The sequence below is a fragment of the Chroicocephalus ridibundus genome, chromosome 2 (assembly GCF_963924245.1).
Source record: "Chroicocephalus ridibundus chromosome 2, bChrRid1.1, whole genome shotgun sequence".
In the NCBI taxonomy this organism is placed as follows: Eukaryota; Metazoa; Chordata; class Aves; order Charadriiformes; family Laridae; genus Chroicocephalus; species Chroicocephalus ridibundus.
Window position 1 is genome coordinate 28,051,413 of NC_086285.1, and position 144,179 is coordinate 28,195,591.

General features: G+C 40.2%; 1 protein-coding gene across 3 annotated transcripts; it reads right to left on the bottom strand.

The window, feature by feature from the left end:
• Positions 1–1,477: 1,477 nt before the first annotated feature.
• Positions 1,478–106,799, bottom strand: SLC25A13 (solute carrier family 25 member 13). Of its 3 annotated transcripts, XM_063324881.1 has the most exons (19): positions 106,712–106,799; positions 104,432–104,446; positions 82,428–82,481; positions 78,254–78,396; positions 71,500–71,615; positions 55,657–55,796; positions 48,885–49,031; positions 46,417–46,555; positions 45,477–45,570; positions 45,218–45,302; positions 42,963–43,047; positions 42,345–42,503; positions 35,390–35,442; positions 34,234–34,314; positions 21,847–21,987; positions 10,015–10,153; positions 5,412–5,570; positions 5,241–5,331; positions 1,479–4,369 (listed from the first exon to the last, which is right to left on the bottom strand). In XM_063324881.1, exons 1-19 carry the CDS (start codon positions 106,721–106,723, stop codon positions 4,180–4,182), a joined length of 2,043 nt encoding a protein of 680 aa, XP_063180951.1. In that variant the 5' UTR covers positions 106,724–106,799; the 3' UTR covers positions 1,479–4,179. The 3 variants fall into 3 exon arrangements, with proteins under 3 accessions (XP_063180950.1, XP_063180951.1, XP_063180952.1); XM_063324880.1 differs by lacking the exons at positions 104,432–104,446; positions 106,712–106,799 and adding an exon at positions 102,048–102,095 and having other exon boundaries at positions 1,478–4,369; XM_063324882.1 differs by lacking the exon at positions 104,432–104,446 and having other exon boundaries at positions 1,480–4,369; positions 106,712–106,786.
• Positions 106,800–144,179: the final 37,380 nt, after the last annotated feature.

Genomic DNA, 144,179 nt, shown 5'->3' on the forward strand with positions numbered 1-144,179 from the left:
TGGGAATAGGTTCTTCCACAAAAGACATATGGGAAAAGCTCTCAAGAGTTTTAGCAACCTTATATACCAATCAAACGCAGCAGAAGACAGCAAGATGGCATCCCACGCAGAGTGGGATTGTCCCCACTGGCAAAGGAGACTGCTATCACCAGGGCAGCATCAGTCCTCAGGAAGGGCTTGGCACCTAATGGTGCCTCTTCCCGGAGCAGCAGCCTGTCCTCAGGAAGCTTACAGGACTGGTTCTCCTTGAAATTCACTTCTGCAGCAGCACCACCGAGCCGCTGGCTGCACGGCCCGGGGGGTGAGTGAGCACGGGGGAGGCCAGGCAGCCCTTTGCAATGCAACTGGAAAAACGGAACAAATCTTGCCAACAATGGCACTGCTTCCCAGGACGATCAGGAATAGCGCAAGGAGCAGTTCAAATGATGAATACCCATCTTAGAATGCCGTCTCTGCCTGAAGGGCAGCAGACACCTTGAGGACACCCATCCCCGCGCTCAGCGCCCGGAGAGGCTGCCCGTGCTCAGCCCGAGCTCTCCACTGCCACCACGCAGGACACAGGACTGCCCTAGGGCACGTGGCGCTCACGAAACCCCCTCATCCCAGGCTGTTTCTGTGTTATTTGCTGTGTTTGAAGCTCTCTGGAGACACTTAAAATACAAACGTCTTGAGATTTCTATATTCTCAACCATCAAATAACTTACAAATGATCACCATCTCTGGAAACAGTCTTCCGGCTTAAGCAAAAATGGCAAATATTTCAACCAAAAAACAAGAGTCTGACTTTCACAGCCGTGTTTAAACAGCCGGGTCGGACGATTCCCGTTTGTCCCTCTTCCACGTGTGCGTTGGAGAGCTGAGGAGCTCTGTAGGAAGCAGCAATGGCATGTGTCTACGTCGTGGAGCAGACAGCGGGGACGTTCCCGAGCAGGCTGTCCTCTCCTAAGGAGGACGCGGAGCGGTTTGTCGGGTTTCGTATTTTTAGCAGGTTTACAAAAACCTGCCCAAGTTATTTTTGAAGCCTGTGGTATGTTTGCTCACAAAAGTGTCCCTGCAAACTGTCAATATTAAGTCAGCTTAAACCCAGCCCATTCCCCGGGGACCAGGCAGCACAGCGTCCCTCGGCTTCTGCCGGCCCGAGAAACACAAATACGGGGTGACTGCTTCAGGGACACCCCCAGCCCACTGTCACGCTGATAGGTGACATCGCCAACGTTTGATCCTTTCTTTTTCCTGCAAGTCCTGCCAGGGGAGTTAGCTGGACTGCAGGAAGCAAGCGAGGTTACATCTTATCCCGTTCCTCCCACACTTTGCATAACTCACCCAGAAACCCGAAGAGGACAAACATCTAAACATTGTCCTCGGGGCCCTTTGTTTGTTTGCGAGGCAATCCGACAATTTCTTGGCCGGTAAGCTTGCCAGAGCAGGAATGCATCCTTTTGTGTCTGGAGGAAGCCGACCGTGGGCACAGATCTTCCCCAAGATCTGTGGGCAGGGCTGTAGCAGGCTTTGAAACGTTTCGAACTGGGTTGGGTGTCGATGAAGCAGTCGCTGGCTCTTCAACCCTTCTGCCCCTGCCCCCATCCTCTGCTGGCCCTGAGAAGAAGGGCAGAAGGACAGAGCAGATGCCAAAAGACAGCTAATGGGGAAGGGCCACCATGGATGGGGAGGGAAGAGTCAGTCCGGCCTTGTTTGCCTGCCTGCCAGGGAGAAGATGAAGGCTGTGGCCTTCTGAGATGGACGTGCCATAGGAGAGCTGCACCTGAGCTTTGTCCCTGGGCTGGGCGTTTTGTCCCTTCATCCCTGGGATACGGGACAAGTCACATTTATACTGGCAGGCCTGGGAAAGAGGGGGCAGCAGTAGGCAGGGGAATGGGTCTGAGTTACGATTTGTTTTGTAAAACACAAGCAACGGTCTTTATCACAGGAGCCAAGAAGTTGCGCAAGTCTCACAATAACCCCGCTCTAATTCCTCTTCCGTTCCCGGCTGGGAGGCCCTGGCCGTGTCGGGGTTCGGCGGCAGAGGGACGTGCTCTGGCCGGTGAGGCCGGGTGTCCCTCCCCAGGCTCTGCCGGGGGGAGCAGCTCCTGGCTGGACCCGTGCTTGTGGCCAGGCGCTTCCTCTCCCGGACTGGGGAAAACGTGCAGCTCCGTACTCGGACATCCTCCCAAGCTGCTCATTTTCCACAGAAACCCGTGACAAGGTAGGCCAGGCAAAAGTGAGGGAAGAAGCATAAAAGCAGCTCCTAAACAGCCTAAAATCTCAAGTGTCAAGCACAGGCAGCTTCCAGTGAGAAAGTTTAACTTTATGACAAGCCTTAACTAAAAATCCTGACAGTTAATTTTGGAGTAATACAAGGGGCAGATTCCACCCCCCGCCACCATTTCTGAAAGGAAGGATCCGTCCGTCACCGGGGGAGACTCAGATACACAGGGCCGAGAGGCAGCGGCCGGCAGCCTCTGCAGACTGGGTTAGCCAGGCTCCAAGATGCAGCGGCAGGTAGGTGTCATCTCCTGCCCTCGCCCTCACGCGCACGATACTGCAAGGTGCTGCTCCTGCCAGTGGTAACTTCAAAATACAAATGAGTCTGAGAGCATGATTTTCACGGTGACCCAAACACAAATACAATCACAGAGTGATCTGCATTTCAGTATTTCCACAAGTTACAGTACAACCACGGGACATCGCATCCCTAACGCGTTCGCCTGCCATGATGCTGCACCTACGCCTTCCCTCAGCCTACAGCCAAGGCTGAAGGCACCCACCTCCCACCCCGAGAAGAGAAGGAAGACCAAATGCTTCCTGGTCTTAAGAGGCATCACAGAAGACACTCAACGGTACCTTCAACTGAGCAGGTAGTCAGACTCTTCATAACACATTAACCTTCCCCCAAAAGTAAAGGTCAAAATAGCAAAGCTTACTCCAATCCTGGTCTTCGACTGAGGAAAAATGTAGCTTTTTCAGTGACACCTACACCAACAGATGTCTTTTCTACACGGAGCAATTCAGGTCATTTGTTCTCAAGCTGCAGGTGTTTTTGTAGCCCACATGTCCAAATATCAACTTTATCTTAACCTGACTTTATAACTGAAGGTGAACAAGACGTTGTTCTGTTTCCACAACAGAATACCATGTGTGCATCTGTTTGAAAGGTTTATTTCTATCTTAATAAATACATAATTTTCTAAAGACTGTGCAAGGCACCAAAAAATTAAGTAAAATCTTTTCTTTTAGAGTATTTTAATCTCTTTTGACTCAATGAAGTAAATAAGAATCTGAAACCACCTATTTGCCAATTACAAGCCAGCAGTTAAGGCAGGTACCATTGATACAGTGCATGAATTTTCTATTGCAGTTATTTAAACAAGCAGCGTTTTACTATAGAAGTGCATATACAAACTGAATTCCAAACACCAGCAACCCAAGATAGGCACCTAGTTATGAAATTTCCTTGTATGTGTAGTAGAATGCCAAAAGTACTGCCATAAAGTGCAAAGACTATGGACAATAACACTTTCTTTTGAGCATTTTGATACCAGTAACATAATACAACGGCTAAACATTTATAAATGTGGTTTCCATTACAAAAACATGTTCCACATAAAAGCTTCATAATACAATCCAGAAACAGAACTTGTGCGTGTACATATTTAAAAAGTTGAAGCTGTACTGGCATACTTAGGTACCGGGTATGTATTTGCTGACCTCTACAGACACGCACTAAGTTTATTATATCCAATTTACACGTACAGTCAAGATCATTCCGCTTTGAGCACCGTGATATCCACTGAGTTTTTCCATTTGAGTGACGATGTGCGACATCCACCCTGGTAATCTGCAACCGAGCATTGCCTGTAAGATGATCTGGTCCACAGCTCTCACCCAGCCCTTTCCCCCCCCCCAGTAAACGGAACCTAAAATTAGTGTCTTCTCAACACAAGCACATGTCAGATGTGGACAAATACATTCATGGTCCCAAACTTAAAACAACTGGTAAGAATTTCACAGTGATCTGGTTAAGGAAGCACAAAGACAAATGATTACATTGAAGATGAAAACTGCCTTAAAACTCAAATGAAGCTAAACTGTTATATGATGAGAAGCTAAAGGAACAAAGTATTAACCAATTAGAAAAGTGGCTCTTTCCCAACTAATAACAAAAAACCTACAGCAATAAACTTAGGGTCCTACTGCTGCAGCAGCCTTTGAGGTAGGTGGCGATGGCTTAAACCGAGGTAGGTAAAGTCCAAACTTGTTTTCAATCCCTGCAAAAGTGGCAACTGCCAATTTGTAACCACCAACATGGTCAGGGTTAGGAGCAGGGAGCGTGATCCTAGATTTAGGAACTGGCTCTGATCCAGCCGGTTTTCTGCAAAATAAGAAAAATAATACATTAATTTCCATAGAGTATAACCAGTATTCACAAAAATCTCCTCCATAAAGTAAGCTGAATGAGACATCCGAGTGTACCTCCCAGTAACTAACTAAATTAAATGCTGCAATGTAATGAGAAATACCCTGTTTTAAAACCTTCCAGAACAATTAGGAGCCTGCATGTTGATTGAGGACGGTCAAATCCAGATAAAATTTGTAATGCATTCACCAAAACTGCAGTGTGGGGGAGCAGAGGTTCGTAAGTCTCTGCTACAGTGCACAACCAATCCAGGAACCAAGAGTTTAAGTCATTTTTGTGGTGGCTTTCAAACTACTGTCCCCAAAGCCTCATAAAGTGGTCTGCAGCTGCTCCTGGGATCACGCTAAACGATCATTATATGCACATCCATCTGTATCGTCAAGAGGCAGAGCTGAAGCTCCAACAAATACATCTTGGACTTGGTGACACCTATAGACTTTTTTAGGACGACAAATGCCCTGCCTAATCAGGGGCACAGCTCCTCCACCAAACTAACGAGGACTAACGCAGAGCGTATCCTGACCTGGCAGGCGGCACGTTTCCCCTGCAGTTACATCCCCGCTCCGTTATTTAGCCTCTCGCTGTCTCTGTTTACAGTAACACAGGTCCCCAGCTTGAAACAATGCTATAAAATGGGGTAACGTCTTGCTGTGAAACAGGTACTGGAATATCATCCTAACCTCCACCAGTGTAGTGTGGTTTAACGAGTATTCACAAAGCCTTTGCAGCATGCCCAGTGCAGTAGCAAAACCCTGACATACTGAGTACAAAGACCCACACGGTGCAGTTTCAGGGTCCCAGGCGGATTCAGACACCACATACTTACACTCCCCCAAAGTCCACGTAAAACCATCTCTGCAGTAGCTCGTAAGTCACCAGAGTTACACCAAACTGAGGGGAAGATCGAAACACACGAGCTTGAAAGAAAAGAGAAGAGTTCCTAAGTGACAAAAACCACAATCAGAAATCACTTAGTAATCAAAGCTTTTTTACATACCCCCTGCTCCTTTCCACAGAGCCTTCGGACCTTCCTCTCGAAGGATCTTGGCAAAGCAGTCTACAACGCCACTGTAGGTGGTCTGTCCTGCCCGGGCTGCCACCTGTAGCCTTGTTTTGATCACATCTGCAGGGGTCACCAGAGAGGCCGCAGGCATACCTACACACAGCACAAAAACCATCAGGGGGGTACCACCGACCCGTCACATAAGCTACACACCTTGTTTACCCCAGGGTAACCGTGCCTTCCATCCTTACATCAGGAGAATCCGGCCACGTTTGATTTAAGCAGAAGCTGAGAAGAACAAGCAACAAGAGGAAGCTGTTGTGGACGTGGCTTCACCCAGAGAGAGCTTCTCCTAGAGGAACAACCATATCACATGCTTCCTGCCCAGCCGGGAGGCACGGGCTAGATTTTTTCAGCGCTAACCAGAAACTTGCATAGTTAATAAGCACAAAGTTTTTGGAGGTGAGGTCGGTCTTTCCCTTTCCTTTTCACGCCTCTCCGTGGTTCCTGGCATTCTGGTTGCACACTGTGCTAGAGTAGCCTGTACACACACACCCCCCCGCCCCTCACGCAGAGATGGCACCAAGAACCAGCTAACGCCGTGCACGCTCAGCAAGGCACGAGAGCTGAGGTTTAAAAAAAAAAAAGGGTCGTTCTTCTCATTAGGAACGGCAGATTGCTCAGCTGCAAAGCCACAGCTGACATCCTCCACAGAACACTTGGAGGAAGATTTAAATTTACCCTGGCAGATAATCAATTGAAAGCAAAAAATACCAAGTTACCAATGGGTGGCATTTCTAAAATCATTCCTATCCAAACCGGGGCTGCCCATGTTTAGAATTCAGGAAAAAAAAAGGCCAAAAAAAGCTCACCGAGACTGCACCCAGAAGACACTGTCTCTTATGGTTTTATTACTTTTCCATTCTGCATCTGTTCCAAACCAGCTTGGTCAGATGTAGATGCATAAATCTCCTTTGCCTTTTTTTTTTTTTAGGCTTAATAATTCTGTAACAACTTCTGTCCAAACCAGCGTGGTCTGGCTTCAAGCACCGGAGCACCCTGCCTGCAGACTGCTCTGAGAGATGTAAGCATGTGCGTATCACCGAACTAAGAACTCCCCCCCTCCTCTCCTGGACCCCCCAAAATAACGCACAGGCTGAACTTGCACAGTGGTCAGTCTGGCGGGCAAGGACTAAAACCCGGTAAAGGTTTCTGAACTCCAGAAATGCTGAAATTCCTCTTTGCTTAGCCTTACCCACACCAGGATATTGGTTGAGCCTTCAATTTAAAGCCGGACTTTTGTCCTTCAAAAGCCAACCAAGTGTTTTCAAGGAAAACCAAAGGACATACTTAGAAACAATTCTGCATACTACCCATTGACTTCCATCTCCTTATTCCTTATTCTTTATTACTGAGGATATTTTGCAGTTCAAGATGTTTCCAATCCTGTTTTTAGGAGCTACGTGTACAGGACAAAAGACTTGACAGACTACTAAAAATTTACAGGTCACTGCCGTGAGGAGATTACAATGGAAATGAGACAAATGGCACAGCAGGAGCTGGCAATAAAAAAGAGGAGCGAGGGGAGAAGAAGGAAGTTCATGGAGGCAATAGGCAGATGGAGCAAATTAAGGAGAAATCCTGTAGCTGATATTAGATCATCTCCTCAGAAAATGCCACGGCACAACAGGTTGAGGCATCTGGTGAACAGTGAAAGCCAGATGCAGATCAAGCTAGATGCCGTGCATGTTGCATGTGTCCCTAACAACGAAAAGGAAGAAAATATACCCAGCACAAGCAAAGGACACAGGTGCGCGTCTGAGCATCCCAGCTGAACATCCCAGCACCACGGGCTGTGGGAAGGTGGAGTTCCCCGCACCCAGAGGGAGCTCACAAACACATCCAAAGTCTGATGATCGGGTGAGATCCCCGGCCAGAGCAGAGACATCAGCCCAGAGACTGAGCCAGCGTTTCAGAGGTGGCGAGGGTTTTGTTTTATATTCCCCTTGACTTTCTTGTGGCAAACCAGAGAGGACACATACACCCCTACCACATTTTACTTGTACCCAATAAAAGAAATTCCTTGTTTTGGTAAACAGCACGATGAGTGTTGTACCTTTAACACTGTAATTTGCTCATGAGAGTTAACCTAGGATGGGATTCACAGGAAGCACTGGATAAAATTCACATTATAGCTAGTTTGGTAAGCCATATCAGCAACAATAAAGACTGCTTCTGTGCCTGAACTTCAAAGGGACGGTTATCTCAGTCTGCAATCACCTGACAATGGCTAGAAAGAGAAAAATAGGAAAATCTAAGAAATGACTTGGCTTAAAAATGCCAGCTTATGTTTCAAACCTGTAAATATGATCTAAAGTTCAAAAATTGTTTTGTTCCATTAAAATGGGTGAGAAATAAGCTGGCTGTAAGCTCCTGTTGGGGGGCTTGGAGGCTGGTTTGGGGTGGAGGAGGGGAGAGGGCAAGGGGGTTTTAAGCACCAGTCATCTGAACACAGCTGGTTTCCTTAGTGCCAGGTTGATTTCTTTGGACTACGAGCTTCTGAATATAGAGCTATATGCTTCAACAAGACAAACTGACTGATCTTAGCTATATTCTAAGCCCAGATACCGGCTATAAAAGGTCCCTGCTCCTCAAGAGACACAGCCCCATGTATAATCTTGACTGAGAACAGTTTCCCCAGGGAGAAGAAAGCTTAAAATCAAACCACAAAACATAGCTAAACCACCTATCTGTACTGGCTTCATGTCACCACCCTGTCAGGGGCCATGCTGGAGGAAGAACTCGGCTGCAGTTCGGAGAGACCAAGCGGTCCCCGATGACCACGATGGAAATACCTGCTGATGTGAGCCCTCCTGCTTGCTACACACTCCCTCAAAGGTCCCGTTGCACAAATTTTCAAGCTTCTTTGTTTCCTGAAGGGAAAACCGTGGACACAGCAGGAACAAGACTCCCAAGCTGCCCTCTCCAGGAGGCAGCTACCAAATGGTGGCCCCCTTCGGTGTAGAAGCTGAGTGCTGCGCCAGGGACCAGCTAGGCAGCAGATGCAAAGGCAAGCTGAGTCTACAAAGCGTGTCTCTGTCTTTTCCCTTAGGCTCTGGCACACTCAAGTTAAACGCATCTGGGACAAGTTAGGCATGATTTGGCTCTCCTAACCACTACGTAGCAGACTGAAAACAAGCAAGTGCTCAGGATCACACTCAGCACCTCTCTCCTATCTGGGTATGCTAGGAATCAGCAACCTGTGGCACAGCAGAAGTGTTTTCAAGCTTTTCTCTTTAGTTTAATATAAAAAAAAAAACCAAAAATAAGGGTAAAATCCTCATGAAACCAAGTAACTGCATGGGATACTGTGGGTAGCAAGTAATTGTCATCATTTTGTCACGTTATGTCATTTTGTTTGGAGAGCGGTACTGCCAGCACAGCTTTTGGACTGTCCTGCTTTCAGCTGGGATAGAGTTAATTTTCTTTCTAGTAGCTGCTGTGTTTTGGATTTAGTATGAGACTAATGTTGATAACACATACTGGTTTAGTTGTTGCTAAGTAATGTTAAGGAGTCAAGTAGTTAAGGAGTTTAGTTGTTGCTAAGTAATGTTAATTAGTCAAGGACTTTTTCAGCTTCCCATAGAAGCTGAGAGGGAGCACAGACAGGACGAGCTGGCCAAAGGAATATTCCATACCACAGACATCGTGCTCAGTATATAAACGGGGCTTGGCTGGGAGGCAGGGATCCATGATCACAACTGATCATTGTGTGGTGAGAGCGACTTACGTTGTACCACTTTATTTTGCATCTTCTTTTGCCATTATTATTTTCCTCTTAGAATCACAGAATCATAGAATGGTTTGGGTTGGAAGGGACCTTGAAGATAATCTAATTCCAACCCCCCTGCCGTGGGCAGGGACACCTCCCACTAGATCAGGTTGCTCAGAGCCCCATCCAGCCTGGCCTTAAAAACTTCCAGGGATGGGGCTTCCACCACCTCTCTGGGCAACCTCTTCCATTACTGTTCTATAAAACTGTCTTTATCTCAACCCATCAGTGGGTTTTTTTGTTGTTTTTTTTTGGCCGTTCCCCCTCCTTTTCTCCCTCTTCTCCCTACCCTACTGTGGAGAGAGAGGGAGCGAAAGCTGCATGGTCCTAGTTGCTGACTGGGGTTCAACCACCATAGACTCCATATACCAGAATTCAAGATTCCTTTGATCATGAAGAATTTCATGAATGCCACAATTTTATTTATAAACCATTTCAACAAAACTTTACCTGTCAGCCAGACACAGCCAAAACCAGCACCAGTACCTTCACAAGGAATGATGATACATGATAACAAAACATCAGCACTTAAATCTTTCCCTTTCTTTTGCCTTCTGAACATTATGATTATACCAGGAACTTACAGTATATTTATTTTTAACATCAAGTCACTCTACAGCATCGTAGCTTTCTGTTATTTGGACATAAGGTTGCAAAATACAGTATAGTTGTGTATAGTTCTGAGCTTTTCAGAGGTCTCACTGCCATAACTATTGCGCTGCAGGTGCAATATAGTGTCACGCAAAAAGAAATTTGGGGACTTACCAGCTATTGATCCAGCCAAGAGCAGATTTCCAGGGCTAACCCTCCCATCTTCATTTGCAAATGAAGCTTTCAAATGAGCATAACAGGGGAAATAAATGGCAGAGAAGGGGATGTCACGCAAAAAACATGCCTTAGCACCCTGTGTTGAAAAAGAGAACAAGTTTTGAGAATGAGCAAATTTAACATGATGAACTATGAATATCAGAGAACAGAGCAACACGGTGGTGTTTTGTTTTGTTGCAAAGCAATTTCTCCCCTCAAATTTTTGAGAGATCCATGTATTTCACCCTGCTGAAGAGTGTCTGTGTATTGTTTCTTGGTTCAGTAATTTCTGTCGTTGTATTTATCTTGTCTGCTTTTTCTCCCTCACTCCCTAGTACTGCAGTTATTTGCTGGTAATAGAGAAAATGTTATGTGTTGGAGTAAACTCTGATAACACCTTTGCAGAATTTTAAAGAGCTGACATTGTAGCCATGCACCTGTAGTGGGAGTTTAGGATGTGTCTGAAGAAGATGGAGCCCCAGGACAGGTCTGTCGCCTCTCATTCCCACTTATAATAAATACTTCAGGGAAAACACTGCCCAGTCCATACACCTATGCAGACATCGCAATTGATAATGTAACGTAAATCGAGGGAAAGAGGGAAAGAAAGAGAGTAGGACCATAGCACTAACTCTTTTGCAGACCAGTAACAGGATGATTTAGCTGTGATTTTTGAAGTACGCGTGATCTGGGATACATTTTGTTTCAAATAAGTTTCAGCTCTTACTGTTAAATTTTCCTTGCTATCAATTTTGTAAGTGGTACGGCCAGCCAACAAAGTTACCAGCAGTATCGCTGGCTTCAGAACTAAGCGAGTGGCAAACAGGCAAGGAAAGTTTTGGGGTAGCAGCAAGCAATCAACTGTTATTCAAGCAGGGGGAAAAGCAGAAAAGCCACTAAAGGAGGTCAACCAAAATAAAATACCAAATAATATCCATGTTCCAACAGCAAAAGGGACTTGCAGTCTGCCTTTCCTCAATACGGAGATCCAGAGGTCACCAGAGCCTGAACACACCAGGACTGAGACCAGCAGGAAGGCACAGAGAGGAAGGAGGTGGCTTTGGAAAATAGGTAAAATCTTTCAAGCTTGAGAAAGAAATGGTTCAAGGATGAGCCTAAGCCTCTTCTCTCTGAGGCGAGGGTGGAGTTGTAGTGAAACTGCTTGAGGTTCATCCACGATCCCTCCTGGGGTGCCCTTGTTAGTGCACTTCTCTTGTGCACAGGCCTACCAGGGCACGTCTCAGTGCCAGACGTTTCACAGGGGAGATGCTAATATCCACAGAAATTTAATTAAACCTAATGATATGGCTGGACATATCTGTAAGCTTGCACTATAACAGCAGTTAAAATACAGTGCTTATCCAGTTTGGATGCTGGCTATCAGGCGAAGACGCAAGGGCTGCAAGGTGTCAGAAGAACTGAAGAGTTGCCTTTCAGTGAGGAAGGCAGGGGTGGGCGAGCAGGACGTGTGATGGGAAAACCAGGTCCTGCGAGCCAGTTCACGGGAGATGCTAAGAAGTGCAGTTTGTAGTCAGAGAATGACTCTGAGAAAATAAAGATTTATCTAAAACCAGCCATTAGATCTTCTAGTCAGGCCTTCTGTGTGTCATGCACTCAGGTACCGAAGGCGATGAGGGCAGCAGGCTCTGCTCCAACCCCAGCTGCTTCCACCACGCACTCTCAGCTTATTTCTTGATTCTTTCAGACCAAGAACTGACCACTGCCCCTGACATTCCGTTCGGAGGTTAACGACTCCTGCTGTTAAGACCGTTTTCCTTGTTGCTCAGCTGGATTTGGCTGATTTATGCTGCCAGTCGCTGGTCCTCGTTATGCCTTTCTGGGTACACTAAGGAAAACGCCATAAAGGACCTCAAATTTGCAGCCACTCCGCTGTTCGCCCATGCTGAACGGGGTTATCAGCTGGCAAACAAAGTGATGGATTCTCCTGTCAAAATTCCCTGGAAAGCCTGTAAGCTTCACCTTGAGGGCACAGAGAAGGTGAATCTTTTGTATTCACCAGAGACAAGAATTCTGGCCTCTCCTGGGCAACAGAAGCCCGTTTTACCATTTACTTATGATCTTCACATAAAAAGAAAAGACTAGGGCTTTACCAAGTTTTGTATGAAAACTCAACTTTTTAATGATCCAATGTCTGCACTGTATTTACCTCACAGAAAAATTACGAAAGTCACTAACGAAACATTCACAGACCGACATGGTTTCTTCAAAGGTTTATTTTTAGAGCATGCTTTTCCTCAGAGCAAATCTCCTCGCTGCCTTTGCCCTCAGGGCACACTACTTTTATTTTCTTTGCCATGTTGTCATTAAACGCTGCGCACATTTTTTCCTCCGCATTTTTTTCATACTCTGAAATATCTCAACATAGTTAAAATAACTTACGGAAATCAATAAACTCCAAATGTGAGGAACTCTTAACTCAGGCCGAGCCGCTAATATTCCTCCCCCTTCATTAAAAGGCCCTTTTTCACAGGGCAGAAATGGCATATTGTTAATATCACTAATAATATACGTTCAGGTATGCAGAGAGGGAGGGATGTCCATCAACTTAGTTGGCTCAGTGTAAACAAAACCTGGATTAAAACTTGGATCCACTTTAATAATAACCCAGCTTGGCTCCGGTCCAGTATCGCAACAGTCTAAAGTTTCCCCCCATCGTTCCATTTAAAGTCTGGGAAAGCATGTTTAAAAGCAGGCCTCATTTAACTTCAAGTTAATCATCCGCAACCAGCCTAGGCCAATTAGGAAGGCTTAGGGGAGATTGGCCACAGTATCTTGAAAAGCCAAAGAAACATTTATTTTACTTCTCGCACCTTTTTGATGTGGACAACGTGCTGAAAGCCAAAAGGAGTTTTAATCAATCCCCAGCAAGCTGTAAGGATCATCCGCCCGAGTTTATTCTGGCAGCCAAGGCGCAGACCTGCCAGGCATGAAATTGTTGGGAGATCCTACACACCGTGACATGCGCCTCCCTCGCACAACAGCCAGTTGGCTCCCATCTTCAGTCTCTTTAATAACCTTAAAGCTCTTAATCTCGGATAGTATCTCACTGAATAAACCAACGGAGGGAAGAAAAAAAACAAAAAACACAAAAAAACCAACAAACCACCAACCCTGATTGTCAAAGATTCGGATAAATAAGCGCAAGTCAGTGCTGGGGCAGGTTCTTTAGCATGCTAATTCCTGCTTATACCAGCTCTACCTGCAAATAAGGCTCTAAACAAACTATTTCTACTACAAGGGGAGGGTAATTATACTGACAAAGGCACCTCTGTGTCGGGTTGGGCAGAAGGAGCCGGCAGGTCTGGGAGACGCAGGCTTAACCTAGTCTCCTGCAGTGAATGCACATTGTCTAGTGCAGGGGAAAAATGCCAGACTGGGGGGACCTCGCAGCATTCAAGACAACAGTGGTGCACCTTGTCTGAGAGGGTTATTTAATGCTTCTGGCACCTGTACTTACAGCCACCCCCTCTTTTTCTCCTTTACAGGTTTAGAATTTATTTGGCATGTATAATTGTTATTTTGATCCTATAGCTACAAACAATAGGCAGCATGTCATTTCTTGATCATTTTGCATTCTTCTTGGGTTTTACTACAGGCTTAACCCTTTGGAATCGGAGCCCTAACAGCACCTAACAGGTTTTGTAACAGTCAGTCAAATATTACTGGCATTTGCTTTCAAGGGCTGTAATTTTTTCTACTGTAAAATAACATTGCCTTAAAAGCTGCTATAGATTTTTATTCACATATATTGATAGCAACCGATAAATGAAACTGATCTAGCACATCAAGTCAGAGGATGAAACACTCATTTCAAATGCGGTGCCAGCAATTTACAGGTAAAAAATTATAGCACTTGTTCGGAGGAAGGACTTTTTTTTTTTTTGCTCATTTTCAAAGAAAATTTCTGAAGAGCAGGTTCTCACATAGGAGAACACAGTCACAAATAGGCATGGTGGATGCAAATTAATGTAACTCAAAACTTTTACTACTCTGTTTTGTATGTTTATCATCCTGCTGTAAACCCACAACTTCCAAGAGGTGAAATACCTCGGTTGTTATCAAAGCTACCAGGCAGGAGCTTAATACACATGCTGTCAACTGAGATTACACTTTCCAGGTCAACACACCAGAAGGCCATTTATGAAGTTGTCAAAAAAAAACTGAAGAGGAGACTTTTGGAAGCTTTTCTGACTAGTTTTGGAAATACAAACTCTGTTGGTGATATTAGCCAAAGTACAAATCTGAGCTAAATACCTTCTAGTAATTGTAATCATAAACATTACCACAACCAACGTATCCTATTCTCGAAGAATCATTTACTACCGTATTATTTACTGTCTTCTTGGGATCACAGAATAACCTTGCTGTGCAAAATTATGGAGTGGCACTGTCTATTATGCTGTAAAGCACTATTCAGAATGATTATTTATAAAAAGAGTAATATTTTATTAAACATTTCATGGCAGATATTATACAGATATGAGTTTCTATGATGTAGAAAATAAGCAGGTGTACTTACAATGTGTATTTACATGAGCACTTTAAAGACGTCTTTTGAAACCAATAGAATGTAAATTCAACTGACTTTAACGGGACTTTATGCATATTACTGTGTAAGACAGGCAAAAGACACAAAATGTATTAACTAATCTTGTGTGATCACTTCAATATTCTACCGCGACCAGAAATTAAATAAAATCTATTAAAAATACTGAAAACGGGAAATGTATCCTTTCCCATTTCTGCCAACAGAAATGACGTTTCGTGTTAGCTTAAATGATATTTTCCCTGACTGGGATATGTCGTCTCTATTTTCTTAAGAATAGCTGTCATCTACAGAACATCTGTAGCTAAAGAAGAATTTACTAGTCATAAGCTTCCATGGCCTGGTGCTTTCACAGCAACAATTACTGGCAGAAGGAAGACAAACAGAGGAAGCAAATTCCTTCTGCAAAAGTGCTGCTATGTGCCTCCCCAAAGGAGCAGCTGGGTTTTGAGAAGTACAAAGTTTAAAAATACTTATTTACACAAGTCGTTCAGAATTTTAGACAAAGGCAGAAAAAAATATTTGCTTTCCAGCTTTAAAGAACTACAGGGGTTCAACCCAGCAGTTAGCCTAACGAGCTGTGTGTGTCAAATCACTTTATTGCTGGAATTAACGTGCATTTTCTTTCAAAGCTGCATATCATTACAGAATTGCTTGTATCTGAACACCCAGTGAAGGCACAGTGAGTCTGGGAGGAAGCTTTGACTTGTTGAACTTATTATGATGGACAATTAGTTGAAGTGAAAAAAACCCTCTGTTTTTCCAGACTTACTGATCTTTAGTTCTTTGGTGGGGAAGGAAGCGAAGGAGAGGAGATCTAAATTATCTGACCTGGACCTCTATGCACCGTGATAGCAATTTTCCCCCAAATAAAAACCTTAAGAGTTACACAGGTACGCCAAGATAATACTGATCCTCAAGGACAGTCTCCTCAAAGCACTATGATGGGCCATTTCATGGTGCACAAGGTTGAGCAACAATGTCAGAAGGCCAGAGGAACTCATGATTGAGCTTACATGCAGAAAGTAAAAAGATGTGCTACCCGGGAGAAAAACAGAACCACTGTTTGGGCCTGCAGAAATGGAGTCATAAAAGCCAAGGGTCAGCTGGGGTTGTATCTTGTAAGGGATGTGAAGAGGGAGCAAAAAAGGCTTCTATAAGCACATCACCAGAGAAAGGACAACTAAATGAATTGTAAGGCTGTTGTTCAACGGGGGCAGGAAACCTAGTGACAAAGTACATGAAAAAGGCAGAGAAATTACATTTGCCTTGCTTTTTTACTAGTAAAATCTGCCCTCAGGCCTCTCAGCTCCATGAGCTTATCAGAAAAGTCTGCAGGAGCACAGTATTACCTACAGACAGAGCACTTAAACCATCTGCACATACACAATCCGTGAGACCAGAAAAGATACCTCCAATGGTGCCGGGATAGATGGCTGATGTCGTGGTGAAGCTGTTATTACTTTCAAAAGGTCAAGTCAGTCAGAGGGGTCCTGACTACTGGAAAAAGACAAACATCACACCCATCTTGAAGAAGAGCAACAAGGAAGATCTGGGAAACTACAAACTGTTTGGGCACACCTCTGTCTCTAAGAGGTTTATGGAACAAATGCTCCTGAAAGCCATTTCCAAGCATATGAAGGGTAAGAGAGAAACTGGGAACGACCAATATGGATTTACCAAATCGTGGCTGACCAACCTGTTTGCCAGATCTGTGGATAAGGGGACAGCAATGGATGTCGTACACCTTGACTATGAGCAAGGCTTTTGAGATAGTCTGCTGTGGTATCTTCATAGCTAAATTGATGGAACATGAGCTGCACTCTCTGCAGATTAGTGGATGATACCGAATCAGGGGAGTAGCTAGTGTGCTATAGAGCCAGGCTGCTATTCAGAGACATCTTCACAGGATGGAGAAATAGGCTGACAAGAACATAATGAAGTTCAAATCAGCAAATGCAAAGTCCTGCATCTGGGTTGGAACAGCTCTATGCAGCAGTACATACTGAAGCTGAGTGGCCAGAAAGCATCTTTGGAGAAAAAGTCTGGAGGGTACTGGCGGTCAAGTTGAGCATGGATCAGCAATGCCTCTTTGCAGTGAAGACAGACAGCCACACCATGGGCTTTAGTAGCAAGGGTGCAAGGCAAGTGCACCTCTGGAATTCCCCTCCATTCAGCACTCGTGAGACCACATCTGGAGTCCTGTGTCCAGTTTTGAGCTCTCCAGTACAAGAGAGATGCCGCTACACTGGAGTGAGTCCAGTGAAAGGCCATTGAGCCAGTTGGGTTGCCCATAGTCTACAAGGAAAGGCCAAGTGAATGCAGTGTGCTTAACTCTGAGAAGAGCAGGCTACGGGGAGACCTTACTGCTCTCTTCAGCTACTTGGAGGGTGCAGAGTAGACAACTCTTCTTGGAGATGCACAATGGAATGATTAGAGGCAACGGACAGAAGCTGGAACATGGCCAATTACAATTAGGCATTAGGAAAAGGGTGATGTTTTTTTGGATTTTTTTGTTTGTTATAAAACATAAAGGTGGTCAAATACTGGGTTGGGTTGCCAAGATGACCTCCAGATTGGCTTTCAACACAAATTATTCCGATTCAAACATGAGGTCTGCAAATAGAGCAGAGCACCACATTAACATGCCAATGAATGACCCAAAAGAACATTAATCTCACTAATATAGAAGGGCATCAAAACTACACAACCCAGCTTCTCTGTGATCCTCGTATGGCTATTCATTTGGACTAGAATGCTGGGATAATTATGATCATAATCAATACAAGATTCACTCAGCTGGATGCAAAAAGGGTTTACATAGCATTTCCTTTGTTAATTTGTTGACACGAGACATAAGATTTATTTGTCTGTGCCTTGGTTTTCTCTGTTAATGCAAGACAGGAACACTGAAATTACCTATATCAGGGGGGTGTGGGCATTTCATTTTAAAATCCACAGAAAGTGCTTCATAGGTAGAAATTAATACAAAATGTAAGAATCCAAACAACAAGCAGTAGATCTTGTTAAGACATGCAAGAATTTGCCTCATGAAGCTAAGACCAACATACATAATTCTTTGCATCTTCTGGCTGCAGTTAAAATTAATGAAAGTACATTCTTCCTTGCTGACTACTATATGGGACTCTTACAGATTTTCGCCCGAATTTCAGCATAAAAGATTCATAGGAACTAAGCAGAGCACGCCTGATTGATCTATGGTGGTACGAACAGCTTTCAAGATGATTTATTTCTGAACTGGGAAAAGAGAATTTTCACTGCAGTCCTTGCAATGAGGTAAGTGAAACAGCAAGAAAGCGGAGGGAGAGAAACAGAAAAGCAGTGTGCAGCAGACTGGATGACCAGTCCTGATTTAAGAGGTTTGTAACTTATCAACACAGAAGTAAACTCATGTTGCCATTGATGGGCAATGGAAACACTTCAGCTCTACTATGAGCTTGCAGACTGACTGGTAACGTTCTCATTCATCACACACAAAAAACCCCTACTTAAAAATATCTGTGCTCCTATTTTGAAAAATTACAATTACGGTGATATTAGTTTCAAGTGAACATCATGTCTTCTGGGCTTCATCTTCCTGTTAAATATGTGATATCCCTCCATTTATTCTATCTCTATAACAAGCCTATTTTCTCCACTGCTGGCAGTACAGACAAATCATTGATCTTTGCTCTCCGTGGATTTCATCAGGCAACCGTTAGGTTGAGGGAATCCCTTTTCTTCCCATCTCAAAGCAAGACCTTTAAGGAAATTCTGCAAGCAACAGAGGATCCTGTCCCTCTGTACAGCTTCTCAAACTATCCTACCCTACTTGGCCTCTTCTAGGCAGTGGCCATCTTCACCTTTTCCAGGGACACCGCACCACATAGCCATTAATCCAGACATCAGAAATCAATTATTTGGGTGGTCAGTGGTGGAAACTGCCGTAGAAAACTGCAGTCAATCCTTCTTAGGGCAGTTTTACAAGAATGTTTAACAAGTGGAAAAGGAGGAACTTTACGATCTTGAAATACAACTGATGGAGTAGTTAGTTTTTGTTAGTTTTGCTTTCTTTTGGTCATAAAAGAAAAAAAAATAAATTCAGGCCATACCACACAGAAAAAAAAGGAAAAAAAAAATCTGTTATCAACTATGAAATGAAATATTACATTTAAGTTTTGGATTGTTAAAAAAACTTTTTACAGAAAACCGAGGTAAAAAAAAAGGACATCCACTTATTTCAAATGAAAATTCATGAAATGAAAAGTCTCAAATTTTGCTTTCGACATTTGCAAAAGAAAGTTAATCATTTGGTCCTAAATCATGGCTGAGATAGGCCAGCGTTTTAACAGTGGAACACTTACATGGAACGCCCATTAAGCCTATAAACAAACTCCAAGATTTACAAATAAAACTGTTTTCTAAAACAAGTGTCTATTCTTGTTCTTCTGCAGCGATATGTATGGAGTCTTACTTAGATCTACTAAAATAGTAGTAATCTACTAAAATAAGTACATTCAGGGCTTGAGATACAAGCTTTGTGTCTCGAGACACAAAAGACAAAGCTAAAACAAAGACTTAAGATGCAAATGAAAGAGCCGTCCATATTAGAGTGAATAGCATGAAAAATACTGATAGACACAAAATCCTCATTCCTGTTTTATAGTTTCAAAGCTAATTTGACTCAATAAGAGTACAAGCATTCCAAACGTACCAGGATATTTCAGTTCTCATTAGTAAAACATTTATTATTATTTGATGTTTACTTGGACATTATACTCACTAAATTAATTTACTAGAAGCATCACCAGAGAAGGTAGCACCTACCAAATCTAGTCACGTCTGAAATTCATTTTAGACCACTGATGTCTCTGGGCAGCGTTTTTGGGGCTGGTGACCTTGATGCAATGAATTATTAATCCCTGCCTGGCCTCGTCAGCACTGCCAGCTTCAGCACAAGCATTCATGAGGACTACTTTTGCCTCTAACACTGCTGTTCCACAAGCACCTCAAGGCAGCATAAAACTCCTCTGATACAGGCTGATGGGTTCCCCAGGCCATGAAGCCATTCCTCCCTTCGCCTGGGTACAACCATCCTGAGGAGCTACAGAGTGAGCAGGTCTGGATTCAAAATAAACTAAGCCATAAGGAGGAGGAGGCTTTAGTTTTAATGAGTTTCCTGTTCCAGATCATTATGTGGCTGCACCAACACTCTTGTTTACAAAAGGGACAGGGACAGATTGGATTGCCATTTTTTTTTTGGCTACAGTGCCAAAGTGTTTGGTGGACTACCACACAAACCTGCCCAATGACAGAGCTAGCCATGACTAAGGGTGCACTTGGACATAACCCATCTGACATGGCCTGTGCTCTGTTGGGTGGATGACTGTGATTGCCAAGTTAAATTCTCCCATTTTGTCAAATGCGTCGAGTTTCTGCAGACAATGAATCCAAATTAGACATACAAAAGGGCATGAACACAAGGAGACAGAAACAGAGGCAACAGAAGAGTAAGAACAAAACCAAACCTTTCCGTAGCTTTTTTTGTGTGGAGGTAAATGGACTTAAATGAATGATCCAATGAAACCGTGTAGCTTGTGATTAAATAACTGCCTGTTTCAATGCAACATAGTGCTGTATCCAGTCCCTGTTCAAATATTCACCAAGTGTCTACTCTAGAAAACAGAAATAATTCCTAATATGACCCAAGACATTAATGCCATTTAAAAATGGAAAAATGTAGCAAACTCTGCTCAGCCACCAAGAGCAGGTATTCGGGGAAAGAAAAATATCTAAAAAATGCTAACTTTAGTAAACTAGTTCATCGCTCTTTCTCATTTCATGTTTTATTTTTACTAGTCCAAGTAAAAGTCAGTAGCAGCCCTCCATTCCTCCACAGCCTCAGGGATGCAGCCTGTTTACCTTTTCAGGTGTAAATGTTGACCTGATCAACACCATAATGCCATTTACTAGGAGTTTACACAATAGCATCAGCTTCAGTAAAACACCAAAAAATTAGCAAGTCAATTTAAAGGGAAAAACAACTCCCCATTAAATCCTACTCAGACCTGCAACTTCTCTCCAGGCCAAAACACACATACATGTACTTGGGGGCAGGCTTCCTCTTTGTAATGTTAAAAGAACAATTTAAAAGGATTGGATGCTTAAAAATGGAGATGGAATTTAAATATTGTGGAGGAGGGGGATGGGGCTCATTTGGTGGTTTTTGAAGCACCTTCAGTTTACAGCTGCCCTGCTGTAAATAAGAAACAGAGGAATACTGGCTGCTGCACCAGAAATCCTGGGACAAATGGGTAATGTGAAAGCTTTCTCCCGGGGATGTAGGCTGCAGAATCTGAAGAAAACCCACACGGTGCTCTGCAGTATATGGCATTCCTTGCCGTTTTTGTTTCAATACTGTGTGTAATGGCTATCTCAAAGTACCCCAAGACCTTTCATATTCCTCCACATCTAGTCACCTTCAACTAAAAGCAGAAGGCAGTATATGTTAATCCTTTAAATTATTTGCGGCATACATAATATTAGATTCAACAAAAGAAGTTTCTAATCCTGCTGCAATCTAACATTAAACCTAAACTTATTTCTATATATTTCTATCTCAGGACAGCAATGTAGAAAACAGAATTGTAGAGTTTGTAGTACAGATCCATAAAAGCATCTTTTCCTTAAGTTATTTGTGGCAATGTTCTTCTAAACTAGCAAGGGGAAGCTTGCTTTAGTAGTTTTTTTTTTATGCTGGGCTCCCCCACTGTCTGTATTTCTTCACTATTATTGCACTGCAATCGATTCCCATCACCAGATTAACAATGACATCTGGGAAAGTTGCTGAATCAAACACAGAAGAGCAAAAACACATCTCCAAAACTTTAAGCTCCATATCATGAAGCAGATAAGTCTATTTTTACACCAGGTAGAACATCAAGAATCACAAACTAATCCTCAATGAACAATACTTACACCCGCTGAAGTGAGAAAAGAAATTTTAGTAAGATCCAGAAGAACCATACGCTTAAAAACACAAGACAGTTTCTTCCCTTAATTAGAAATGAAAAATGAAGATATAATATCAGAAAACAAGGAATATTTTTTTTAAAAAGTACAACTATGTCCACATATGAAAGTTTGTGAGAATAATGAAATTATCTTTTTTTTTTAAATATTCATAATTGGCTTTTAATTCATGTATATAAAGAAAAACGTACCTTGTAGAGACCAAAGAAGCCTAAGTCCCGTAATACAGTGAGGGCACTAACTCGTGGACCAGTAGTAATTTCTCCAGCCACCTGTAATCGAATCTTGACAATTTCCAGTGGATTGGTAAAGATCACTTGAGAACCTCCAGCCTGAAATTAAAAATGGAAGGCAGTACATTAACCTGTTACATTATTTGCAGCATATGTCCTGTTACAGTCAAGAGAAGACATTTTTAATCCTGCTGCAGTCGGTTAAGCTATTAGCAGATAAGAGTTTTAGTATTAGTTAATAAGCTGCAGCTCCCAAGGTAAGAAACCCCCCCCCCGAGATGAGTGGTCAGGAAAAACAGCGAGGAGGCAGGTCAGGCACTGCAGGACATCAGACAGACACCAGCTCAGTTCTCGCTGCGAGAACACATTCACCAACACCAATTTATGCAATACTGACAAGCCAAGAACATTGTAAAGCAAGTAATGAAGTGAAAGGAAGAATTAGTAACTAAGTAACCGAGATGTGCACGCCAGTACTTAGAAAGCGAAAACATACTACTGAAGAGTAAAAGTCTGGCAGAAGCTCTTTCAGTTTTGGCATGGGTTCATAAAGCAAAGAACACATGGATTCCAAAGACCAGAACTGCAGATACCTTTTGCGTTTTTAAAACCCCAGTGAACTACCAGTTTCAGTGTCATTAAATGCCGTTCGATTCAAGAGTCTGAGCTCCACATCATTATTTGTGCACCAGGTAATAAAGCAGGTCTACAGACCAAAGGATTCCATTAATCAAGAACTGCTAAATGTTTTTAACATGTCAGTGTCCGTTTGTTGGGAAGATATCACTCAACTCATTTTGAAAGTTAGATTTAAAACACAACACTGGCAAGCACTTTAGACTCCCTGCTAGTTTAGTAAAGTTTATCTCATTCACAATACCTACTGTAGGGCATAATCTTTCCGCTACACTGACAGATCCCGAGTTAAAACTTTGAAACACGAAAAAATAGGTAACATGAATGTTACCTAGGCGTATTGAAAAAATACTCACTCAAACTCCACCTGGCCTGAATTCAACAGAGCGTCATTCTAATTTCTGTTAATTTCTTAATTATGTGGCCCAACAGCTATGCCCTTCTCTAGGTTTTGAAATCACACAAACCATACAAAGGGCAACCCTCACCCTCCCCACAACAAAACAAGAACCAGTTTTTTCTAGAAGGTAATGACTAAAATTAAATAAGCTTCATTTAAAAGCACTTGCATCTAGCCACGTCTAGTATGTAAACACGATGTGCACATCTTTTTTAAATTATCCAAATGTTAAAAGAATTAATCATAGCTCAGATTAACTATCATTCAAAATAAAAAATATGCACAGTAATATGGTTTAAATAATGTGCTGAAGAAATGGCAAATCGCACGAACAACTATTCTTGTCTACCACTTAGACTGAGCATACATAGTGTGGTTACAAATTAAAGTCTTTACATAACCCCCAAAATATCCCAAATGTTTCCTATTTTGACCAGAAAAAGCATGCTCTTGTGTAACTCAACTGGTTTTGACTTTCAAATTGGCATAATTTAATTTAACTGCTTTTACCAAACCAGAATCCTGGTACATATAAAACTGCTATTCTTGTTGCCATCAGAAATTAGACTGATAAATTATTTGGCACATATGCTGACTTCAGTTTTGCACTTAAACTGAAACACATTCCATAAGTAAGCATTCAAAACAAGAAATTGAGACGGTTTCTTGTACTTGTCTACTCGTCTTGCGAAGTCTGAAAATAAAAAAAAATCCTGGAAAGGTCCTTATGGCGAATTACAAATTCCTATATAATAAACATTTTGGTTTATGTATTACAAATCTTAAGTGTTCCCACATGCCATCACACATATTTTCTTCTTAAAAGGATAAAATCCCAATTGCAGGTGATAATGTTCGTTTGCAAGTTTGCTATACCACAGCCCTCCTCTAAAACACACTACTTAAAAACTCACACCAACTGATGTCTGTTGGCACAAATAAACTACTCTCTCTCAGTATGATATCCTTGCAGTTCATTGTGCCGTGACTCCATGGGAAGTGTTCTTTTAATTTTCACTACAGGAAAACCATATCAAATTTTAAAAGCTGACAACAAAATTAAGTTTAATTTAGGATTACTAATGCACCAAACCACTGAGTAATTTAAAAATCTAGAAAAATGTTTATAAGTGAGTGCCATATTTAGATAAAGGAAATAGATAGAATCTTAGAACTGATTTTAAAGGAGAATAAAGGCAAATAATTTCTGAATTCAAACAAATGGGAAGTACTTCAGGTGTTAGTACATATAAATGTTTACGTTTGCACGTGCAACCTGGCTGCGTTGACACTTGCAGCGTTGCATGTTTGTGGCTCTGGGTAAATCACATAAGACTACCTCCATTATTTGAAAAATGGGGATGCTATTATTTACCCACCTCACACAATCAAGCTCACTGCATTCAGATTTTTAAAACACTGAGACCTGCATGCGCGAGGCATTACTAAAATGACTATCATTTTTGCTGCCCAGAAACGAGGTCTGAAGAAAGACATTGGAAATATCCAATGAAGTCTTTCCATAAGATTGCCTAAGTACTAGCCCTGAGCTCCCTGAACAACCTTTGTCATCCGCTGAACTTGATCAAAGATAATACTCCAAAAATCAAATGGTGAATAACTGAAAGCGATGAGCCATACAATACCTGACAGAGGGTCTCAGTAGGAGGGTTTCTACCACCTGCCTGCTTTGCGATGGAGAGGAAGGCTGGTTTATCAGCCCGCATGGAGGCAGTTCTAGTGGTAACAAGTACAGTCGCCTGGTGGGGAGCTTTTATCCCCCTGTTATTTAACCATCTCTGCTGGTAACTGCAGCTCCTTACTCTAAAAATGAGGGGGAAGCAAACTGGAGATGGCTACTATACTCTCTAATGAAATGATTTCTTGCTTGTCTAGTACTGGTAACTCCTATTGTGTTATTCATCATCATAGTATGCAAGCATCTCATAAATATTAATGGATATTTCCTCCCAGTGCTCCCCTGAGGAAAGTACAATGACTCTAGTTTTACATGAAGGGGATTTGAGGTAAAGAGGTTAATCGTATGCCCAGTGTGTGCGTCCCCCTAGCTCAAACACATACAACTTCCAAGAGTCTCCAGATACCCTGATCTCCAAATCAGTAGCTTGAATCACAATAGCATGGCTTCTGTCTTCTGAGTTTTTGCATAGTGAATGCAATGAAAGAAATCTCATTAATCTATTTTTTTTCCAGTCTCTTCAAGATGCTGGTATAAACTGTTGTGGAAAAGCCAGACAAAACACCATCAGTGCATCGTATCACCCTGCTCATTCATTCTGTTTGGCCAGAAGTCGAAGAACATTACCTTCTTGTTTGCTAACGTTTGCAGTTGAAAGTGTATTTCATTTAAAAATTTTAAAATATGCTCCCAAAGGTCAGAAGTTGGAAACCATTTTTTTGGCCAGAATAAACACAGTTTAAGCTCAGGTTGCTCAAGCCTAATGATTTCTCCACTAAGTGCCACAAAAATCATTCTGGGATAAACTTTATCAACTGTAGTTCCCAGTAACACCAGTTTTTCTATACTGAAGTTACAAACTTGAATACTCTCAGCTCCTAATTCCTTATCACCTCTTCCAATCATTTTTTAAAGAAACAAATGATCTGACTGTAAAAGCTAACCTATTACTTTTCAGTTATTATCATGTGATTAAAATAAAAACTGCAATTTCAACTTATTTATAGGTGTAGATACCTAGAGGTACTGCATAGATAATTATCTGTAAGGGCTCACAAAGGGCCTATATTATTCTGAAAGAATTTAACATTTGACCTAATCACAAGCACTTATGGTCTTGTTTGATGTAAAGCAAGAAAATGAAAGGGAAACACCTCCATCATCCAAGAACTCCTCATACACATATAGCTAGAAATCTGCATGCCTATAAAACATTCGATGTGCTTTAACACACGGACAGCTAGCTATGCATCCACACACATGTGAATTTTTAAAAACTAGCTGATTATTTAAATTTTTGCAGTTCTCTAACTCTGCGCTTGGTATGATATCACCCAACACCTCTCGATGGCAGTATAGTCTTGTACAGTAATACAATACTATCACATGCTGCCTCTTACTTTCCTACTTTACTGAACAGAAGGGAGAAGTAGAAACAGTTGAGGTATTTTTTTTTTTTGTCCATGGGGAAATAAAATCCACTCTGTACTGAAAAAAAAAATTAGTTTAACAGCAACTGCTTAACAACATTCCAGTTTAAGAAGTTAGAATGTTTTCTATTTCTTCACTTGTTCAAATCACCTTGTAATAAACTTTACTGGAAAATAAACAGATTTCCCTCCCCCCCCATTACACCAAGACAAGAAATTCCTGTTCTTTTTAATGTAACTGTATTTTGTGCCCTTCTGAGATTAGATAAGAAATGAGCACACCAGACCCAGCTCTCCTAGGGCTTTCACATCTCCATTTGAAAGCTTTGGTGTAGGTTCTGAAGAGAATACAGCTTGCAACTCAGGAAGAAAAATACTGTGCTTTCCATCCCAGAAGAAAGTATTAGATTCTTTTCCTTTCATTGCTACTGACCACCAGCTAATTCTTGTGCCTTTAATTAACTTTATTACCTACTTCAAATCATAGCCTTTTTCCTGTTCTCAGCTAAGAGTATTTAGGGTCAGCCTAGATCTTTCTCCTGCATCCCATCCAACTTGTCACGTATCACCTTTTAAAGTTTCATGGATGAAGAAAGGATTACTACTGCTATTAGAGTGTTAATATTTCCCAACAATATCACCCAGGGATAGCAATTACAGCAATTAATGGCAACCATTAAAATACATAAGCAACATATTATATAAATTATCCAAAATCAACCTCTGCAAAAGAAATCATCTACAATGTCTTGGTTACATATTCAATTTACAAAAAGACAAGCAGGTGGAAGTTACAAAATTTTTAGTCAACTGTTTATCACATTCAGTCATACTGAATATTGTACACTGTCCCAGGCCCCTACTCCTTTCCAGTTGCCAGATGCAGCTTGTTTTCCTGTGCATTTGCTAGCATCCATTAATCCTAATTAAAGTCAAGGTTCCTAAAGTGCTGAGCATTGTACAGTCACAAAATAAAGATTGTTCCCTGTCATAAAAAACTATCTAAATTAAAAACGCACTCAAGGGATGCAAGAATGGAAGAATTACCATCCTCATTGTATAATAAAGGGCAACCAAGGCATAGAACTATTCAATGATTTACCACAAAATCACATACTAACTCTACGACAGAACAAGGCTTAGAAGCCAGATTTACGGAGTGCCACGGCAGTGCTTCAAACTACCTCTAGAAGTCTTCGTGTTTGTATGGCAAAAGATCCCAAGAGCATCAGATGAATTATGCTGAGCTGCTGCGGAGGTGATTTCACTATGGACTCGCCTGTTACCAGAAGAGCCACTCAGTAACAGACATCTGTCCAAAGGGACTGTTTTTCTTATAGATTTCAAAGGTGACAACCTTAATTACACGGCACTGTATGTCAAGGGCAAACCATACTGGGTTCTCAAAAGCTTGGTTCTATGTTACCCTTTTTTCCGATAAAGCCAGACTTCAAAAACCCAGACAAGCCATCTCATGCTATTTTGTGTCCTCTCATCTGTGGTCCTGTCTATACAGGATCCTGATAATGCTCTTTAGCAATGGGAGTTCATATAGTAAATACCTTTTCTGCAGATCACGAGGAGATTTCCTGAGCCCTCAATCATCTGCTTTTCACTACCCTGACCAGGCTTACACAGAAACAGCTTTCATGCTGCTCAGGCAGAGCTGTGTTTTTCTCCCGTTAATCTTTCTTGTCTTCCACGGACAGCCCTCTCTTGGTCTGGCTAAGGTTTTTACTTTGGGCAGCTCAAACAGCGAACGCTGCTAGAATTGCAGAGTCTTGTTAACGTCCAAGTGTACATAAAACGTAAAGCAAGCTCCTTCAAACGCTCACGTAAAAATGCTCATAAATAGAACTGCAATTAGTCTGAACAGAAGTACATTCCTGCTACTGCTTCAGACAGATTTCCAACACTGGGATACAAGTTGCGACGATTGCCCCACACTAGTACGTTAATGACCTGGCTAAAGCGAAACAAACAGGAATATGGTTTGTTTATAAGCACTGACCAAGTCTGCAGTGGGAAAAAAAATTAAAATTGTGGATTTGATATTTTCCACGTTATAGGTAATTCAGTTCTCAGAAGCCTAGCCAAAAAATCAAAGTGGAGCCTACTTGATTGGCATTATAAAAGCAATTAAGTTACAGACCTGTCAAATATGTTAACATTTGGCTCTGTCTGCTCTACTTGTCTATTTTGACTAGTAGTAGAATCATTTAATGATTTACAGACCTTTCAAGTCTTAAGGCATGGTAGCTGTATTAAAACTGTGACTCATTATTTCTTGGTCACATCATAAATTACTATGACATCATAAATATCTTCCTTTTTCTCACAGAAAGCAAGATTTTAATTCCTGATTTGAGTTTGAGGCTTTGTTTTTTGGGGTTTTTTTTTTTTGAACCTGCACTGGTAAACACTAAAATATTTCACTGCCAGTAAAAGAAGGAGTAATAGGAGAAAGGGATGTGTAACAAAATACAATTGTCAAAACAAATACATGTTTTAAATTGTAATGTATGTTCATATAAAATTCTGCCATCATTATTTCTATTTTTTATTAAATATTAAGAATTTTTTTAGGGGAGAAGGGAAATGAAAAGGAAGAGGAGAGGGGAAGCAACAGGGGAAAGCACCTCTAATTTGTTATGGGAAAACACCTTTCAAAAAAAATTAACATTAAATTACCTAAACCCAAAGGAAAATTCAAAACAGAGTGAAATCACATTCTACGTAACTCCTTAGTGCTTTCAGGAAAGGCCAGTTTAAACAGGTATGACTGGGTGAAAATTTCAGCAACCTGTTTTTTAAAACATCCAAACCTGCAAGGAAATGTGGAGTGAGGTCAAAGAGAAGCAGGAACTCTGCACCAGGAACTTCCCCACCCTTGGGTACAGCCTCTTGGAAGGGCGATCATGTTACTGTATGTTGCTTTCCCAAACTTCATTATAAGGCTTAAATCTAAGATTAGCTGAAAATTCATCAGAGAGAATTAAAACAGAGCAGGGTTGAAATACCACAGGTTTGCAATTGTGAAGTTAAATTTAAGGCCAGATCTAGCTGGGGTTTTTTTTGTACCAGAAGTTTACAATTAGTTTAAATTATTTTCAGCATGCTGAAAATAACTACAATTATCGTGGTTCAGAGGAGAAAGCTACACTTTAAAAATACCTAATTAATTATAGTATATTCTGTTACATTATATTAATTGTATTAAATAGACTTTAAATCTAATTAATTTATTTAACAACATAAATTTTCTGTAAAAAGAAAATAGTTTTAAATTTAATCAAGAAAAAAAAATGTATTAGGGGCTTCTGAACTTTTTCTTAAACACGAAATGTCAGTGTTGGGCTTTTACGCATGCAGGTAGAATTCCCCTTGAAAGTAATGGGAGTTAGATTCCCTGACTACCAGGAGAATAGACCTCTGAGAATAAATCTGTTAAGAGTTCTAGAGACATACGCCGTTTGCTTTCAAAGCTTATATGAGCAAACATCGAGACGACCATCATTACTTAACTGTCTCAATAAACTACACCAAAACTTTTCTGTGTGATAGCCATTGGTTTTTTGGGTGTTTTGTTTTTTTTTTTTTTTTTTTTTTCTTGTTGTTGTGTTTGGTTTTGGGTTTTTTTGGTTTTTTTTTGTTTTGTTTTTTTTTTTTTTTTTTTCCCCCCCAGATATACATGCACTTTTTTTTTTCCCCTGGCATACATAATGATCAGTTTCATTCTACTTCAGCCTTCCTTGCCAAATAGAACAGAATTTTATCAGATTTAGATTTCTGAATAATGAAAGCAAGAATGACACCTTCAGTCTCCTTTAGCCTACAACTTAGAAATGCCTGAATTTTTGCAAGTAGGAGATCCAAGCGTGGGAATTGCAGTCCATACACCCTCTACCTCCACTGTAATGCCACAGAGAAAATGTAGCTCAGATGTGGACTTATCTTTATTACTCTCTGAAACATAAAATAAATGTTATAAGTAGCTTAATAAAACTATTTGCACTGGATTGGTTATTTGGCATAATTCATCTGGAATTTCACAACATATTCCTTTATAAAAGTTAACTCTGCACAGGATTTTGCACTTTCTAGATGAACTCCGTCTTAACCGTATCTAATTTTTATGTTCCATAGCAGAGTTGAGGTTGTCCAAGCAGGGCCAATATGTTTTAACTTTATTACGATTACTATAAAGTCTCTAGAAATATGCCTAAAATTGTCTTGACAACTTAAATAAAAGCAGATCTGTACGGGGTCTGTAATTGTACTGTGCTACATGATTTAAACTGGCTAATAGTGAGCACACACTGAGCAGCTGGGAAGCAAAAGACCGCGTGTGCTTGGAAAGAGGAGGGAGAGCAGAAGGAAAGGTTAATAAAGCAAAATGTTTTTCTCTTTTCTCACTGAAAATTAAGCTTCTGATTTACCTGTATAATTGTATTACTATATGCAGGCAAGGCAACGTATATTATATAGCTGTTTCTTTTTAGTCATGCTATAATACTTCTATTTTTCTTAGTATTTTGTACCTGTTTCATGATCACTCTTTATTTCGCATCTTTGTATCTCTTTCTCGGTTACTTACAGACACATAATGTAAATTTTTCAATTAAATGTGGAACTGCTTTATTTAAGGAACTAATCAAAATGATTGTCTCACCTAAAAGCTTAGTGTCAAAGGCAATACCTCAAAACCCTCAAAATAGTATTTATGCCACTTTTACCAACAGAGTTTTCAATTGGTCAATATAACTCAAAAAATAAGAATAATGACGAGTGCTGTATCCAAAAAAAATCAGGTTACTTTCAACAGAAGCTTTTACTGGAATTAAGCTTAAAAGAAGCAAGCAGCTAAACTTGGTGTGACTAGTGATTACTTTTTATTTAAAATATAAAATAAATTGAAAGACCATGGAAAAAAGCTTGCAGAAACTTCGAGGTTATTGCCACTGAAAAAAAAAAAAAAAAAAAAAATTCCAAGTTGTACTTACAGCTTACCCAAGATCATCCTTTTATTAAAGAATCCCTGAAGGTAAGTTGTAGCATTAGCAGAAATCAAACCTAACATATTTGTGCGCTTTTTCATTCAAGGAGGTTAAGTCCGATTTGTGGTTGAGATGCTCGGCAGCTCCGAGCTCTATAGTATCATTACACTATGTCTTGGAACTGAAGCTTTTTACTGGTCTAATAATGATAAGGGCTATACTCGTATGAGTGATGAGAGTCCTAAACGCACAGCAGAGACCAGAGTTCACGGTGGCTGTCAGGCACGGTGCAAATCTGGAAGTTACATATATTTTTATGGGTAACAAATACCACAGTCGCTAGGAAAATTTCTTACAAACAAAGGAGATGGAAATTGTGACTTAGTAATTTACATAACAACCCTCCTTAAGATTCTCTATAAAAATATAAAGGTTATACTTTTAATTATATTCTTGGGGGTCTCAAAAAAATAAATCTCAACCAAACCTACCACTTTCATCTTCACATAATAAAAAGCTACGGAACAGGCTGTTAACTGAACTAAGTGCCACGAGGTCATGAAGTAAAAGATCTTTCTATTTTCTTCTTTTCTTTTCTTTTTTTTTTTTTCTTCCAGGAGAGAAAACAGTTTACAAAACAGAAAAAGACTTGTTCAATGAAACAATCAGTTTTAGTTACAAGTGCAAAAAAGTCAGCCATGTGTACTAATTCTCAGTAATTATGATGCAAAGCGAACTCCTTGGGGACTTAAAAGTCAAGGCCTGGCAATGGTTGGGCAAACAGCGGAGTGGAGCTACTCAGGTGATACTGACCCCTTCAAAGCCCTTTGTGTTACTGAACAACCCAAACCATCCAAGGATCTGCTCCGTCCTCCCTTTCTTAGGTATTAATGCCATACTGTACTCACAGGGCTGGTATTTAAAACGCTAAAATGGAGCACGAATCCCAGCACACAGCCCTTGAATAAGCAATGAATACACTCCGAGGAACAGACGCACATAAGAAGAAAAATTTAACACCTGTGTTTGTAACACAATCACAGCTGAGAATTAGATGTGGAGAGCGGAAAGGTGATAGGGCAGGTGTCTTTTATAAAATTCATCTTAGTTGGCTGCCCCTTTTTAGACGCTAACTCAACATGCACTCCTGTCTTCTCACCTCCCACATAAGCCATTACTACATTGTGAAATGAGGTACAAACCCAAGAGTGAATATTTTCAAAAGCATCCAACAGTGTCCTTACTGCTTCCACAGTGAAATCGCAGGTTTCACATTGGCTTAAACGGGGACAAAAAGTTAGGCATGTACAATGCTGAAAGCTATAAGAAAAATCCTGTCTTTGGCATCTCATATTTTATGCCTGTATTTACACTATGAGAGAAAAATTCACCCCAAAAAACTAGGCACTGCTTGTAACAAGAGTCTGTTGCTAGTCTGAATTGGGTTTAAAATTACAAAAAAACCCAAAGACCACCTGCAGAAAAGACAAGTTGCAACCTATCTACCTGGCACTAGACTATGCCCTTAAGTGGAGCACTCCAGTTAAAAGAAAACTCAGGGCATTCTGCCACCGCACGTCTACTGCTACAACTTTATGCAGCATCTCATTGTTCATATTTATGTCAAATACCAAACAGGACAAGCCAACATTTACAGCACGTTTAAAACACGTCTCAAGCCACCTATCTCTTAAAGCAGATCCTTAGTTTACAATGAGCTACTGGCAAAAAGCTCGCTGCAGCATTCTCATGAATGACAGGTCTCTGTAAAGAGTGCTTTTTGTACTGCATTAAAAAATTCACATCAGTCTGTAAAAATAAAAACTCTAGATCAAATGACATTTTAAATGAAATTTTTGCTGAATTCTCTATGGCTGCTATGTTCATAAGACATTTTATTAGTGTAAGGGGCAAATACTTTTTACTCTGCAAGCACTTTATTGCATTTTTCCTTCATTTACAGCATGCATTTTATTTAGGGCTTTAGAGACCCACATTCTTCTCTTCCCCCCTCCTTCTTTTTTTCCTCCCCTGAATGCTCCTAAAGTTACAGAACAAGGGGATCCTACCTGGCAGTCTACAACAGGTCAGTGATCAAACAGAAGGAGCAGTGAGACAGCAGCCAAATCCTGCCCCATCTCCTGAGAATTACAGAAAGCCAGGGCTTCTCAGCCTGCAACGCCACCGAGCCACCGCACCCCGAGGCTCGGATAATCGCAGTGCGCTCTCTACAAGCGCACGCAGCACAAATCTCCGCACCTTACCGAGGGTAAGACACAAGCATTTGTTTTTAAGTTGCTGCTCGCTGTAGTTTTCAACACAGGTAGAAGCTGCTTGAAAATGTGACCTCATCTGTCTTATGACAGCAGAAACAAAGATGGATTGAAAATATACCAACATTGCTCTGCCCCAGCGATCAAAGCCGGTTTAAATAAACAGTGTTCTTTATCTGTAAAGTGCACTGGTCTTTGAACAACTATTCATTTTACCTAAAGTATTTACATTTGCTTGAACAAAATCAATACACCAGATAAAGTAAGCTGTAATACGAACAGACAGAACTAGACCAAACCGCGAAGTATTATCATTTACCCAGTAACATGCCAGTTGTTCATTAAGATACTACTTTGTGCAAGCAAAACACTCTTAAAAATTTAGTGGGCTTTAAATACAGCCTACAATCAGGAATGCATTATGCACTGAGTTAACATTACACAGCCTACGTCTGCTATGAACTCAAAGAAGCATGAGTAGTTTTTGCCATTTCAAAAAGCCAGTATCGCTGCAAAAAGTGAAAATTAGTGGGCGCAATAACACATCAGGAAAGAAGTGACGTGGCAGAGTGGGTGCCACAAAGTAGTAACTAATTATTAACTTCTGGAAAGGTTAGCATGAATCCTCTTCAGGCCATAAGCTCCAGCCAACATGAATAAAGACACACTCTTTATTAAGGAAACAAACTCTAAGCTGTGAGAATTATACAGTGCAGTTAAAAGGCACGATGCACAGAAACGTTTACCCTTTCATCAAGAACGGCTGGCCTATCTAGGAAAGAGCTGAGATGCTCTAGTAGAGTCTGCTCTTGAACCGGATCTGTGGTTAAACAGAAGCCTTAGTCCACATAGTTAATCTTACAAACTGCACTTTATTGTATCTCCTATGAAGGAAATTAAAGATACTTACACAGCCACCAGCAAGAATTTCAGCAGCCAGTGGGACGGAGCCATCTTTAGTCATAAACTTATCTCTCACAAAATCATTAACCTTGAAAAACAAACATTTATGAAAGCTGATAAATTCAAAGGTTGGAGAAAACACTCATCAGCTGCAAATTCTGTGCAACTGAAAATGCAGATACATCCATGAAGCTACCACACTAACAGATAGCAAACAAATCTTAGATTTTATATGAAATATTGTAAAGCTACGTTTTCCTTTCTAACAAAGATTTGCAGTATAATTAAAATATTTATTATTGAAACTAGATAACAATCACTAACTAAATAATAAAATCATTATCTGAAAATTAATGATAAAATTATTGAAAATTTTAGAAATGCTAGCTACATTTACAAATTTAGATATAATTTCAAATTAGTATCAGAATGTTCAATAATAAGTTTTAATACAATAGTAATTCAATTAATACCATTCAGTACCTCTCTCTTCCTAAAATGCATACTACTCGCTTTGGTGAATACCAACTTATCAGGGAATACCAATACATTACGATTGGGTTATAATAAGAAATACTTCAGTGCCTTAAAACCATTCAAGAAATAACAAAATTACAACAGCAAAACATTTAGGAAAAAAAATGCATGCAAACAAATTCCTTTCTTACCAACACTTCACTACATGCTTATATTATCTCCTGTTGTGCTAGAATTAAACATGCAGGAACCATGTGGAGATACAAAAACAAAAGCCCTCCAAGTCCAATAAATAATTATTCATTTTTGTTAAGAAATGAAACCAAAGGTCTGTGCTACTTACAAACAAGCAGATGAGCTAAACAAGATGAATAAGCTTGTTATGTTTTGGAGTGAGTCCAAAAATAAGTTTTCCCTAAGATTCTTAAAAGGTACATATATATATATATATGAAAAAAAATATATATACATATGCATGTGACTTGTATGCCACTTGTAATATTCACAAGTGAGATAGAAGCAGTTGCTTTGTGCTTCTGTAATTTAGTTTGTATCAGGCAAAAATGATGGGATACATTCTACCATGTTGCTGACACGTGAAGGATAAAAATCCATAATGCGCTAATTGTAATTAGATGGACTTTACAACGTGGGGAAACGTGAAAACAATTCATTTGCAAACTTACAGTAAGCTTTATGGCCTTCTCTGGTGCTACTCCTAATAGCTGCGGTAACAGACCTGTAACATGGAAATAGAGAATTCAATGCATCGAGTAACTTGGTATTAACTAAACAAATCAACAAATATATGTAGAGATCACCACCTAGAATCGGCAATTTTTACAGCAATTTTCTGTTATTACATTTAATGAGAGTACTTAAACATTCCATTTTGAGAACAAACTTTGTGCTACCACTTCAAGTCAGAGTAACTGCCTATAAGTATTTGTTACTTTAGCTTTTTTAAACCCGTGATATTAGCTCACTTTACACTTAAACACTAATACAGATTTGCCAACTATGTTTCAGCACTACGTCCTACACTAACATTTATTTTCTGCATCGTCGCACAAAAATTAAGACTTTCTAATTAATTTTGTGAGATGCAGGATGTGTGCATTTAAAAAATGCTGAGCACAGCACCTTTTTCTGGCAAAAAACAATGTCATTAGATCGCAGGACCCAAGGGGACAGGAATCAAAATAATGCAAAACATTCAAACATGTATGACTGCATTCTGGAGCACTTTGGCCAGCTAGCTCACCCGTTGTTAAATCAAAGGAAGCTATGCTGCTTTTATCCCCGGTATGGAATTTCCTATTTTATTTTGGTAGAAGTGATGCGCTACAGAACTGGAAGTGGGAATCTCTGACTGTTGGCTTCACTTGCTTGAAGTGAACGGTCGGTATTTTGTAAACTTTTGGACGACGCAACCTAAAAATATGCAGAGCTTACCAACTAAGCCTGGGGCCAGAGTGGTGTTGCAAGCATTCATCAGCATAATGAAATTAGGACGCCTTTCAGAATGTGAGAAAATCACCCTGGCTAGAGTTCCTGGTGCAGACCCCCTCTGCTTTAGTAGCTAAGGCAGCGCCTTTGGGTACTTTCTACAAAGTCTGACATTTGCACCTCTCCATGGTTTTATTTTTGGGGAAAGAGACAACAATTAAGGTTCCACCTCTAAGAGCTAACTTGCAAAAAAGCATTTCCCAACAGCTAAATATCAGAATAACAAAGAGAAAAATGTACATGTGCAGGATTGGTGTATTCTTCCGTTCTGCTACCATCCATCAGTTTACTGGTTACTACTGATGTCTTTTCCTTAAAAGACATTGGGGAATAGCACCATTTGGCTCGTGGTAGCAGAAGGGCCAGCCGTATTTATACACTAATGCCTTAAAAATTTTGCACTTGTATTAGCATTTTTGTTTTTCAGGTGTCAAAAATAGTAATTAATTGCATATACTCACCAAACATCTACCCAAGACAACCCTGTTGAATTATGATCATAAGGCTGAATACTCAAAACAAAGAATACAGTAACACTAAGTTCATATACAGATGCTCAAAAAAAACACATTCTGCAGAATAAATTAAATCTCAAAATTTGAACTTCTGAATGGGTTTTAGTCGCACAGGTGACCTGAATCCAGCCTTCAATGAAAAACCATTAAGACAGTCAATATTATGTAATTAAATATTACATTTTCTGCAGCACTATGAAGAAAATACAAGGATATAAAATGGATAGGATTTTTACAGTTTTAGCCTTATACAGACCAAATTCTCTTTGTAAGTGCTATGATATTAATCTCAGTGAACATCTTTCTACAGGATATGTGTGGCTTTGTATAGAAATTATGGCTAATGAATTTGTCTCTTCAGAGATTAAAAAGATGTTCCATTTACTTAACAAACACTGTACCTGATCCCAAGTCTAATCCAGTAGAACTAGAGCAAGTTTGTAAACAGATACGTAATTCCAATAGAATCCGGAGATCTTTGATTTTGAAATCATATATACATAGATTATTACAACTAAGCTATATGTAGCATGACTTTCAAGTTATATAACTTGAAAAAACTGGAAGTATGAACCTCCAGTTTTGGAAGCTATTTAAGCAGGACAAATCAAATTAATTTTCACTAGACTGATCTGAAGATGGCCTTTTTACCATTTTTTACTTTTTCAGCTCCTAAGGCTTCGCATTTGTAAAAGGAACTTGTAAAATCTCAGGAAAAACATGTTTATCTTGGCACAAGCTACATTTTTTCCTCATCTAGTCCGTTCCTTTTGCACTCAAATCTGAATGGAACTCTTATGACTCAAAACTTTCCATAAAACTTCAATGTAGAAGAGAAAGATTAATCAGAATAGACAGAAATTACCAAAAAAACCCCACCTCAGCACTAAACCCCCCCCCAAAATCCAATTGAACAACTGAAAACCCAGAGCATTTTTCTCTTTCTCTGTTTACTTCACACATGATTGTATAGTATGAAAGTGCTTTGGAAGTTTAATTATAGATAATGCTGTCTATGTTGACTGCAAGACAGCATACAGTATTCTAAAAAAAGCAGCATTAATTTTAATGCAACATTCTATAGCCTTGCCAGATACACCTAGGTCTACTGTCTCGAGCAGCTTAGGAAGGTAGAGCTTGCTTTCACACTCTTCGTTTGCTTTCACACCTATGTAATAAAGCTATCTGTAAGTGGTACCTGTGCATTCTATACATTATGACTATCAAAACTAAATTAGCTTTTTTTTTTTATCCTTTTAGTGGAAGCCCTGAAACATTGTTGAAAGATTTCCAAACATGATAAAGTTGATAAGTTTTGTAAGAAAGAAAGCACATCAAGGGACACGGGACACACATGAAAATGTCATTTTTCTGTTGGGGCTATCCTGACACACTGGGAATTTTTCAGTGTTACTGTGCATTACCAGATCAGCAACATGACACACACACAGACGTAGGTCAGGCTTAGAAATGTCTGTCTTAAAAATGTATGCCTCTTATAACATTGGAGAATAACATTTTGCACATAGGCAGCCTGCTAGTATAGTATACAGCAAACATGTAATTCAACCCATTTTTATATATGCAAGGGTCTTTAGTAGCAATTACTTCATATTTGACACGCTATCGTAGTAGGACTCCATGGGAAGGTGGAGGTATATTCGAGAGCATCGAGAGCTGCATTCAGAGTTTTGCAAGATCATGTAAGTTACTTTCTGAAAGCAGTCTAAATACATTGTGAATATATACGCAATAGCTCACCCAGCCCAGCTGCGGTGATGGCATCAAGTAAAGAAAAAATAAATCTTATTTGGCCAAAGTATTTTTTCAGACGTCCAACAGTGAAACTTCAGTTTCCCACCGAGTAACGGACAGGTTTTTCCCTTCATATTAGAAAAACCCACTGACTGAAGGAGTTGTTGCTCAGTCTAAGTAAAATATTTGAAACCATTCGTACATCTGATAGGAAGGCAGTAACAGAATACAGCCACATTTTTCTACTACACGAGTCACACAATAAATGGGACAATTAATCACCAGTTGCTATTTAGGCACAGCACCCTCAGACAGGAAGTGGGGTTTTTCTTGAAGATTTTGTGGTTTGACAGAACTTTGGGGTAGGAATAGGCTTGTACTTCCATTCTACAAAAATGGTTCTTCATTGCATACTTCTGGAGGAAAGCTGCTGTCATGGTCTTGTATCATTAGCATGGGAATCCACCACTAATAATGAATTTGGATGATTAAAATCAGATTAGAAGGCATCTGGAGTCACTGCAGTGCTAGAAGCACCACTGGAAGAAACGAAACTAACAAGTTCCTTAACAGCTAATGATCCCAGATAACAGAGTCTTCTGCAGCATTTCCTGTCTTTCTCATCCTCTAGGAGAAGTGGCATTAACAGCATCGCTACTGAACATTTTTCATGAGCTACATTTTATCTCTGGTACTTAAATTTCCCATAGAATTTCTATCAAGTATAGGTAAAATAATCTCTAATACATGCACTGCTTCAGACGGTGAAGCATTCTGTGACTCGCTAGGTGGACTTCTGATTAAAATGATATTAAGAAATGTAGGTGACCTCATCAGCTGGAAGAGATGTTGACAAATCACAGCTTCCAAAATTTTCTTGTATTTACATATGTATAAATACCTGTAAGTTTCTAAATACGTATTTCGGGTATAAATGTAGACACAACAGTAAATTATAGGTATACAACATGAGTATTCTTTTCAGCCGTGCCGAGAAAGAGACAGATGAAAAATTTATCTCAGATGTACAGCCTTTAAAAAAAATGGATCTAACACCACAGCATTCAAATAATGCGTATTACAAACATTCTACAGAGGTTTATATCATGGTTTTTTGTTTGTTTTTTTTTTAAATCAAAGTATCTTCTCAGTGGAAACACTGATTATTCTTAGAATCAAATTCACATTAAACAAAATTTAGTGCTCTCTTTATATCCACAAGATGGTGTAATTTATCCTTATCTGAGATGGTGGTTTAGAACATGGTGGTTTTGCCCTTTTCAAGTTTGGAATAAAATAATGATACAAGAAAGAAAAATCGGTTCACTTCACCAGATTGAAATATGTGCTTTGCATTAAAAATATCATCTGAAATGGCTGAGTTCAGAGTAGGGTTTATAATTCCTGCTTGCTTTCTTGCGACGCGGCATGACAAAGAGACCACTGCTCCAAATGTTTCTACTATAATTTTTTTAAAAGGTTTTGCATCGTTATTCAGCTGAGCAGGAGAACTCTACCACTACTCCCTCCTCCAGGGGGGGGAAAAAAATCCCCGTGCTTACTTAACTCCGAACCCACCACAGTGTAAGAAAGAATATCAGCGCCCAATGAGCAGCAAAAAGTAACGTACTCTGTAGTCTGTCTTACCTAGTGTAGTATTTAAGACTAGAACGAGATGATTCTTGCTATAACTTTACTGAATTAAATTGGGTGAATATACTAATCTATAAAATGTTCCTTTCAATTTTTTTTGCCCGCTCAATCTTAACCAGAAACCTTAATTCCGCACCCAGTTGCTTAACTTTCTCCACCATGATCTCCTTAGAAATCAAGCAATAGTCTGAATTTACAGAACCGCACCGAGGAAGCTCCACAATTTTAAGGAGTTTTCTCTATTTGATTCTTTAAAAGGAGAAGTTAAATCAGGGCGCCCTTTAAGTAGAGAATCTGTAGAAACGTAGGTCTCAATTTACCTCTGAAATTATGGTGTTCTTTGCCATCACACAATTTCTACTATATAATCCAGAAACAAGTTTATTGCCCTGGGTTTAGAAGTTCAACTCCACCAAACTGTCTGAGACTTCACTATTCAGTACACCTTGGAAGACTGAAAAGTAGTAAAGAGGATGGGGAACAGAAAGACAAGCTATACTGACGAAGGTTCCTAACGTTCCCCAAATTTGGCAACGAAAAAAATCACTCCAAAAACATGACAAGCAAATGGAGTTAAGAATACATATTTATGACATTTCTGAGGCTTGTTTTTCCTGGTGAAAAAATCATACTTTAGAGTTTCAATGAGACAGAAGCAGATAACAGTGGAATTCTGCATATTTATTCTTTCAGGATCCTGGAAGAAGCAGACATACATTTGCAGGGAATACATTTTGTTCTTTAGCCAATAACTGGGACTTTTTAAGATTCTGATTGTTATAAATCATGACAAAATAGAAACCATGTCAATACTCTTTATTAAATTATTAGGCCTACTAAAAAAAAATGCCTCAAACTCAGTCGATAATAATAGAGCCTCCCCATCTCCAATTGGGCTGAAATAACTAAAAAGTCAGTATTTTGCGGAGGAGCTACTTAGCCAACCTCCAGTAACCCAGGTTGTATGTTAAAGAGTGCACAAGTATCACACCACTTACTTTTAATGTTGTTTCACATGTTGTCTAATAAACTGTTAAGTTTTTTTTCAGGTGCATATAGCTTTGCCAGGTCAACAATATTTTACTGAAATCCTCCGTTCTTCATTCCTGACTCAACTGCTTCTAGCAATTAATTTCTATCATTACAATATTCTTTATCAATATTTTCAAAAGTTAAAAAGTATGTAAGCAAGCTGGCTAAACCAGAAGTAACACAAGTTTCAAATCCTCCCCAATGAATGTGGCAGAGGGGGATAAGATATCTCAATAACTGGGATACCAGAAATATAATTTGCTTTATCTCTGTGACACAGAACTGCAGTCTCATGCAGTAGTTCACGATTCTTTATAAATGCTTCTGTGTTACCTGAACTTACACCACTGGTGCCATAACTGGGAGAAGGACATAATTAAAAAAAAGCCCCCATCTAACTGCAGGCACTTACCTAAGATCCCCAAAGTGAGGATGATTTACATTCTGAACAGAGTAAATGAGCTTTTGGAGCTTTCTCCATTGCCTACAAAGGGAGCCTGGAATAGCTAACTTTGTAACGTGGCTGTTTTGGTTATGTATATAAAGCTAAGTGGGTTGAAACCCAGCTCATCTCTCTGGCTGACTCAACAGTGACAAGCTAAGAAGAGGTATACATAAAACTTGATAAAGATGAATATTCCCAATGATTAGTGAAGCACATGCAACTGCTTCAGAGAGACCTTTTAGTCACAAAAGATATCACAAAAAGAGATCTGGTTAATAACAAGGTACCACACTTTCCTCTGTTTTTAAATAGAAAGAAAACAGATAAGAAAGAACACTGAAACAAAAAAAAAAAAAAAAAAAAAAAAAAAAAAAAAAAACCAAAAATGGAAGATCTAACTTCCTACTAAAGAGAACCAAATATTCTTGGTCCTAAGGACTGCTAAGGAAATGAAAACTTGACCAACAGTACATTTTTGCTGTAGGAAATTGCTATTGTTGCCCTGTTGCAGATGAGGAAGGAAAGGACAGGGAAGTCCTACAGAAGTGGACACATCACAATGAGGTTTTAATTATCAAGAAGTTTGCAAATCCTTCATCTATAACAGAATAGAAGCAAAAGCACAAAACCAGGCAAAATTTAAGTCTTAACGAAATAGGCTTAAAAAATCCAGAGTTCCACTGAACTCTTATTAATATCTTATCATTAGTACAGACTACCTTTCAAACTTACCTCTATACAGCCCAAAGAAACCTTCATAACGTAGCACTTTCTTAAAGCAATCAAAGCTGTTTTTATACATAAGTTCTCCCACAAAAGAGCCTGTAGAGCGCTGGTTTTGCATTCGAGTTTTTACCAAATCAATTGGGTAGACTGCAGTGGCTCCAACAGCTGCAAATAAAAATCAAACTGTAAGAAAACATGATTTTGCATTTGCAGTGTTTGACTGCAACTGTCATCTTCCACATTCACATCTCAAATATCTGTTGTATCTTTTTTCTCCATGATATATTCTGGATACATTAAACTACCTCCCACAGTTTTAACCAAAAGCACTTCCTGGCTCTACCTCATTATTAATCTGATTCTTCTGAAACTGGTTTGGTGACAAATCAGATAGCAACACCACCTGCAAACTCCAGTGGCTCGTAAATTCCAAAACTCTTGGAGGCCAGATGACCCCTTCCTCTTCAATCTTATAGTCATCCCATCCCTTAGACAGGGCGCCAAGGGAAAGACTGAGAAGCCTTCCACACTTAAATGAAATGTAGAAGGGGAAGAAGGGCAGAATAAAAGAAGAAAAAACCCAAACAGTGAAGATGAATATTATTTTGCTCAGACATGACTAACCTCCAGCAACTGAACCAAGGGCAAACCTGTACGCTGATTCTGCAATCTGGATGAGAACAGGTCGAGACACATCGCCTGAAGCTTTCTGTCAAGGCAGGATTTAAAACAAAAGGAAAGACAAGAAAAATAATCAGAACATTGTATTTCACGAGAGAACGTCTCGTGATATCAATGCAAAGATACCTGGAGAAAATCCCACAATACACTGACGATTTTGTTGTCAATTATTATTTCTTTTCCACTGATTTCTAAGTGCCATAAAATGTAGCCTCTTCAGATTGGAATAGCAAAGAAAAGAAATACCGATACTACAACAAAATTATACAACTCCAAAATCAATGGTCCAAATGTGCATATGAAGGCACACATATTGCATCTTAAGTCATTAATTTTCTACAGCTAAAAGCAACTCCAGTTTGGAATTTCTTTCTACTGTCGCCAAGACCAGGTATACCTACTGCTTCTCAAGCTATCAAAACAAGTATGCAAGCATTGTTCATACATATTAACTAAAGGAAAATAAGGTTTCATAAAGCACCCCCACAATTTCATTTTGCTCACAGTCTAAAAGTGCTAGATTCAACACAGTGAAAAATAAATTTCAGAAGTGCTCCAGATTTAAAATTGCTATTTAATGAAAGAAAAGAATTAGGAAAACAGAAGTTCACCAGGGGCATTAAGTCTTCTATACTCACTAACACTTTTTGTAATTTCTTTTTTAAAGACACTACAAATAAAAGGACAAAATAAAAATATGGATATATTTTTTCCTGAAAATGTGTTTAGGTTTTAGTCAATATTCCAATGCAGCTGGAGTTGGCCAGGAAATAAATTGAATGTGTCCTTGTAGCTGAGAATCTTTTCAGTCTCAGCATCAAGCGGCTGACATTAAAAAGGAATTGGACAGAAAAATGAAAAGGTAGGACACATACGCAGAAGAAATGGTAAGTAGGCTCATATGTCCTAGCCTCTTGAAATGGCATAAATCATACAAGCAAAGACAGTGGCCCCAAAGCAAAAACTGAAGAAGCTGCTACTTTCACCACCACATTTTTGGCTACATTTTACTGCCACCTATTGTAACTTACATTACTTGATATTCAGTCCAATCCAAATGCTTTTAACTCCTTTAGGAGTCTTCTAGGAATAGATGGTGAGCTTTTGGAAGCCAACTCATTTGAATTCATCCCAGCATAGTCAACATTTAGTCACTGCTCAAACAAACAGAAAACCACCACCCCAGATACTGTCTTGGAGAAGTGGTGGGGGTGTTCACATGTAGGGGAGGGAGGAGAAGAAGAAAGAGAAGCAAAAGAGACGCATGTGTACACACACACACAGAGGCCTGGCTTATGGCCTGGTAGTCCTAAAAATGTAGCCTGCATCAACTCATTGTGGTCAAACTGGCGTCTCCGCACAGACTCAGAGCAGGAAAAAAAAAAAACCAACAAAAAAACCCTTAGTCTCACAAGACACAAAGTTAAGACTGCCTTAAAATAGAGACAGAGAAAGGGAGAAAGAGAAACAGAGGGTTAGTTTTAAATCTATCTGTACAAAAACTTGTGTCAATGAAAATATAAGATATGCTAAAATAATATTAAAACTAAAACATCAACAGGTTTGACATTTAAAGAACACTCCTATTTATTTTTGCCTCAAACGCAACAGAAGTTCATTTGCTGTTATACCATCGAAAGTCAATATCCTTTAGTTTTTGGAAATGCAGAGGATATTAATGCTTTTACTGAAACCATGATGGTAGACTAAACATAATCTCTCCTATTTTGATATTCATCAGAGCATAAGGCAAGGCAGAGAATACTCTGAAACCAGGAACATGCATGTGTGTTCAGAACAAGGGCTGCCATTTAATAGGCTAGATGTTGAATTTACCATCGATAGTGGAAGCAGGAAGTCTTCTTTCCTCATTAAAAAGAACAGAGAGCGACAGCATCACAAAACATAAACATCTTAATTAGGTATACACCTAATATTTACTGAATGGTTGGATGACACTCATACATTTTATCTTTCCAAAGTAAATTACATTTAACGTGCCAAAATGCAGCCTAAGAGAAAGGGGCACAGAGAAGACTTGACACAGGTTAAAAATAAATTCTAACAAGAAGGCATTCCTCACAGGTATTACAGAACACAAGAGAAAAGCAACTTAGCTGACAACACAGAAGTAGGTTGGCTATCTATTTACCTGGCACTGGAAACAGATAATAGCGTCACCTGGCTTCTGTTCTTACCTGCCTCTGAGCCTCAGCCAGGTTGTAGGGCAACGTCCCCTCCTCCAGAGGAGCAATTCTTTCAATATCAGCTAACGTCATGCGCCTGAGGAAATTAATTCAGCTTAGTATTTGCTTAGAGATGGGTTTTCAGATCACAAGAAGTTACCTGCACGTGACCATTACTACACACTCATGTTCCCCAACACCACCTCCCATGCCTTCAGAGAAGGAAAGAGGAAAGGAAAGAGAGGAGGATAGATGATAATTCTCCACTTACCCCCGTGGCTCATACAGATCTGCTAACTGAAACAAGATGTCAACTTCCATGGGTGTAACCTGACCAAATTTCTGAGCTGCCAGAACAAACTCCTCTGCAACAGAATAAAAATACAGAAGAGAAAAAATTAATCAAACCAGAACAAGCAATCCAGAGCACTCCAGAGTTGCTTTATATTTTAGTATTAAGTAGAAGACGCTGGTGGGGGGCAGGAGAAGGGGAATAAAAGTGACCCACCACAAAAGCGTTCCTGTCACTACATAAATGTATGTTTTAAATGGTATATCCTTCATGCAAATAAGTACAACTCTCTGGTCTTAAAGCTTAGTGCTATCAGCAGGATTTAGGATATTTGACATACGGTATCAATCAGTTGTGGGTCAGAGGGAAAAAAAAAAACAAAACAAAAGGCAAACAGAAAAAACACCCAGGAGTTAAGAGATGTAGAACTTTTCATGCATAGTCCCAGTAGGCCACACTAATGAAACTTTGGCATTGCACAGGGAATTCTCTATAAAAGTGGTTAGATATAGCAGATAACATCTTGTTCCAAGCTTGTAGATCAGCTTACTGTGCCGCCAATACAAGTTTATGGAATTCTTCAACTACCCTTGAAGGTCACTTTAATAGGCTGCCAATTTGGCAGGAGTCCTAGGAAGTTTTTTAAACTTTTAAATATCTTTACATACTTTCCTTACCCTGCCCCCACTGCCAGTTTACTAGGACCTTGTTCTGATTGAGAAACAAAATGAAAAACCTGGAGGGTGGACCCCAACAGGAGTGTACAAAACTGAGTGGCGTCCCAAGGAATGCTAACGAGGCAGGCTTTCTCCCCCTCCCATTGATTTAAAAGCATACAGATGAGGTCTTCCCCTCCACCACCCCCCTTCCCCAACCAAATGCCCAAGGAAACTTCCAGACTGCAAACATTTCTACCAACCCTTAGTGACTTCCACATCTTTTCTATTTCCAGCCAGCGTACTGTAGATCTTTCTAATGAGCTCCATGTTGTTAAGGAGAGAATTAAATCCATTAAAATAGGAAAAGCTGACCTGATGGGAAGTGGTACCTCCAGCAGCCTAGAGTAGAGACAGTAAAAGAAGAAAAGAGAGACTGTTACAAGACTAAGAAAAATCTTGAAATAAAGGTTTTCAAACAATGTTATTTTACAAGAGCGACAGTAGCACAGGGTTGCTTTTTCAAAAAAACTGCAAAATAAAGAAAACTGTGAAAGATTCTTATGTTACTGAAACTAATCATGACCAGAATGTAAAACTCTCCCCGCCCTACAAACCTAAACAAATACATATGCAGGATTATAACAACATAACCAGTAGTAATTTACAAAGTTCAAGTTTCAGTACTGCTTCAGTTGGAAATGTTTCATAAGTTTGCTTATTTCTAGTAATGAGGAAATCTACTTCTACAAGTAAAGTATATTACTATACAGAAAACTTCAACAAAATCAAAACATATTCTGAAAAAGGTCAACTGAAACATTTAAATTCACAGGCATTTCAAGTCATGGAAAACCAGCAGTAAGCTCTCAGGCTTATATCAGGCAGTCAAACAAAATGGGAACAACAAGTTTCAAACAGTTATGCGTTCTCGACTAAGAACAGAGCCTAAACCTTTATTTGAAAGTGGTGTTGGGTCTGCACACAGAAAAATTATTGGATCAATTCCCTATTTAAAGATCAGTGATCAAGCAAATTTCTGAAAACAATGCATAAGCTTGCCAAAATTTAATTGACCTTGAGGAAGAATCAAAAATCTTAGGTTTTATGAGAGTATATCACCCAGGAAAGCTGATAACAAGACTGGGGAGAGAACTGAGGAAGAAAGTATGAAATCTCATTGTCAGTCCCTAAGTCTTCTGGCTACGCTTTTTGCTGTATGCTTCTTCTAATGTTCTGTCCAGACTTTGCAGTTCTCACCACTTCACACATTTCCCTGGAGTTCTCCCTTGCAAGTCAAAGCAGAACAGATTTCTTTAAACCTGGATACGGCCAGACTTCGGATTACTTGGAAAGCGCTGCTACAAGTTCCCAAGATTAGAAACTGTGGTCAAAACCAAATGTATCTTTTTTTTTTTTTTTTTAATTCAGTGAAATTGCAGACTTGTAATATTTAATTTGGTTTATGCACTTCTAGCTGAAAAAAGTGTACACTCAAGTGTAATAACTGTCACTTAATATACAGTGACTGTCCTTGGATTACGTTCATACACTGACAGTTCATACACTGTCCCAGGTGCTTGGAAATTGCAGTCAGGACCTCAGAATTGACATTGGAATCATAGAATAGTTGGAAGGGACCTTAAACATCATCTAGTTCCAACACCCCTGCCATGGGAGGGGACACTTTCCACTGGACTAGGTTGCTCAAAGTCCAATCCAACCTGGCCTTGAACACTTCCAGGATGGGGCATCCCCAACTTCTCCAGGCAACCTGTGCCAGTGTCTCACCACCCTCAGAGTAAAGAATTTCTTCTGAATATCTAATCTAAATCTCCCCTCTTTCAGTTTAAAATTGTTACCCCTTGGCCTATCACTACACTCCCTGCTAAGGAGTGCCTCCCCATCTTTCCTGTAGGCTCCCTTTAGGTACTGGAAGGCCACAGTAAGGTCTCCCTCCTCTTCTCCAGGCTAAACAACCCCAGCTCTCTCAGCCTGTCTTCATAGGAGAGGTGCTCCAGGCCTCTGATCATCTTTCACGGCCCTCCTCTGGACTCCTCCAACAGGTCCATGTCCTTCTTATGTTGAGGGCCCAAGAGCTGGACGCAGTACTCCACGTGGGATCTCACAAGAGCAGGGCACAGGGGCAGAATCATCTCCCTTGACCTGCTGTCCATGCTTCTTTTGATGCAGCCCAGGATATGGTTGGTCTTCTGGGCTGCAAGCACGCATTGCTGGCTAATGTTGCGCTTCCATCAACCAACATCCTCAAGTCCTCCTCAGGGCTGGTCTCAATCCATTCTCCACCTACACTGTAGTTGTGCTTGGGATTGCCCCGACCTATGTGCAGGACCTTGCACTTAGCTTTGTGCAAGGCCAAGTCCATCCTTACAAAACGAGTCCTTTGGGGATGACTTCCTAAGTGAGATGCAAGGGCATTTTAACATATTTGACCAAGTCTACACTATGATGGGATGACTGGAAATAGTCAGGCAAACTCTACCTTTGTAGGCCATTACTAAGGTCCATCTACCTGCTTTGTCTTTTGTCTTAGAAGACCAGGAACATTGAGAATACGTATTCTGCAATAAGGGTTAACTTTCATATGTATAGATCATAAATGCATCTATAAGCTGGACTACATGCCACATATAGTGGTCAAGGTACATAAAAAAAGAATCCCATGTCTGCATCCCAGGTCTTTCCCAGTTGGGGTACCAGAACTACTCACAGCTACGAGACATTCTTCTACAAATGGTGTCAGCATGTGTGGACGGATAGTGACCATAATGTCCCTGAAGTCCATAGCTGTGACTCTTCCGGCCTGAGCATTGTCCCTCTGCACAAAAGCCTGTTTTGCATGTTCTAACTGTATCTCCTGAAAAAATATGGGGAAGAAAAAAAAAAGTTAAGTTCAAAATCATCGCCTTAATAGTTAGATTTTATATAATGCAATCCTGCAAGATATCTCATACTTAACAAAACATGATTACAGGTAATCTAATTTTAATTGGATATGGTATGTGTAACTTTCAGCCTTTTCTACTGGTGGCATATACAGTCTCCATCACTGAGCTCAATATCTAGGACAACCATCACGATTTCTCTGCTGTCTGGACATTACGTCACACAATTCATTTAACTGAGAAATTAAGGATATGTATCAACACACCAATGCAGGTCATCTCCTACTCATGAACATGAAAGTGTTCCATGATGTGCATTATCCAGGTTATTGCATGTGTCACAGCAGGTCAAAATACTTTCTGTAAAAGCATTTGCTACTCCCTGAGCAAGGACAATGTAATCATCAAAGATTTCCACGTAGACACCCCCTAATCTTGAAAGCATTCCCTCAAAAAGCATCCTCATTTAAAACATAAAGGTATTTGTCTACAAAAGACACCAGCAGTTTAATTTAGAACTCCTTGTATCACGACTGATTAAAGATCAGTTCTCAATATTTCAGCAGTAGTAACAAGAGGGATCAATCACAAGCATTATCTGATGCAGCCACCTGATCATCTCATTTTGTGATTCAAATGTACCCCTGAGAGAAGAGGGGAGAAAAAAAGCATTTAATCTCTCAAAACTGTATATTTTTCTACTGTGACCTTCACCCTTTCTTCACAAATTACTGTTAGACTGCTTTCTTATTTTTTAATTTTTCATTTAAAAGGAACAACGTTGCACAGACAGTAACTTGGTAATACATATGAACTTTTTCTTCAGTTCAACAGGTTTGCCAAAACCAGAAATACATTTTGGTGATATAGATAGACTTCTCAATTGGTATTTCTTTGCTGAATGGAGGAAAACAAATCATTGCCATGTCCTCCCTTTAAATTTCAAAGCTTATAAAAGCTTCTTCACTGGAAATACAGTGCTTAGCCTGAATACATATTCATAATGAGTTACTCAGAAAATTGAATCAGAGCAAAAGTATGTCACAGCAATACCAAGCAAGTCTTGCAGTGGACCATGACACTATCCTATTATTTCTACATATTTGCAAATATATGCCTTAAAAGTCATATTAAGCCAAGATTCAGGCTAGTTGAGAATCACCGGCACGACGTATTCACGGTGAATACGATCTCCTGTAAATTGATGTTAATCTCACAGCAGCATTCAAAGGAACAGAGAGTGAAGGGCAAAAGGCAAATTCAGCTGGCGTAGGATCAGACCTGCCGGGGGCCGGCAGTGGCCATCACTCCTTCCGCTCGTTCATCTCATGCCGTGGCCACCAATTCATGCTGCCATTCAAACCATTCTTGTGTTTTCATTTCCGCCTCCTGACCTCTCAAATTTTAGTCCTGATTTCTAATTAAAACACCTAGCCTGACAGGTATGATGAAAACCTCCTAATATATTAGGCAGAAGAAAAAAGGCAAGGAGCAGGAAGGACCGATCAGTGTTTCAATACTGTGTTTCACTTATAGAATTATTCAGAAATTTTTGCTTTTAATGAGAAACGCTCGTGGGGGTTGTGATTTAAAGTGTTACAATTTCAGTTCTGTCACGTTTCCTTTACATTACAGCCCCCTATGTGGAGGTGTTACAATTCAGCAATAACATTCACTCTGGCTGGATGCAGACATATAAGCTCTTGCTTCACTTCAATTGTGACTATAATTTCAACAGAAATTTGGAAGCACGCAGTTTTGGGAGGTTTACAGTGGGAGGAGCACAAGAACACAAAAAAACTTCATCAGTTGAGGCAGGGCAGCTACTTGGGAGGCAGAGAGCTCTGAGGAGGAGTTAGGTATAATAACTCCCGTCTTCCTAAATACTCACGACCGGGCAGGTGGAAACATATGAATAAATGAACAAAAATGTTTGTCATTAAGTGGCAGCATCACCAAAGAAAAAATAAATTGAATTTAGCAGAAGGATTACATGGGAAACTATGAATGTTGCTTTCTTCTCCCTCTCTCATTCTGTTTGTTTTAACCACTGAAACTGTTAGCAGTGTTGTGCTAGCAGAATCCGGCACTAAAATGCAGTAAAAAACCACCACTTGCAGAAGTCCAATCTGTTACCATCTGCATACACCCGTCAGTGAATCTGGAGGCACGTATACCATCAGTGGGACCTCAGCTGCCAGTGATGTCTCAGACACGGAAGCAGAGCAGGGCTCATGTTCCAGAGAGGTAGGTTGAGTGAGTGTTTCTTGTCATCACCCAGCTAATTGCAAAAAGACTGTTAGTACTACAATTGAGTACAAGCCAAAACACCCCATCCTCTCCTTGCTAACGTGATTCCTTTCAATCTTCTTGGTACATGTGGAACCCACTAGAGAGGAGAATTATCCCACTTGGTTAAACACATGGTTATGGACTCGGTGCTGCCATTTGCCCACACTCATCAGCTAGGAAAGAGCTGCTTAGCTGTAGACAGACAGCAAGACAAAGTCTTAACAGGATGATGTCAGTTTTCTGGAGTTCCCTATTCGCACTGCCTCCTTAGTTCAGAAATGAAATGGTTTAAGCATACTGCAAACAGATAGAAAAGACTCATCCCACCTTCTCAGGAAGGCAGGGTCTTTTTAGGCTACAGTTATTTTGAGCTGTGCTACGCATTCTCCAGTTGCACCAAGCAGAAAAAAGCCCAGGGACCTCCAGGCACATGACATTCCCAAGCCATGACCAAGGCAGTGACATGGCATACAAGAACATGCACATCATTACATGGTAACATACTCAGTCTCAAAACTAAATTTCACCTATAAAGTCGGTCACAAAAAAACCAGACAGATGTCACTTCTCTAATCACTATACATTGCATAACAATGTAATAAACTCCTTAAAATGTTTAACTGAAAAAGGCTATCTATTCCCTCAGTCTCCGAGGCTGAAAGTTGAGACATATCACAGCACGACTAACTACATTTCCAAATGAGGCTCAGTAGCTACTAGCAATTTATTAGGAAAATCTTTACGAGATGTTTGTAACATCGCCTATGCTGTGTATATGCAGCTAATATAAAAAATACCACAATAAAGCAAAGTTGTAGTGTTTAGAGATGCTATCTGACTTGCAGTAATTTTTATTGTTCCACCTATTTCAGTCCATTATTGTTTACCTAGACAGATTAAGGTTTAAAGAAATACAATCCTCATTGCTTTGCAATACAAATTACACATCCTAAAGAACCTCCTCTAACTAGACTTTCTGTAAACTTAGATACCCTTAGAAAGCAAGATTCTCCCTTGATGCTGGAAGTCCAGAATTCCCCCAGGTAGCATGAGACTTTGTGAAAAATTAATTTGCACATCATGGCAGGCATGCTGGCAGCAGAATTTTCATTAACTTATTTCCTATTTAGAGATTTTACCTTAGCTTTCACTTACAGCTTATTAGAAGCTTTTTTACTTTCCACTTAGATAGAAATTTATGTTTGGGTTCCATCCCAATGGATCTACAAGTCATCAGATACAGCGCAATCCTTTCCACTGGAGTAGATCCTGGGGTTCAATTATAAAGAGTACTACTTCATCAACTACTATGTTGAGCACAGATAAATTCCCAGACAATGTGGAAATGGATTTACCAAGCCCAGATATAAGCATATGTTAACATTCATCCTGCAGAATAGATTTTACATGCTGAGAAAGGGGCCAGTGTTGCTCTTTGTGAAGCAGACTTGCCACTTCAGTGATGATGGAACATGACCATATCCAAACAGATATAGACGTGACGGATATATAGTGGAGATATATGAGCTAATTTTAAGCTAGCAAAATAAGAAGCAGGGTAAAACAACAAACCCCAGCTCCGGGTTGATGCAAATATTGTTAACTGTATTAGAGCCAAGCAGTTTGGAGGCTATACTTTTGGGCATCTCTGTTACTGTAGATAAAAAAAAGTGCTGGCAGGATATAAATATTCATAATCTCATATAAACTCTTCTCATTTAAAGCCAGAAGAGATCCATCTTGTGCCTGGATAAAATATACTAATGTTATTTTCCACGTATCTTCAGCTTTGCCAGAAGTCATGATTAGCCCAAATGCTGTGACAGATAATGAATATGTAACAACTTTATGTGGCATAATAGGACACAATGTGAATGAATTTGAATCTAGCTGGTTTATTTCATTAAAAGTTGCAAATTGCACTGTACTTACAAAGCAGTACCTGAAGCGCCTTACAGAACCATCTGGTCCACGTTAAATACAATGTAAAGAGCATGCACACATCAGGAATGCAGAAAGGTAATTTGGTATCCACTGTGGTCTCCTGCTGTCTAAGGTCCAAGGTCTAGACATCAGACCAAGGAGACTGACTCACGCACAGGCAGACTGTCAGGAGCGAAGGCTGAGTACCAAAGGTTACAGACTTTAAAGGAAGATCTCTATGTCTGTGAACATCGACTCTCCAATTTGTGCTGAGAGTAATTTCTGTGCCCAAACTTCAGTGTCTATAATAGAATGCTGCAAGGCAAGAATCAGCAAGGGAACTTACATGTTTCAAAGACTTACAGTTCTAGGGAGCAGGTAAACTGATGTACCCAATCACTGTGACTGACTGAGCATCCTAACAGAACTACTGATAGTGGGCAACTTCAGCAGAGCCTTGGGACAATTAATTTATTTGAAAGGCCTTGCTGCCTGCACCAATGCCAAGAGCATCTCTATTAGCAGCCTTAGAACTTTTCCTGAATGCATCTCACCTCTCCAGAGGACACCCAGAATCGTCATCCTTGTTCTCCATGATTATACTCTTCCTCCCTCTTTCTGTCCTATATGGATCATCACCAAAAGGGCTGTCTGGCTCATGAGGACCACTGATGTGTTCCAACATAACTTTTTACTCTGCACTGCAACTAGGTAAGATTCACTTTTGCAGTAGTGCCAGTTTAAAAAAAAAAACAAATGAGGCAGGGGCAAGACACACCAAAACCAAATACAATTCTCGCCAGAATCTGATCACATCCAAGAAAAGTCCTTTAGACAAGGAAAGAGGAACACCCCTCCACAAGATGAGAAAGCCTGGTAGTTAGAATTCAGCTCCAAAGTTAGAAAACTCCTGCCTCAGCTCTTGCTTTTCCTAATTCAAAGAAAAAACATGGAAGTACCCAAAGACACAAAGAAAGAACTCAAATCTTCCAAATACCCAGCCATGAGGTTATGGGCTCTTTTAGGCCTGTGGCTCTAACCTCTCTCACCACTCCCCCCCCCCTTTTTTTTTTTTTTTGGCAAAAAATTGTCCTTTTTTCATTCTGGGTTTTTCTTCAGGTTTTCCTCAGCTCTCTAAACAAGCATGCGGCAAACAGGACTGGTACTCTGTTAAGACTGCAATTTAATCCACCAAAATCAGGATACATGAACACCAGAACATGTGGCCAGAGACATTTTTTCCTAATTGTTGTGGTTTGGGCCGGACTGGCCACTGACACTAATCAAGTAACACATTTGCTTTTTTATCCAAAAGAGGTTCTAGTTCATTATTCTGTCACAAAACTGGTCTATGTCTTAGCTACTTAGGAGTTACAATAGTCAATACAAAACCTAAGGGAATACAATTTAATCATGTGATACCTGACGTCCTCTTCATACAAAGTTAATTAGGCTCTGTTCTACAAAGTCAATTTGAAACATTTGTCTCAATAGCATTATCTTAATTATTCCTCATCAAAATGATACCACCTCCTACTGTGAACTAACATACTTGTGTAAACAAGAAAAAAAGAAACCTTGCAGTCTTGAAGCAGGTTCCCATTTTAAAACTCTCTAGTGTAAATACAGGCATTAAGTATTCAGAAGGAATACAAATAAGAAACTCACGTGTTTTACCACTTCAAGGATCACTTTTCCTACTGAAGCCTATTTTTAACAGTACTGCTGAAATACAGATAATCTGTTTATTTTTTTATTAGCACAATATTTTGTTTTCTGTAATAAAGTACCCTAAAATGTGAATAGCCAAGAATTCCTTGCAAAAGAAAGACTGTATTTTATTCTCTATATACCACATTTCCCTGAGATACTGTTAGGTCAAAAGTAAAGAAGTAAGTGGAAAGGGCTTGCAGCAAAACATTGTCTTTATTGGGCATCAGCACTGAATTAAATACAAATTTGGTAAACATGTTACGTTCAGACAGTACTTCTTAATACCAGTCTGGCAACTGAGTCCAAAATGTTCAGTACTGTTATTAAACATTCTTTGACTCATGCAGTATAAATATACAGGAGATTTTCAGATTTTGAGGTCTAGGTTTTTGATTTCATGTCTACACAACAGTGTGGAAAGATCACCTTCTGCACATAGGTGTCAAAAACAAACACAACAGAAAAAACCCAGCTAGCCTGAATCAGCAATTTTACCACAAATATATCTTATTTATCAACACACTATTAAAGTCCAGCACTCCGACTGTAAAAGCCTATATTCGGTCTATCTTGTAACTTCTACAGCGTGCAATTTTGGCAAGTTTGCAAATACTTTGATTCTTGCGTCCTTCTTATTACCCTTGTCAAACTGTATTGTATTAGACCCACCAGTAAAAACTGGGTGAACTCCGCATATGTTAGGTGTCTTTTTCTATCCTTTCCAAAATGCAGCTGTACGAACTCTGAATTCCAGTTAAACGGAATGTGCTGATGAATTGTGGTCTGTCCAAAAACTTGCTTCGCATCCTCTGGGAAGAAAAGAAAAATGTTCACTTAATAATAAAATAAAATAACAATAGATGCAAGCATATATTTATACAAGTAAAACAAATATGATATTTTCTAACAGGAAAGCAATACTGTTCATACAAATCAGTAATATATTGTAAAGCAATATATTTACCAAAATCATAACAAATGAAGTTTTGAACACCCTCACAAATACAATCTCTGAATAATCTCTTTATTTGTGAAGTTTTATACTCACAGCATTTGATTAGAAGAGACTCAACTAGATATTTCAAGTTTCAAAGTCAAGCAAGAAAAGATTAAAATTAAAAGACAATTTATAAAAAGATGACTAAAGCTAACCAATTTTCAGCACAATCTTTTCAAGCTGCTAACAATGAAAGTTTTGTGTCACTATAATTCAGGCTTTTGTATTATTCCCAGAGTTCTCCACATTCAAACAAATCAACTACAAAAATACCAGTATTTCAAGCTCCACTTTTCTGTTGTTCCCTTACAGGGGCAGTGACATGCAGGGCAGGCTATGGGGGGACATGGGAGGCAGGAACACAAACTTGGCACCACCTCCAGCACTAAAGCAGGCTTTAACCCCAGACCTCTGCTACAAGGAGCAGGGCAGCAAGACAAGTTTGTTCGATCACACCTAAATGCAAGCTTCATAGTTTAGTTCAGTTTAGTAACTGGGCAACAGTTTATTATGGGCTTGGCAGACTTTTTGGTATTACATGGCATTTTTGCTGAAGAAACAACTATCTGAAACAGACCAAGTTGTACAATCAGTAATAAGGACCACACACTGCTGGAACCAGGCTGCATATATTTTAACTAATGGAAACAGCAACAAGATCTGAAGAAGCACTTGTCTCACACGACAGCACCCACTTCAATGTGATAGTCTGTCTCAGCCAAAAATATAGGCCAAAGATACCTTCTGAAGACAAGCTCAGAGGTTCCCAACTGCTATATAGCTTCCTAATTGCCGTACGACTCCTCCAGCAACGGCAGCCAAGAGCCAGTTCTTGTCTCCTGCCTAGTTCCTGCGGGCATGGAGAGCTGGTTCCCAGGAGACACTCCCTACCCACAGGTCTCCTGCTGTCTTCACGCTTTGTGGAAGAAAGACCAGGAGCCCAAACCCAAGCTCCTGTCTGTCTCTGCGAGCAGCGGAGCTGGGAGCCAGTTCCCAAGCATGGCTGGTGCCTGGGGTTGAGGAAATCAGCTCAGCTTTGTGCCTGCCTGTGTGCAGAACAAGCTGGGAGCCACCTCGCTGGAGCCAGCCTCTGCCTACCAGGCAAGCCTGGGAGCCAACTTCCAGCTCACCCCAGCATCACGAGCAGAGGTGGGAGCCAACTCCTTGGGGCCATGACGTCCTGTCTCCTGCGCAAGTTGAGTTCTGGCTTTTGGTTCAGCTCATGCCAGCCAGGTACAGCAGCTCTGCTGACCTGAGGAAACCCAGCCAGGGTGGAATTCCCACTTTTAGGTAAGGACGCAGGAAAAAGTGAGAACGCGGTGGCACGGCTGAGAGCCAGGAAGATGTCAGGAAGCGCCCAAGTGAATGAAGGATAAGGACATAGGAAAAAACGGTCCCAAGGAGGTGAAAGGGGCAGGCGTCCTGCTGCACAGACCCAAAAGCGCTGCGGTTGGTGTTACCCACAAGGACAGCTTGTTCTAAAGCAAGGGGGCTTCACAGAGAGAGCAGAGATGATACTGCAGACCTCTTCCCATCCCTCAACACCAAGTCAGTAGTTTCATCTTTAAAAACACACCACCCACTGATCCCAGGGAATCAGTGGTGAAAGAGCAAGTTGGATTTAACTTACAAACAGAAAGACCAACCACAGTTAACCTCAAATTCTTAAAATTCAGAACTTCAAGTCCTAATTCCTATGAGAATTTTCTCCAAGGAACGTCAGTGCCCCCAGGACAGCATTGTTCATTCATGTCTTCCAGCTCCATCACAGGCGGCTTGGATCTTGTCTGCCAGCATTCTCCAGGAGCAAAATTCTGCTCTGAGGCAACAGGAGGGAAAGCCAATTGGTTCAGAGTAAGGTCCTGTCCCTCTATTGAAAAAGTCTTTTATTTAGAATGCTTCCTACTGACACAGCTCGAGGTACCTTGCCACATGTCATTGGATATCACCTTTATAAAGTTCCTGCTTTCTGCCAGATTTCCTTCAAAGAAGGGAACGAGTATCCAGAAGACAGCCTGTCTTGCCCACAAATAAAAAGGAAATGAAGGCTATCTCTTCCTGGTAGCAAGCATCTCTGTTTTTCCACAGGAATGAAGATATTCCCAGAACAGGTACCTGCCTCTTGCACAGAGATGATGCTCGTCTGCTTCTTCTTTCCCTCTCATCCCACCTCCTGAATTTCCCCAGAGCAGGACACCGATATTGTTTAGATGAGATTAGGAACAAGTCACCATTTACCAAAAGTTATGTTTGGTTGGACTCCAGGTTTCTCTTTGTCAGAAAAAAAAAGTGCTTTCTTACTTGATGCAAGGTAAGGGATAGGAAAATCTTAGCTAATGCAAAAGCACTCTCAAATTCCTTTTGATGCGCCCAGGCTCCTCGCAATCTCTGCTTCAACTTGTTAACATATGAAAGTCACACAGTGTCCTCTGATTATGCCACTGTAATTTAATTTTAATTTGTTGTCATACATCTTGAAGGGACAATGCATCTTGCTCCCCCAACTCTGTGCCTTGTAAACACTCCTTAATTGGGGCCCAAAAGAAAAATTCCAACTCCAGAAAACCAGACATCAAGAAGTGAAAAGAACAGTAATTTCAGACTAAATACAATGTTTAGTTATTGGCATTATAAATGGCAAAGGAACCCACAGTAATGGAACTTAAAATCTCATCAAGCCAGCTAGGAATATAGTAAGGTCTATATCCAGGGCATTTGCATTTCCTTGTCTATTTTAGAGATTAAAGCCTGCACGCAAGCCTCAGAAATTCACCTAAGTACGAATATCCCTCCAAAGAGTCGAAGTAGATGTACACTTAATTTTTGCTATGACTTGGGAAACAAAGACTACTGCATTAGTGTAGGTATTTAGTACAATAGTAAGAGAACTCCCTACACGACTTGATCTTTTCAAAATCATACCGTATATTGATGTCAATATGACTTGGCAACTAATATCAGATGCTTTTCTGACAGAGCGCCTGTTGGATTATACAGTGCAGGCAGCTGACTGGAAGATTGCCTACTGTGCTTCTACTGATTCTTTGAAGGCATGAGACATGGTACCCTGTTCGCCACTGCCTTTTTACACATACCCTGTACTTCCTTTTCGCAACTATTTACGGTTCACAAACTCCTATATATGCTCAGTGGACAGTGTTTTTCCTCTTTCCTCGCTAGGTCTCATCACCTGTTCATTTGCAGCACTGCCACTGACTCAAATCTCATCTGTATTCAGACTGCCTGATTCAGATATTAAAGACTGTTCACACTCCATGAACAAATATTGTTTTAATCTGTGATTTAACCACCAAAAGGTATTCAAATTACATACTAGAACTCACTCAAATTTATCCTTCAATTCTAACAGTATCATCTCCTAATCACCTACGTCCAGTATTAAAATTAAAAAAAAAATGGACAATTTTGAAATGCAGTTTTGCCTTAAACCTTCAGCTGAAGTTCCATGTCTACCCACAAGTTGCTGAACTAAATACAGTAAAACATAAAGAACCAGCAATGTCCTTCAGTAGCCAGAAATTATTTTGTTTGTTTGTGCAATTTTAAAGGAACTTGTTTCACAGTTACAGAATCAGTTGTGATGGAAAGGACATATGGATATCATCTGGACCAGCCTCCTGCCAAAGAAGGTCCAACCAGGTCAGGTTGCTCAGGCCATGGCCAGCTGAGGTTTGAGTATCTCCAACAACGGAGATTCCACAACCTCTCTGGGCAACTGTGGTTTGATCCTAAACCGGTATTTAATCAAAATATCTGATAAATGGAAGCTTTTAAGTCCATATTAAAACACTGTTTAATTGTTCTAGTTTTAAAAATGCAAAATGTTAATGCTCCAGTGCCTGGAGCCATAAGAGTACAAGATCTAAAGCTAGCAAAAGACACAAGCATTTCTGCATTTGCACTGTTTGAAGCAGAGCTGTTGGAAAGCTAAATGAACGACAGGTTGAAGAAGATTTTAAATACTCATTTTTAGAAATATATGCTGTCATTTGTGTCAATCTTTAAAAACATTAAACTTTGAAATGAAATTTTAAAACAAATTGCAAAGTTCTAAAACAAATAATTGTTTTGTCCCTGCACTGCCTCTAATTAAAAAATAGGTACCTTGTCATTGGTTTCTGATCACCGTGCAAAAATGTTGTTCTATTTTCCCACCAGGTGAACCACCTGCTGTTTTACAGTGGGGGTTTTCAGTTCTTTGAGTCCGGGGACCTTTCTTCTCTATGGTGTCTATGCTTAAATGCTTACTGTTCAAACAAGTATACTGCATTCACGTTTCCATCCCGTCATTAAGAATTATCGTAGAAATAAAGCATACTACAGGCACTCGACACAACAAAGACCAACAATATTCCCCAAGTGAAAATAATCTATTCGGAAATTTGAAATTTTAAAAGGAAAAAACTGAAAGTAATTCTCCCACTATATTTTACATTTAAGAAAAGTCACTTGACAGAAAAAGCTAGTAAAATGTTTACAGGGTACAGTTGATAAATATCTGATATATTAAATCTAAAATTCTTTTAAACTATTTATTTGTGCAAGTACCTAATTTTTTCATGCAATGTCTGTCATCACTAAGTCAAATAAAGCTAATACTATCTTAATGTATAGCTAGAAAAAAATTCACAATCATCTACAAAAATCCCACTGCCCTTACAAAATAGCTGCAACATTTTTGCGGAAAAGCTGTCATCATCATCTGTCTTATATATAAGTTATATATTTTATACATTTTATATGTGTTACACTTTTCCACAACTAAGCAATTTGCGCATGGTATAGAAAACCTGTACCAAAACCCTGGGCCTTGAGAAAAAATAAGATTACCCTGATGGTATTGGTAATAGCAACTTCTGTAAAGAACACAGGCTACCTTCTGCAAAGAGGAAAACAAAAGACAAATTTGAAAAGACATGAATTATCATAAGTTAACAAGAGTTCCACGTGCACCAATAACCTTCTCAAACCCTTCTGGCAGTAACTGATTCGATATTCATCATACTTAAGGCCCTGAAGAGGAACACACGAGCATTACAGCTACAACGTGGATTAAGCGAAGCAAAATTAATGCAAAGAGCGTGGAATAGATATTTTAGTATAAAGAGAGAAGGTTTTTTAAACCTGAATATGCAAATCACCATCATTCTGCTCAGACAAAAGGTGATACCTTTATAAAATCATGTTTTGTTAATGGTTAAGCACTTCTGTTCATGCATTTGGAAACATTTTCCTTCAAATGGCTGCAACAAAAAGTGCATTTTTATTTCAAAGTCATTTAAAATAAATCCTAGACAGAAGAGAAGGCAAAGAAGGAAGTCCAGCTGGTCAGATTAAACTGCTGATGAGAGTAGCAGTTTCACCATCACGAAACCAACTGCCATGCAAGACCTGACCTAAAGCTCAGTGGAGATGAGAGCAGAATGATTTCCACAGGCTTTGGTCCTCATTCACCATTTGAAACAACTCCACATTTTCCATAAGCTTCATGACCCTGAGTGTGCCACCAGGTTGTGCAACCGCTTTCCCATGGCCCACCCATGAGCATGAGGCATCAGGGAGCAAAGAACCACAGGAGAAAGAACTGGGAGAAGCCTCATCTCAGGTCCTTGATCCTCCTTGCCTGAGCCATTCTGCAGGGATGCCTGCACCTCAGTGACCCCAACCCCCTGACTTGAATTCCCAGCCTTACCTTGGACCTGCCTTGTCCCTGCAGACTTGTCTGGTCACTGTCAACACACCTGCGCTTCTGTCCTTGCTCAGGTGCTGTGGGACTGCACCCCTTGTCATTGAGACCTATGCCCATGCCCCAGCCTCTTGGCACCCTTGCTCAGCTGCAGGCTCACCTGCCTGGTGGAGCAGCTGGTCCTTGCTGCTCCTGGTTACAGAAAAAGTACAATAAACTTGTGCAAAAGCACATGCGTACAGACGTGCATATATACATGTCAAAACCACTCAAGTAATAATATTTTGTATTATCTTGTTCTACTGGAATTGCTGGGGTTTAACCAAGGTTTGGGATGGCTTTTTTGTTTTTTTTTTTTTGTTTTGTTTAGGTTGTCTTTTAATTTACTGTTGTGAACTTCAAACAGTTAGAGTTTATTTCCATCCTTCTACCATCTGGCACTAAGTTTTCTATAATGATGACTTTTTATTTTGGAAGACATGTCGACATCACATCTGCTCAGCTAAGATGTGGAATGCTGGGTAGTCCAAGTACTTGGCTGGGTTGTTCATTTATCTCCATTCAGCCAGAAGAGGTACAACACTCTGGAAGTACAAGTGCTACAATCACTTTCTTCATCTCCCTGCTGCTTTGTCAAGGAAATGAGGTGAAATAGTTTTATAGTGGCCATGCTGTAAATTAAAAAAAAAACCACATTGGAATAGCTTGATTACTAAGTATTGCAAAGGAAAGGTACTCAACCTTCCAACTTCCTTCAACAAAGCAATAAGAGCAGGGAGGGCTGTACCAGGCACCTTTTTCTACAGGTTAGAAGCCCTGAAATAATACACTAATGCTGTATTTTCATTGCCTCTTCATTCCTCGCAAAACATGGACCACAACCTGTTCTGCAATTCTGATTTAAAAAAAAATAAAATAATTAGGTTCTTTCCTTCTTAAAATATTACAAGTAAAGTATCTGGTAGAACACTCAAACTGAAGCTGGCAGAGTAGAAACGGAGCACATAATTTGAAGATAATGGGATAGTATTACACATCTCAAGAAGGGGGGGTTGATTTGAAAAACCACAGCAGCTCAGGTCAGTGCAATTTATCTGCGCTCTATCATGTGGTACTGCTACTGTTTTAAAACAGATTCATTCAAAAGAGTGCAAAAGCCTCCATTAGTGCACCCGATTCGTTTTGACTAAGATCAGTTTCAGCTGCACGTGAAAAATGCAGCTGCACATATACATTTGCGTCCGAACACCTAAAAAACACCGGAATTCATTTCTTTTGATAATTTTGTGTGTATGCATGCATGTACAAGTGGCAGCTTATTTTTTTATAGGACTAGTTACTCCAAATTCAGAGAAAATCCCCAAAGGTAAAATTAAACTCAAATAATAAAAGTGGTAATTTTAACCCATTTAACTATGTTGAGCTAGTCCAGCTGTGGACCAGTGCCGAATTGTAATGGACAAGCTGGGATTTCTGCTGCTTAACATACGCCAGCGTTGCTGTTGTGTAACCAAAGCTGTCATATCAAATTCAATGCCCCCATTTCCACACGGGTAAGTGAAATCATCATCTGGACTCATTTCTGTTATCCCTATCATGGAGATGTTAAAAACACAGGACTTTCAGACTGACTCAACACCTTTTTTTCACACTGGTAGGGGCTGAGTTCGCTGTAGTTGCCCAGGAATACAAATTTACTTCACAATTCACATGATTGTTTCCTACAGCAGTTTAATACACCAACCAAAGTGATAAAAGCAAATTCCTGGCTTGATGAAATTATCCTAAACTTTACACTTTACTCTCCAGTACAGACTTGAGAGCTCTATTTCTTTAACAGCTATTTTGCTTAGATAGATGGTATTAAAAAAAAAAAAAAAATCACTTGCAAAGCATTAACATACATTTTCCCCCACTTAAATACTTCAATTTCAAATGCACCACAAAATGTACTCCCACAACAGTACTGTATTAGTATAAAACTATTTTAGTTCAATTAAAATGTCTAACTATCTACCTCCAAACCTACCTAAACTGTAATTTTCACTTTGAGCATTTCCAACATATTCTCAGTTTTGTTTTCTTTTATCAGTTTATCAAATCAAGTCCTGCATTCCAAATGTTGGAAAAAATAGTCATTAACTGCTAGGTAACAGCAGATTTTCCAATTTAGAAAACTAAATTACACACACTGCAAAAATATGTGTATTTTGCTATCTGAAATTTCACATTAAAATTTGTAATAACAAAACACTTTCCTAGCTCTTCGGGCCCACTGAAGTTTTTACCTCCTAATCTGTAATTCCAAGACAATTTGAAAAGGGGATGGGGAAAAAATTAAAATAGAAATCAAACTTAACGTGGTATACTGCTGCTGCCACGGTTTAAATATATTCTGGTGTGGAAGATTATGGTTCCTTCCCAAATGCTGCCTAGTAATCACATTGGGTTTTTTTTCCCCAACAGGATACATACAGCTGTATGAAAGATGGCTAACCCTCAGCTTACTGTTAACCAAAGAGTGACCTCATATAGTTGAAATTCACTCTCAAATTGGCTCCTTCCCACCTTTTCCACACCTATTTTTTTCTTTGTAAGTAGCATGAAGTAGCAGCAGAAAGCACAATGTTTTCATCATCTGAGCATGTAGTATTCTTGAACTATCCCACTAACTGGAAGTGTTCTCAGTTACCTCTGTCTTTTAAAATTGGAGCCATTATTGTAAATCACACGAATCTACAGTTAGGCTTTCATAAAAAGAGGATTTTTGACCCACTGACCTGGAACAGCTTCTGAGCAGGTCTTCTGATCTCTGAAAAGATACCATACCATATACCATACCATGCATGCCAAACTCATATTGGTCTGCAACTACATTCAGTTGTTCAGAAAACACTGCTCACAAGTCATTAAAAAAGTTCCAAAAATCAGGGTGGTTCTTGCTGTAGTACAAAGAGATCGTTTAAATAAGTGCAATAAAGCTCCACGTACATCAAAAAAATGGATGCCTTCATAATGTTTTTTCACCTCCAGGTAACATACTAACATCTGGAGCACATCAATGGAAAGCAAAAGCTTATGATATTTGTTGGGCTGCCCTCATAAAATGAATTGGTTGACTCAGCACACCTCCAGGCAGAAAAGAGACTGTACTGCGACAGCCCCATCAGAGTGCCAGCACGCTTAGAGACAGTCATGGCAGAGAGGAGAAGCAGGAGGCTGGACTCTCTCACTAAAACTGGCTGCTCCCGTTCAGATCCCCACATCCATTTTGTGGTTGGAAGAAGAGACAAAGGCTGTATAGCACCTGTTGTACACAGAGGCGAGATCAAGACCTGTATTGCTAACCAAGTGTCTTTCAGATGTCGTAAGTTGTCTTTAAAGATGACAACAACTAAAAAACGCCCCCAAAGCCCGCAGCAAACCATAAAGTCCAGTATGAATCCTAACAAAAAGTTCAGCAATGCATTCCCTTTTAGGAGAGAGGCACTAGCTACTGAACAAAATTCATTTGGTTATAACATCTTTGCCCCATCCAAACTTTTCAACAAGGACAGAGCAGTCTTACAGGTTAATTTTAAGTTAATGAAAATATCACAGAGAACATGCTTGTGCCTTTGTGATTTTTCCCAATCAAAAGTTCCACGATAAGCTGCAAGTTTCACCTCTCTGCTGAAAATATTCTTGCATTTTTATCCTCTTACCTTGCCCCTGCTCTGGTTGGCTGGGCTCCTGTAACTTCCAAAAACTATGAATTCAGTTCCTCATGACATACCCATACACTGTCCAGTTCAACATGTCCCTGATTTTTGACTGATACACCTGAGGACTTCTGTTACTTCTGCTAAACATTGCAAATACTCCCAAAAAAAGCAGGCTCTTTTCTGAGTGAGAGCCATCACTCTCAGCACTTATGACTCTGGATCCAAGCTTGTCTGCTTCTTCTGTCCTCCTTGGATGTAAGGGAAAATAACATTAATTTATACACAGAGTACTACATAATTGGCTTACAGTTAAGGTTTTCAACATTTTTCCAAGATGCAATCCCTTAAGAATATTTCTACTTGAGCTGTGCATATCTATAATTTCAGTTTACTGGCAACAGCTTTACATTCCTTTATTACCTTTCCTGGCCTCCTTAGAAGCGAGCAACAAACTGCCAGAGCCCAAAGACCACAGGTTTGGAAAGCACTGGGCCCCATGTGGGCATAAAAACTAAATTTACCCCTTTTGCCCCGAAGAATAATAAAAAAACCAGATCACTTCCACCAAGGTAAACAGCATAACCTGGCTAAAATAAAATACCACTTCTATTTTCTCCATATAACATAGTTGGGGGTTGATGCATATGACATATGTGGAGAGACTGATGGTATGGGGTTTTCTCAGGCTGCAGAAGGGTGGGCTAAAGGCGGACCTCATTGCTGTCTACAACTACCCAAAGGGCGAGTGGTGAAGGGAAGACGGAGATGCACTGTGGAAGGACTTGCAATGGATGCAAGCTGGAACATGGGCAATCCCGACTAGGCATTAGAAAATTATTTTTCACTGTAACAGTGGTCAAACACTGGAAGATGCTTGCTCATACAGGCTGCAGCCTCCATCCTCAGGGATATTTAAAACCTTGATCGGATGTTGCCCCCAGAGTAATCTGGTCTTGATGGCCCTGCAAGGGTTTGAACCAGATGGTGTCACAGTCCCTTCCAACTTAAACAACTTAAACTATTTTCTAAACTATTTGATCATTCCTTGGGTTTTGGTAACGAACAAAAGATAAACTCAGCCTTCAGCCTGATGTTTGTCAGTAAGCAACTTTGATTTAAGAAAAAAAAAACCACAAACAAAAAGAAACAACACAGAACCAACAATAAAGAACAAAACAAAACACCAAATATCAGTTCTGGATGATTTAGAAAACTCAATTGTATTTTCTAGACCAAATGAAACACAACTGTGTAAAAGGATGGAGCTTCTCCTAGTACTTAAAATGACAGATTCATTTTGTGACTCAACAGGCTTTGTTTTACTTAAGATGCCTTCATGAAAGTCTGCCTGGTTACATAACATTTTAGTTAAAAGCAAAAACAAAACAAGAAAAACTTGCCAAGTAGACATATGTCTAGAAATTAAATTCTCCAAAAATAGTATCAAGAAGATTTCAAAAATTGTATTGAAGAAAATAAATATACTAACAAATCTACTTTACATCCTCAATTAAAACTGGCCATTATTTGTGCAAAATCCAGTACAAATAACAGAATATATCAGAGACTAAACAAATTTTGCATTTGTAATGTTGCCGTCGGGATCATCATATCTAGGCAACTGTCATTTATAAACCAACAAATGTTTCACTGTGTAGGTGTAAGCTAACACATCACTATCTACAACTGGTTCCTAACCAATTTGAACCAGCAATGGAAATTTCACCGAGAAATACTGAATATTGCAATTTATCAAGTGATCAAGGCTTACAGCCTCAGCAATTTATTTTGGTAGTTCAAGTTTAGCTTTTTCTTGCTTTACATGGTACCAGGCTGGGCATCACTAAGCTAGGTGTTGTGCCAGGAAAAAAAAAAAATAAATTACAGAACCCATGAGAAGAGCCAAGTCATACCAAGCAATTACAGGGCAAAGCATAAAATAAATAATCCTCTGTAACAAAAGCAAGAGCTAGCTCACACAGTCTGAACCTAATCCTTTGGTCAGGAAAGCAATTCTGAGGCTTCCATAATAATTCTTTGCATATTGGAAAAGTATCAGAGCTTATCACAGAGGAAAAACTCTGAAGCTCATCACAATAGCTGTATAGCGATTCAAACCTCTGTAAAGAGCTAAGTGCTTTTAGAAAGTTTACAAACAAGTAGTCAGGCAATTCAAGTATCAGATAAGCAAACAGGAGTGCTTAGTGAGATGTATCCTTAATTAATGTGCTTATCCAAGAACTGTATTGATATAATTAATAACAGAAGCAGAGATCCACAATAGCTGCTGTCTACATGTAAATAAAGTTTTGTTTTGAGACAAAAGCAGAATACATTGCTCGATTCTGCAGCTGTTCTGCTAAACAAGCAACAATTTTGGGCTTGGGTTCCCCATTCCCTTTGCATTTTTGCTGGGTTCGGGGGTTGTGTTTTGCTTTGCTTTTTCATATTTTTTTTTTAAATTAAAGGGCTGACTTGTTTTACAGCATACTCATATTTCTCAAAGCAGCACAGCACAGCATCCATTTTGAAACAACTTCAGGTTGAATTAGAGGACCTTTAAAAATAAACCAAAACAAAACCAAACCCAAAATAACACCAAACACTATACCATAGCTACATTTCATTAAGTCCGAGTGCAAGAATTTCTGTCTGGTGGGAAATTCTACTCTAAAACAAATCAGAATGAAAATCTTCAAAGCCAGGTTCAACACTGGTTGGCAGCAGAGACTCGGGCAATCACACCTCTTCTTGTGCCTTTCCTTTCTCTGTGAGCAAAACCAACATGGACAACACTTATTTTGCCCTTCAGCAGGGCTGTGAGAACTGGTCTAAGACAAGGAAAGTTCCAGTCCCCGGATATCACCCCTGCGTTATTCACAGCTCCAAACTGTTACCTCCCATCATTTCATTTATCCATCCAAAATTAGAGATGGAGGTTAAGATGACTTAGTTTTTAAACACTGACATTTTTACCCAACCATCTTGCCTTTTTTTAAACACCATCTAGTAAAGAATTTCAAAGGGCTCTGCTTCTTTAATGAGGCATTAAAATACAGTCATACGACAAAAAAAGCAACTCTACTAAGTCTCTTAAACCCCTGGACTTACATTATCAGCTTTTATGTGCCTGTCAACACTCAACAGTAAGAAGCAATGGTTTGCTCTTTGCCTCGAATTTAAAAGCCAGCTAAACTTCCTCCCACTTTCCTGCTGAGAGCTTTAACTCCTTGCAAACTGTCAAAGCTTTGACACTTCAGCAGCAGATAAATCTGCGACATGATGCAACAGCCAGGTGTAGTCTCGATCAGCCACTGGCCACTAATTTACTAGTGGTCATTTCACTCAGCTGAAAAAGCAATAAACTAGAAATACTTTCCACCCCCCAATCCGCACCCCCCCGCCACGTGCCTACACTGCTTGTGGATCAGCCCTTTTAAATAGATGCTAACTCTGTCACAGAACCAGGTACAGTTAACTTGCAACTTGAAAGGAATGAAACATTTAAAATTGTAGAGATGTCAACATATGGCTAAAATGCAAAGGCATTTCCAACCCAGTAACAGTGGTGCATTTTTCAAGAAAAGCAAGTGCAACGTATTAAATACTGGTACTTCTTCACCCAGAACGTTTCTCTAAATATCCGCAGCCTGGATGTGGCATTCAGTGTAAAAGCTCATCGATGCAAAGCCCATTATTAATTTGTTTTACAAAGGTGCCAAGTTCAGTGCACCTGTGGAAGAATAAGATTTGGATGATTTGCTTAGTAGAAAATGCAAAGTTCACAGCTGTGAAGCCCTATATTCCGTTTGGTATAAGATAAAATATTTATAAGATTATTTCACTATACAGAAAAACAATGACTGCACAGAAAAGCCATGCTGTTTCTTTCCAACAATAAAATGAGATACAGGCTTATAATGGGATCCTTGAGCTACTACACTTAACAGCAGTATAGTGAAAAATGATCCTTTCCCTTTCCTTCTGTTCCTTTCACACTGTAATTCCACAGTATACAAAACCCCTATTTAAGTCTCCTAACCTTGATAAGGACTTGATCCCACTCTCATTCAAGTCAATGGAAAAAGATCTCATAATTAACCTCAAAGACGCATGACTGAGGCACTGAGTGACAAAGTTACGGGATAGTATTGTAATTATTTGTGAAAATATTAAGTTTTTTTTTCATAATGGGGGAAAAAAGGGGTTTTTTTTATTATGATAGAAAATAGAAAGTAGCTTTCTTTAAAGGTCAACTATTTCTGCTGAGAATGCACAACACTGAGAGCTTCTCACATCCTCCTCACTCCAGGCGTTTGCTGGGGTGGTAGCCACAAGGTACTATACAGAAGTTACAAATGCATTTATGCTTTCAAAGGGGGAGAGGAAGGAATTAAAGAAAGCTATCTGAGGTTCTGCCAATGTTGGCATGTCTCGTCTTTCAAATACCTTAAATACAGCCTGGCATAGGAGTTTCACTCATCACTAGGACTTCAATGGACTTCAAATGCCAAACAAATCCCTTGACTCACCGTGTCAAACCCCAAGGGAAGCATTTGCCAGCAGGAAAAGTACGAACGAGAATGCCAAGAGTTAAAAAGTTAAGTCGGACTGATTCAGCATTCAGATCAAACGACTACAGTTCTTCCTAGATTATTAACGAGCGCTCCAAGCAACCGGGGGCTCTGACGCAGACAAGAACCTGCACATCACAGGCATTCCAGGAACCCTGGTTTGTCTGCGCTGGAACAAAACCTCTGCAAAATATGCGTGCCCTCCTGATTCAAAAGCATGCTGTCTCTCGTTGCCTCTCTGTCCATACACATGCACAAGACTGCTAGGCACAAAATATTTCCTTCATCAAGGTTATGATCAGCAGAACTTTTTCCTGAAATTCTTTCAAATCTTTTAGCATCCGTAGTAATTTTTAAAAAGCTGTTCTAACAAGTAATATTGCACACAAAAGGCACATCTTTCACAACCTCAACAGACAACCAAAATAATAAAAAACCAAAATAGACACAAGAAGAGACAGCAAGTCTTTTCACCAGCCACAACTTCAAATACAGATTTTTGGAGATGGTAGAAGGAATACAATGATGCTTCGAGCAATGGTAACAGGATCTTGTCAGTTCAAATGGAAAGGGAAGGGCTTTTTTAACCAAGCATAAAACATGTGTGAGGATTACTAGCAAAAGACAAAGGACATGTGAACCATACATTTTAGAAAGACAGTCAACGTCATCCAACTTTCCTTTTACTTAAAACTGTTTAACAACCAATTAATAAAACTTGAGACATATGAATAACCATGACCAAAAGCAGCAGATTAGAAATAGCAATTTTATCCAGCATACGCAGTTAAGCCGAAAAAATGCCCCACACTTTTTGAAGTGCAAACTCAATGTCTGAAGTTATTCAAAACTGCTAATTTCTGAATCCTTCCAGACAGAATGTCCCTTATCATTAGGCAGGTGGCAGACAGTCCTGCAGATATCAAAAGCTGTCTCTACGCTATCTAGAAATAAACAGTCCCCCTAATCAAGTTTTAAACTGGCCTGAGTATTTCCCATGTTGTCAGTGCAAACGTCACACTTCCAATGCACAACTGAATTTTCAGGGGGGAGGGAGGTGGGGGTCAGGTAATAATGGATTTATTACTGTAAAATCTCACAGAAGAAAGTTTTAAGCCTTAAAAGGAAGCCAGCTTGAAATATAGCCAATTTAAACAAAAAATAATTCAGGGTAATTTCAGGCTCCACGTTCACCCAAGTCTTCTGGAAACTTTCTCGCGGTTTTACAATAATTTCCTACAGTCACCTTTCACTGCTGTTCTGAAGACCTGCACAAGCGTGTTGGGGAAGAGAAAAAGAAAAGTGACCAGTTTTCCAGACAAAACCATGAAGATGACCATGACCTTGACTTCATATTGTGCACGTGTAAATGACTAAAAAACTCAGCCAGAAAGTTGCTTGGCACTAGCGTAGTGGAACTGGTAGTTCCACTACCAGTCACTGTGTTTCCTACAGTAAGAGAAGGTGAAATAGAGCTTGGCATAGGCGGGGATTTTTAAATTAAAAGTGTACATTTAAAAACAGTCTTACCAAAAGTAACTTCTCCTTTGCCAGTCTTGTCAAACAGCTGAAAGGCTACTATGAACAACGCATCTGGAGCACACAGGACTGATTCAAATGCCACAAACTCTTGAAAGGATATCAACCTATGGGATGAAGGAAAATGCAAGAGCTATGAAACTGCTTGCTTGCAGAAAACTGAAATACAATATAACATAGATTATACAAAAGAAAGAAGATCACAAACATAATGTGTACAAGATCTTATCAACAGGGATTAAAATTTATCCTAAAATGCCCTATCACCAACGCTGTCAGGAGGCCTTTATATCGCTAGATGGAAATGATTTTGTTGAACAAGGAACTATTCCTCTCAGCAAGTCACAACAGAACATAGAATAAGCAAAGCGCTCAGCGTGGCTACTCACCTCAGCTTTAATGTCTAACTGAACTGCCCTCTGGGGGAGCCTACCTCCCTCCGCTGGCAAGACAGAGAGCCAATAAAGATATGAGTAACTTCCCTCAAGACTCAGTATTTAAGGCTTTTGGAAAGGAAATCCATTCGAGACCTACATGCTGCCACTCACTTCAGAAGGAACCGATCAGAATGCGTTATCTGTTTGCTAGCAACTTCTTAGTCATCCATCGCAGCCCTCCAGTCCTGCATGTTGAGTCACAAATTTCAAGCAGTAGTCTGCACGTTCTTCCTCAGCCCAAGAGCATTATTCAAATTCATCATTACAGCCAGGTTACCAATATGCAGGCGCAGCAGCAGAGCACAGATAAAAGCAGAGGTGCCCTTCCTTAAGGTAATTAATAAGCCGAAATACATAATTAGACAACTTGGCACTGTTTCCAGCAGCAGATTTGATACAACAAAGACCCTGAGCAGTTCTAATTTCTCTGAGTCATGCCCAAGAGTTCAACTTGAGATCAAACTTCTATTCTTAAAGAGGCAAAGGCCAACCATTCTTCTGTTTTGCTATTTCTTTAATGTCTAGGTTGCACAGTTTAAAATCATCTTCAAATGTGTGGCTGCAGGGCCTGCTGGCAGTCTGGGAGGTTTAAGATTGCCCTCGCTCAAGGCTGCTTTATGTCAGGGTAGCAAGCGCATAGCTTTAATGGGTTCACATGGCAGCAGCTGGGGAACAAAGATTTATTTCTGAAAAGCACAAAATTCAGTGTAACAAATGTCAAGAAACACACACAAAAAATAACTTTTGGGTTTTGGTTTTGTGTTTTTTTTTCAATTAGAAACCAACTGTATGCTTAGGACTTTGACTCAAAATGACACTGCAGCTCATTCAGTGAAAACTTCCACTCAGTATGCAATAACAGTGAAGCACAAAGTGTTTGAATAGGTTGGAAAAGACATTCATTCCATCAAGTTATGACGACCCATGACTATACAGCAATTTCCAGTCACCCTGTCTTAAGGGAATTAATTTCAAGTCACACTGAAGCGTGCCTGCTGCACATCAGCAGCAAAACATCCGCAGAGTAACAGAAGCTGATTTCTGTGAAGAACATGAAAACATGAGATGAACAAAAAAAGGATGTTTTTAAAAAAGCATAGCACAGAGAAGGTCAAAAAGCTGTTCTACTTTACCTCCCTCAATGTATATGCACTAAATAAAAGTAAAAGAAAGCATATGTAGAGTCAGAAATAGCCTAACAAATAATTACCTTTGGGAAATTGCCACCATAGGTTATTATATAGTGTGAGAAATAAATAAAAAGAAACCTCCTCAGGTATATTTCATATTACACTCACAACTGATAATGCCAATAAACATATAAGCATGCCTTAAGCTTTACTGGCAAAGAAGCCAATGACTTGCTACATATGCACACGTTAGCACATGGGCAGGCCATCAAGTCATTTATTTTAAACTCCTTGGGAGCTCTCAGTGCTCCCCACTGTTACACACAGAATACACACATACTCAGTCTATAAATGTAAGAAAACTTCCATCTCTCCTAAGCCAAAAGGAATTTTTTAAAATGCAACATTTCCTTCAAATTTTAAATCAATATATCACAACCTCGTTAGTTTTGCATTTATGCATATTTATTGTTACTATGTGACTTACAGGTTATAGAAGCTCATTATTATCTATTACTATTGGTTACATACCTGACAACTTCCACAACAGCAAACAGATACGACGCACTGAATTCTTCTGTCCCAAAGATTATAAAGCCCCCACACAGAAAGAACAAAACAGGCAGCAGGTGACAAGACTCCACAATAGGATTGTTTAGAATTAAAAACGTAAAATATCTGCCAACACCATTTTGACAAAGCCGCTTTTTCTGTGAAACAACAACCAGCATATGTCCTTACCAACAGATCCCAACACAGTGATAAGAGCTAATAAAAGAAATGCAGCACCTATGCCAGCAGAATCCCAGCACCACGCTAAGAACATTCTATGTTATTAGGCCTGGATTTGATTAAAAGTCCACGTATTAATGCTGCTACAAGATTTTATACTAGTAGAAGCATTCTTTGTCAGTACTTGCAAGTAATAAACCCCTTTAATAAGTCAGAGATAGGCGCTTAAAATAACCCCATATCCATTTTAAAAAACAATTATTCATATTACTAGTAAGATTAAAAGTGTACAAATTGTGTGGTTCTAGCCAGAATGTTAAAGAAGAGACATTAATATCTGCTGTGCCAGCTGAATTCAAATTAACCCAATTTTTACATGTTAATTAAACCAGCTATTTTCTTCTTATTGTATTTTTGCTCCCTAAGTAGACTAGCCTGCTAGTGATTCCCAACAGATCTATTCTAACAACAATGACGTATTCATTTACTTCTATTATGACCATACAATACAGTAACTGAGCAGTAATTTTTCACAGTCAATTACACGTGTGATTCTTAATGCTTAAAGATGCTGAAATAATGTGTACTACATAGCCATATGCTCACTTCTCTGTACTGCACAAGGGTAGTTGCCTGGGTAACACATTTTCTCTCCGGTTTAGCATCACCCTTTTGGGTTTAGCATAACCCTTCACTGAATATCATTAGGTGTCATTAAACAGCACATATTAACATGGACTTCAATATACTACTTAAGAGTTAATTTATCTACCTAAACAAGTGCTCATTTATGTAACAAAAGCAGAGAAAAGCCTACGGATTTTAACAGCACAAAGAGAGGAAGCTGAAATGTTTACAAAATTTTACTTTAATCTTGAAGATATCCTACCAACTGGTCAAAGTCTTCTTTCACCTTCACATCCTCGTTATCAGTGCCAACATTGTATGATTTATTCAGGAAGGCTGAAATCTTAGTATTTGAAAAACATATACACACAAGAGCTACGGTCCAAATACAACAACTGTGTACGGTGCAGCAAATCCACTATTTACTACTCTCTCCTTTCTTCCATGCTGCTTCTTTTGGTGCTCACATCCATAGTATCTGGGCACCACACAGACATGATGCATTCCCACCATAGAAAGTCCGCATGTAGCCATGCAAAGAAAAAAAGCCATTACCCACTGTAATAATACATACAAATGCAATGATGAAGAGGTTTCTTCAGAAATCAATGCATATGTTTTTACTGTATCAGCAATTTAAACATGATAACATAATGGGACACAAATTGAAGCTACATCTATTATTTTATGCTGCAACCGAGGTAAACTAAGTATAGTGTAAATTGGTGCATTAGAGGATAAATTTTTATCCAATAATAATGGAAATGCTGGCATTTCCAAGTGTTATTTTTGAATAGTTTGTCCTTTCTAAAAATAAAGCATACAGTATTTCTCAGCAAAGTGTTAGTTACTACAGTCCAAACAGAGATGTGCAGTAAATACTTGTTTTGTTAGATGGATGTTTAAAAGTACAACAAAAGACTGAAAAACAATATGTTGCAGTAGGCAGGATGGAAAATGCCCGGCCTGTTGCTGACAGGCTTTGAGAAAGCCACTGAATTTTCAGGGAGTTCCTGATCCACCTGAAGCCAAACGAAGCAATTTTTTGGAACTAAAATTAGGAATGAGGAGCTTAATATTAGGCATGAGTCAAGGGTTTTAAGCCTGTTTCATACAAACTACAGCCACGCGATATAACACTTTTTAAAAATCTGTATTATTACCAATTGACTACTTTGAAAGGCTTCTCCAGCCATTGGCAAAAAAAGCATTTCCTTTTCTTGAAGTAAACCTTAAAAAGATGCCTCCATAAGAGGACAGAAGAAAAGCCTACCTCCAAATAACCCTATGGCCTGACTTAAGATGGAGGCAAAACTTGCTCCCATGGCAACAGATATTAATTGAACGACAGAGTCTGCCTTAAGAGGTCTTGTACCTTTGTCACACCAACAGCAGCTCCTCTAGGCACCCTCAAATCCTTAACCTCTGGTAATGCAGGAATTACGCTAGAGCTACACGAGAGATTTTGTCCACAGCAACCACAGTGAGATTGTACATAAGAGCTACTGTTCTTTACACTTCACACTCAGAACTTCTTCAGCTCTGGGGTAAGCAGCTCTTTGCCCATTTATGTGCTCTGTTTATGAGTCAGAGGCTCTTGTGCTGTCTGCCTTTCACCCATGTGATTTACCCATTTTAGTATTTCTCACTGATTATGCTTGGTACCTACACCTAACTTCTCACCAAAATCAGAAGGAATTAAAAAGCATTTTTAAAAGTGATAGGAACAACCCTGGTGATTCTGGGTTCAGACCCTTTTAATGAAGACAGCCATGAAGAACAGAGGCTTATCAGAGCAAAACAGGGATCCAATAGAGTGGATAAACGCTTCTAGAAATATTTCTAGCGGTATTTTCAGAAACACATTACTTTAAGCCACTAACAGTATAAGAAAATCAACTTGTCATTGCTCTTGCAAGCTACCTTTTATTTTATACTAGAAACAAAGCTAAACTATTGAACAGACTCTCATGATCTTAAACACGTCAGTCTCTAAACACTGACCAACCTATTAAAAATAAACACTAACAAAAGCAGTTTTGTACTTCACTTTAAAACTAGGAGTTCTGGACTGCCAAGTTGGCAAGAATTCAATAGGAGAAGACCAGTAGGTCCTATTGCTATCCCTCGGAGATTTCATTCCAGGAACCAAAAAGCAATTGACCCTTGCTTCAGACAATCACTCTGAAAATTACTTTATAGACCGCTAGAACAAGGTACAAGCACCTGGCCACGTGGCGAAAAAAATGCTACAATGCCAGGTCAGAGAGAGGTGAATGCTAATCACTTTCTGAACTTCCTCCATTCTTTCACATATTAATATAGCAGCTAATCAAGAAGATAGCCTGAATACCAGAAAAGACTCTCCAAAGATATGTTAGGAACACGCAATCCCCTGTCACTGCACAGTCTGGACTGCAGAAACAGTCCCTACCCATGGCAGAAAGCAGCAATTAGAAGCCTCAATACTACACCACAGAACTCCTACAAGATCACGCCAAGTTATGAAATCCCAACTTGTCAACAAGGTCACATAGGCTACTGTTTTACATTTTGCTCTTCCTGAAACCAGCTTCTGCTTGTAAGGGAGATTCAAATCACAAGGTATGGATTACATTCTCAATCTTCTTATTACAAAATGGATTTGAAGCCATGCAATTTGGAAAATGCCATTTTGCCGGCATCAAACCGAGGGATGAAATCTGAGAAATATTTAACGTTCTCAGTCAAAAGCTATCTGAAGCCACGACTTTCTTGCTGCCATCATGCCAGTGTTACCAATATAGCCTTTTACACAATTCTTTTACCAGAGTAACAATCATCTCATTAACTCATCTGCAAGGTTTAAGGTACCCAGCTGCCAGATACATGAGGCTGGCTGAGCAGAAAAGAGAGCACAGAAAGGATAGCAAAAGTTCTCAGTTAGGCATGCATCTGTTCCCTAGGAAGCCTGCATTCTCTAGTCATGCTTTATTTATCTCACATTTTACTCTCTGCAACCACTGATATGAGTCATGCCTGAAGTTTTCTGGTTTCTAAAAATGCCACAACTACAGACTTTAAGTCCATAGCTAATTATTCTAAAGTTTCTCTAAAGATACTTTAAAGGCAGGGTTCAAAAAATGCATTCATATGGGTGAAGAGACAGCTTGCCTGGGCAAGTACCAAAAGCAAAAGCTAGGATTTCATTAAAGAAGGGGGGAGGAAGATGGAGGGGTAGCTAATCTTGGCTATTGGCAAAGTCAGCCTTTCAAATGCAAACCATGTGGACCAACTTCACTGCTGTCTTCCCAAGACTGCAAAGTGGCTCCCTAAATACCTTAGTTGCTCCTCCTCCCTCTTAAGGGAAAAAAACAGTGGCAAATCCTTTAACAGTGCTATGTCAAAACAAGGCCAGGGCACTTCTTTCTACGACCTCTTCCTACACCATCTAAACTTATTTCGGATTTCTATTTGAATGTGTTTATGACAGATCCATAAAGTAAACAGAGACAGGACGACTCATGGAAGGAAAGAAAAGCAGGAGTTAGGGGAGCCAGCCAACAAACATGAAAGGTTCAATGAATTAAAAATACATAGTAGACAGAAAATGGTTTGCTCAGCTAAATGGAACATGCAGCCCAAAACATTGTTTCTACTCTTTCCACTTAAAAGATACTCTATTCGTTTATGTATCTGAAGGCAAAAAAAAAAAGTAAAAAACAAACCAAAACAAAACCCCACCACCCTTCAGGGATCAGACTGTTTTGGAAGAACGGTTCTGTATTTTTTAAATGAACAGAAAAAGAAAAAAAAAAGAAAACACAAAAAACCACTTACCCATCTTTTGTCTGATCCACCACACCTGCAAGAAGCTGTACAGTGCTTGCATTAGGCAAACCATCTCCAATTATCTTCAGGTACCGTGTGACAAAGTCATTAGGAGACATGAAGAATTCACCATTCTTCTCCACACTTGCATACTGTTAAATGAATACAACATTTAGTGCCTCAAATACATCCTTCTCCAGGCATTTATTAGCACCACCCATAGGTTCTAATCAGGAGCAGGCTTATGTTACAGCAGATGACAGTTCTGCTCTTAAGAACCTACAGTTTACACCCAAACAAGAAACGGGAATCGAGGAGTACTCAAGCAGATGAAGGCTTGGCTTTCCAGCCAGAAAAGTGGCAGATATATCATTTTTTTTGTTTATCATATCAACAATTTCTCCATAGTAGCCTAGAAATGTACTGAATATTTATTTAAGTAGAACAAGAAGCACACGCGCATTTGCAAACATGTATGTGGCATCCCAGGCCCACTGAAAACCTGACAGCAACGCAATACTCCAGCATATCTTATTTATGTGGAATGATTCCTTTGTGTAACCATTCTGCTTTGGGATGAGAAGGCAGGTTTATACCCACGACATGACACTGCAGTGCTAGTGGAGGAAACGATCCCTCAAAAGTGTCCACCTGGCGGTGCTGTTTTGATGGAACTCCACTGCATAACCTTCAGCCACGGCTGGTCCCCAAGTAAAGGAGGACCTACAGATACTCCTCCTTGGTTGAACTGCTGAAAGGAGGCCAGAGAATAGCATTTGCAGAAAAATGTAACAGAAAACAAGAACTTCGACAGTTCAGCACACTGTAGAAACAAGAAAAGAAGTCCTACACCTTACCAAACACTGCTGGCTTACATTACTCCCACTTTGTACCATAGTTACTAGTGTACTGCTCCAGAAAACAGCTATTGACAAGTGTATTTGCTCTCACGGGAAGCCTCCAGTAACATGTTACATAGCATGTATATTTTGAAGATAATACATAAATAAACAAAATTGCCTTTGTTACCACCCTTACCCTGATTCCTCAGTAATCCCTCAAAGTTTAAAACCCTCATTTTCTGTACAAGGGTAAATTTGAAATCAACCCTAAAAATGTTTTTTAAGGAAAGAAAAAGGCTAAGGACAATAATCAAGAGCAAAAATCTCAGGCATCATTTGCAGAACCATGTGTTAGCTTTAAGGGAAACAGGTCTGCCTTGGGATAACAAATGTGCGCTGAGAACAGTAAAGCAACTATTAATTTGTTTTTTTGTTTGAAGGCAAGGTAGGATGGATAAACCATTGTTGCAGCTCCCCACAGAGCATTATCCACATTAAAGTAATAAATAAATTAGATGCCTATTTTGTTGCATACTTCCAAGAAACATGTTTTGTTTTACATTGCTACGGCTCTGCTACGGGAAGGAAACTCCCAAGCTTCATTTCATAGAGCCACACTGATGCCTGCAGAGTACCGTTATACCTGCTGTAGGCATATAACTCTCAGAGGGATGCCAAAGTGTAACAGTAAGTAGATTATTTTCTTCTAGTGCTATATAAATACAGTCTTCAGGTACAGCAATATCTTTAAGAAACAAGGCTTCACAGAAGCGAGCCCAAACAAAACATAACTTGCTTTGGCATCTATATATTGGTTAGCATTTAAGGATTCCTGTTTCAATAGGCACTGTTTGTAACGCAAGCTTTCTAGCTGATACACTGCATGGAATTTTGAATTGTATACTTTTATAAGAACTAGCAGATCAATTGATTTCAATGTAATCATTTGCAGGGAGACAGAATCTTTCAGAATCCCAGACTCAGAAACTTTTAACACAGCTGCTATTGAGAAACAAATCAAATAAGTCAGACAGCCTATGCTTCTAGATTTCATTTTTTTCATCCAGGCTAACCCCCTGCCAGGGCACTCAATAACAGAAAACAGCACAAGGTTTCAGTGTCCCCCTGTTTCTTGTCATTGTGATTTACTCAAGTGTATTTGAAATCCAATCACGTACTCTATACTACATATAGAAAATGACCTTGGAAAATGTCAGCTTGATCACTTTGACTAAAATCTAATCTCTTAGGGGTTATGGTAGAAGACTTAGAAAAAGTAGAGTTACTCTTGGAAATTATCATAACAAAAAGAGAAAAACATCAATTCTATTGGTTTTGGAGGAGAGACGTTTAAAAAATGGTTCTTTACAATTGTATTTTTCCCCACCTTGGCAATTATACCCACAGAGAATTTGATATTATACAATAGTACTTAATGGCTTTTTGGTAACTTATTTACATACATTTTAGATAGTCAAGTATTAACCAGTTCAACCCCATTTTAAATAAGATTTGCAAACATTTTATTGGAGGTTTGATGTATTAAATATGCCAAAAGTTGACTGTAATCATTTGTATTTAAACGGATAGCTTTGTATTTATTTCTACACAATGGGTACTATTCCTACCTGGCAATCATATTTTTTAATTCTTAATTGAAGTAGAAAGAATGGCTGACAAGTTATTTTATAAATAAAGCTGCTACAATGTGCAGAAGCAACTGTGCTGGCCTTATCACTTACAATCGTCTGAAGCAGCTTAATTAACTCTCTGGACATCACTTATCTGTAAAGCACAAAACGTTGTACTGTACTCACTCATCCTTTTTCCTTCTCTGTAGTAAGCAGCACGACAATTTCTGTATTACACTGTACAAAATGTTTAGCTCATGTTTCGCTACTCCACTGAGATCCCTCTCTTCAGTGGAAGGGGAAGCAGGGAAGGAAGAAAAAGGAGTTGGAGATGGTATTTAGTGTGCTCAACCACAACCTTTTCAATCCACTACAACTGAAAGCTGAGGGAGCTACAATCTTCAGAAATGCAAGACAGGTGAATACCCACAGGCAGGTAGGAAACAATTGTCACACTATTCTCAGCAAATCAACCAACCAACCCCCCCGCCACACACAACTGGGTGCCACCTCATATTGCAGAAGGGACCAGGCTTCTCTCTACTTATTCCCTTCCTCCGTGCTACCATCTCCTTGGGTCAGCAGTCTACTCCCTGTCTGCCTTTTCCGCTGCCTTGCTCTTCAAGCATTTACCTCTGAAAATCACATTATCCAATTCTTTTTCAAGAGTTTTTTTTTTGCTCTCCTGACAAATACAAGTTCCAGGACTTAATAAGTTAAATCCTGGCTTTCTCAACTGAAAATCTGATTTCAGAGCTATAAATACTGACAGTATATGATAAAACTATAAATACTGGCAATATACATAGTGACACCTACACACATTGTTAATAATAGCTCACAAGGGACAATGGAAAACATGCAAAGAAGTGCACGGAGAGTGGGGCATGACGCTGGAGAGAGGGAAGGTGGAGGGAGGAACTTGGAAACCAATGAGCTCTGTTAGGCACTCAACACCTTCATAAAAATAATTCAGATATAACAGCTCCCTGTAGCACTGTGGCACCTACCTCATATATATTCTATAGACCCACCAATTTCTGTACTCATTTTTCATACCAGACTACCAAACTAATACAGGCACTGTACTAATAAATCTTAGGAAAGTTAGGAATAGTTATTGAAATTTAGGAAATGGGTCAAAGAAAGCCAATTTCCAGCAAAACACTAAAGCACACTTCTCTCAAATATACAAGCAAGTACACGAGTCATTTCTTTACTTGCATACTTCTGTAGCAAGCCAACACAAAAGGAATTTTAGTTAAATTACAAATACAGCGACCACTTCACCAGGTTATCTTCCCAACACTTCTACAAATTACAGAAGCAGAGGTAACCTTGGGGGAAGGAAGGAAGGAAGCAAGGATGGGAGAAGAAAATTTACCAAATGGTCTAACAGCAAGGTGTCTACGCGAACATTTTACCATGTGTAGGAACAATATTGAAACTCCCACCACATTCTACGAACAATGCGGTTTTTTTCTAAGATAGTAATACTTCTCCTGAGTCAATACAATAATCACTCAGGAATGTATCTGACTTCTTGGTGAGCATTGTTCAATTCTGATAATGGTATTTAAGTCTAACATGGTAATAATACAGTGAATGATTAATGGTTAGAAAAACTATCAAGAGTTGTACGCTGCAATAAAGGAGCAAAAGATATGAAAAATTTAAGCAAAAAGAGTAAAATATTTACTTTATACATACCTTCAAAAATATTGTTTTCAACTCAGCTGGATCAGCTCTCTTGGTTAAAGCCACCTACAAGTAAATACAATTACATTAATATGCATAATTTATACAAAAGATGTCAAAGTGTCATTTAAAAGGAAGAATTAAACAACAGAACGAGTGATGAAAATAGATGTTCACCTTAGAGAAGTCAGGTACTGCTTTAGCTGGCCATGCTTATTTTACTCATTTCACATTTACACTAAGTTATTCAACATTTTTGTTGTAACTGCTTCCCCTCTGTAACCCTGCAATTCTTAAACAAGCAGACATTAACAAGACATTCAAGTATCAAATCTTTTCAACATACCTCTCTGCTGGGATTCGGCATCCTACCATCTTTACCATATAGATTTTCATACTTCCACTATCTTTCATCTAAGGATTTCAGAGTACCATATGCAGCCCCCAACTGATAGATGGCAAGAATAAAATACTCAGACTTACAAACTTGTCCCAGAAAGCAACTCCCTAAAAGACTGAATTCCAATGTAATTATTTGGTTCATTGGTACTTCTACCTCCTACTTCTGACATTTTAAACTATTTAAACTTACAGCGTAGACCTTTTTGATGAGGTAAATTCAGAAAGCACAGTATCTAGATTTTTCTGCAGATCAGACAACTAGGCTTTTCTAACTAAAATCTGAGTTACATTTATGACCACAAACCGAAAGTAATTTGATTTTTTTTTTTCGCAAAATACTGAATTAAAAAATATTCTGTAATCACTATGGAGTAAGCTTATCAGTATTTTCCTTGATGACATACCATGACATCCATTTGCTGCTTTTAAAAGTAAGTGGATTCATCCCCTCAGTCTGTACCTGCCAGAAAGTTTCCCTTTCTTTCTTCAGGACACTTTGATAAAATCTTGCTTGCCCAAACAATAACCATCAACTGGTAAGTCAATTCATTACATCAATCTATTTCTAATAAAAAAAAAAAATTACTTTGCAAGCAAACCTGGATTTTCAAAAAAACTTGTGAAAACATCTCTGCAATGGGGAATAAACATCCAAAAGGCAAGATGTAAAATCATTAACATGATTTTTGATTAAACATCAGAAACATTATCAATAAAACACCACTACCTACTTCCTTGACTCTCCAGAGTACTAATAGACTGTAAAGGTGAATGTGAGCGCAAGTGCACTTCTAGTAACACACTTGACTACTGCAGAAAATTGTAGGAGTCTGTGTAAGCCTGTACAACAGCATTATATCCTCACACCTACATTTAATGAAGAACCTTTAGTTTTCCTCACCTTAAATGGATCGTATAAAAATCTAAAAAAAAAAAAATTAAAAAAAAGACCAAAAAAACCCCAGAGTATTTTAAGAAAAGTGTATGAATAAGATTTCTTATAAAATTTTACAAGTTTTTTTTTTTTTAAAAGGGGAAAACCACACCTGAAGTTATGCTAGGGCTCAACTGACAAGAGTCCACAGCTGGAGTCCCAATTCTGTGTCTGCACAGAAATACATGTGGAGGCAGTTGCAAACAAAAAAAATAAATCAAAGTGTAATTGCGAAGCTGCGAATCTAAAAATGTACATTTTGTGAAGTACAAACTGTCCTAAATGTAATCACTGTGTAGTAAGCGGAGATTTAATTTAACGCCAGTTGTAAAAATCTGGTACTCTAGAGCAATTGGGAACTTTGTGGAAAGAAAAAAACCCAACATTTCTATACTGCTGCAGTCCAGAATCTTGCCACCATATATGCAAATAAAAGACACTTCAAACACCTATAGCTATTAAAAATAAAACGGTGTCACACTTCATCTACTTTACAGTTTAAATTTTATACTGTCCCAGAAATCTAAGCCTAAAGAAAACAGGGATGAAAAGAACAAACGAAAAGGGTACATGCTGGTAAGCTGAACTTAAACACTCATTTTCCTTTGCTTTCACTGACATTAACAATCTTGAGAAACTCGGGAGATAAAATGCCCTCACAGCCCAGCTGCCATTTTTTCAGCCCCCTTTTGATTATGAGGGGATTTTGGTGGGTTTTTTGTTTGTTTGGTTGGTTGTTTTTTTTTTTTTTTTTTACAGCAAGTTTCTTTCAAACCATGCACTGAAAGACAGGCTGAAGCTGGTCAGGTCAATGAATGCACAGAGGTGCTGCAGACCGGCAGCCCAAGCAGTGGCTGGGGACCACAGCTTCCCTCATTTCCCAGCCTATTTCCACATTCTTCCATTTCCCAGGAAACAGGAGAGGAAAGGGATAGTTAAAACCGCATTAATTGGTTTGTCCATGTGTCATCTACCAATCTCCATTTTGAAAGGTCTATTTGATCCCAATTAGGGAAAAGAGCCCCTATTACGTTATATTACAGCTTCAGGAGGACCAATGCTAATGCAGCCATACCAGTGCTAAGAGAAGTATTTAATTCAGCCTTTCATCCATCCTCAGCTGTGGCCAAAGCTGAAGCTGCACACACATACACAAGAATCCTGATGACAGGTGTTACTAGCAGATTCCCCTCTTGGAAAAGGTCAAAATTTATTGCTGAAAATTGTTCCCAGTTATGTTAGCGGCTGAAGGTGGGTTAAGTAACCCAATGCCAACAAGACTGCAAGCCAACAGGTAGCATGCCTGATGAAAAGCGACCCACAGAGACAAGCTGCTTCTCCTTCAGTCAACGCAGGTGATATTTACTGACTCATATATAACTGGGCTTTGGTGATGTGTTCTGTTATTGGAAAGACTTCTCCATTTTACTGTACCTTCTCTCCAAAAAGACAAAAACCAGCCTGAGATACAACCAGCTATGACCTGGTAGGCATGACATCTCTATAGTTGCCTGAGGAGGCATTTGATAAAACAGATCTGAGGGAAATAACGTTTGTTACTGCTCTTTACAAAGAGATGCTTTGTAATAGACACTAACACTTCAAAAAAAATCCAAACCCAGTAACTTTTATTAAGTAAGGTTCAGTGAAGAAAGCCCTCCAACAAACATTTATTTTTAAAAAAACAGTTGACAACAGGGAGTACAGAAACTAAAGTGCAGGATTATAACAAAGTCAAGACATGCTACAGAAAAGACTGGGATAATGTACAGAAAATGTCAGCAGGGATTTTCATTCCTAAGGTAGATACTCGAAAGGTTTAGCCAATGTACTATGTGCACATGTGCATTATAATGTATACGAAGAACAAGCCAGCACAGGCAATATAAGAAATGTGTTTAAAAATGCCAAATCCCTCCCATTTGCAATGACGTTCAGAAAAGGGGAGACAGAGGGTGCACAGAGAAAGGGAAAGCTCTGTAAGGGAGGGACAGTAACGCACGGTTGATTTGCACCCTGGAGCTGTTCATATCCTTAGACTCCCTTGCGCCTTGATCTTAATTTCAGCCCATTTTCTCCAGCGAAGCTCTTTTCTCCTTGTTGACTTACGCTCAATTTACACTGACCTGCGTTTTGTCTCACTTCTGCCCTCAACAACAAATGCAAACAGACTCTTCCCAGAAAAATATAACTGCATAACAATGCAAGAAAACAGAATCCACTGTGAATCAAAGAAAATTATATTACATTTCAAATCAACTCCATTAATGTATTTGTCATACACAAGGCAGAAGGAACAGGTTGTCAGATGGTGTATCGTATCAAAAGATAAAAAAGAACTAATCAAGTAGTGAGCGTGCTACACCTAGTAAAGAAGAACAACAATCTGGGTGGGCAAGAGAGAAAAAGGGCAGTAGGAAAATCAGAATTAATGCCAATATAGTATTAACCTAGTGGCAAATATGAAATGTCCAAACTTCTCACCTTTATGATAAAGATCACTTTAGTGGCCACCATTTGGATACAGTAGAAAGGTGATGGGGATCCACGAATATTTGGGAATTGCTACAATATTCCAGAAAGTTTATGGGGACAACAGCAAGTCCTAACCAAAGAGAAAACCACAAACATCTCTCATATTGCTTCTTCCTCATGGTTTAACTTATTCAAGTTAAGAGCTCGAGTGTGAAGGAGAAAGTTGATGGAGGTAAAGATGTCCCCCTCTACCACATCACCTTTAAGAACTCCTGACACCGAGCAGGTAAGATGCTGGAGAGCAGCCCTTCTCCAAGTAGAGAACCGGAGCTGCGGCAAGGCTGCCTCACTGCCCGGCACTGCTGAGGTCAGTCTGTTTGATTCTAGAGAACACCATCTACAGGCACATACAAGATCTTTGATGAAAGGCCTAACAAGTGATCTCAAGCTCTATTAGCTGCATGTTGAAATTAAGATTATTTTTTAAGAGTTCTTCCATTCTTAAACACGACTAAAAAACGCAATGTATTTGGCACCACTAAAAGACCTCAAATCAAGATTGAAACCTCATGTCTTCTAGAGGTATTCTTTAGTTTCATCACAAGTTATTGAGTCCACCTGTAAGATTCAAACACATGTGGCCCAGTTTATGTAAGAGGTCAGATTAGATCATCGTAATGCTTCCCTCTGGCTAAAAGTATACATATACACTCAAAATGTGCAACTCCAAAGGAGATCAAACCAGGGTTTGACCTTACATTCTTGTTTAAATGAGTGGCTGGAATATGGGAAACCTGTTAAAGCACTGGCCAGGTTTGAATTCGGACCAGAAATCTATTAATACTGTGTAAGTATTATGCTAAAGCAACACTCCAGTTTGTATTTTAATACAACTGACTTGCTTACTTAGATGAGAATCATCCATCTTTACACAAATACTACCAAAAACATCCACAATCATTCTTCTGGCCTAGCAACTGTCCTTGGTCACTTGCTACCATCACACGCAGCATCATAAGTTAAAACAGTGTTCTGCATCAACATCTGCCCAGGGCTCTGTCTCCTGTTTCAGTTGGCCCAAAAACCATTTTTCATTAGCCCAGCATTCACCTCAGCAAAAGCACTGCCACTCCTTCTGCGCGACAGTACCCATGTAAAAGAATTTGCCTGTGATCTGCGATGGAAAGTGAACTACACAGAACTCAGCATCATTGAATCATAGAATTTACTAGGTTGGAAGGGACCTTTCAGCTCACGTAGTCCAACCACCGTGGCGAAGTTTGCAAGCAAGACATGGACCAACTCACCAAGCTGGGAACCAGACAACTGCAAGGGGAGCTGGCACAGAATGCAGATCAGAAAGACCTTCTCGCCAGACCTCCCTCACGGTAAGCAGAGTACTTCTCCTAGGAAGATATAATCAGATGGCATTTGGCATATCTACCCAAAGGCTTAGGGTAAGAAGCACTGTAAGAGAAGCTGGTAACTACTAAGCAGGTACATTCAGTCTGATCAGTCTGTGCGCAGTCAGCCTTGAGACAAAAACATTTATTTTCTAAAAACAGTTCTCATCCTCAGACTCCAACATTATATTTTGCAGAAGTGTAACCCTAGACTAAGTATCAGTTACTGCATTCTCGTGTCTAATAACACCTAGTGAAGCTGAGAAAAATAAATGTTATTAACACTAATCAACAAAGTCTTCTCAGACCCTACAGGCTAATTCAGTATGCAGAGCTGCAGAATAAACACTACTGAAACAAGACAGTTGTGCCAAGTCTACTCCACACAATGGTGAAGCAGAACAAAATTTGCTAGCTAACAGGGACAGCAAATCTCAAGCAAAACTATTCACATCCATCTTCACTCTGTCACAATTATAAATCTCCGGGCAATTGCCAGTCCAGCTTCTGCACCATGGTAGGTGGACGCCTCACCTCCCCCAAGTGCATCAAAGCTAACAGACCTACTTTATTGGGCAATTACCTGCTAGCTTTGATCCTACTTTCAAAGTCCCAAAGTAAATGCAGCTGGTTTATTCATAAGATGGTTCTCATGCAAGGAGATTCTCAATAAACCATAGTAGTTTTGCACACAAACTGATTGGGGACCAACACACAGTTATCAATTACATACACATGGGAAAATGCTTGTCCAGTTTGTCTAATGCTTCCAAGTAGGCACAGAAACCAAGGTGGCAGCAGTATATGTCTTAAGGAAAACTGCTACGAGAATTTCCATGAGTAGCTAATAAATGCTATGTAAAAAGTAGACAACGTACAATTTTCCTACTTAAAGGTCTGGAAAACAGAAGGACCATAAAACTAGCCGGATACTTTGGTAAAAATAGTTAGGTATTGTCATTGGTCAGAAAAAAGTTTTAACAAAAGGAAAAAGCATCATACTGTGACCAATACTATCCAATCCAAACTTTAAGCATGTAGCAGAAGATGCAGTTAGGAGCAAACTGAACTATTAGTTTGTAGTCAGCCTCTGGACTGGGATGAGGATGCAATTGCTGTCATTCCTACAACAAAACATGATGCACTACACTACTGCAAGAAACTGAATCTGAAACCAATTCTTTGTGAAACAGAAATTTCTCTTTCACTTTTCATGTTGCTATCAGAAAAAGATCAGCTCTCCAACGACTTTCTCTACCTATCTGTCAAAGTGCTACAGTACTCTGACTGCATCATTCCACCTTCTTCCTCAACGTAGTATTCCCTATTGTTTCATAGCTCCTCTACAACACATTTTTACTCAGATGATCTTCAGGTCTGTGATCCAAAGATACACAAACAAGCTACTTTACTATGGCCATTATGGAATATTAACATATCCCAATGTATCTCAGCAAACTAGAGCTCACCACTTACATGAAGAAATGCAATAATTATACATAAGATATATTAGGGGTTCTTCAATAAAAAAGTTAATTTCCAAATTTTTCACAATGAGAACAATCAGCCATTGTAAAAATCTCCCCGGTGAAGTGGTGGATTCCCCATCATTGGACACTTTCAAGATTCAACTGGACATGGTGCTGGGCCATCTTGTCTAGACCGTGCTTTTGCCAAGAAAGGTTGGACCAGTTGACCCTTGAGGTCCCTTCCAACCCGGTATTCTATGATTCAAATGAGCTACTAGTCATAATGGTCAAATGACATTTCCATTACTTCATGCACACCAGAAATGGACGGGGTGATAGCTGCTAACACTGTTACTTTGCTCTCCCTTTTGCTTCCTTACACCATTCAGAAATGGAGGCATATCTAAGCATTAGGAATGTCAATCTGCCAAAACATGGTGGCTACCCCAGTCCAGTTTATAGATTTTCCCTTTTGATGCTCCCAGGGCTTGTTCTTTTACAACAGCGCTACCCTACAACCAGTGCACTGGCCATAAGCTCAAGACATCAACTGCCTCATGTTCATCTTCCAAAAGCAGTCATCCCAGTGCTAGCAATTCATCTTCTAGAGATAAACTTCAGGCTTACATCTGGCAGGATAATAGTCATCTCACACAAAGGAGCAAAGGATAGAAAAATTTTCCAGTGTAACAGCAAGATCAAAAGTAGTTCCTGGAGGAAGCAGAAGATTAGATACCTGTTGTCGCTCCAAAATTGTCAGGGAGAAGTGGCAGACTATTAGCATGAATTTTACCTGTCACCCAACATTGTTAGCATAAAAATATGTATTTGGAGCAGGATTAAGCAAAGGGTAAGCCACAATTCAGACAGAAGGCCATTTAACACCATGGTTCTCACAAGGTGGCACCTTCTGGAAGCATCATCTCATAACTATGCAGAGCACCAGTGAGCTCTGGAAAAGCCATCGCTGAATGCAACATACAAGCTACTAATGAGCTTCTCCAAGGTCCCCACGCTCATTGTGCTCAAGGTTCCCAACAGCTCACAGCTCAACAGAGAAAATCACTCCTGGTTTCACCCGGCTCCTAGCACCAACACCCAAAGGCTCACTCTGTCCCTGGCTTGGCACAAAGCAGCTTCTACAGCCCAAATGATCAGGTGCTTCTACCACGATGAGTCACAAACAAAAGATTCAAAATAATAGATATGATGCTGCACCATCAGGGAACTTCTTGAGAGTCCTGCACTGTGCCTGATGCCATACAGTGCACACAGTGACCTAAAAAGAAGTGTCCCATGCTTTATCTGACACCTTCATAAATTACAGAACCAAAGTCAGCATACAATGGCAGGAATAGACACCCTGAACACTGTTACAAAAGGTTTCTCCATAATTTTTGCTCCCAGATGTCAACACAATTGAAATTGTACTGTGACACAAGGTTCTAGTGAGTGAGCAGAAAGCAAACCTGGAACAGCGCCATACAGGGGCATTTTAACAGAATTATTTGCTTAGATAACTACTAATTCTGTGATAAGGAAAAAAAATATAATATGGATGTGCAATCAGTGCCTATAAACTTGTGGAAAGGTCTGTCTCAAGCTGTTGCTAGAGTAACTGTTGTTACTTGCGACTTCATGCTTGTGAATGAGCAAGTAAAAGAAATGTGCTAGAGAAAAGTTCCTATACATTACACGTCTTGACTAATAATTGTGTGACAGGGATTATGTAGGAATAACTGACAGGTAAATGTATTTTGTTTCGGTGTTGTGTTTTCTTCTTTGAACACAGAAGTTCACTTTTCAAGATCCTATTTATAATCAAATCCATCTATTCAACTCTATTCAAAATGCTACACCTCAGCAGCTCAGAGAACTGGGAAGGGTGTGGGAGTGGGTATGAATCCCTATGTGTGCATGGATCCAATTCTACAACCTTAAAAAGAACAAAAGACAACTGCACAATGGAAACAGCATCATACACACAAAGCAAACTTATTAAAGGCTCTAAATGATGAGACTCAAAGAAAATCTTAAAGTCCTGCAGTCAGGAACCCTTCCTCATAGCCAACAAAAATAAGAGCAGCATTCCAACACATACTTGGGCAAATAATAACACTGTGCTACTTGAAACAATAAGAAAAAAAAAAACCCACATAGGTTCTTTTTTTCCTTTCTTTTTTGTCTGTACAGCACTCAGCACAGTAATGTATTGGGTCATGGGGAGCACGCCCATGTTCTGTGACAGCTGAAAGAGGCACAGTAACCACCCACCTTTCCCAGATAAACATACTAGTCAACCTCTGACTCTGGAAAACCTGGACTTTCAAATAACAAAAGATATGTCTCTCCCTTAAAGATCTTTACCTGTCATCTCAAAATACATATGCCAAAACATGAGTTTGCCAACACACTCTCTTCTGCCTGCAAGGAATGGTGTCACCGTTTGTCCAACTTCCATCATATGGGTTTCAGTTTTAAGTTATTAGATCATCCCCCTGAAGACAGGGCAATTACAAAGTAGAGGCAGTTTAACATTTTATTGTACAATTCTTATCTTCAGTATTAATGATGAACAAATGCTCAGTGCTTAAATATCAGCAGATTACAGTTGCCACAGGCCACTGTGGGCATGTGACCTTCATTCTTGCTAAGGACCAGAAAGCTGATGCTATCGAAGAGGGTACTTGGAAATAATTTGCAGTTTCATGTGAGAATATCAAATAATCCAATGAAGACCTAAATTATTTGTCAGGCAGTGACTGTTATACTAAAGGTTTATCTGCCAGTGACTTGCTGCACCTCAGTCAAAATTGTTAAAGAGTTCACAATAACTCTCTATAATTTGCAGAAGTTGTAAGATACCTGACAACAATAATTAAAAACTTCTCGTCTCCTCAAGAAACTGCGGAAACATTTCCAGCATTTTAATACATTTTAATTAGAAACTATTCTGATTTTAGCTTGAATAATTTTGGCTTCTTATCTGTGAGCCTATTTTATTACATATATTTGCATAAAGCAATAAGTGTTCCATTAAAACACCAAATTTACTTCTGCTGCATAGCTCTTGGAATATTTTTATGAGATCGTTTGGTTGCAGTGGAAACGATGATGATGTCCTCAAACCAGGACACCAACTAAGCGTTCTGACTTAAAGATAGATATTAAAAAAAAACCCTAAAATTACTTTCAGGCAGGCATGTTCAGCAGAGAGGAAAACAGAATTAAATCATTTTTATTTGCCAAGAACAGGATTTCCAATTTCTCTGAGGGCACTGCAGTTAAACTAAAATCTAAAAATGCCAGATTAACCAAACACAGAGCTGCGTTTAAGATACTAGAGAAATTCTAGCACTATTCTTTAAATGGCTTATTAACCAGGAGTCCTTTCATTTTGTTCCCTGGACACTTGGGTAGATGTCAGCACTCTGACATCACCCCATGAATTCAGAGCACTACATCTAACATCCCATGGTATGCTACTGGTATCAGCTGACAACGTAATTCCCTTTTTGTCATCAACTGTCAAAAACGTCATAAAATTCCAAAACCTTCTTTCTGACCAGTTGATCCACCCCTTGGAAATGGAAAAAATTAATGCTTTGCCTCGTGAAAACGCTGGGTGATCAACGAGTGGTTACTCCTCACAGCTTTCACAACCAGTGCCAGCCCAGGAAGCCTTCAAACTGAACAGAAAAGCCAGGAGACCTCATACTAGTTTTCATTATATATCCCTTTGCTTAATCAAACTGTGGGTCACACATAACACAAAGTACCCCCAGGTTTTCAAAGCCAAAAGAATTGTAGACACATATTCTGTATAAAACTTTCTAAAAACACCGAAGGAAAACAGTGTATTTGACAGTCTTTTGTGCGCACTTTGCTAAGCTGCTCCGATCATTTTCAAAAGTTCAGTGTCCTCTTTCCCTCCCCACGCATCCACAGGGAAAAGGGAAAAAGACAGTTTACCATCCTTAACTTGTCAATGGCACACAGAATAAGGAACTATTAAGTGCTATTTTAATTATACAGTATTTGGGTTGAATGATTACACACTTGAGAATTAAGTATTCTGGTTTGGGCTAGTCTCATAACTGAGACTCTGAATCTACAGGTTACACCAAAAGCAAAGTGCAAGAGGTTTACAGTCACTATTCCTTACTGTGAGAAGAGAAGCCTAAAACTTTTGTAGTACAACATTCACAATGCAGAAAAGACTGAACACACCGCTTCACACCAGTCAGTCTTGAAAGAAAAGATGCAGACCAAGTAACTGATTTGGGCGTGTGAACAGAGTAAAAGCAATTGTAGAAAGTTTGTTGTTGCCATGTTTTTCTTCCTTTTGAACAGCATCAACATGGGACTAATTCATGATCTTTACAAAGTAGTTTCCAGTTAGACTGACACACAATGGCAAGCAGCGTTAGACAGGTGAAGTGACAGGAAGGAGGAAGGCTGACTTGATGTCAGTGACAAAAACTATTTTAATGGAAATGTGAAATTATTCAAAAATTTCTTCCCCTAAACACGTGAAGATTTCTCTAGTCAGATTCAGACTGCACAATGGGCTGAGAGCAGGAATCAGCCAGACACGGTATTTTTACATACTGCGTTTTTTCTAATGGCTTTTCATACTCAGTGCCTCACTTAAAGGTTTCTTCTGCCAAAGATCTGTTAAATCACTGATGTTCCATCAAACAGTAGTTGTCAAACATGATAAAGACCTACAATAATAAAATACGTGACCAAGAGGTTTTAGTAGCCAAGAATCCAGGGAAGAGTGGAAATAGGTCGTATTTCCAAGGCACAGAAAGATGACAATAATAGCTAATAGCCTGCTGTTTGTTCAGTAATATTAATTTTCAGACCTCTTTTCTTCTATCCTAAAATCAGACCTAGGCATCAGGTCATGCGATGGATGGATGTGACAGGGAAGTCACGTAACAAAGGATAGATGATAATGTTCGACTGCTACTGCAGAACGTACCTTTCAATTAAGTCCTTTAAGTAGGGAGCCTCCCGCCCTGCTACTGATACAGGACAACATCCCAGTCTCTCTCCCACAACATAACATCACACACCAGACCAGAGACTCGACTAAGAACCTGTATTGGACACCTGGCTTAAAAGAACTGCAGAAACACTGCAAAGCAACACCACAAACATGCAAAAGTAGGAAGAAGCATTAAGGCAGATCTCCTTTCTCTGTAGGAAACCATGTGTGCACACGTTTGAACACAGATCTCCAAACCAGAGTCACATGCACAGACATGGAATCTTTGTGTCATGATCCTGCTGACGGCCTTTTATGTTTTGGAGATGTTACCTGCATTTTGATTAACACCTATCAGTCTTTGATGAAAGATGTAGTCAGATGCCGCTCAAGCTACTCCAACACTGAATAATTTGCTCTAATTTATTCCTTAAAAACTACTGTAATTTACTGCTTTGCTTAGATGAAGTGGGCACATTTGCTGACTTCCCAGAATTAAATATCCATTGACTGAGGCAAAACCCCAAAACCCCGAATAAGTGATGGTTCTATTGGCTGAGAGAGTTCAGGGAAGTTGGGATAAGAAACAGCAACTTAAATATGAAGAAAATTAAAATTTCTTCGTCCTACTGGCTGGATGATTGGCATTTGGCTCAGGATCACCCCTGTGAAAGCATCCTCCCCTGTTGGCTAAGTGCACTTTTAGGCAGTATGCAAACGCTATCAGGAAGAAGGCAGAGAAACGTGTGCCCTTCTATGACTCCATATTCTGAAATCTACAGACATCTTTCAAGGCACACAACACCAGAAAGAAAAACAAAGAACAGAGAGTGCGAGTTGTTGTTCTCTCCTCATGTCCTTGCAAAGTCAGCACTAAAAAAAGACTCCAACCTGCCAAGGAACCTTCTTTGAACCTTCCATTTTCTGATAAGTTTAAACTTATCTTCTCAGATAGAAATGAAGGTTGGCTCCAGGAAATAACATTTTTAAATCTTCAGTGAATAAAGATGAGGTAGTATTCACCTACAGAAACCGAAATATGCGAAAATATAAATAGAAAATTGTGCATGAAGCTGGAAAAATCTGTGGTCAATGGCATTTTACACAACAATTTGAACTCCAGTAAATCAATTTCAATTATGAAGGAAGTACCAACAAGATCCCAGTGACACAAATGGAGAGAGAGAAAGAATAACTCTATTGAGGAAGTAATGAATGGAATTCAAATACATCAAATCGCTGTTCTTGACCTTTTTCGAAAGTTTTCAGTTTAAGAAAAAATTGTTCATCTATATCACAGATATTCCAACTTTGATCCCCTATGCTTCCCTTCCTGTGAGGTTCCATAACTGCTCAGAAATGTTATGTTTTAAATTTGCTCAACAGCTGTTCAGCTCAACAGCCAAGGTTTTAATACTCCATAACACTAATCACGTAACAGCATCTGAAGGAGAAAGGAAAAAAAAGCCGCCTTCTACCTGTTTATAAGGCTGGCTAATAACTATGGTCATCTAGCTACATAACACCTTCTTCCATATTCTAGCTCTGGAATTAGGGTTGCTCTTTGCAATTCTTCAATTGCCCTAATCATCAAGGACATAAAAATCATGGTTGTAAAAAGCACATTTATAATTCTTCTGATAGGTCCCCATAATTTCAAAAATAGCCTTTAAAAGCTGTGAAATTTTTATACTTATGAAAATATTGTTAAAAACTAGACTTCAAGAGTTTGAAGGTCTATTATCTTCACATGCTATTGATTTACAGTGGAACCTGAAGATTGGAAAATATTAAAGACTACATGTTAATACACTTCAAGTAAAACAATTTTCTTAATATTTTTGTTTAGAACAGAAGACACAAGCAAGTTCCAGATGTATAATTTGTGGGTAGATCTCAATATTACCTAATGATAGCTCTACAGGTAACTACAACTCTAGGATTATTATTGCTGGCTTACCAAAACTTAGACCTTAGCAGGTCAATTTAATTCTGTATTCTGGCAACTTTTAGAAAATAAGATATTCTGGGTCAAAAAGCATTTAATGTGCTTTAAAAAGGTCAGTTTCTGAAAGACTTTTCTTCAATTTACAACACATTATTAACCATTTGGCTCCCTGATCAACCTGTTTTGCTGTCAGATGTTCCTGACTCTCATACTTGAAAGAGATGATAGAGCAGTACACGCTTTATCTGCTTTCTGTGAAGCACTGAGCTTCACAAAAAAGGTGATCCTACATATCTGAATATGTCTGTGCGTTTCTTTCCACATTACATCAAATTTAATTAATCTAGCAGTATGCAATAAGATGAAGTATTAACATTTTTTCACTATTTGAATCTATTTTTAATAAAAGAGAAGTAGTAATAATTCATACAGCACTAATATGGCTGGGAAGTCTGCACCTGTCATAAGGAGAGCTTGTGGAGCAAGAATTAACAGTTTCAAGAATGGTTATCCGTCCTATTCACTGCAATCACAGCAACCTAAAATATTAACAGTAAGAATGCCAAAAATGTGGAAACACTAAGGAGGCAAGACAGGCTCATAGGAAAATCCACCCATCTACTGAAAACAAGAGGCTATTCGGACACTAGTTGACTGAGAGCTTCGGTGACAACCAAAATTCTCACCTTCTCAGCTTCCACAGCAAACACCGTGGTGTAACTATGCCCTATATAAAACTAAATGAAGCTCTAATTGATGGCAAGTCCCAGATCCTCCAAAAAGCCTACATTTAAATTCAGTAAACTCAAGCAATGGTGCTTGAGAAGGAACACAAACTGTCAGGCATAAGAAAGGCTGCTGTGGGGACAAAAAGACTCTATCCCACAGACAGGAGACGTGGAGAGTAAAGAAAGATGTGTCACTTAAGAATGGAAACATTTTAGAATAACTAAAGCAATCACAAGTTGCAGTAGTACTGTTTAATAGAATAAACTCAAACTGGGTAAGTTTTCCAAATATGATATCTGCGTTAAAAAACAAAACACAATGATGACTCCCACAAAAGGTCCAAGGTGCCTCTTCCCAGAGGGATATAAACCTCCCTCCAGCTCTGGTCCAAAGCCTTTGAGATTGGGTCTCCTGCTGAAGGGATGAACAAAGCACCAACATTATTTATGCTGCCATGGACTGGCTGGTAGGGAGCAAGACAGGTGACGTGGAGGTCATAGTCATAAAGGTAACAGTAACCTAAAACACAAATGCATGAAACTTCTCCGTAGCTAGGTTTTTCATTTTGACCTTTATACATTTTAATATGGATAATTAATAAAATGCCATAGTGCTTAACAATTCACAGGGCCATCAATAATTCAGAAACTACCAATCTAAGAAAAAAATCATGAGGATTATTGCATTGCATGCAAGGTTCCATCATCTTCACCACGAAGGTCACTCCCCTTTATTCTCGCAGATTTCTAAAGGGAGAAAAAAAGCCTGAAAGTGCTATGGTTTCACCAGCTGTCTGAATCCTATAGGCTAAGACTGCAGTCAGCTTCTGTGTGTGCCACAATTGATCAGCCCTATTAGAAAAACGTGTAGAGACCATCTAGGCTAATTAAGGCAAATACAACTATTAACTTGTAAAACAAGAGGCAGGTATTCCTTCTACAGCAAAGTCAGTCCACATTTGAATACATAAATAAGCCAATCAAGTCATATATTTTAAAAAACAAAAACAACACAACACTAAACCATTTGCAAGGGCAGCCTGATTTTTTATTTCTGCTTCTATGGAAAATTCACATCAAAGTTTTCCTTTTAAAAATGTTCCTATTGGTCTGGGCTACCTAGAGAAAATGGGACAAAAGACTTTCAAAGTGGTTAGTATAAATGTTTAAGAGGAAAATGGTGTCAAAGTTTTCTTGGTGTTTCAGTTCCATTTTTTACTTTTCTTCTTCTCAACATTTAAACTGACTATTGCCCACTGTCATTTAAATAACTAGTGGGTACATTAATTCATTAGTCAATTAGTACATTGACTAATTAGGTCTATGACATTCTCACAATTTTGCCTATGCAAAACCTACAGTTACATCCCTGAGGCTACATGCTTGCACCATGCCTCTTACATTTAGGGGAAAAAGCCCTAGCACCTCTACGGTTATCCCATCACAAGCCAAGCAGGAAGGGCTGTCAATGAACAAACCACCTGATCCACAAAAACCAGCACAGACCTAATTTTGGTAAAAAACCAATTCCTTCTTATTTCTCTGCTGAGCAGTGGAAAATGCAAAAAATACCTATAAATGCAAGGCAGTAAATAGTCCTATGGTTGTCATACAAGACAACCCTTCATGGGTTTCCAGCTTAAGGTATTTCTGTGCTCAGTGCCACATTACGGCATGCCATCCACATAACTCTTCATGCTGCTTTCCTGTGAACCATATTAGGGAACTGATCTGATTTAAAGCAAACAAAACCAATTCATATAGATATATAATTATATATAAAAGCTCTGTTACTTTTTGCCAAGTCAGTTACCCACTCTAATTCACCCCAGCACCATTATATTACCCTAGTATTGCTACTGAATGTTTAGTATTAGCCAAGTTGAATCACAGCTTCATAGCTACCACCGGCTTTTAAAAATGCAGTGAGCTGGCGGTTCAGGATACAAGCAGGTACCTCCCCACGCCAACCCAACCAACAGAACAGCTACGTGTGTTCAGTCCTGGCATCAAAGCAAAGAGACAATCAGTCCAGTATTAGGAAGGCAAAACAGACAAAGAACCAGTCCCAGAAGCCTGATCCAGCCTAGCCTTGGACTCCAAAGATGAACCAGTAACCTCTTAGAACTATGGAAGTAGTGATAATACTACGAAGATTTAAAAATTATGTTTAAAAATTTTGTCTGTCTAGGCACAAGTCTGCCAATCTCAGTGCGCTCTTTCCAAATAAATTGTGTGTTTGTGTATTTGCAAACTCCACTTTGCTCAGCTTCTGAGGGTCAGATCCATTAGCACGCTCCACTACCTCAGTCACAGCATGATGCAAAACCCAATCCGTCTACAAGCAGAAAGGCACATGCGGTTTAAGATTTTTAGGATTCCAGAAGTTCCACCAAGGTGCACATCCAGAACTGCCGCAGCCCCGGATGATCACATACAGACATTTCAGACACACTGACCAGCCCTCCTGGCTCCAGCCCAGCAACCATGCGTGCAACCCACCTAATGTGTGTTGGCAGAGCTGGACTAAGCATCAAGCACAGCAACCCTCTGAAACCACGGCAGGTGGAGGTATCATTCATGCAAAATCCACTCTGCTGGCAACAGAGAATCCAAATCTTTCCCTCACTTAGCAGGCTACCCTAATTGCTAGCAACTGCATTGGGTTCTGGCCCACTCCCCTGACCCCCCAAGCGTCCCTGCCTGAAATAGAGATGCTGCTTGAAGATCCTCCTGGGAGATCCCTATCTTTTTATTTCCAAATGGCTGACTTAGATGCTCCCTAGTCAGCATGCTGGCTGTCGCAATGCCTGTTCCTGGACACCTCAGATAGGCTTCCTAAATCTACTTCCAAAGCCAAGTGGATACAATTTTGGCATGGAGATGTTGATCTAGAGAACACAAAAAAGTCATCTTAGCCTAAATTCCAGGCTCCAGTTTTCACATGGCCAAGAGTAAGTCAGTGAGTAAGGCAGATCTTTCTTCAAGGAGACCCCAGGAGTGAGCTTACTGGTGGGCATAGGAACAGTTCTTGCAGGCTGCCCAGGCATGCAAGATATCAGAAGCACAGGAATCCAGCAGCTGAGGTTAAAACCTCCACAAGTATCCAACAAGAGGAATTTGATCAGGCTTCCTACAAGCTCTGTCTTCTGTTTCTTCTCTAAATGTACACAGTTTGGTGTACATGCATGCACTTCTCCACTCTCTCTCAAATGTTTCCTTTTTTCCGTCTTTAGAGAAAAAGAAAAATGCCAACAACCCACTCCTTATGAGCAATTTCATCCTTTAACGCACTGGGTTTTGTGCAGGCCAAGTAACATTTTTGGTAAAGAATATAATTGCAATTGCACGTTTCTGAGGTATTGTAAATAGCATGAAATTATTTTAAAATGTTATGAAAAATGCATTTGCAGTGTTCCTTTAAGTGTTTTAACAAAGCTTCAGTCAAAATTGCTTTATTCCAAAGCAATCGAAGATAGAATATTTTTATAAGGACCTCTTTATCTCCCTGCAAATGACTGAGATACAGATACTTTCCAGAAAGAGAATGCACCAGAAAATATGCAACCTTACGTTTTACTAGCCGTAGTTATCTAGCACCATAAAACATCAGCTGCTCTGTTTCTGAAGATTGGGTTGTAGCTGAAGCAAAACAGCACGATTAGCAGTCACAGTAGTGCCCAGAGGCCTTATCCAAGTCTAGGTTTGGCGCCATACAAACATACAGCCTCTATTCAGTACCGTCAAGCCATTCTATAGCCAAAGCAGCAGCAATTCCACAGATCAAAAGCAAAAATGAAGCTAAAATTAGGCAGCAAATTCATGCCATCTTCCAGGAAATACAGTATCACATACCTCCTTGTCAAACTCCTTGGACAACATAGATAAATAAAATAGATATTGGCCTAAACAAGCTGGTCAGAAGACACATTGTTATCATTCAGGGCTGTAAGCTTCTCTACATTACAGGATCAGGAGGAATGTCTTTAACGTATCATTTGAAGCACACTTGGAAGAGCTTCTCTAACCTCCTGGGACACAAAGCTGCATAGAAAGAGGAATTCACTTCCCGATGTGGTAAGATCCAGATAACTTTAAATACTTTTCAGTGGATACCACAACAGATGAAACGCACATAAAGATGCACATGTAACTGTAGGGTTCAGTAACACTCTCCCAGAACTATATACGAAGGGAGGTCACCCTGCAATCCCTCCTACAGGGACACCAAAATGGAAAAGAGCAAGTTTCAGAAACTTGTTAAGACCACTGGCAGTTGCAACATGTGATCCCATCAGTACCCCTTTAACATATTAAAGACATATCAACCTCTTTCACCGCCTCCTCTTGCCCTCACCTTGCTCCAATAAAGAAAGCCGGGGGTGTGGGTCAGGGGGAATAGTAGCACAAAGGAACAGATAAACTCAATGGAGACAAAATCCCCAGTGTAATAAAGCTCCTTTTCAGGGTAACTCGGCGTTCACTGCAGAAGAGAGCTGTATGGACTTTTTCCACATGAGAATGGCTCCACGAGTGCCTTCCCTGGAATTAGTCTTGCCAGTGGGCCCCAGAACTCACGGTGCACCTTGTGGGATTAGGACTCAAGCAGTCCTCCTAAGGGTAAATGTCATAAGCAAAGACTTGTGCACTAAAAGAAGCCAAATGAAACTAAACACACAAACAATGGCAGGGAAGGGGAGTAAATGATTTGCTTTCTCTTCTGTTTCAGCTGCAGTCATCATGCATTCTACTTTGTACTTAGAAAAGGTTTGAAGTTATGAGCACTCACACAAATTCAGTGTCCCTTTATCAGGTAAATTCTGTTCTCTTAAGAAGTCACAATGCAGTAATAAATCATAAGCAGCATAAATACACGTTTTTTCTGAAGGGGAAAGTGGAAGGAAGAGTCTCGTTATACATGATATGATTAAGAATTTACACACTTAGGAGCAGTTCCAAAATGTAACTCCACACCAGCAAGCACTGCTGGACCTGTGCCGACCAGCAATAGGACTTTGCACATAGATCTTACATGGTGCTATCACATCCAAAAAAATTACCACGGTGTCATTAAGCGTCATGATAAGTGTCGTGACACTGTTGAGTCTACAGTACACAAACTCAGTGATACTTCAGGGAAAAGAGATTCCTCTCTCATTACTCACCAACCACTTTCCCCACACAGTTTTGATCTGACTGAGGGACTGGAGCCTGTCCATAAGGGACTCCACTCCTTTCATGGACACAGTAGCCCATCATGATGCTAGGACCCCTCACCTGTTCCTTTCTGAGGGCCCATCGAATCCACATGCAATGCAACGCAATTCTTCTCTTCCATTTTGCTGGAGGAAGGGAAGAATGGCATCATCGAGGGCAAGAACAGTGAATTCAGCCTGTTCCCAGGCACATCCCACCCTACTGCTAGCACAGGGGAGAGGAGCACAGGAGAAGGACTGAATGAAGAGGCACGATGGAGCTGTATGATGCACAATAGGACACACTGGGTATACATGAAAGCAAATTAATCGACATGGCATGGTTGCACTGACATCTAATAGTTTTGGCATTGTTTGGAATCACTTTAATTTAGAATTGCATTGCCACGGTGTTTCTATTTCAACCATTGCTTATCCAGACCTCATTAATTCACATCACCCAGCGCAGGCATTGGATCATTTCTGCACACAAAAAGGCTCATAGAGCCAGGCCCAGCAGCATCAATCCTTCACAGAACTCCAATTAATTCAGTCAAGGTGATGCATCTTGCAGGACTGGGGTGTTCAGTGGGAAATGTCTGACTATATTAACACCAAGACATACAAGGAGCCTGTGATAAGGACTAATTATTTTTTATATGACAAGATTGGGGATTTTCAAGGTAAATATGGCAGTAACTGGAAAGAACGTCTAACTCCACTGACACAGCTTCCATAGTAAACAGTTCCAGAAAAACACAAGTAGAAAGAGAATAAAAATTTGTTAAATATACCAAAAACTGCATAACAAATTTTCTTTACCTTGTATTAGAAACATTCCAAATATTCTCATGGTAAGTAAAGTCAGCAACAAACCTCTTTGTGTTACCTTATTAATATATTTCTGACAGTAAGGCACTTGTTTTTCAAGACTTAATGCATGCACTTAAAATTAAGCATGCAAGTAGTCCCACCAGGTACTGATGTAAGGTTCATGCCTTTACGTGAACAGCTTTTTTAGCATGTGATATTTGTGTTCACTTTGGTCATAAAACAATAATTTTAAATAACATACATTCTAGGTATGTGCCCAGTGAATAAAAGTTCACACATGCCTCAAGAAACAATTACGTTAGAAAAAGAGAGATATACCACAGTATTTAAAAATTATATCCTATATCACTGCTGTGCAGTTCAATACAAATATCAAAATTTATTCACATGCTATCCATAGCAGAGATGAAGTTCAATAGGGTATAAGTGCTTCCATGCTAAGCCCACAGCTTTTACACAGTTTCTAAGCTTCAATTTATGTACTAGAATTATTCAATTTTGGAATTTGCTTAATGCAATTTTTAACTGTTTTGAGTGTAGCTGAGTGGTTATGAAAGACAAAGTTTAAAAATATTATATCTACTATCTCCCATCATAAATATCAGTTTCTGACCTTATGTTGAACAGACAAAGTAGCACAGCGGTAAAGGCAAAATCAGCTATGGGAAAAGGTCTCATTCGGAAGTACCTTAGAACTTCCCACTGAAAATAAGTTTACATTTTACCAAGCAGTAGGACTTTAAAAAGGTAGCAAGTCACACGTTGCACATGCAATACAATACAATATGATACAATAGCTATGCCCAGAACGGTGTAGCAGTATCTGGACCAAGGGTAGCTTACATAAACTCAACAGGCACAGTTAACTTTGCTGTAAAATACACACTGGGTCAATGGCAAGCTAATGGCATGAGCTAGACTACATAACTTCTCTTTAGAAGTATCTGACTAAAGGGCAGAAAAACCATTGCATTGTTAAACACTCAAAATAAAGAAATAAAGCATGACACACTAGATAAAATGGCGTTATTGCTCTGCACATGCGTTATCATAAAGACTTTCCAAATAGCCTGTTTTCTGTACAATTCAGAAAAAGAAGCCAGTACCCATGATGGTAATGTAGTTACCAATGGGGTAAAAATCTACTGGAACATCTCACCTGCAGTTTTAATTGGCAATTTGTGCAAATAAGATTTACAGTGCAATTTTCACAAAGCACTTTCAGAAAACATTTTCAGAGATTCAGAAGAGACACTGATGTGCAACATACATTGTTTAAAACGTTGTATAAATTGAAAGACATGGAGTAACATACAGTGAAGAAAATTAAATGGCACTGTAATGGACATTAAAGATTCCATGCATAAAAGCTTTGCCCATTTCTTGATACCTGAGTGCTTAACTATGCAGCCTTAACAGTATCCTATTTGAGTTTTCCTTTTGACAGACTGAATTCCTACAGTCTGCTTAAAATGTCAACATTTGAAATCTTGCAAGCGAAGAACAATTACATTCAATCTCAAAGACTCATATGCCTAAAAGGGTGTAATTAAAAAATTAAATGAAGCGGTCATGCAGGATACTGGCAAGGAAAAGGCACTGAAGGGATTTTAGAAAAATCATTCGACTCACCAGTCCATTGTTGGGCTGAGGTGAAAAAGGCAAACATTACTGAGATGCATCAGTAAGGAAGTTAGAACACAAATCAAGGCCCATGCCTGCAAGCACATGTGAATAACTTCAGGCCCAGAAGCTCTTTATGTGGCAAAGTCATTCATACGTGTGCTTGCAGAACCTGAGCTCAGACGTTACCGTTAAAGTACAAAACGCTACTTACATTTTGCCACTGACTTCAATAAAAATAGAAATTCATCTGTGTTTAACACGAACTATTTCACCTCAGGAAGATAAAAACCCTTCAAGTCTCACAAGGTAACTTAATAATTAATCCATTCTAGCTGCTACCAGCTCTATTTATTTTTTTTTTAAACATAAGTCTCAAAACACATTCAAGCCTGCAGAAGCTATGTGAGGGCTGTAAACCCTGCAGTACAAAGTGTTGTATCTCTGTCTTGCAATGCACCAAGGATGCTTATGACACTAGTGACAAGCCATTATTCTTTTTATCAGGTATCTCTCTGCCAAGCTTGACATAATTGGAAACAGACTACATTCAGTTCAGATTCTCCTTAAGTGTTGAGCCTTTTCAACATATGCTTGTAAAGATTTTGGTGCTTTGAACTGTGTAATAATCCAAGCCAAAAGAAAAAGGACCCCATGCAAACATGTAGCATGGAGCACACCTATACCAGATTAGAGAAACACTAACAACATATGCAACATTTTTAAGTGTATTTGAGCAGCACAGATTCAGGGGCATTGCAGATTAAGAACTGCTGCTTGGAAAGGAAAGGCAAGTAGATGGATCATAAATTCAGTGAACGGAAGACTTTTAAGTCTTTTAACACCAAGAGTTTGGTAAGATACAACTGATGTGCTGTGCGTACAGACCAGTGGGCAATCAAAGAAAAAAAAGCTAGGCAGGACAGATAAGGTTTATAAATAATAAACTTAAGATTTGGGGATGACTGTTTCATAAACTCCAGCAGAGGAATCATATGTTGCCCAATCCACTAAAACAATATGCATTTCAGATAACTAAGTTCTTAGTGACAAAGGTGTTGGCAGGAGCAGCTCTGTCATGGACTAATTGTAATAAAGGAACTCACAACTCCGGCCAGACTGAGCACATGTGCTGCTTTGTGTTGTTTGGGGAAGTTTTGTTTTCTTGATAGTCAGTTTCATCACTGACTTCAAAAAAAGCAGGATGTGGCCCATTTATTTTTTGTCTCAGTATTCAAAAAAGAAACTTAATGAAAACCTACAAGTAAGTTTTGAAACACCATTACTACGCATAAATTCATCTGCCGTTAGAAGTGGAATACCTATTTTTATATGGCCTTGATCCAACTAACGGCTAATTTATATTTTTTTTTTCTGGGATGGAAGTGTGTTATTAAACAATTGATAAAAGCATTTCAATCCATTTATCCTTCTGAAAAGCCTAACTAACAGGTATCAATCTGACAGGAGAGCAGAGAGATGTGAAACCGGTTGGAAATTACAATCAAAAGCAAAAACAGAAGGTAAAAAACAGGTACGTAGAGAAAATGGAAGGAAAAGCAAAAAAGGGACTGTCACGCTCAGGCCTGCAAGCGGGTCAGGGCCAACACCAGTGTCCTCTCTGGGCATGGCGAGCCCAAGGTCCTGACCTGCCAGCCACTGTCCACGGGCCCACAGCGTTCTCTCATCCAAAAATAAGTGTACATATAACATGGACGTATGTTTTTACGCATCTAGATGTTGTGTGTGTGTGTGTGGTGGGGTGCTGACTGAGGCACAGCTGGGCCTAACAGCGTTCGTCGGAGCCTCGGCCGGGCCGCGGGTGCCCGGCGGGGCCGGGCCGCACCGCTGCGGGCCGCACCGGCGCCGGCACGGCGGGACCCACCGCGGCCTCCCGCCACCTCCCCTGCCGCGGCAGGCGGCCGCGCCGTGTCACGCAGATGGTGCGGTACCAGCGGAGAGCAGGCCCCGCTCCCCGCGGTTGGCAGGTGGGGATCCCCGCTGCGCCGTCTCGGGGGGAGGCCGCCCCCACAGCCCACCAACCCACTCCCCTCCTCCTCCTCCTCCTCCTCCCCCGGGGCCGGCGGGCGCGGAGCCGCGATGAGGAGGAGGAGGCGCCACCAGCCGAGTTTCGCCAAGGACAGGCCCGAGGTCAAACCCGGCAGCCGCCCGCCCGCCCGCCTCCCGCCGCAGCCCCTTCCCCGCCGCCCAACGGCCGGGCTGGCGCGCACCGAGCGCCCCGCCGCCCGCGCCGCCTCCCCGCCCGCCGCGCCGCCGGCGGTGACTTACCTTGGCAGCCATGCTGTGCCCGGCGCGGCCACCCCCTTCCCGTCCCTTCCCTTCCTCCCCTCCCCTCCCCTCCCTTCCGACCGCGGCAGGCAGCTTCCCCGCCTGCGCACCAGCCCGCCAGCGCCGGCCGTCACCGCTCTCCCAGGCGCGGACGGGGCGCTCGGCGCCGACAGCCCATTGGCTGTACCCCGCCCGGCCCGGCTGCGGCCCGCCTGATCGCCCGGCCCGGCCCGGCCCGACCCGACCCGGCCCCACGGGCTCCGCGCTGAGGCGGGCGAGGCGGCGGGAGATGCGGCCTCGGGCAGCGGCGGGGCGCGGGCGTTTCGGGGCCGGCACCGCCTCACCCCAGCAAGGGGCCCGGTTACCTCAGGTGGCCTAGCGGCCTCCGAGCCGCCTCAGAGGGACCCCGGGCCCTCAGGGGCCCTGCAGCCCCTCCGACCGTGCCAGCCGTTGCTGACTCGTGCTGTTAACCTGGGGAGATGCCTCCAGCGCGGTCAGAGGACACTGGGGCAAGCGGCAGAAGGATGCCCAACACCTTCACAGCAACCATGCTGGTGTGGTGCCTTGCAGCACACCCTGCGCTCCTGCCCAGAGCTGTTTTCATCCCCGCAAGTGTTTGAGGGATGTTTCATCCAGCAGCTGTACCCCAAGGCATCGTTCTGGCATGTCCCGAGAACGAGCCGTGCTTTCAACCACATTTTGTTGATGCCGTTTTAGTTCCTAAGACGGCGTGAACCTGACACGTAAGCAGTGCTGCTCGAGCCCACAGCTGTACCCAGGATGACCACAAATATGGCACACTCGGCCTCACAGACAGTTTGCAGACTGTCTACAGACAGCCTGTCTGGGCATGTTTGGCAGCGTACCATTTGGCACGCAGGCCTGCGGCTGCCACCACGGCCATCACCAGCCCTGCTGATGCCCGCTTTGGCTGGCCTCGGGGCTTCTGGCTCCTGGGGGGCAGATTTTAGGCTGGCCTGAGGTTGGTGGTGCAGACAGGGAACTTGTGACATGCATCTAGCTAAAGGTTGCTTGTAAGAGTAGCTCAGGGGTGAGGTTTTGCGTTTACAATTGGGTATCAATTTCAGCATAGCTTTGAGGTGGATCTTCCAGCGCTTTGCCTAAAGTGAGTTTCGTAAAGATAGTAAAAAGGCAGAGGATTTGAAAGCCAGATTTATTACTATATAAACCAAAACAATGAACTAATTAATTGTCTTTAATTGTCTTAGAGGGAGACAGTAGATAAAAGGATTCATAAATGCATCTGCGCTTTCCCACTATACATCTTTGCAGGATGGCTCTTTTTTATGTTTGTTTTCAGTCCACTGAATTAATGACTTTCTGGTTTTCAGCAAGTTATACACAGTCTCCTCTGTGTCCCTCTGAACTTTCTTCTATCACCTGTGAGGCCTGGCAGCAGTGAATCTACCTCCTTCGCTTCTCAGCAGTCTTCCAGTCTCTGCCTCTTGTAAAGCCTTTCCGCTTGCTGGATTCTCTTCCTTTTCTGCCTGCCCCTCATCCGCGTGCCTGCTGCATGTGCTTGGCTCATCTGAGAGACAGAACAGCCTTTCTCCTCTTGCTGCTCCTCCCTGACCTAGAAAACAGCAGTTACAGCAAAGCAGACTTGGTGCCTTCATCCAGCCACAGCTTCTCAAATGAACACAAAAACAGATTATGTAGTGCCTATCTGCAAACTAGATAAGTAAACACTGTCACCTTGTCATAAATGAATAGATAATAGCAGTCCATTTATAAACAACAAAAAACAATCCCAGATTATTTTAATAATACCACTAAGAAGAAAAAAATCACAGAGGTAAAATAGCATAACAATTGCCTTAGAATACAAATACAGCATTCTGTGAATATAGAGAAGCCAGGATATTTAGAAGTGAGGCTGAAAGTCTGTCCTATTGAGCTTTATTTTTGTGAAAACAGGCTTGAATGTCTTTTTCTTTTCCTCCATATTAAGACTGCTAAGAACATTACCACAGTTCTCACGTTATACTGCCACATGGTCTTGAGCTAATTGCCAAGGGAAAACATAAGCAAAAAGCCTGCCTATGTTTCAAGTAGACTGGTGGTGAAATTCAGAGAGGTAAATGAAAAAGGATGACCCTAGGAAGCCTCACTCAACTGCTCCCTAAGTGCAACAGCACCTCAGCTCTTCTAGCACTTAATTTCACAGCCATCAAGACCTCCAGGTGCCTCAAGTTCTGAGTGTGCCTTCAGAAGTGCTTTGGTCTGGTCAAGGCTGGAAGGTCATTGCCCAGCTTACATGAAAGCCTGAGTGCAATCAGCGTAAAGTGTTTGGGCTGGCAGGTCTCTGACCATGTCCAATGCATACATACAGGCCCAAGCTCCTTATCTTCATAGAAAAGGCAGTGAAGGCTAATGTTCACTTTTAAAATAGCATGCAATATGACTGTAGTGGATTACAGTGCTTTCTTTGGCTACATAAGCAACTTGGTTTCAAAGTCTGCTGTTGACTGAGGTCAGATTCAGGCCCATGTGTCATACTCCTTTCAGTATGTTTTAACCACAGAGCCATAGACTGCTCTGGGGGATAGAGGAGGAATATTTTTCATTCTTTCTAGTGAAGCTGTGTCACTGCGTGGAGGAGAATGCAAGATTAGCTGGACTGGAGAGAACCATGACTCTCATGTATGATAAAATGTAATGGGATGAGGGTAAAATGGTGAGTCAGTTTTCCTTACAAAACATATAAGCACTTCTTGGAGAAGTCAGGAGATTGTGTCTTCTCAACCAATGGCTTTTTATGTGTCTTACATATAGCACCCACAAGACAGAGCACACAATCATTCCAGGGCTCCCCTCTGCAATGAGAAGCGACCTAGAGTTATGCTCCTACTTGTGCCCTCTTCTGATACAGGGTGTCTTTAGTTTGTTTGTACATATGGGGACTGGTTTTGCAGGAAGAGCTGTACCTTGTTTCCAAAATAAGCCACAACATAGTGTCTGGACACTGTCCTTGAGGTGAAAAATCAGGCTTTATTTTCATGTAGAATAGAGAATGGGAGATGATTCGCTGCTTGGTGTTTTAACTATTAGGGTATTGTATGGCAGGGCAACCAAATCTCAGTAGGCCCGTATGTCTTTGCTGAGCTTATTAAAGATTACCCTGAGGAGACTGACAGCCTGGAGCTTGTAGGATTTTTTAGTCTTGATAAAGGACTGATAAAGGATCAACATTTTCCTATTGACTAGTGTAAGGCAGAGCTCACTGTGTTGGCTATTTTGGATCTTATTCTGACATTCATTCCTCTTTCTAGGATGTCTCTTACAATGCTCAGGTTTTTGCACTGGCAGCCAGATGCCTAAAACATAGGCATCGTAGTATGTAGCTTAAAGGCAAGAAAATATCTTCTTGGATCTGGAAAGATCTGAGTGCATCTGGAGAGATCTGGAAAAGACTCTATCTGGAAAGATCCTATCTGGAAAGATTTGGGCGCACTGAGTACCTTGGTGAAAGGCTGAGGTAAAGCAACGACTGGCCCAAGGCCCTCAAGACCCATGATACTATTTGAATTATTAAGCTGTTTTCCTCAGTATACCTTCTGTCTGCCCCACAACATGGTAATTATCTTCCAGGAGGATTCTTTTGTGTTCTATTATACATACAGTAGCATGCAGAGCATGCTGTATGTTAACTTACCGCAAAACTTGCACCAAGTATGTCTTTGTATAAGTATAGCTTACAGTAGAAATAAGCAAGTGGCCTCATTCTTAGTGGAAAGAGCTGAATGTTCAAAAGAAAAGAGCACAAGGTTTTCCTGAGCAGATTTTGTTTAAATAGTTCTTAAGACTCTTTATTGACTCCTCTCCCACAATGAAGGCTCAAGGAAAGGCATGAAGTAGTATCCTCTTCCTTAGGTCAAGGGTTTGGTTGGGGTTTTTCATTGTTTCTGTGGGTTTGTGTTTTGGGTTTTTTTCTAAATAAAGGATGTCTGGCTGTTGTGAGTTAGCACTTCAGTTTTAGTGAATCTTAGCCAAGAATTTCTGCTCGCACAGTAGGCCTAGCCCTGAGAATTTCTCTAATAAAATAAAGTATGACTCAGTCTGAATGAATCATTCACAATTCTTCTTTCTCTGTTTGAAGAATATTCACAGCAGATCATGATTTCCTCCAACATATTTGCTGTTTTTCTCGTTATTTTATAACGCTGTCTGACAATTGTCAATGTTTCTTTTTTTGCTGTTGTTTTTTAACATATCACACATATTTGTAATGTAAACCCTGTTGTTTATCTGTGATTGCTGAGGTCAGCTAAACATGATCTTGTTTCCTGTTCCTTAGAACATACGATTTTCAAATACTTTCACATGCATGTCTAAAATTCATTATCTATCAGTGTTTCTGCCAGTGAAAAACCAAACCAGTTGTTTAAATAGTTCAAGGAAAAGTGAGCATAAAAGCAGCACGTGGAAGTATGAATTCGTTTAAAAATCCATGCAAATGGTAGTATATTTTCATGGCTTTCCCATCTCAAAATACGACACTGTCCCCCACTGTGTGTATTGCACCTACCAGGAGAGAGTGGAATTCACAAAGTTGGAATGAGGCAGCTATGATTCTTTCTTATGGCTGATGATGGCATTTACATAGACGTTACTGTTAAAATGGAACAGCTGAAAATGCTTTACCAGGGATATGTTTTAGAAATGTGTCTGAAGTAATTCAGAAAACATTGATGCTGATTATGAATAGAGGGCTAATTCTTCTGTTGGTGTAAATCAGCATAGCTGGTAGATTTGTGCTGATTTACGTTGGTAAAGCCCAGAAAATAGAGGGGATATATGACAAACAAAAGATGCTATATTTATTTCATAAGCGAGAAATACTTCATAACTCAGGCACACCAATGGCATGAATAAGTTATGAAAAATCTTCACAGCCAAAAGAACATAATCATCCTTCATGTATAACAGATTTGTTTATTCTGTAAAGATTCATTTCAGTTGATTAATTATCAGTATCTGCTGATGGTGGAGGTAACAAGCCATCTCTGATGAGAGAATCATTTTAGGACATGCTTAGAATATTTTATCACCTAGCACAAGTTGTGTATGCTTAGAATATTTATCATACTGTGTACTAATAGTATCACATTTTTAAAGCTAAGTACTGAATGTAAATTATATTACAGATATAGGAGTTATGTATATTTTTCTTTTTTTTTTTAATAAGGGGGATATAAAAAAATATTAAAACACAATAACAGTCGTGTTTGCATGTCAAGTGCTGAACTGTGCTGCTGGATTAAATCATTGTTATTCTGAACCAGTAAAAAATTTGCATATGTGCAAATGCCAGCTCCTAACAATACCATCAGAATTGTTTCTGCTTACACCAAACCCAATCTGTACCAGCCACATTGCATGCTCACTGGCCATTATTCACAGATGGAAGTTAACAAGATGGAGGTTTATCAAGAGGTAAATTACCTTCTTTTTCTTGCAATTTTATTTGCTAAGTAAACAAAATTGCAACAGCAAGTTAAAAATGCCAAAAGAGGGATTAGATCTTCTCAATTCTGAAGCATTGATGAAGGGGAAAAAATTATAAAAAATCTGTCAATCACTGCAAAATAAAGAGCAAAAGTAGATCGGATTTTCAACACAGTATATTAATTTGCTATTTATAAAGTTAACCTAGTCACCAAAATACATAAAATGTAAAGCATTATCCATAACGAGACAGACTGAAATCTGTTAACAAATCCATTTGCCAAAACATTGGTCATATTTGAATAGACACACTACTTTAACCAGACTTTACTCACAGAAGAGATTAGGCATCATTTAATAGAACACGCGTGTGTCTATAAAGTGTGTGTATGTGTGTCTGCACACACTGAACATACATTGTGTGTAAGAGGACAGATGGATTTTGGTTAGCCAAGACTTTGCAGAACATAGTAGGACCTCTGCAAAGTTTTGTACAAAGCACTGAGTTTCTCTTAGCTTCAACAAACTTACATGTTTGAAAATATAAACATTTGGTCATCTTGAAACTGAGTATTTTCTTTCATTCTCCAGCCAAAACCCATCATTTTTTATTTTCCATGGAGATAAAATATTTATTAATTATTAGTACACATTTCCAGAAGACCCACTGTGAGCTAGTCTTTTTCCGTAGCTGAAGAAAGATGGCCTAGCTCAAAGTCCATTAAAGCCAGCTGGAGCTTTTCCATTAGTTTCAGTGCTTTGACTCTAAGAGTATCACCCACCTAGGTATTTACAGCTCTCTGCCAGCTTTTGGTATTTGTTTGGTTAAAACGAGCTGAATAAAGATAAAAGTTCAAAAGGTTTTGAATGACTTACAAGACTGGAAGCATTGATAGCAAGTGTGTTTACCTAGGGAAGATGATAACTTCTTATTATTGGGAGCACTTGTTTTTAATTTCATTACCAAGAAAAGCAGGTCACACTGCTTGCTTGGTCAAAAGTCATCTGTTAGCCAGTTTCAACCAAGCCTGAGAGGAAAGTAGCAGTCTCAGAGGTACTACATTCCTCCAGATTTTGTGAAAAACAGCAGCCTGATAAAGAATAAAGACTTTTTATTGCTTCCACTGAAGAACAGACTACACTGTAAATTCATCTCTTAATAGACTCCAAAGAATCCATATCCAAAAAGAGATTAGGAAAGCCTAACCACAGGGGAAGACATCAGCCCAGCTGCTGATCTCTTTGAACTCCAGAACAATCCATAGGAAATCAGACTTTCTGGGTTGTTCTGCTCACATAGCCATGTGTTTGGTAGATTGTTTCTCTCTTATCTTTTTGTTTTCTTTGTTGCTATTTTCAGTTTGGTTGGAACTAGCCTTGGAGAGGTGGGAAGGAGCCATCTGGATCTACGATTTCAAGCTTCAGAAGCAGGCATGATATTTCAGGATGAGTTGTATGATCGGCAGTGACTCAGTAAAAATGTTTTGTGCAGTTCTTGTGTCTCAGAGCTTTTCCAGCCAGAAGTCCACAGTTTACATATCAAAAAGAGATTTTAGGGGCTTTCAGCTAAGTTCCTGAAAGTTGAACTGCAACAGATGTTTTGATTGTTTAGTCCAGTATTTCTGTGGGTAACAAACAATATTTAAACAATAGATACAGAAAATCCCCTGCTACGCTCACTGGAATCAATAGGAAAATTCCCATCTGAGAATATGATTTATGCTGTATTAGATTTTGTGGGTGGATAGTGATGTATGAGGCAGAAAAGAATCCAGCTCTTTTCTCCTTTTCCACTGCTTCTACTACAGTAATAAGGCTAATCAGATGTGAGTCAGCAAAGTGCCCTTTTCCAGGGAGAGAGAGGAAAATTTGCAAAAGGGAAAAATATGTTCATCTCTGCTGTGGTGGAGAGAACCACTACGTCATGTACTGCTTTGCTTGTTTCTATTAACATAGAGTGACTAAAAGTGCACATCGTTGATACGTTGATCCCTCACGCCTGGTGAGGGCATACATTAACTTAGCCTTCTGTAGGAGCATCAGAGAAGTCATAAAATGCACTCCAGTCCTCTGTACTTCCCTCTTATTCTGGTATTTCCCTGTCAGCGCAGAGCATGTGCAATCACCGTGAGGCTCATTACTAGATTCAGCCAGATAACGCAAATAGGTAGGCTATATTGATTGAGAGAATACGTGCAACTTTTGCTACTGAGACTTGAAACCAATAGCTTTCTTGAATCCTCAGCCACAACTCAGATGCTAAGATGATAACTAGCACTGAAAAGCTGCAGGTCGGTTGTTCTTCCATAAAGGACTGGGATTTTCTGTGAGTATGGATCCACTCACTTCCATTTTGCCTCTTTGAGACTGGGTTTGATGAGGTCCACAAAGAAGTCGAACCTGAAGAACATTTGGAACTTCAAAAGAGTATTGCTGTCTACTTACTAGTATGGCTTGTTGGGGAAATTGTACCTTTAAGGGACTCCTGAAGTATCGTGCTACTATTGTTCTATTGTTCAGAAATTCATGTAGAATAGCACTTAGCAGCTGGAACTCTTACAGTGAATGAGACACATCTGTCAGACTTCTTGACTCTGGGCAGCTGCAAAATGCAATGCTTGTCTCCCACTCTGTCAGGCTTGTATTGGCTCCCAAAGAGTTCCCAGGTGTTTAGTGGAGATTCTGGTCTTGGTTTATGTGCCCTTAAAAACTAAGCAAACTAACAGCCTTCTCTCTGTTCACTTGTTGTACTAGTTGTCAAGTAGATGAATATCCTACGAAGGTTGGCCATGAGCAGAAATGACCCTCCAGAACATGCTCTCCTTTTTATTCTGAAAGGGTTGAGTTTGCTGACCTGCAGTGCTTGTTGGACAAGAACTGAGGAGGTGAGGTCTAATTAGTTTTTGTGGGATTGTCTGTCTCACTTTGCATTGGCACATTTTAAGTGAAGCTGAACAAATCAGATCTTTCGAGAGTCTTGTTAGTCTAAGTCAGAGCATCATATCTGGAGGAAAGAAAATATTCCACGGGTGATTATGTAAAAACAAGCTGAGCCTGAGCATTTAAGGTACCACTCATGCTATATTTCAGGTAGGAACTTCAGATACGTATGTCAAGTATGACAATAGCTGAGCTTTCAGTTTCCCTTCAGACAGATCTTCTATATTCTTGCTGCTAAAATGAAAGATACTCACTTTGATGCCACAAATTTGAAATGCTTATGTAAATCGTTAACATGAACCATTTACTCTGACCACAGATACATGGTCTAAAGTTGATATTTGGGATCTGTTAATCATTACTCATCAGCTACTTGCTGCATATCAGAAGGTAATTCCAAACACTCCTGCCAGCTTTTCAGAGGTCAGTACCTCTGGCTCTTTTTGCATAACTGATCTGCATACAGCTTCCATTACGAGGGTCTGAAATGCCTAGTCAGGTCTTTTTCGTAATCTGGCTAGTGCAACCTAAAGAGATAGCCTAAATTCTCTGCGTCAGATCCATGAAAAGACAGTGAAATGGTTGGGAATGTGATCCCAAAGCTGTGGTTTTTCTTGAATAGAGTCTGCCAGCACCAGAGCCCAACAGAAGCCTCCCGGTACAGCTTTGCAGGTGCCCAGATGATGTCTCCACTCAGGCCCTCACCCTGCCCATTCCTGTTAGAGCTGAGCAACTTAGTTCACAGCTCAGCCAAGGTTTTAAGGGCCAGGAGCTGGCATTGGCTTAGAGGGCTTGATCCAGGAGGGACTTTCAGATACTGAACCGGTTTTCACACAGTGTGGTTCACAGTGGGTACATGACAGCCAGTGGAAGCTTCAGAAATACTGGTGGAAGGAAATGGTGGTGCCCCGCCAGTTGCTTGGTGGCTGCTGTTTTTAATTATTCCTATCATATTTTGCTCTGGTGCAGAAAATATCTTGGTCTTTCCCTAACAGCTACTCCTCATGAAACTCTTAATCTGAGCAATCACTTTTCTCTCCTCGGTCCTTATTTCTTTCTTTCTGCCACTGAGCAGCTTTCCCCACTCTGACTCATCTCTAATCCTGGCATTGGCAACCTCTTCCCTCTTCAGTTGATCTGGTTTCCTTCTTAGCCCAGTGCTTGAAGCCCCTTGCCACTCCCTTTACATTTTTTCAAGGGCACCTCTTCGTCAGTGTCAGTTTTCTTACCTCAAACTCTGCTGCTGTTTCCCAATGAATTCGTTCTGACTTGTTTCTTTTGTGCCCCAAGTGAGCCATTTTGTCCTCTTTTGTGCACTGGAAGCAGAAAAGAAATGTCTTAATTTTAGTTTGGACCTAAAGTATTGCATTAGCCAACAATAGCAAAGAGTACTCAGTCATTCCATGGAAATGTGGAGAGCCTACATCCTTCAGCTGCTGGCTTAATGTAGAACAAATATTTGAAGAATTTAGGTACCAACCCTGAGCAAACCATTATTGAGAATCTGCAGATTTCAAATTTTCCCAAGTTTTCATCTTGTCCAAATTAAATCATTTTACTGGCATGAGGTAATAAAAAAGCACATCCCCAATACAAGCATTAGCTGTCTATTAGTTTTCATCTGTCTGTGCCAAAGTATAGTGGATGCCACAGCTAACTTTCTGAAAACTTTTCTAGCATTGAAAAAACATTCTTTTCATCTTGTTCTTCAAAATGACTGCATTGGTTTTGCTAAAACTTTCAAAAACATGTCACTGTGAGCCAGCCAGCTACCATGGAATATTCTGGCCAGGAGTGATGCATTAAAATGTAAGCAATTGAAAATAAGATCTTATAATGGAAAATGCTGAAAAGTTGTATGATGGATAAATTACTTGTATAATCCCATTTTTTTTCTTTATTGCATTCTTTTATTTTTTGAGATATAGAATGTAAGTAGGTACAATTAGAAACAGTACAACAGCAGGAAAATAAATTCCTTGTTGTATCAAAATGCTAGATGAGAGATTCCACTTGCTTTGAGGAAAAGGACAGGTTACGAAAAATAGCTCAGAGGAAAAAAAAACAATAATTTTGTGCAGAATTAAAATGCTTTGTATGTTCAGTCTTCTAGAAAGGTAAATGACTGCCCAGAATGGGTTGTATAGACAGTCTTGACATCCCTTGAAATAATCATTGATCAGACACCGTAAAGCCTCAGAGATACGTTGGTCCTTAGAGAATGACAGAAAAATAGAACAGATTAATAATATTTACTTTGGCAAGACAGAAACAAAGTTTCTGAAGCAAAATGTTCTTTGACACAGTTGTAGAAGTAATCATGTAACAGTATAAAGCGTTCCAACCGGAAATGGTATTTGTACAAATCACTGATTTCTTTGTTGCCTTTTGTTTCAGTTGGTATCCAATTTTATTACTGTTCTGTACTGTTTTTTAATTTGGATCTAATTGTAGATGTAGGGGGCAAACGGATTACAAATTTGTATTTCCAAATGGAAAAGAACTATCAATTCTACACCACTGGGAAAAGTAAATATGTTTCCTTGAGTAGAACTTTTGATGTAAAAGTTCTGATCCTAGATTTTAAAGCAAAATTGTGTAAATTACAGATATTGTTTCAACACTCATGGTTTAACGGTGTTCTGTAGAGATACACTGTTTCTTCAGGGTTTTCTCAGAGAATTCAAAGAATACCTTAAAGCATAATTAGTTTCATGGGGGAGAGTGATGCCACTCCTGAACTGAGAAGTTAGGGTCAATAAGGATCACAGACCCCACCTTTAGGTTTGCACAGTCCTGCTGACTCATTTGAGGGAAATAGATTGCATTGGCAATATGCACCACTCATTTTCAGTGGGAACTGAACTTTCGACATACTGCAGTGCATTCTTACAGCTCTCCAGAGTGGAAGTCACATATACGTGGCTGTTTTCATCTGATGCCTGGGGGAAATTCTGAGTTTGGGCTGCAGCAGTCATGCTGGATTAGCTGGAAATTGAGGGAAAAAGATTTTTAATAGACCCACAGAAAACAATGGCTGGAGGCTATACTGTTGTTGAAGAACATATTTAGCCAAGACTAAATCAAAGGCTGAACTGAGAGATTTAATTGGTTAATTATAGATTAATTAATTATAAAATGTATAATGTTCACTTCTCCTTAAGAAACAAAACAAAACAGTGCTCTTATTTTAACCTGAAGTCTTTGTCATTAACTATAAATCCTAGTTCTCATTAACGCAAAGCAAATACAAACAGTATTCTTCCATTACAGAGATGTATTGGTTGTTCTGAGAAATTCAGTGTATCTTCAGTGTATCCCATTTTGCAAACGACCATTTTAAGCTGAAGGATGTTCCTGAAAACCTGTCTTTTCCTCTGAATGTTTTTCTGCAATCCTTCCTGCACCGCTGTGACATTTTTAAGCTGCAGATCTCCAGTGTTGTTTTCCAAGGGAAGCTATTTCCATGGCCTAAGTGAGCGAACTGTGCACAACAGGCCACAGAGCAGGAAAAGGAGAATGAGCGTCCGAAGGAAAACAACCACAACTATGAACAACAATTGCAATGAATGAACCGGGGGAGTCTGAGGTTTTGCGACTCTCTCAAACTAGCCGGTAGAAAGCAAAAGTAGATTCAGGTCACAAACATGTTTACTTGCTGGGACAGTTTTGTGATGTGTATTTTCCTTAAGGCCCCAGGCAGGCAATTTCTGCCAAGGGGTGTATGACAGGATAAGCAATGCCTTAGAATTCTGATTACAATTAAGGATAGTCACAGTAAGATTTTGTTAAGGAAACTGATCACGTTCTCCAGAGCAGGTCTAGTGGCCTTGATTCATGTGAGTTAAAATCCTTCTGAAGTCAACAGGATTATTTGTTGGAGTGGAGTAGACTCTAAAGAAAAATGGGCCATTGATCCAAACCCTGTATACACTTTACAGCTTTAGTTAAAGCTGATTGTTTGCCTGCACTGCATGTTCTGGCATTTATCGTAGGTGACCGCTGGCTATGAGAATGCAGTCACAGGAGGATCCTCTCCTTCTTCACTCATGTCATGACACAGTCAACTGATTCAGGGACCAACTTACAGAAGTGTGTCTCTTCAGATGAATAACCATGACCTCCAGCAGCTCTCCAATGACTTGCTCTGAGCTTTGGAGAGACAGATCCACATTTGTGTATAAGATCACATCTGCTTGTCTAAAAACTCTCTGTTGTAAATCCTAGAGAATGGAGATAAGAGTAGTATTTAAACCATTTGCATCCCAAGGATAGGGCCATCCTATTCTGTTTCTTAGTGGTTTTTCTAGTCCAGCTGGAATGGATTCAGGCAATGCAGATTTCAACATTTTCCTCAGAAACTGCTAAGAAATTCTGCTATGAGGAGAACTTTCATAATATTACACCTAAATTTTGTTTCGGTTATGTCTGCATTTCTTCTGCTGGTTTCTGGCTACGGCTAGCTGAAACTTGGCATCTGTAGGGATTCCGTCTTGAGGTAGAACAATAAAGGGGGAGAGGATATGTGCACGGAGGGAAGGGTGAGCAAATCCCTTCCAAAGTTTATGAACTTGACTCTTTCGGGTCTATGGGAAAAAGGAGTGATGGTGAGCAGGTGGGATGGATTTTAGATGCTTGGTCTGTCTTCTTCCTCTCTCCATACAGGCTGGTGGATAACACTTTGTGAGACGATTAAAAGAAATTGTTGCCAAAGGGTACCTGTTCCTTTTAGCCCATTCCATCTCACCTACATTCTTTAGACTGCTTTCGGCATCCTTCTATAAACATCAAAGTCCACCAGGGAGAAAACAGAAAGCAGGAGCAAACAATATGGTAGGTTACTAAGACTGAAAACAGGTAATACTCCTTATAATATAACTGGAATAGTATCAGAAATAGAAATGGTGACAGTTCTGATACAGTTGCATTTGTGGATCTCTAACTGTGGATATCATATTTTATTTCCATCACATTAATATCAAAACACTGATCAAGCAAAAGTAAGGAAAAGTTAAGGTGTTAGAGGACAGTAAAAGAAAAATTTGAGGGGACGCTGAAAACAACCAAAGGCGTTTGCTTCACTAAGGAGATAGTAGTTACGTTTTAAGCAAAGGACTGTTCCAGGAAAAAAGAATGAGCTTGGTAGTCTCTGTTCTCTCAAAAATGCAAGAGCAGACTGACTTTCAAAGAAATTGAAAAGCAATAAATCTAAAACTGCAAAAAGAGATGCCCTTTTCCACTGCACATAATTACATTTTAGAACACATCACTACAAAATGCTACTGCATTAAGGTACTCAGTAAAAGTCCAAAAGGATTATTATTTTTTGTTATGAATACTGAGGATCCCATCCTGCTACATTTACTAGAATAAACTGCGTTGAGCCCACAATTTGTGTTTGAATTTTAGAAAATGCTGCTGGAGCCAAGAGAGGATAACTTCTCTCCAGTGATTTTTTCTTTTTTCTTTCTGTTTTTTTTTTTTTTTTTTAACTTAAAACTGTGTTCTGTGGGTAATTTTTATTATGATTTGAAAGAATGACTACTTTTGAGTAATAAGAATGCTGAATTGCCAGAGATGGAAAGACTCTATTACTGTGCATACATCCTGAAATAAGTTCTCTTTTTATATTGCTTCATCATTTTTTCCCCACTTTTGGGTGCTTGGTTCATCAGATAGTTACCTCTTTAGATTTGGGGTTGATTACAAATATTTTTATTACTTCAGGACAGCTTTTAACTTTATGATCTCTTTGGTTCTGCTTTTTCCTAAAGCCCATGGGTTTCTAGCCTTTGAATGCGCCAGTCTAGGTCTTCAGTTGTTCTTTGTTATTGGTGTTATCGTTCATTCATTTTATACTAGTAGCAGTGACTCCAGCAGGGATCGGACCTTCATTGTGTTAGGTGTGATATAACCAAACAGCAGGATTTTTAAATGTAATTTTTTTTATTTATATAGAAGGGAAAATTATAAATTCAATTTACAAATTATCATTTTTGCCTACTCTAAAAGATATTAGCCATCTGCTTGTTGTTTTCTTTGTCTTTGAAAATCACTCTGAAATAACTTCTGTGGAGTATTTGGGCCCTTTGGTCACAGTTTTTGTTTTATTCAGGTTGGGTTTGAGCCACGCTGATGAGACAGAGGTGTTGTACCGCTAGCATCAGCTTTGGAAAATATGATTGTATTGCGTCTGGCGCCTGAGTTGGCTTGTTCAGAACAAGCAGGGATCTCTCTGCCTGGTAGTAGATTACACTGTGTAAGAACAACCTTTATACTGGTATAAAAGGGATTTCATTCTATGGAATTATCAGTAGGTATTTATTAGCCATGTTCAGTAATGAGGAACTGTTGTGATATGCCCATTTTAGCACACATGGTTTGGCTCGTTGCCTCCCTGGCCTCAAGAAGCCTCAGCTTCTGTTTTTTCTCTGTTTACAAGGTGCACTCAGTTTTCAAAGGTGCTCAGCTTCATGAAATGTCAGGCTGGTTTCTCAGCAGAGTCCAGCTAGCCTTTCACACATAACGTCTTGAAGGCAATGACAAATCGTCTCCAGCAGGGCCAGAAGAACCCACATACGTAGTCCACTGAGGTCTGCGGAGGTCATTCAGGATCAGATCTCTATATAGGAGTGACAGAGCTTTTTATAAACTTCAGAAGAAAGAATTAAGGTTTCCACAAAAGCCCAGAAGCCACTTACACTGTAAACTAACAAAAAGTATATTATATAGCTGACATTTTAATGGGCTTACTATTTTGGACACGAGGATGAAAATGATGCAGTTCTTCCATTTTCCCTTTTTCTAGCCTTGCATTGGTTACAGTGTGGTAACCAGTAGACCAGCACCTTTTCTGTGTAAAGTGGTGAACATTCAAAGACCTACCACATGAAGTCCCAGTCCTGCAATCCGACATGCGGGGAGAGCTGCCCATGTGTCCAGAGGCCCATTACAGCCAACAGAAACATCAAAGATGACTTTTGAAGGTATAAGCTCAGAAACTGAGACAGATTTACTTTAATATTTTCCTTCCGTCAAAACGCGGGCATATTTTATATTTCTTTTTTCCATTCATCTCTTTAATTGTTAGTATTGTTAATTATCTAAAATGTACAAAAGCTTCTAAAATATGACATAAGAGAAGCGATATAAAAAAGTGTTTTAATTCCTAATATAGAGGATTATAATTATGTGATTCTATGATTTTTTTTTCCTTCCCTGATGTTTTCCAGAATGTGCTATAAAAATAAAAACTTACCACTGTCTCCTGGCATGTGGTAACATGGTACTGGCTTTCTTTATTTTTCTTTTCCGGCCAATTCAAAGTCACTATTTTGAAAAATCAAAGTCTTTTTATTTATCTTCCTCTGGATCACTTTGTCCGGAGTAAGTGTCCAATATCAACAAAGAAGAGCCGTAGTAACTTAGCGTGTCCCTTTGTTCCCCCTGTGAAAAACGGCAGCGCTATACATCTTTGCTCCCACTGGCTGGATGACTGTCAGACAGCAGCATACCAGCATTTTTGGAGTCACTTTCTCAAGCGCGGTTCATATTTATACAGACTAATTTATGTGTAACAGAGGACTCTTACAGCAAAGGAAGTAGAGCTCCTGACTAAACTAGCATCTCCTCTCCTACGGAAAGCTGGAAATAGGACTTAGCAGCGGCCTTTTTTGTCAGTGGTAGCTTATAGAAAACAACATAAAACTAAATCTAACTGCTTGTTTTTATTGATATCTTCCTGCTGGTAAGGTGTGGAAAATCATGCCATTTCAGAAATAGGTCATTTCAGGCACTTAAAAAATGTACATATGTTATGATGAATAACTTCACAAAAGAAAGGAAAAATAATGCTATGATCAGTCAGTGAAAAATTAGATGGTATAAATGTTATACCTTGCAGTACACATTACAGTAAGCTGTTACATACTGTGTGACCCCTTATGAGATGAGACCTTCTTCATCATCTTGAATGCCTAAGAGATCTTGTCTTAATGGCTGTTCCCATTACTGAGATACCCTGAGCACAGAGATTTAGGTGGGACAGTGCAATGCCGTACCCATGCCCATTCTCAAAAATAGATGCCTGCCCCAAAGAGCCTCCAGTTTCAAGAGGTCTTAATTTGCTGTCATGGAGAGGGCTTGAAATTCAAACACTTAATCAAGTCATTAGCAATTATACATTAAGAGGTTTTGTAGTAATCGTAACATACAAATAAGCCTTTAGGCTCTAAGTATATGTTGTTTTTATTTTACTATAACTAATTTACCATTATATTTCCTTGTGACTGACTGCTTTCTTCCCTGAGGGACACAGCCATCACTAATATTTCCATTACGCTAATATTCTAAGGGCCAATTATTGATACTGACATTACAACCTTTTTGAAAAAAGTACCATTCATGAGTCCATGCCATTCATTTTCCTAGAATGAGTTAATTTTTTTCACCATTAACATGTCAATTACTTAAGTCTCCATTGATTACCCAGTTCCTGTGGATACTGCTGTCTGTCACTGCTGCTGAACACTGATTACTATTCAAGAGCCTGTCATACCATAGAATATTTTTGTCAAACCAAGCTGGTTCGCTGCAGACACACAAGACCTAGGAATTCAAATGGCCAACCCCAGTCTCCAAGAACTAAACAAACCACACAGCTGAGCTCAGATATGGAAAACCCTGCAAACCAAACAACCAACTCAGTATACACAGCAAGACGAAAAGTCTCCCAGACCCAGAGCCAGGACAGCCAGCTGAGAGCAGCTATTTCTAAACAGGAAAGTGTGCAGGCAGGAGCTGCTCAAGCTAGCGAAAAGTAGGCAAAATTATTTACGACAAAATGGGGCTTAGCATGGCCATGACGTAGTCTGAATGACTTGTTCTGTAGAATATTGCACGTTGTCAAGATGCTGCTTCTTTTGGCCTCTGTGCTTGTGGAGCAGGAGCTCTGCAGAGCGCGTGCAGAGAGGTTGTGAGGACAGCAAGAAGTCTCAGGTGGAGGTGAACCCCAGGCATACGCTAGCGCGGTCAGGAAGAGCCCTGCTTCCCTTGGCTGTAGCACCAGCTTCTCACAGCAACAGTAAAGTTTACCAGCTTCCTCAAGTGCCTGGCCTGAGGCTGAGCTCCAGGATCATCTCACATTATTTTCCGGTTCTGGTGGTCACCTTGGGCTAGAGAACCTGGGGAGCAAATGAAGAATAAGTTGGCTAGTGTGCATGAGTGACTGCAGAGGAGGCCAAAGGAGGAGGGCAGAGAGCTGGATTAAGTGCTGCCTGTTACCTTGAAAAGCCTCGGAAGCAAATAGTTGCAAGGATTAAAAATGAATGTGATTATTTTAACAAATGACATTTTTGGGAAGAATAACAGGAGTAAGTTCCAAGCAGAAATATCTATGAGACTGTGAAACAATTTCCAAAGTAAAATGGTACCCAAAGATCCCTTGTTAAGAGTATTTTTAAACTTGTTTGGACAAGATGCATGTAAACAGGGAAGAAATAATCTATAAAATAACGAACGGATTTCCTTACCTAGTAAAACAACTGCCTAGAAAACAAAACAAAACAAAACCTATGTCAGGTTCAAAAGAAATATTCCAGTTTTAGGAACATGTTTGTGTCAGAGGTCAATATCTCTTTACATCGGTAACATTTAGATTCCCATTCTTCATGCAGATCCTGCAGACCAGCAAGTCACTTGTGAGACGTTTTGCAAAATGCAGTAAGTTCCTAAAAACTACAGTGTCTATCATTTCTTGTGACCAGCACATAACTTTGCACAAATAACTGTCACATTAGCACAACAAACATACTATTGTCAGAAGTTGAATGACTCTCAAGGAGCCAATCTCTTTTGAGATGTGGTACTTCTTTGCTCTACTTTTTTTACAAATTTGATTTAGCAGCTTAAGAAAAAAGGCAATGCTCATGTCCAGATTCCTTTAGAATTTCAGAGAAGGACTGGAATATTAAGGTAGCTGTTTCATGGGAATTCCAGCACTTCTTGTTGTGTAACTTTAATTCCTAACACTTCCTGGGGCTGTTATGCACTTTAAATTATTTTCAATGTAACATGAATTTTAACTGGGTAGAATTCAGCCAAAACTAATCTGGAATAGGTTTCCATTAGTGCCTAGGAGCTACAGGTTTTTTAATGTACTTACCTAGCATAACATCTTCGTTAGCAGGGAAGCTCCTTCAAGCCCCTTTCTCAGATGAATAACTGAGGTCCAGAAATATCACAAGTAACATTAGGCCTGGGAATATCTGAATATCATAACCTTGTTAATTGAAAGTCACTAATATTATCACTTACAAGCCCAGAATGAGAAGAAAACGGGCTCCCAGCTCCTATAGTCAGACCATTAGACCTTTCATTAGGCATTTATTTTCCATATACGCTGCTAAAGGACATTTGTGTGCTTCGTAATGGGTGTCTTCATGCCTTTTGCAGTACCTTATGCCTCTAAAGCATTTTAAGAAAAGATAAAAATTCAGGCCAATATGTTCCTTAGGTGCCTCCGAGGTTAAGCTGTAGTTGAGCAGGAATTGGCAGGATTGCAGTCTCGGTCACAGGTACTTAAAACCTCCCTAAGTTCCATTTTAATCACATAAGCCCTTTTCTAGATCTAGGCTTAATGTCCAAATCCCTCTTGGAAATTCTATCCTAAGAGAATGTCCTGAGGTCATGCAGAAAGACTATGAGAGAAGGAACTGAAATTAGGTAATGTCCTTAGATAATGCTTTGCTTCTCTGAATAGCCTCTCAAAAAAAGTTGCTTTGTCTTGTAATATGCTCATGGTGATTTTTGGTGCTCTAAAATATATCAGAAAATCATTAGCAAGCTGCCTATTTTCAGAGCAGATGAAAGATGCCTTTCAAAAGGGGTAAATATTTTCATCCAAAAGCTTTTTTTTGTTGTTTTGTTTGGTTGGTTTTTTTTCCTGTAGAGAGGAAAATGCACCATTCTAGGTCATTTAGGGCACATTTGCTTTGCGTGAAAATCATGGTTAGAAGGTCGGATGGCATCAGGAGTGGTGGATTTAGGATGTCTCAGCATGAGATATCCACTGTGGCTGTCACGGAGCACGGTGGCAACTGTGAATGAAAGGGAAGGTGAGAGGACTACCTGGAGCTGGACAGCAATATTAAAAAGGGTGATGACTTCCATGGTGCAAACAGCAAAGGGAGTATAGAGCAACATTGTTCCCCTTGCCCTGAATAGGAGGCATGGCTGAGCACAGAGAATGAGCAAAGTCACTTGCCATAATTACAAAATATATTAGATGTGGTTTATGTCTCCTTTCAACTAAATTAGTGTAGCATTCTTAATACTGTATGGTCAGAATACATAAATTATATAGTCCTTCACCGAGGACAATATAGAGATGGCACTTTGTAGTTTTATGGGTAAGCAAGCTGAAAAGAAAACCCTGGGACTTTGCTGATGAAAATTGCTCCTGCCTTAGTGAGGTCAACGAATGGTGACAATTACTGTGCTTGAAGATTTTCCTTCTCTTTCTAAATAACCCGTGTTTATGAAAACAGACAGTGCCATAAATCTGACAGTAGTTATCCCATTACCTATCCCACCTAACACTAAGAAATTAGAATCAATTCATTTCAATGCTGTATCTGGATAAAGTTGGTTAGTCCTCTAGTTAAATGGGAAATTGTTTCTAAAACTTACAATTTGATGTTGTAAGCTCAATTAATGTGGAAAATGCCATTAGTGTATTTAGATTTTGCCAAACCTTCATTAGATTCAGATAAAAGCTGATGCCAAGTAATAACATTATATAAGGGGGGGCGGGGGGGGAGGAAGTCACAATAGTTTGGTTTAAACAAAAAGGGGAATGAATTGATTTTCATATTCTTTATTGAATAAAGCTTCTTAAAATTACTTTTAAATGTAGCCTGGGGATTTTATACCTTTAATCTTTCTTACTCACATCCTTTTCTTTCCAGTCCTGTGTATGAAGCCATAAACACTCTTTTATTAGAGAGGGGGAAAAAGTAAAAAAAGGTGCAGTTAAAGAAGCCTTTGCATGCTTGTTTGCTCTCAGATCTCTGAAAAGTAGCTTTTAAAATAAAGCAGAAAAGATGGCTGTCTGACATGCAGGGGAGATTTATCTTTCTTCAAATACATTTTAATGAATGTGAAAGGTTTTAAACTCTCTCTCTCTCTGACTCTACAGCTTGCTATTCCCTTTGAAAGCAGTTTAATTTCTATAAGCATACAGAAGCTGCTGAGACTCAGAGACTGCTAAAACAATTACAAACATACCCTGACTTGTGATACTACAGGGGGAAAAAAAATCTAATTTTATAAGGAAATCTGTTCCAGTATCTAAATTTTGTCTTTATTAGTTGCTTATTGGATGAGATCACAGGTCAATAGACTCAGGGACCAAAGTAAAGGCTCCCCGCTCCACGCTTCGCCTGATAGACTATTTGAAACTTCAAAAAGTCACATGCTGAACACATCAAAGATATTTTTTTTTTAATACAGTAAAGGTATATAATAGAGCTTTTGTGTTTTCTCCCAAAAGTTAATAAGCATCCTGAACTTTTAACATAAACAAAATCCTGACATTAATTCAGCTGGGCAAATTGAGCAAATCCAATGTTGTGACATGAAACAATCTCTTGTTCTCATCAGATGGAAATGAATATCTTGGTATTTTAGGTGCAGGGGTCTGAAAATGTCAGAGCAGTTTATGTACATGGAAAGGTATGGGGAGGAAATACCGTCAATGAAGAAAATCTGTGGATTGATTCCTTAATACACTTGGTTTTATTGTTTCGCCTTGCTTTCAGATACACTGCAGTTCCTACGTTGTGCACGCTGGCATCCCGAACAGTGCACGCTTCTACCTGCAAAGTCAGACCGGGCAGTTAGGAATGGTGGAGAGTATCTTATTGCACTGCCTCAGGTTCGGTGGTGGCACTTTATTATCCAGCTGACACGACATGTCATCATGACACGACGTGTACATGGCTTGACTGAGCGAATGTGAAGAGACTTCCCCGAGAGACTGAGGAAGTGCCACAGCTCCGCATCCGCCACTCCCCCACTCCTCCTCCCGGCGACTACGGGCCTGGGTAGTTGAAAGCTTGAAGGCTGCTGAAAGATGGCGTTCATGTGGACGGCTTGCGGTGAAAAAAGGACAATGTGAAACTATTCGAACTAGCGATACAAGACAGCAGAAGTGCCTCTGCTTCAGCCTTGGCTAGCCGTTTAGTTTGAGGGGGAAAAGTTAACAGGTGCTTCACACCAAAGTTCACAGATACTCTGTTTCTGACTTACCCGTACTACTCTGGCAATGCCAGAGGGCCTTACAGTTATCTACTTCCTATACAGTGCATTAGTGCAAAAAAGAACCATCTCAGTACTGGACTTAGCACCCAACAGCCCCAACTGTAGGACCAAGCCAGGTGTCTTAAGACCGCAGTAACACAAATACATAGTAGTAACAAAATAGACGTCAGGTAACTCAACGTGTTGGGTCCTTCTGGATGAGAGTAACTCTAGCAGCAATCAGAGAGAGGAAACCTACCATTCAACCTAAGTGGTAATAATCCTTTCACATTTTGGGTCAAGGACTGTACAAGCTGTTGGCAAGAATAATTGAAAAATTGGTCAAAGTAAGGAGGTAAATAAAAAATTAAAATAAATAAAAAAAAAAAGCAGGGAAGGAATGAGTCATCCACTGACTGATGTTCCATAAATATTTCTCTGTGTCTCTCTCTTCTTCCTGCAAGGTGATATGAAGGAGACTGTTTAAAATTAAGTCCCTCTTTCTCCTCACCCTGGCTGTTTCTTTCTTGTCCCCCACGAATTTACAAGAGCGCTTGTGAAACAATGAACTTGGTGGTGGCTGGTGTGGTTCGAGGTAGACATCCCTTCTGAAGAGTTGGGTTTAACCTAAGTAATTCCCAGACCTTCCTGCAAAGGCAGGAGCTGGAAAGAGGATTTGCATCTCCAGGCAGACAAAAAGGCAGAACTTCTCCTTTTGCCTGAAAGTTCTAGGGAAACTAGGAGCCTGTTACTAAAGTTACCCTGATGCCAAAAATTTAGTAAGATCAACAATGCAAAGAAATGAGGATTTTACATTTACATGAACAATATATTTCTGTAAAACTTTAATGGCATGAAAACACTTTTTAATTAAGTAGCAAGAACTTCATAATTGCTGACCCTTTACACGCCATCACATGAGCCGTCCTTAACAAGCAAAATTGAGAAGTAAACTACCTTATGGAAAAACTATCCTGTAAACATTTATTGCAAGGGTTTGTACATCTTCTTTTGAAGCAGCTAGTACTGGTCACTACTGTAAGAGCAAACCACTTGATCCCATACAGCCATTCTGCAATTTCCAGCTACGAAGCCCAGCTGCCATAGGTGTGGGGATGGCAAATGTTATATGACATGTGCCCACGTGCTAGAAATTTTCCAAGTGTGTATTCAAACGTTAACATCTCTGGTGCACTCAGAATTAAGTATGTCTACAAGTGAGCATCTCAGAGAAATTTAACTGCAAATCTGGCAAGAAAAGTGGTGATCATACTGTCAAAAGGAAGGCTGTGCACCTCCTTTTTCTCCCTGTAAAGGGAAATGTGGTCCCCCCACAAATGCTTGTCAACTCACCTTCCATTTCCAGCCCAAAAACTCAGTTGTGCTTCACCAATGTTGAGCTTTAATGAAGCAGATTTTCCTTGCAGCATGAAGAAATGTATTTTTGTGACCCCAGGAAGAACTCTGTGACACACACAGATGTTGAGGGAGAATTTGACTGACGCTGCTGGCAGATTTTACTGAAATTTGGGGTTCCTGGCCCTGCTGCCACAAATATTCGCTGCTTCTTGATGGCCTCCATATGCAGATTTCCCTCTGAATTGTTTCATTCAAAAATTCCCAGCTATCAAAAGAAAGGAGAAAAAGAAGCAAAGAAAAAAGAAAATGCAGTATAGTGATAAAAGCAAATGAAACACAGGCTTGAGCAGTGAAATGGTTAATTAGGAAGCAGTTACAAAAAAAAGATCTCTGAAGTTATAACGAGCTCAAGAATGACTTCTTTCTGAAGGATGAAATTAAGTTGTGTTAGACCATCACTTTGATTTTACCGGTCTAACTAAAGAAGAGGTATTATTATTTTCATAGTAGGGGTTGATCTACTGAATTACACATTGCTGATCTGTCACTCAAAATGACAACACAGACACGGGATCTTCTTTGATCTCGAGACAGTTGAGGTTTCAGACAGGAGTCCACAGGGAAGACAAAGTTAATTTTTCAGACCCTGAACCTCAGAACGTCCACAGCAAAAGGAAGAGGATATTACAGAGCGTATTTGTAAGTCATCAGTGAAGGCCATTGATTTGCCTCCTAATAGCTATTATGATAAGAATCTGGTAAAGCTTAGAAGCCAATTACCAATTGAGTTACTACAATTACACTGCAGTTTAACTTAATTTACCAACAGTTTAAAAATAAAACAGTTAGTTCTTCACACAGGTTAGGCTGGCCAGATCTTCAGCGTATTTGTACCAAGATCTCTCCTCTAAGTTCACTGTAGTTGTTCTGATTTGCAACATTTGAGGATGCAGCTCTCTAACAGATCATTACACAACATTGCAGATGATCCTTGAAAACATAGGGCCTTATTCAAAATTGGAAGTAAACACTTCTCCCACAAATATTTGGATGATAAAGAGTAAATGAGATTGTTTGGAAATGAGGCATCAGATTTACCAAGGCGGTCCATTTAAAACAGTTGGTCAATTTAGCCTTGGATCCTGATTCGAAGCATCAGGATTCACTACGTAGTTTTCCGTTCTGCTGGCATTTGCAAGCAAATATTTATACGAGAGCTGCTTGAAGTGTGAATGTATTACTGACAGCACATAAAATCAAATAGAAACCACCTGAACTCTTGACAGTTGGTTTTTTTCAGCTAAGTTTGCAGAGTATTTTTAACCTCTGGCATCTGAACTGTCAATTTGATTTTCATAATGTAAATAGCAAACAATGGAGGAAGTGCACAGCCCCGGCTTTCCACACAGGATGTGTAAACCTGCTTATTCCCTGACCGCTGACGTTTCTGTTTTCCTACTAGCACAAATTAGTAATTGTAAGCATGTACAATAACTCGCATTTACATGTAAGTTTTTATAATTGCAATATCCAAACAGGTTTTCCTTAGCCCGGTGCTTACTCACGGAGATTTTCAGCCACGGTCCGGCTCCCAGAGGTGAGCAGCTGGGGCTCAGTCAACACAAAACCAGTGTTTCTATTCACCTGCTGTTAAATGGTAGGACATCAGTGCTTGGAGGAAAGGGACATCTCCAAAATGAAGAGGAGCAACTGTGGCTGGGTCAGGGGAGGTGTGGAAGAGGAAGGGACAGCGGAGGTGCACACGCCGTGCATGGGGCTGTGGCACCGGTCCAGGCTCTCAGCAGCGTCCCTGCCCCAGTCCACCTTTTCGCCGTGATGTGGGCTGATGGTCACTGTAAAGCAAAGGAGGTTCTGCTGAAAGGCCACTTTTTGGAAACAAGGAGGAGAGGAAATCTGTGCAGAAAATCCATGCAAGAGAAACTGTGAAAAACGTTTAAGTGGAATAAAAAAGCAAAATAGTAGATTGATGATGCATATTTCTGTGCTCTTATTATTTATTTCCTGTCACTCTTCTACAACAAGACTAGAAGGACATAATATTTTGAAGCAGTGTTATTGGCCTGTGTTTGAGTAAATTAATTCCAACATGCACATCACTAAGCCATTGCTGCACAAATTCAGTGTGAGAAACGAAAAAACTCTGCAAGAGCACAGGAGTAGCCTTTTCATGCAAACTGTCCCCTGGCTGTCCCAAAGGGTGCAGAACTTTTGAAAGGGACAGATGCTGAGTTACCTAAGCTCCCGCTCATTTTCTGCTGCATTTTTATATTGTATTTTTAAGACCCTTTGCTTGAAATGAGCATCAGGCTGAGCTCTGCACTTTGCAGCCTTGGTCTCACAGATCCCACACCTGATCAGCACCAATGTCTCCCACCCATCCCCTTTGTCCCCCAGTGGATATAATCCTCTGCTCTATTTTCTACTGGTCTCTTGTGCTGTCAATAGCTGAACCCAAGCCCTTTACCTGGATTGTCACTCATCCCATTAAAAGTGGTCTAACTGTACTGTAGATGCAGGGATTTCTGTTCTTGGCGAGGTTATCAAACATCCCTCCTGCTGCTCTGAGCCAACCAGAGGGTATGAGCACCCCACATCAGTAGGACTATGGGCCGCGGACCTTTTCCACTTCATATTTCTGCAAAATAAAGAGCCCCTTCACACACGCTGGCGAAAACTCTTAATAACTGGATGCAAAAAGTGTTTTGTTTTTCTCTCAGAGGAGTTCAGTCTCGAATGTACTAAGACAACATTCACATTTCTTCTGAGTTTTAAGAGGGATAAAAGGCAGTATTTACAACTTTTGCCATGGAGCCAGTAAAAGGCAGGAAAGAAATAAACAGCCTCTGGTGGGCGATGATGGCTGGATGGATCCAGCAACTGCCTGTGGATGGGGTCAAGCAACCAAAGGGCTTCTTTACCACTGCCCTGTTTTGCTGGAAGCCAAAAGCCACCGTCCAGGTGGGAGGCCATGGCCCGAGGTGAGCAAGGGCACCCAGGCAGAGTGCGAGGACAAGGTGGAGCGTCCCCGGGAGGGGGTCATGGCTGCACGTCCCCAACAGCATCCCTGCCAGCACATCCGCAGGGCAGCCTTGGCAGTGGGCTCACGGGAGGTTATTTAGGTGCATTTCTGTCCGGGGTAAAGACGTTACCGTGACAAATAACAAACTTTGCTTTGGTAATGATGTGAAGAGGAAATAGGAAAAAGCAGGACAAAATAGTAAGCGTTGCTTTAGCAGAGGGAAGAAATAGAGCACAGAGCACTCCACCTTGCGTGGCAAATGTCCTTCGGCATCCCAAAAAGCAAATTCTCTCCCCTTTCCAGTTTGTTGTTCTCTAGTCTGAACAAAAATGGTATTTGTGCCTGTTATGTTATATGATAGTGCACAACTCGCCAATGAGGCTGGGTCTGGTTTGAAAATACTGTTGATGGGATTTTCAAAAGCACGCAGTTTTCGCTAATGCTGTTCCCTCTGATGCCAATGAGATTTGTCATTGCAACGGGAAGGACTCCCCTTTACTTCTGTGGGAGAACTGTTAAAGCAGGAGTGAATACATTGGCAAATCCCAGCTGCTGGTTCTCCATGCCCGTCAGTTCTTTATTCATCAGTGAAGAAACATAAATACCTCTGCTGGAACTGCCTCATCATTTTTCCCTGCTCATCTGGCTGATTTTTGTGGGAAGACTACCCAGATTTGTGTTGGTGGGCGAGGGAGGCTTCCGTGCTCTGCATTCAAGCCAAGAGGCAAGGCTTAGAGCACATGAATTGCTGCATTAAATAAGAAAAAACGGTGTAATAAACAGCATCTAAAACTCCTTACATCTTGATCCATCTCCATAATGAAGGGTGATGTTTGACCTCCAGGGTCACACCCAACGTCTTTCATAATAAAAGCAGCTGATTCTGCACAGGTCCCAGAGAGGTATAAGCCTGCTATATGCTGTTTTAACCCGCTATGGCCAAGGGTGCCTGATTCACTGAGTTACATCCTCAAACAAAATGGGATTTTTATTTGCTTTGAGGTTTAGGATAAACTTTAAAAAATGAAACTCAAAGACCTGTGCTTGCTATCATTTGACTCCCGAGGTTGATGCTTTTTAAAGTAGTTAAAAATCCATGGTAAAATTGAAAGAATTAGGAACATTATTAGCCCTCTTTTAATGTGAAGATTTCTGTGCTAACATATTGAAAATGTAAACTACATAGAAGGTGTGCTTTTAGTTCTCCCACTGTGCAGTTTTGCATTTCTGAACATTTTTATGTTTGAGCTTAAATTTACTGCTTTTTACAGCTCTTCTTTTTGTAATAGATTACATCAAGCTTGAGTTAAATTACTTTTGGTCTTTATATGCATTTTGGATTTATGCTGGGATACCTTGCAGATATTTGAGAAAATGGACTTTTAGCAAATGTATTGCACTGGTGTGACCCAGCAGACCCATGTACTTGCATCACCTGCCATGTCTTCTCAGGACTTGCAATGAGATCTAATGAGATGCTTCCTCCAATACAACGCTGCAATGCAGGGGGTGAGGTTCTTTCTGAGTGCTTGTGTTGACAGTCCTATGATATACCCATTTAGAAGATGAGATGGTACCTTTTCCAGGGAGAGGTGCCAGCCCTGTGGTTCTCCTGTTTTTCTTCCGCCTTCCCTGAGTGCTCCTGAGCTTCAGAGCACTCTACAAGCACGTGGGTTTTGTTCAACACTTGTTTGAGTTTGTAGTCATTGATGAATAAAATTTTCTATCAGTGCTAACAGCGCAAAGAGATCTTGTACAGAGACTGATTTCTCTTGGCTTCCTTTCAAAACCTGCAGGCAATCATTAGATGAGCTAGGCCGGACAGAAATCCTGATTTCATGTGCTGGAAGTACTCAGCAGTAGAAGCCTGCTAGCACCGCGGTGGCCTGCTGCTTGGGGAAAGCCAGAATGAGAAGCCCCGGGAAAGAGACAAAACAATAATATTGCACAACACAGAACTGGCAGAGGGGATGAGAAGAACAGATGAAAGAAAGAGAGCAGAAAAGGTCCCGTGTGGTGGTGGGTAACACAGGCCTCCAGCAAGGACCCTGCTCAGGGGCACAGGGAGCTGTGGTAGTCCTCAAGTGAGAAGCTCCAAGAGCTTGTGAAGGGAAGAGGTACAAGGACAGTGACAGAGGTGAGAGACCTCTTTGTATGCACCAAAAAGTTGCCAAGGCTGGTTCAGGCAGGGAATTGGTGGGACAGGAGGAGGCTGTGCTTTTCAAGGACTTGAAGGCAGGTCAAGCGAAATCACGCTAAGCTTGTAAAACTCTTCAGCCCTTAGGTGCGATGATGGGGCACTTTTCTGCAGAAACATTCCTTCTAACAGGTGCAGATATGTGGCCCCAGGCATGACACGATGTGCATTCCCAAGCCAAGGACCATTTCCCCTGTGAAGGTCCCCCCTTTGGTGCATAACCTCTGCACTTGCATGCGTGGAGCCATCAACTTCTGAGGGCCCCTTGGAGGCTGCTTGGTGAGCCCAGAATTTTTGAGTGGGGTTTGAGCCAGCGCTATTCACTTATTCTAGGAGAAGTCTGGAGACTTTTGAATACCACATTTGTTGCTTTCTACAATGGCTGGCAGTGGGGTACAACTGAATAAATGAATAGAATTATATTTGATGAAATATGATATGACTTCTCATCACTGAATTGATCTACTGTCCTTCTGAGTGGTTCTCTATGCATTTTTATAATCCCTGCACAGTGTTTAGATATTACTGTGACAGACACTTTCGAAACATTTCTAGCTAGATCACAGCTGGGAGTCATGGCACCATAGTTCTTCTTAATGAAGTGCCTATTCTTATTCATGAGAGCCTATTGTTGAGATTAGCAGATTTTAAAAAAACTTTGCAGCCGCAATGTCTACTGACCAGAAATTTTCCTCTGAAAAATCTCGTAACTCTCAGACATCAGCTTGAAAGGACCCTGCTTACTTCAGAAAAATCTCGTTATCTTCTATTTGTATGTCCAGTTGGTGGGAACTAGGAAGTGGCAATGGGACTTTGAACAAGTCCTTTCTCAAAGATACCTTCTAAGGTCTTACAGGGCAGTGTTGTGGCTCTGGGCTGAGAGGAGTCTGCTGGAGAATCTGTAAGTTAATGCATTCTAGGATGCTGCGGCTGGGCTTCATATTCCAGTAGCAGGCTGAAGAAGACAAGTGGCACCAAGATCCTTTGGATGTCACCCTCAGCAACTTGCTTAGGGAGTAATGTATGCATCCACTTTGAAATAAAGTTTTTCTGTTGCATTTCTGGCTAATAAGAAGTAATTAACACTGCATGCTTTCGTCTTGAACAATCCTGGAAGGGCTTGTTCAAACATCAGTGAAATATAGCCACGCATACCATTTAAATATAGCAGAGTTTTTCTCCAGCAGCACTCTATGAGAGTCCTTAGGAGAGGAAAAGAAGAGAGGAAAAGAAAAATGACTTCCCATTTTGGAAGCAAAGGGTGAATCATTTGAGGTAGGAAGGGTATCATTAACCAGTTTGGGATATGTCCAGGACTATGTGTATGCAGCAAGTCACTGCGCAGAGGCAAACTGTGGCAAACTACGAGCAGGAGGAAAAAAGACGAAGGAAAAAAGATGAAGAAAAAAAGAAACTGCTGGCTGAAATATGGACTCAAATTATTGTTTTCAAAATAATAAACCCGAGATCAACTTGGTACACAGGGGCAGGAAGGATTTGGCACAGAGAAGAGAACAAATACTGACTTGTGGACATAAAGCCAACTCCCAGCTTGCCTTCTGAGAAAAATCTTATGTAAGCTGAGCTCAGCACCTACAGGACTTCCAGCTATTTCAGGGAAAACCAATCTCTCCCTGCATATACAAACTCTTTCTTTACTCAAACGTCCAAAAATGCAGTCATCATGCTGTTGTCAGGAAAATGCGGCGCTGCTACTGTGGTATAGTAGCTAGCAAAACCTTTATCCCCTATGACACACATCAGCAGCATATACACTGTCTTCCTATTATTATATATTTGAGTCAAATTCGTTAAATTGTATAGTCATTTAGACTGTGTGTCAGCTATGCCTGTTTAATGAATCCCTCAGTCAGAGACTTGTGCGCATGGGCGATGGCAGAATGCCACCGCGTTCCCACAAAGGGAAAAGCAGCTATTTTTAAAACGTGTGAGATTAAAAACTCTGCATTGTAAATTTTTGGTACCATTTTATTTATAAACTTTTTAAGTACAATGAGTTCAACTGCAAGAAAGGAATCCATATTGATAGAAATCTGATGAATACATTTAGAACTCTTCTAAAATAAATATCTTCATGTATGTATGTACAGACATACCCTGATATCTATAATATAAATCAATAAATATAAGCATGGCTATTTCTCAGATTAAAGGCGTCTGTGACAAAGACTCTATCTGCCTTCAGATTTCTTAGTCACCTGAATTTTTTTCCATGGCAAAGTATTTTTCAGGTAGCTAGAGTCTAATAAAGGTGTTTTCTAAACAAAAGGAATAGCTTTGCAAAGCCTGTAGGGCCACAGCAAACAGGCAACTCATGCAAGTATTTTGAATAGCCAAAGAGGATTGTAATATCTCTGACATTAAAGAAGTTCAGTTCACAATTTGGAAACCCCTTCACTGAGTTAAAGAGGTGGGGTTTTTTTAAGGCCACCATTTCTCCTTCAGAGTCAATACGGCTGCGGTGAAGAATGTTAGCTCAAATGCGTTCCTGAAACGTCCAGGAATGCAAATTTAGAGGCGGGTGGATGAGTGGCTGCAGTGTTACTGGGGTCACTGCTGAACCAGCACTAACCCAAGTCGCCAGCGCAGCAGCGTGTGCTATTTGGCAGCTTAAGCCTTCTGAAGTGAGCCCAGAGTGGGGCAGCATCAGATGTTGAGGTCTATCCATTAATGAGGGGCTCAGATAATTATATTCTGTAGAAGATAACAAGTGAGAGAAATCTTAATATGCATTGAGAAATGGACTCTGGCTGCCTTTGAGTAGAAATACTGAGGGTTTTCATCTTGGTGTGCCTACGAGCTACAGCTGGCAGCACAGCCTATATGTGTTTTCATTTTCATGTGCATCGCTAAATACAGGCTTAAGCAATGCTGCACTGTCATTTCCAAGGTAGGGCACCCACTGAAGACAAATGCTCTGTGTCTCTCTGTCCTACTACTGCCATCTAGGGCAGGATTCAGGTGCCTAAGCCCAGTGCCAGGGAGATATTTTAAGGTAGACAAGACATCTGCCTAGGACCAGGAAAATCATATCGCGAACCTGCAGCAAGTTCCTACTAGTAATGCTTTGTTTCTACAGGGCCAGGATGGCTCTTTGCAACAGGGAGAAGGGGGAACTTGGGTCAGAAGCCTAATTTTGGAGAAACCTTATGGTAGTTTGCTCCTGCACCTTGTAGTACCACTATCTGACTCCCTTCTGCTCTACAGGACTCTGCAGGCAGTACATGCTGGTGTGTCCCTCAGCGTCCCCTGTCCCCTCTGTGGCCCGCAGTCCAAGGCCATGATTTCTTCTTTCTGGTGGAGTCAAGGAGCCTGGCCAGAGATGAGCAGAGTCTAGTCTTGCCCAAAGCAGCATCAGCTATTTGGGAAGAGGAGGGAGGACACTTCTGGGATTTATGGAGTGAGGTGAACCCTTCTTCAGATGAGGCATATGTCATCCTGCAGCAGGTAGTTATCACTGAGAGCCAAAAATAAAGTTTTTTTTCAGACATAAAAACTGTTGGCGCACTGGGAATCCAGTGTGGGATTGATGCCCTGTGGTGGAGAAAGCCACCTTCCTGGTAGAAGCAGGGATGGTGGGACATATGCGTGGTCAATCCAGCCCACGAGAGGGCTGCGTTCCCTGCCTGTACCACAGAAACCGAAGAAATATGCTGTGTCTGGGAGCAAAGGCTTAGCATAAGGGCGTGGAGGCATAGGCTCAGATGTGCTATCACAGGGGGTGCGTGCTGGCGAGTGGAGGTGGCTCCAGGGATCAAGGAGCACCTGGAGGCACCGTGGGCTTGGTGCGCATGCAAGGACGCAAAGGAGCATTGCTCGTTGTGGATAATCTCCACCTCCTGTACCTCTGCCTGTGTGGGGCTGCTTTTATGATCTCTTCTAAGGCTGAGGCAATATGTAGGCAGGGAATATGTCCTTAACTGTGCTCTGGGGCTTCAGAACAGCAGGGCTGCAGACACAAGCCTCCTTCCCTCATAATCAGTGGTGCAACCAGCTCTCAGCTGCACGGAGGTCAGAGACGAGGCTTCTGTGTAATCTTAGTCTAACGAGGTGCTGATTAGCCCATGTTAGCTGGGAAAGCCTGCAAGTTTGGATGGAAGTGGTGAATTCCCCGAATAACCTCCAAGAGAAGAAAAAACAAAGTGAAGTGCAGCAGCTGTTCCCAGAGCAATGAGAATAGAGATGCTAGCAGGTATCTGTCATGGGCAAATTCAGAATTAGAATTAGGGAGTAGAGAGAATGCTCATCGGAGAAATAACTTGGAGATGCGGATGAAATATGGACTTAATGTAATATTTCTGCAGAAGCAAAAATTAAAAAAAAATACAAAATTTGTCATTCATAGAATACCAGAACACTCTTAACAAATTACAGGAATAAAATTATTCTCTTGGCATAGTAATGGATATGTATTTCTATAGCAGTTATTTTTTTATATTTCTTATTTTGAAACAGCAACCCCCCAGTCCACTGTCTACAACAGTACTGTGATCTCTGTGTGGTGCACTTGATGACACAAAAGACCTTTTCTCTTTATGGGAAATGCTGGGAATACTACTCTGTTACACATTCTGCCAGAGCCGTGCCTGAGATGTCCATTGACGGCAGGCATATCGACATGCAGAAACTGCTTCCCCAGGCATGTGTGCTCCCATGTGCGTCCCATCAGGAGCTGGAAAAGGGGGCACTGAAATGCCATCACGTTATACAGCGTGACGTTCAGCGAGCATTCCCGACAGGCACAGGGTGAGTCAGTACGCCTGTGAAACGTGGTTATCTCCGATACCACCTGATCTCTAACCCAGAACCCCCTCATTCCCTAAAACTGCTACTCGAGAAACTCACAGACGGTTAACAAAAGGATTGCTGTGCACTAAAAATAGAAAAATATCCCACAGGGCTGACGGTCCGTGCGGCCTACCAGCTTCAACAGCTGGTGATGCTGGAGGGAAGTATAGGAATCCAGGTATGAGAAGGTACCAGTGTTGCAGGGAACTGTACCTTTGGGAAGATGTCCTTTGGGGAGAGGTCAGCGTGCATTAGCTTGATCAGATAAGAGTCTTGTTGCTGAATGAAGCCTTTGACATCCTGCTTGGCCCGGAGTAATAGTGAAGAAATTCCAGAAAACATTTTTCACTAAAAGCAAAACCTCATCTCATTCAAAGCCAGGGATCCACAAGAAGAAAGATGTGACCCAGAAGAGGGTATAAACCACCACCGTGCAAGATCATAGCAGTGTTCTGAATTATTTAACGCTGAAGCTGCCACCGGGTTTAAGTGCAGTAAATAATGGATCCAGTCTCAAAGACATTACTGTTGTTTGTATTGTGTCTTAATGCGTGCACAGTGGTTACCAGACAAATAAAACTGATACCGTTTCAGCCTGAAGGAGTTTTTTTATTAGACATAGCTCACGGCATTAAATCACAAGTCAGTAGGGGGCTGGGAGAGATAAGGGTTTCACCAGACTCTCTGAGTAGCGGTAGCTTTATTCCCCCTATCTAGTACAATCAGCTGAGCGCTCCAAAATAATAATCCGGGAAATTTGTAAGGCTTCAGGACATCTGTCCTCATAACTTCCATTTCAGAGAATGCCTTCTGAAGAGATGGGAACTCAGGAAATTATTTTTCTCAACCAGAGGAAAAAGTAAAATTAGCAATTGCTGACCTGCCAGCCCATAAAATAGCCATAAACTACAAAGCTGACAGGTCAAACTGCAACGGTGTAGTGAACGGAAAATTTTAAAATGAAGAAGAGGAGCTAACACTTTGGGAAAAAAGATCCAAAGTGTAAGGATTTTTTTTTCTTTAATTCCCATTAAGTAAAATCCCATTGAAACAATTTTCCGATACATAAAACAGTCTCCAATACATTTTCCTAAAAAACACTTCCCTTAATGTTTTTTATCACCTAAAATCTATATGACTTCTTTACAGATAAAATCTATGAGAGTTCTTTACAGGTGTAAGGGTATGTTATTGTCTAGGTTTGGAGAAGAAAATGTATTTTATTTTAAAAGAGAAGCAAAATTTCATAAATGGATTTAATGTTCTGGACTTTACAGAGTATCAGCAGAGATGGGGCTTTTGTGAGAAAAAAAATACGCCAGTAAAACCAAAACAAAGGAAGGTTTTCTAAGGAAGTGATTTGCTAAAAATATGTGTCAAGCAAGTTTTTTTAAAAACATACCTAGATGCTTTTTATTTCTGCTCAGAATTTGATTCTAGTAGCATCATTCTTCCTGAGAAGGCTTAACAGACACACACTGGTTTCATCTATGCATGTTGCTAGCTCTACCAGAATACAAATATATTAAAATGGCTGTAAGGTTAAGAATATATACCAGTAACCTAAGGGTAAATAAAGAAAATGCAGCTGTATCAACATTATCTGAACCCCAAGTATTGTGCACACAGAAATTTACTAAATAAGATCACCCTTAAAAATAAATTCGAGCAACTCAAGGTTAAAAGAGTGCTCAGGGAAATGTCTAAAGAAGCTGAACTGTCCTTACAGACACCCCATGCAATCAGCATACTATTAAAATATTTTAGTAGTGATCGCTCCTGCTTCAATGACTTTGATTTTTAAAGATACCATCCTTCAAAAAAATGACTCACCTTCCTGATGCCCTTACTCTGCCTTAAGCGTTATTTCCCCTTCCTATTTAGAAATACAGGTTTATAAACAAGTAACCAATCCCATCCTTATTTATTCCTCAAATATAACCACTACATGAAGTTGGTTTGTGAAGCCCTTCACAACAAAAACGCTGATTAACTTTTACTACAAAAGAACCTCTTTGAAATCTAATAATGTCTTAATAGCTTTCCAGGGAAGTAACAGAAGCTCAATTGTTTTAGGAGAAAAACCCACCCGCAATGTCTTATTTTTAGTGAACCTATTTTTAGCATTCTAAAATTAGTGTTAGAATAACAAAGTAGTAAACCAAGGTCCTAGACTACTTCATTATCTTAGTTATTAGCCTGACAGCCTAAGTGACTCGATTAAACATCAATGACAGAAGAGCTGAAGAGTTTAAAGGTCAATAAATACGGCGATAGGAATCCTTCTATGTAGCCTTTTGCTACAGACTTCTGGGGCTTAAATGTTGACAAGCTAATTACTCTTCTTCCCTAATTAAGTGAGCCTTTCTTGATCAGCTGTTCACTGACCAGCTGATCACCATTGCTCATTTTGAAGTTCATAGAGGTCTAACCCAACCTAAATTAAACTAGTAAACAGCAGAAATGAAAGCCAGATCCCAACTAGTTGACATTCTTAATTGAACTCTTGTTGAAGAAAACTCTGTTCCCAAGTTGTAAAAGCAATTATGTCATTGAGCCAAATTCTAGTTCACATTCACGTGGGAATGAGCCACCTCACCCATCTCCATCCAGGTGGATGAATCTTGAGAGCATGAAGACTTAATATGGAAAGCGTCAAAGGAAACAGACTGTAACTTTCTCTGTTGCCTTCTTCCATCTCTCTTAATCTCTCTGTTCTCCCCATCGAGTGAGGATCACTACAATTACCCTGAAAGATATAATCTAAATCCTCTATGAAATCAGAGGGCTGCAGGTAGGAGAGGGCAGACAAAGGTGGCTCCACCATCTCCATGGTCAATGCATAACATATTCATTGTCTGGGTTAGGAAACACTGATCCTTACAGCGTCCTGCTTTGGCCATGGTGTACCAAAGAAATGACTAGGGTGGAAGAAATCTCCCAGTCCTCTCATCCCCTTCCTGTCAGGGAAGGATTTGAATAAAATCCTAAAAGCTTTCATGGGAAGCGTGAAGCCCCTTCAGTTCCCCACTAGCCTATTATTAACACTGTTTGTCTCCTATTCCTGCCATTAATGACCTTGCATCTACCGGTATCAAAAAGCAGTGTATTCTTTCATATAGATGTATGTCCTGTGGTGGCGTTTCAATAGCTCTGCTGGCCATTTGTGCTAGCTGCCCCTCTTTGATATAAAGGGAATTTGAAATGATATTTACATACAAATATAGATAAGAAGTAGAAAATGCAGCAGTCATAGAAAGAAAATGAGCCACATGTAATGGAAAAAGAATTTTACATCCATTTCTCTAAGCTATAAGGCTACATGAGGATTGGTAAGCGCAGGGGAAATAGAAAAGCAAAGAATGTGCTGTGCAAAGAGTGGGACGGGACATTCAGGCACTGACAGAAAAAAAGGGATCCTGGGGATGCAAGGACAAAGCAGTGCAGGGGATAAGATATAAAATAGAGCAAACACCAGACAAGAAGATCCTGGAAGGAAAGAGAGAACGAAACTTTCCCCACAGTCTCAGCCAGAATTATTCCATCCTCTTTGCAGTTTCTCTTTGAATGCTTCCTATGCTTTTTCTGACCCTGGCCGCTTTGTGGACCACTTTCACTGTGCCTGTAGGTGGTGGCTTGGCTGCAAGAGCTTCCAGCTGAGTACTGCAAGGGAGAATCAGACTAGAAAATGGCATATATGCATGATAAGAAGAGTCCAGCCCAACCAGACCAGCCCAAATAAAAGAAAAATTGGGGTGTGGGGAAAGTGGGGAAAGGCTGGAGGACTCAACTGGGACCGCTGAAAATGATTTCCTAATGGGGAAAGCTGTATGCCAGGGTTTGATGGCATTGTCATCAGATGTTTGCTGGTAAACTGCTCTCCATCATCATGAATTGTCCCTTCTGTTGGTTAAAACCTGTATCAGTCAGAACTGCATGCTGTAAAATTAATATATAGCTGGCGACAAGTGGCTTTTACACATTTTTCAACTGACTTAGTAACTGAAATGGAAAATCTGTCCCCCTGTTGTCACATGGATTTATTCCCAAATCTATGCAGCAATAACCTAGTGCTTGGAGGTGTGGGTGGGTGGCTGTAAGCATCTACTTAAATATTATAGGCTCAATCTCTATCCCATGAAAGGAACCCAGAAACCTGATGACATGGCTGAGTACTCACAGATGGCAATATTTCTCCACTCACAACAAGTGAGTCCAAAAGGAGAAGACAGCAAAATTGTCCTAGGATAGGGAACAGCAAACACAGAAAAACAGCGATATGGTAGTAAATTGGAGGAACACTTCTGATCTCCCTGTCCTTGCCTCCTGGCTGTGGGTGGCTGATGATGCTCCCC

What these genes read in the sequence shown, in the direction of transcription:
- SLC25A13 (XM_063324880.1), bottom strand. Translation starts at nt 102,080, where the DNA reads ATGTGGATTCGATGGGCCCTCAGAAAGGAACAG. An exon ending in AGAAGGCCATAAAGCTTACT is followed by an intron (nt 34,315 to 35,389) that starts GTAAGTTTGCAA and finishes TTGTTTTTCAAG; the next exon opens with GTTAATGATTTTGTGAGAGA. An exon ending in CTTGGCTGGATCAATAGCTG is followed by an intron (nt 5,571 to 10,014) that starts GTAAGTCCCCAA and finishes TGCTGTGTGTAG; the next exon opens with GTATGCCTGCGGCCTCTCTG.